This window comes from Lingula anatina, chromosome 4 (genome assembly GCF_051362555.1).
Source record: "Lingula anatina isolate TDL-2025a chromosome 4, LinAna3.0, whole genome shotgun sequence".
Lineage (NCBI taxonomy): Eukaryota > Metazoa > Brachiopoda > Lingulata > Lingulida > Lingulidae > Lingula > Lingula anatina.
In genome coordinates this window covers 3010068-3154246 of record NC_141770.1, presented here as the reverse complement: position 1 = coordinate 3154246, position 144179 = coordinate 3010068, and the positions used below count along the sequence as shown (strand labels likewise).

General features: G+C 37.6%; 5 protein-coding genes across 11 annotated transcripts in view; 2 read left to right on the top strand and 3 right to left on the bottom strand.

The window, feature by feature from the left end:
• Positions 1 to 6103, bottom strand: part of LOC106172734 (allatostatin-A receptor) — a 19353-nt gene extending 13250 nt beyond the window's left edge. The window contains exon 1 of the mRNA XM_013553571.2: positions 5861 to 6103. The gene's annotated coding sequence lies outside the window, so the exon portion shown is untranslated. The remainder of the gene's footprint in view (positions 1 to 5860) is intronic.
• A 27816-nt stretch (positions 6104 to 33919) lies between these two features.
• Positions 33920 to 48912, bottom strand: LOC106172735 (uncharacterized). The gene is made up of 4 exons (XM_013553573.3): positions 48760 to 48912; positions 44700 to 44988; positions 36250 to 36446; positions 33920 to 35918 (listed from the first exon to the last, which is right to left on the bottom strand). The coding sequence occupies exons 2-4, from the start codon at positions 44953 to 44955 to the stop codon at positions 35790 to 35792; spliced, it is 582 nt and encodes a 193-aa protein (XP_013409027.2). The 5' UTR covers positions 44956 to 44988; positions 48760 to 48912; the 3' UTR covers positions 33920 to 35789.
• Positions 48913 to 49071: 159 nt separating this feature from the next.
• Positions 49072 to 99039, top strand: LOC106172745 (uncharacterized). Of its 5 annotated transcripts, none has more exons than XM_087011764.1 (12): positions 49073 to 49289; positions 54344 to 58538; positions 60911 to 61151; positions 65725 to 65915; positions 76661 to 76833; positions 77765 to 77955; positions 83041 to 83164; positions 88603 to 88683; positions 90693 to 90965; positions 92666 to 92914; positions 93605 to 93834; positions 94176 to 99039. In XM_087011764.1, exons 1-12 carry the CDS (start codon positions 49193 to 49195, stop codon positions 94185 to 94187), a joined length of 6057 nt encoding a protein of 2018 aa, XP_086867890.1. In that variant the 5' UTR covers positions 49073 to 49192; the 3' UTR covers positions 94188 to 99039. The 5 variants fall into 5 exon arrangements, 4 of the variants coding, with proteins under 4 accessions (XP_086867893.1, XP_086867890.1, XP_086867891.1 ...); XM_087011765.1 differs by having other exon boundaries at positions 49074 to 49289; positions 54362 to 58538; XM_087011767.1 differs by lacking the exon at positions 90693 to 90965 and having other exon boundaries at positions 49072 to 49289.
• LOC147762064 (uncharacterized) lies at positions 71015 to 72510 on the bottom strand. The gene is made up of 2 exons (XM_087011768.1): positions 72342 to 72510; positions 71015 to 72157 (listed from the first exon to the last, which is right to left on the bottom strand). Exons 1-2 carry the CDS (start codon positions 72402 to 72404, stop codon positions 71015 to 71017), a joined length of 1206 nt encoding a protein of 401 aa, XP_086867894.1. The 5' UTR covers positions 72405 to 72510.
• An 8175-nt stretch (positions 99040 to 107214) lies between the features above and the next one.
• Positions 107215 to 114351, top strand: LOC106172787 (BTB/POZ domain-containing protein kctd15). Of its 3 annotated transcripts, none has more exons than XM_013553688.2 (3): positions 107215 to 107399; positions 109017 to 109352; positions 112398 to 114351. In XM_013553688.2, the coding sequence occupies exons 1-3, from the start codon at positions 107368 to 107370 to the stop codon at positions 112966 to 112968; spliced, it is 939 nt and encodes a 312-aa protein (XP_013409142.1). In that variant the 5' UTR covers positions 107215 to 107367; the 3' UTR covers positions 112969 to 114351. The 3 variants fall into 3 exon arrangements, with proteins under 3 accessions (XP_013409142.1, XP_013409143.1, XP_086867520.1); XM_013553689.2 differs by having other exon boundaries at positions 107227 to 107416; XM_087011394.1 differs by lacking the exon at positions 107215 to 107399 and adding an exon at positions 108244 to 108733.
• Positions 114352 to 144179: the final 29828 nt, after the last annotated feature.

Sequence of the window (144179 nt, the reverse complement as noted above, 5' to 3'; positions counted from 1 at the left end):
TTCACTTGGGTAATATCCGTAATGTGTGTAACGTTCACTAGAATAAACGAACATGCAGTTTTACATTTACGTTATGACACTGAGAGAGTTTTTTTTTTACAAATATTCGCAAATATCTCTTGCCTATTTCTTTTCCCTCAATCACCCAGATTCCCACCGCCCAACCTGTAGATAGTACGTAATGACATGTTTTGCTTTAGTTTTAAATTCTGGTGATCTCTGTTGAGTTACTGTAGCATTGTAAACGTCATGAGATTTCGCAAAATTTCAGGAATTATGAACACCAAATAAGTTACCTCAGTTGAATGCATGTACTGTAAGATATCTATGTATCGTGTTTACTTCACAGGACACAAATTAAAGAAGATGGGAGTGTATCGGTGCATCAAGGTTCGCTTTTGCGGTTTGCCGCACAGATCTCAGAAACCCTAATATGTCCAACCGCAAACCGTAACGAGCTTAAATAAGTCACACTGATGGCTCATTATTTGCTATTATATATTCCTCTTTATTCTAAATGAGGCACTTTAAATGAGCCATTAGAATGACTTTTCTTAGAATTCGTCTATTAACTGGAGACGCAGTCTCTCTTTCAATTAGGTTTTGTCCAAATGCTCGATGCAATAATACGTAATCTCTGTATTTCCATTTCACTTGCCATGTCCATTTGTCAGTGTGGGCTCTTATGGTGGGATTAGTTTTGCATTAAATAATCTATTTTTCATTCTATCAGTCAATTTCAATTAGCCTTGCGTTTGACAAAATGATAGAATCACCCGGGCCAGTAACTTACGTGGTTAGTTTAGGCAGTCTTGACGTAATCCCGGTATTATTATAGCTTATTTCAATGGCATGGACTATAAGATCTCTAATTTGATATAAGCATCAGTTTTCACCACGCAAAACAGAAACTCGTTAATTGCTATTGCGCACTTGTCCTTAATTTTCTCTTAGTTAAGGATCATCAATGCCTGCGAAGCAGATAGAATGTCAGTTAACGCCACTATGCGGGTTGACAAAGTTTTACCTATAAGATAAGATCACATTGGGGATAGAAGTTTTTTTTTTTTTTTTTTTTTTTTTTGAAACAGGCTATAGATACAGTCTTGGGTGTTTTTCATAAGAGCAGACTCCGAATTGGAAGCAATATCTACATTATTGGAATTTTACTAGTCACTTATTCTGATGTGAAAGAAATTCTTTGTTAATTAAACATCTTGTTTAAGCTCCAGCGTATCAGAAAATGCTTTGAACGGATCTACCTAAAACAGAGGGCATAGTTATTGTCTTGTCAACAGAATTAAGAACATGAAACTGTTAACGTGTCTTACTTTGAAATGCTTGTTCAGAAAGTACCTACCAATTCACCTATTTAGTGTACAACCTGATGTTATTATTTTCAAAATCAATCACCCGATATCCATTTCAAATAGCCCATCAGCTACGGTAACTGATCTCCGGTCCGCGACATGGAAGTTAAACCAAGCATAAGCTGCACGTATGTTTTAAGTCATTTGTCTACATTAACTTAACTGCGCTCGCTCAAAAAATTACTGTTTTCGACTAACGTAATGATGGCATGGTTGAACTGAATATTGGCCATTTGAGCCACCAATAATTCCCATTCCCGTTCGCTATACTTTAGGGGATAAGTTCCACTCAGTTGAACACCTGGCGCAGCTTTATGGCTGGGTTTTTGGCCAATCCCCAGTGTTTGCTTAGCGTTCACTATGCTCAGGAGAACAATCTGACCTGCATTTTTAAGTACGTTTACAGAAATTTCAAAACAGGCGTTCCTATAAATTTATGGTTGTATACTATGCACATTACGCTGCAAAGCTACTGCGAATATTTTACCAGAGTACGATTCGCCAATGTTTCTACTATTCCTTGATTATGTTCTTGTTTGTGCCGACCAGTTCCAAACATAGTTACAGTATGGCGGCATTCAAACAGTGGAGTAAATAGTCCGAGGATCAAATATGGCGACCTACTAAAAAGCTTACCGTCTAATCCGCCAATAGATACATACTGAATAGATATCCCATGGGGAAGTATTCAAGTGGGTCGGCCATATTTGATCATCGGACTAGTTAGTCCACTGTTCTGAATGCTGCCTATGAATGCTCGGTTAAAGGACCACTTTCTTCTAACATAAGGGGAGTAAAGTGTTATTGCATTTTCAGTTTTTGTTCATTCAGCATTTTCACTTTTGAACAGAGGTGTCAATTCTATGATGTGATTTGTACAGAAAATGTGAAACCTCAAATATATGTGCCAGTACATATCCAATGAGGCTTAGCGCTTAAGTATTTTATCAATCTCAACACGCTGCCAAATTCCCTTCCAGGCGGATAAAGATTTCATAAAAACATAGTTCTGTAATGAACCGTATTCAGAAAGAGTTTTTTATTTGATTAATAGCAGTAATTTCATCATAGAAAACGCCTACAAATGACAGGAATGCCATCAATTCTGTAAAAGGATGCACGTCAGATAAATGTGCAGGAATCTAGGGTTCTTGAGAAGCGATTTCACTATTCACGAAAAAAGATGTTTTAAGTCCATTTGGGTCCTTTGTGAGCTAGTCTGGTCTGGGCTCTGCCATGTTCAAGAACATATGACCATCAGGAAGGCTGTGCCAGATGATTACACGTTAAAACTTGAATAATTCCTCTCCTGAGCTATTTGTCTTCATTAATTATCTCATTGGTTCATCGATAAGAAAAAAGAAAGAAGGGCTCAAAGAAAGGACACGACCCTTTACAGGGTCCCTTAGTAAGGGTCATTATGCAGGCGCCTTATCAAGCCATTTTAAGTCTAAGCATATTATTGTCAAAAAGTTGTCAAAATGTTTTTTAAAAGAACCGTGTCAGATAAAAGGTGCAAATAATATTAAATATGCGGCCTTGTTAGAAGGTAACATAGCACAATATTAAAAACAAAGGCGTTAAGAAATTCCCCGTGCCATGTTACATAACATGCCCGGTATATGGGTGAAAGACAACACGAAATACACGAGTTTTTAAGTTTTAGTTAGATCCATCGTTGAAGGTTGGTAAGGATTCAACATTAGACAAAATGGCTTCCTCACATGTGTTACTCTTGCTTCACTAAATATGGCGACCTACTAAAAAGCTTGCCGTCTAATCCGCCAATAGATATATACTGAATTGATATCCCTTGGGAAAGTATTCAAGTGGGTCGGCCATATTTGATCATCGGACTAGTTAGTCCACTGTTCTGAATGCTGCCTATGTATGCTCGGTTAAAGGACCACTTTCTTCTAACATAAGGGGAGTAAAGTGTTATTGCATTTTCAGTTTTTGTTCATTCAGCATTTTCACTTTTGAACAGAGGTGTCAATTCTATGATGTGATTTGTACAGAAAATGTGAAACCTCAAATATATGTGCCAGTACATATCCAATGAGGCTTAGCGCTTAAGTATTTTATCAAGCTCAACACGCTGCCAAATTCCCTTCCAGGCGGATAAAGAAAATTCAAGGAAGCCTGTCACCCTTGTGTCTGTCGCCTGTCCGTCTATCTGTCTGTCCGACAGATATCCCCAAATGGTAATTGCAAATGGCTCTTTACGTACTTTTAGCGGAAGGCAAACTGCAGGGTATCATGATCATAAAATTTAGATGAAGAGGAAATTCTATCCTCCTCAACAGAGGAAAAATAAACGAGCCTGAACTGTATGCAACTAGTCTTTAAATCGATAATATGATGACATCCCCGACAGAAAAATAATTTTACACCTTTCTCCATTCCTTGCAATTGACTGTGCTCATACTTACGCTTATATCACCCCAACGGATATAGTCCCTACTTCAGCTCAGTCTTTTTTTTCGGTTTGGGAAGGCCCTGTTCCTTCTGTACCGATATTTCTGACTTTGAGGTCTAGAGACGTACATCAAAATGGCCAAATAGCGCCATCTTTGCTCAGAGTACTCAGATTCCTATACCGACTGTTTTATCAAATGGCCTCGTTCAGCAGGTGGTGCATACAGAGATATCGCCTGCATATATAGATCGTCTGCAAGGTTCGACACAAATGCAGATAAACTTTTTTGGTACAACCCTCCTTACCGTTATACTTGAATAGAACTTGTGAAATGTTTGATGTACAGCAATTTCATCTAGATAAATTCACATTACCTACAGGTACCAGAGCCCCTATAGTTCTTTATGTATTTCCCACGTTATTTGATCTTCTTGATGCGGGTGCGATTTTGCGATATACTGTAAATACATTTAACATAGGCTTGTATCAATATTCAGTTCATATTTTTAACATAGGTCTATTTGATTCCACGGGATCAAGAATTTGTGTTCTCTTTTCAAAGAAGATTATTATCTTACATGGTTTGATACTGTCAGTATATATATATATATATATATATATATATATATATATGCAGAGGCTTATCTTTTTAACGTTTGCAACAGGTAAATCAAATGAAAAATATACCGCTATGAAAATAAATACAGTGGCGTATAACCGTTAATTAGTATAAGGGAAGCTATTTAGTATGACTTACATATATGAGTCTACCTTTGATACATAAGCAATCTTAGCTTATAATGTAAGGTCTAGTATTTTCTATTGGCAAAAAATTCACTGTGAAACATTCAGCACATGAGAGGTTTACCTCTAGGGTATTAGCATACTGTAGGTTTTATCACCATTATTCAATGTGTAAGTTACCAGTTGTTCAGCATATATCGGTGTACATGTGACAGGAATGGTAGTCGGCTAGCGAACCGTAGTCCGTTCCCCATTACTTTGTACAGGAGACATTCGTCCCATATACTAACCCCAATAGTCCGACTAACCCTAACCTGTACTAATCAATGGGAGCCCGGTGTACCACTAAAATGTGACTCCCCAGTCAAATTTTCATAATGAAAATGTGACCCCCCCCCCCAAGTATCCTCCATCATGCATACTACAAGATTAAAAGTTGTATACTCAAATAAAATAAGATTTATAAAGTTTTGTGGGGGAGTAAAAATTTCATGGGGGAAGTCAGATTTTCATTATGAAATTTCGACTGAGGGAGTCAGATTTTCATGTTACACCGGACTTCCATTCCTAGGACTTAAAATCCTGTTACACCGGTATAGTGTAGATTGTGTTGATTAATAAAGGACAATAAGGTATGATAATTCCTTCACTATAGTCCAGTTACAAAATTGTATGAAATAAACCACCATCACAAGCGTTCTACAATTAATGTTAGGCAAGGAAAATCACCAATTATTTAATTTTACAGTAATTGTTTATATATCCTCAATAGTTAGCTACATTTAACTATATAAAGGTATATTTAAGAATCAGATAAAGAGAAAAGAATATTTGTTTCCCTAGTTACAGACACGTCTCCATCTTTAACAAATGTCGCCTCGACTCGACTGAAGAGTTTTGATTCTACTGCCAACGCGATACAAGGCTTTAGTTCTTAATTCTGCTTTTGAAATTAATCGCACCGTTTTACGAGGGTAGTTTATCGATATCATGTTGAGTAACCCTGACGCCTTTCTTTGTTTGATAATGAACCTGTTTACGCAATATTGTTACTGTCAATCTTTATGTGATTGGTTTCTCCGTAGAAACACACACACACACACACACACACACACACACACACACAGAGAGAGAGAGAGAGAGAGAGAGAGAGAGAGAGAGAGAGAGAGCAAGGGTGGGGGAAGAGAGAAATAAGAGAGATAAGATAGGAAAAGAGAGAAGGGGAGAGCGAGAGAGCGACGTGTACTGAATGTGTGTGTGTGTGTGTGTGTGTGTGTGTGTGTGTGTGAGAGAGAGAGAGAGAGTGAGAAAAGTCCTGCCATCTTACCATGCGTTAAACGTGAAATCCTGATTCCTATTGATACCGACCTTGGACGTATATCTTTCGTCGACAGCGTCTTACTTGATTCTGGATAATATGCAGCGCATTATCCATCTCTTGTCTAACATTACGCTACAAGTGCTGCAATGCTTGCGGTTTATAAGGGTTCGGCTGGTAACGCGAACGTGATCGTTCCGTGGTTAAAAGGACCATTCCCACAGACATTTGGATCGATCAATCTCCCTGGGGAGTCTCACTAAATTGCTATCAACTTAACCGGTTTAAATGTCTGTCACGCCTAGTAAAACTGTTAAGGGGTAATTATCTTTACCCCTAGCTGATTCAGTAGGCGTGACAGACATTTAAGCTGGTTCAGTTGAAAGCAATTTAGCGAGAAACCCCGCGGAGATGGACCGATCTTGTAAGGTCGATCTAGGCATGGGAACCCAGTCGAAGCGTTCAGATAAACCCATCCTACATTCTACAGTCATAATCATCAGTCTGTCACGCACTATATCCCAGTGATATCCCAGGGACAACTTACAATATTACTTATCACATGTCTTCAAATAAAAAAAGCGGAGTCACATAGTATTACGCTATGTTTATTTTTTCATTTATTCAATATCATTACCATTATCCTTTATATAATACGTAGTAGATAAAAATCCTTTAAATGTAAAAACATTTCTGTGCTTAATTATTTAAAGTTAAATTATTATTATTTTAGATACATATGCTACTTTCTCTCTTTGATCTAATTCTTTTATCTCCAGTGTCAGCAGTCGTTCTCTTTGATCATGTTGACAATGAAAAACAAGCTTTGTAAGCAGTTAATTAAAAACCGACTGGTTCTGACAACGACCACGGTACTTAACACAAGGTTACGTTAAAAAACATCTCATGCGCCTTCACTCTTTCTCAATTTATAAGTCCATTTAACATTTTTTTAATTTGATTAAAAGTAAGCTAGCAGAAAGATTGTTTGTCCAACTGAAAATTAATTTACATCAGTCAAGCAAATCAAATCACTGAAAAAAAAAACCTCGTTACTGTCGCTCGCAAATCCATCTCACATTCTCCAATTGATTTACTTCTTTTTTACTTAAGTAGAAAATCTACAACTTGTCCGGAAGCGAGCATGGTGTTTAACGACTAATAAAATGTCATGAATGTTTATTTCAAACAATCAATAAATAGCTTGTGGCTTGACATTTAGAGTATAAAACATTGTTTTATGGGCCTTGAGAGCGTGACTCTCAATGTGTCGTGGGAAAATGAAAAACCTTCGTTACGTTTTTTGAATTAAAGTCATTATTTTCAGTTGCTTGTTTTTTTTTTAATAATTCAGCCATTTATTAAATCTTCAATTTTTATTGTATCCATTATTGACAAAAGAAAACGGTGGCAAGTCACACTGAAATGTTTCAGACGAAACACCGCAAATCTGCATTCTCAAAGAAAGTAATTTGTAAAAACCTTTCTTAAGAGGTATTTTGAAAAATATACTTGAGGTCGAGGACAAAATGTGTCAGTAAATTAAATGGACATTTCCTAATATCCCTTTAGTGTAGTCTTATTTTTCTTAGTATTTAAAACTTTCAATTGTTATCGAAAAAGGTTTTTATTTTTAAAACTTTCGTAACCAATAGGCAAACAGAAATAAATAAATAAATAAATAAATAAATAAATAAATAAATAAATAAATAAATAAATAAATAAATAAAGATTGAGAAGCAGTGTCAGTCAGTCCTAAGAATTGTACCACAACAACAGACAGACAGACAAAGACAGGCAGACAGACAGACAGGTAGACAGCAAAAGACAGGCAGACAGACAGACAGACAGACAGACAGGTAGACAGACAAAGACAGGCAGACAGACAGACAGACAGACAGGTTGACAGACAAAGACAGGCAGACAGACAGGTAGACAGACAAAGACAGGCAGACAGACAGACAGACAGGTAGACAGACAAAGGCAGACAGACAGACAGACAGACAGGTATACAGACATACAAAGACACAGACAGACAGAGAGACACACAGACAGGCACACAGACAGACAGACAATGACAGACAGACAAACAGACAAAGACAGGCAGACAGACAAAGACAGACAGACAGACATACAAAGACACAGACAGACAGACAGACAGACAGGTAGACAGACAAACAAACAAACAGACAGACAGAAAAACAGACAGAGAGGTAGCAAATCAAAGATAAAACAACATCTTCCTATTAAGCACGGCTGTGTCTACATCCTTGGATAAAGTAATTCAACTCCCATTGATTTCCCCTCTATGTATCTCGCACTCTCGTGCTATGTAAACATACAGCTTCTAGAGTAAAACACACTCCAGGGAAATCCGGTAAAGCAGAGTAATGGCATCAAAACGTGTCCATTTACCTCTGCTACAACATATTAACGACACGATGTAATGGCGACACTCGGAAGGTGTTTCTTAAGCAATGATCACATTCGCCGCAACTACAGGAAGCATCGGCAACTATTCCCTTCGACAATAAAGAAATACATAACATTAATAAAACTGAGAGGATAAAAAACATATGCCTATGTTTCATTACATTTTGGCAGTGAGGATTGCAGTTACAAACTGGGGCGTCTGATTGCAATTTACTTAAAAACATTTCATCACTGCTCTATCTTTCATCAACTGAAATATATTTTTCCGTTTCAAAAGAAATGTATCTAATGCAATTTGGTTTTTTTGCACTCAGATATGTTCCCTAACCCGTTTATAGAACTCTAACCAGCGATCGCGAAATATACATTTGTGATCAATTTTCACCGCTCCTTTCATCGACAAAATAGGATTACCCGTCTTACGATACTGCTCTAGTTTATGTTACAGATCTAAACACGTACGTCGTATCCAAAACCAATATTTCGATCCTTTTCTTCTTATCTAGTTAATTACCCAATCTCAAAGGATGCCTACTTGTTACCGCAAGAGGTTTCTATTACTAGGACGCGCGTCTTTTCTCTCCTCATTACCGCCATCTTAAGGTACGATGACGTCTCATTATCTGGGTGGTTAGAAGAAAAAATAAACCACAAAGCATTTTCCACCGATGGCATTTCGTTTTCACTCACTGGCTCGTGGTTCTTTTTTTGTCATTCTGTTTCCTTTGCTTCCTTTGTGTTATTCGTTTCTCTGTTTTTTCGTAGAGTTTAATGAGCACCAAAAGGTTAGTCGAGACCTTGTTTCCTCGCGATCGCCAACATTTTATTAAAACAACAAAGATATGGTTCCAACTCTTCATACAAAATGGGGAAACGGGGTAAGTTGGCGAATTAAGACAATTTTGGACTTGTAGAGCCAACTGAGAATAAGTTAGGACAGCAAAACCGTTTTTCCAATGTGAGCCAAGGACTGATCTACAAATGCAATGTCATTCCTTTGGAGGAGTTATGTCACTTGGTTCACGATTTGACATAAAAATTTTGATAAATAAATAAATAAAGCAAGATTTCAGGTGGACTAACTTGCCACGTGACATATATTTTACGCATTTTTATTATATTTAACTAATATTTGTTTAGAATATTGGTATTTCTATACGTTTCCTTTAATTTTAATTTTTGCTGAAGAAACATAACCAGAGCCAAAATATCTATGAACCAAACGAGGTCCAACATGCCATGAGCCATGGGGCCCAACTGACCACTTGAGCAAATTTTAATTATAAAGAATTGTATGCATTTCTGGTAGTAGAATGAACGACCTTTACACAGTTTTGCGAAAAGTTGAACACCAAGCTTCAGTTCGATGCCTAGTACATGTACGCATCCTTTAATATACTCCACGTATTGCAAGGCTATAGAAATAGATTTAAGATCTTATCAACAAAGTTACTTTCAGATGTAAAAAAGGGTCCATTTGGATTCGCCACTCCAAACGATTTAAAGACAGACGCCGACATTTGGGATTCGGTCAGGTCACAAAATCATGGGATTAATTTTTGTACATCTAAGGTATTCTTTCATAAATTGACGAGGGGCCAACTTACCCCGGGGTCCAAATAGCCCAGGTCTCCCCTCACATAATTTGCGCATTGCTTGAGTGACATCGTCAAGGAATGTGGGTTCATATTCTCAAAGTAAGCATATATCTGTGGTATATGACGGCCATTTTGAATTTCTCAAAACATTCAAGAGCACACTGGTTGTATCCATCGTAATGACCAAAGGGTGCAGAATTCAATGTGAGCATATTACACGATTTTTGTGGGAAGATGGGAGGGGGAGAAGGGGGAGGGGAGGGGGGGCTCGAACTAACTGATCTTTCGGTCGGTGAAAGGGCGGCTTTGAATCAAATTTATTTCTATGCCACTATGACAGAAATTGTCCGGTTTTTCACCAAAAGAACCTTTTTATGCCTGGTCGGCAAACTATCAACTATAAATCTCGCTTACATGCTTAAATTAAGATTTAATTCTCGGAAAAAGTGAGAGTAAAAAAGTATTTCCACTACTGCCAGAAAAGACATTCATTTGTTTTCGCATGTCATAAAAAATGTTAATTCTATGACTTGTACGGTTGAATTGATTAGGAGGAAATTGCAGGTAATTTAATTGCCTTTGTAAAAACAAACGAGTCTTGTCCTTTCTATCCATTAACTCTGCGCTGTTTGTTTCTGACAATATCACAGCTGTCTCTACAACTGGGATGCTACTCCGTAAATACCACTGCTTTGCTGCGGAGATTGCTATTTCTCTCAACGGCATTTCAGATTTAATCAAACGAAATCTTATTGATAACCATATACCCATACTAACTTCAGAAGGTAAATCAAAACTGCCAGAAGTATCTTATTATCTATATCTAACCGCCGTCTAGATGAGAACAAAAGGCGGTCCACAGAATCTGCTTGCGTAAATTGAAGCCCCCCTCCCTAAATGTCTCTTAGACCCCATTTCCATAGATTTTAGATCGATCTATCCCTGTGGGGACTCTCACTAGATTACTGTCAGCTTAGAAGGCTTAAGCGTCTGTCCCGCCTACTAAAAGCTGTAAGGGGCTAATTAACTACTGCGCGCTCGGCTGACAGCAATTTAGCGTGAACCCCCAGGGAGTTAGGTCGATCTAGATGGATCGGTCTAAATCTATGGGAACGCAGTCTTAGGCTCTGTGATCACTGTCCTTACTTGTTAACCCGCTCTGGCAGCCTGTAATCGTTGCAAGAGCAATGTTTAACATCTTTAAAAAAACTTTAAAAATAGCTTAATTTCAGAGGTTCGTGGTTACACCATCTTTCTCTATTAATCAACCTAATAGCCTAAAATGAGCCGTTGGGGCTGTGTGACGTCACACGATACCTGAAAGCGTGCGTCAGTCAGTGTTTGGCGGGGTCAATATCAGCGATGAGCTTATTTGGTCTTAGAGAGTAATATAAAAGTGACAAGTAAAACATGATAAATGCGCATGCCGTTGTGTCATAGCCTGTAATTAGACTTATCAAAAAAAAAAAAATCAACCAGAAAATAAATACAGTGGCGTATAACCGTTAATTAGTATAAGGGAAGCTATTTAGTATGACTTACATATATGAGTCTACCTTTGATACATAAGCAATCTTAGCTTATAATGTAAGGTCTAGTATTTTCTATTGGCAAAAAATTCACTGTGAAACATTCAGCACATGAGAGGTTTACCTCTAGGGTATTAGCATACTGTAGGTTTTATCACCATTATTCAATGTGTAAGTTACCAGTTGTTCAGCATATATCGGTGTACATGTGACAGGAATGGTAGTCGGCTAGCGAACCGTAGTCCGTTCCCCATTACTTTGTACAGGAGACATTCGTCCCATATACTAACCCCAATAGTCCGACTAACCCTAACCTGTACTAATCAATGGGAGCCCGGTGTACCACTAAAATGTGACTCCCCAGTCAAATTTTCATAATGAAAATGTGACCCCCCCCCCCAAGTATCCTCCATCATGCATACTACAAGATTAAAAGTTGTATACTCAAATAAAATAAGATTTATAAAGTTTTGTGGGGGAGTAAAAATTTCATGGGGGAAGTCAGATTTTCATTATGAAATTTCGACTGAGGGAGTCAGATTTTCATGTTACACCGGACTTCCATTCCTAGGACTTAAAATCCTGTTACACCGGTATAGTGTATTCACCGATTTTTGTGGGAAGATGGGAGGGGGAGAAGGGGGAGGGGAGGGGGGGCTCGAACTAACTGATCTTTCGGTCGGTGAAAGGGCGGCTTTGAATCAAATTTATTTCTATGCCACTATGACAGAAATTGTCCGGTTTTTCACCAAAAGAACCTTTTTATGCCTGGTCGGCAAACTATCAACTATAAATCTCGCTTACATGCTTAAATTAAGATTTAATTCTCGGAAAAAGTGAGAGTAAAAAAGTATTTCCACTACTGCCAGAAAAGACATTCATTTGTTTTCGCATGTCATAAAAAATGTTAATTCTATGACTTGTACGGTTGAATTGATTAGGAGGAAATTGCAGGTAATTTAATTGCCTTTGTAAAAACAAACGAGTCTTGTCCTTTCTATCCATTAACTCTGCGCTGTTTGTTTCTGACAATATCACAGCTGTCTCTACAACTGGGATGCTACTCCGTAAATACCACTGCTTTGCTGCGGAGATTGCTATTTCTCTCAACGGCATTTCAGATTTAATCAAACGAAATCTTATTGATAACCATATACCCATACTAACTTCAGAAGGTAAATCAAAACTGCCAGAAGTATCTTATTATCTATATCTAACCGCCGTCTAGATGAGAACAAAAGGCGGTCCACAGAATCTGCTTGCGTAAATTGAAGCCCCCCTCCCTAAATGTCTCTTAGACCCCATTTCCATAGATTTTAGATCGATCTATCCCTGTGGGGACTCTCACTAGATTACTGTCAGCTTAGAAGGCTTAAGCGTCTGTCCCGCCTACTAAAAGCTGTAAGGGGCTAATTAACTACTGCGCGCTCGGCTGACAGCAATTTAGCGTGAACCCCCAGGGAGTTAGGTCGATCTAGATGGATCGGTCTAAATCTATGGGAACGCAGTCTTAGGCTCTGTGATCACTGTCCTTACTTGTTAACCCGCTCTGGCAGCCTGTAATCGTTGCAAGAGCAATGTTTAACATCTTTAAAAAAACTTTAAAAATAGCTTAATTTCAGAGGTTCGTGGTTACACCATCTTTCTCTATTAATCAACCTAATAGCCTAAAATGAGCCGTTGGGGCTGTGTGACGTCACACGATACCTGAAAGCGTGCGTCCGTCAGTGTTTGGCGGGGTCAATATCAGCGATGAGCTTATTTGGTCTTAGAGAGTAATATAAAAGTGACAAGTAAAACATGATAAATGCGCATGCCGTTGTGTCATAGCCTGTAATTAGACTTATCAAAAAAAAAAAAATCAACCAGAAAAATTCCCAAAGAAAAATCTTATCAGCTTTCATGCGTTGCCGCACTCCCCTCGCTTGTCTGCCAATATCTCGACCCTACTCTCCCCCAAACCCTTCACAAATCTCACTTAATTTAAAGCTTAATTGGGAGACTTTTGGCTAACCTGGATGATATTCTGTGTTTTGATCATGTTTGCGACTTATTGCTGGCTTTTTTTACCTTTCGGTGATCTGAGAAGATTGCGATATTTTATGTCTGTCGTTACATACGTACATGCTTTTCTTCTTCGAATATGATACTGTTGCCAAACATGTAATTTAAAAGAAAGAAAGAAACCTAATGGCATGAAGATATAATTTGATAAGATTATATTTTCACATTTGTCGGTTGCTAATACAGTTCTGCTTAACTTAGCTCAGAAAGCGGTTACACCAAAAGCAATTTTTTGGGATTCTGAAATAGAATTGGCAGACTGCCCAAAATATAAATATACGTACATGTATGTAAATGCACTAGGACTGGCAAATAGACATTTGTACAACATACAACACATATTCTATGTTCTGAACTTTATTCTCTAGTGATTCGCTGTCTCAAAGAAAGTCCAAAAATACATGATTGACCAGGCACATAATTTATTGTTTCCTCTTTACATGCTACGGAAACTTCCTACAGGGTCTTACAGGACGTCCTATTGGAAATTGACCCAAATCCTATAGGAATCCTACCCTTTACCAGGGCGACTGATAGATTTTTACATCTTGGTTCAAACTTGTCTATTTTAAATGTTCCCGACACCATGTATAGTCTACATAGGAACCATGTAGTATTCTTATAGAGGCTTCCACATGGGTCAACAGAATCTTTTGGGGCTCCTATTTGAAATTTTTTTATGGGAACTGTAATTGACTTCTTACATGTAAATTCAGCTTTTTAAATATAAACTATACTAGGTCAATGAGCCAGCTATGTACCTTCATACTTAACAATTTTTAAGTTCCTAAGCTGAAAACTAATCATTATACGTAGGTTATACATGACTGCGTGGTGGAACTAAAAGTCACTACACATGTCATCATATTACGTAGAATGGAGTACCTTGACGTACTTGAATCACAATTCAAGAAAATACGTAAAATTCCACGTCTCTGACTTTAACCCATACTAAGATCGATTAAGCAGGACCAGATAATTATATAATTCCCTGGCAGGACAGGCCCATCTCCCAGGGGATTCTCGCTAAATTGCTTTAAACTTAAGCGGCTTAGGTGTATGGCACGCCTACTGAAACTGCATAACGAAAGTTACTTACACCGCCTAACAGCTTCAGTAGACGCGCCAGACATCGGAGCCCCTTAAGCTGAATGTAGTTTAGCAAGAAACCCCTCAGAGATGGGTCGATCCTGCTGGAACGATCTAGGTATGGGAATGGGGTCTATGTGTGGTCACCCCTATGGAACCGCAGATACAAACAGAATAGGAGATCATCAGAGAGGAACCGGATAAAAATGGATTGGGTTATCAAGGCGGACATGGCGGGGGAAACCATGTGTAATAGTCGGTATAGTTAAAGAACACTAAAATACCAAAGGAAACAATGACGGTAGAATGATGGCAAATGTGCATAGAATGTGCTGAATACGGCAAGACTTTTATATACTGTATATTTTCAACTGGAAAATCAGTGGACAATATGCAGCCATTATTTCAGTTCATTCAGATTTCATGAGATCAGTACCATCAATCAAAACAGGTCTGGCCATACTTCTCATCGTTTTCCGGTTTTCTAGGAAAATGAATTTTAAAGAACCATTCAATTGACGCGTTGGGACAAAATACACCATTTTCCCACATTTTACTGCTTTACTCTAAAAGTGCCGATAATTTAGAGGGCCTTTCAAGTAACTATTGGTGCTAATGTCCTCTCACTGAAAAGTGCTGATGGTGATTGTAATGAAGTTATCTGTTTCAATCTCTTCAACATGGTTCCTCTTTTGCTTCCACTAATGTACTGGTAATCCAAGAAAGACGATATAATGGACGATTTATATAAAATTCTCCTTACCAGTATACCTTATGTATATCTATGAAATAAAAATATAGTTTTTTTTAATTGATGGAAGAAAGACTTGTTATGGGATTTTTGATTTCAATCCTTTTTTTAAGCCCAGATGTAAATGAAAGGCAAACTACGAATAAATTGTTGATGGATGAATTGATATGTCATCAATTGAGGAAAAAACGGAAAACTAGTTTCTCTTTGTACAAGCTTAGTTTTCTGCAAGGAATTTTTTAATAGAAAATGCCAGGAAAAGAGATCCCAGTTAATTCAGAAAAAATGAAGAATCTAAAACTCAACGCTTTAAATTAAATCATTTCAACAAAATTGCTTTATATTGAAAAGATTTTCGTGTAGGCGCCGTACCATTTTTACCACTTTATAAAGAGCGTTCTCGTTTAGTAAGGCGACTGATTTCCGGTTAAAACGGAGACTTTCAAATAACTGTCTTCTTTAAACAGTCTACACACTATTTTACAATTAATGTCACTTAATGTTGTCTTACCGATACATCGGTTTTTCCCCAGGTCCCTAAAATCACAGATACTGAATTGACAGTTCTTCGGATTGCCACTCCACCGCACATGCTACCTATTACCCACGGGGCATAAATCAAATTGCCCTGTTGCTGAGAAATTGAATCGTCCTGATTATGAAGCGTTGCATCAGACTGCAGCTTTACTGAGGCACAAACGAAGGGAGGGTTCTCATTCCTGGAAGTTTGAGAATAAAAAACTGGGTTTGTCTTTTATTGTGTTCACCATGGCAGCGTACAAAATGTTTTTTTTTGGTCAATTTTGATGCAATATTAGATAATGCCCACCAGCGTAATTACCACTGATGTTCAATTACAGTATATTTATATACTCCACCCCACAGGCGCCCCCTAGTCGTGAACATATACGGAAAATGCAACTAACACAGGGTTTTTGGAACGTGAAAATTCAAAGCCACACCTGGACAATGCCAATTTGTGAAAAATAATTTATTTCACAAACATACATGTATATTTCCTGCCTTCAATTAAAAAATATCCAATCAGGTTGCTTTTTCTAACTCGAGCGCTATTTAAGTCATATAAATAATAGGTGTAAATTTGAGAGTAATAAGCAGCACAGTTTTTTTTTATTTGTTGTACGTGCAGAAATCTAGGAAAATGCGACCAAAACGGTATGGTAGTCCTAGAAATTGAAGTCCGGGGTCCCTTATGATAAGTACAGGTTAGGGTTAGTCGGTTAATTGGGGTTAGTATATGGGACGAATGTCACCTGTACAATGAAATTGGAAGCGGACTACGGTTCCTAGAGGACTACCATTCCTGCCACAATGGCTTTAAATTGCATATAGATCCTCTCTCCAGACGCATAACAGATAATTGTATCCAACCAAGGAAATCTTACACGTAAATGTAACGATCAATCTTTTAACCTTTAATCGACCTCTATGTTAGACCAATACATTTATCCACTGGTTATGCATATGGCCGAAATACCATCGATGCCGATACAATCATCTCAGATCATAAACCCTACATCAAAACCACAAGAAATGAATTTAATAACAGAAAGATGTAACTTGGAGAGCAAGTGTATTGTAATGGGATTCATGGCGGATACACTTTGACGGTATCAGGCTCGCTAACATATCGAATTTCAAAACAAATTAACCGCGCCTAATGAAGTACTAGTCGCTCACCATCTTTAATTCCCCTGTAATTGAAAAAGACGACGTTTATTCGTGCATTAAAATGAAACACTATATCAAAGAACAATTGCCTGGGAAGATTCCAGGATCATGCATTATTTCTTTGATACATGTAATTGCACGACCAACTCTACAATAGAGAGCATTCGTGACGTCGCATTTGATTACTATATTTAGAAAGACAAAGCTTAACCATTAACGATATCATATATGATATGAAAAGTGCTGTTGATAGGGGAATGTCACTGTAAAGCACAACTTATAGCTGTGCGATGAATTGAAATCCATTACTCTCATTGGAGATCATATGTGAAAATTATGTTGCGTTTAATCGAAAGTAACGTCTATATACTTGATTAAGAAGAGAGAAAAAAAGAGAGTTTTGACAGAAAGATGGTGGATGCTAGAGATCGTCAGAGTTATCCCAACGTTTCGTAATTTATGGTAAAATGATGCGAGATATTGGATACATACAGTAAAAATAAAACAAAGCAAATCAGTTGCATCAATAAATGGATGACACAAAATATTCTATATTTCAAAATTAACAGTACGGTTTAACCGTTGTAACAGAAATGGAAGTCCGGACTCCCATATGATAAGTACAATTGGGGTTATAGTACATATAATGTATATGGGATGAATGTCACCTGTACAAAGTAATCGGAAGTAATATATTTTTGAGAAATCTGAAAAATAAGGTAGCAGATAGAAAAGACGATACTAGTAGATGCACGCTTTCTTTCCATTTGTAAAAAAAAAAAAAAAAAAAAAAAAAAAAAAATCCCCGTTTTTTAAGAAAAACGGGAGTATAACGAAGTAGCAACAGCCACAATGGTATTTACGGTGGTCCGCAGCACCGCTACGAGTCACGTAAAGCAAACCACAGCGTATTTAGATAACTCTTAACGTCATTTTATCTCGCTATATGTAGTACTACAGAGAGTAGAAGTCACTGTTAAGGTCAGGTCTCGTCTGGCAATCCTTAATGACACTTCTGAACCTAACCGTGCCAGGCATCTATACGTGCTGTCGGGGTTTCTTTTTCACTAGGGATGTATTTGTTCTACCTCGTTGGCGGAGCGTTGAGAGCAAACTAAAATTCCTACCCGAAGACTGAAAAATCATTGCAGTTTTATCTGGCTTAGTAATTAAATGTCGGAATGCCTGATCTTATTTGTGTACAATTATTGTTTTAATATTTATATTAAAATTTAAATAAGATCAAGATTCAAATTGAAATTGGTATTTATTTTTGTTTTTAAATTCATCAAGAAAAAAGTACCGACTTGTACAACAAAGCTGGCATTTACATGTTTGCTGTTTCAGTAGCTATTGACTTAATCGGTTTCATAGGGAGATACATGTACAAAGGTTTCTGATTAAATTAATTCTGCCATTTGATACTGGATAGGTGGATTAAAAAAGTGAAAATGTCCTATCTTTAGGCATTCCCAAACCTGACATATGAGACCAAAATGAACGAGACAAAATAAAGTTTCTTCGCCGCTTCCCCCCCCCTCCCCATCCCTCAAAATCCTCAATAGTAAAATCCTTAATCTGTCAGAGAAAAATAATTTAACATTTTCAGAATCGATAGAATCTGTGTAACTACATTTGCCCTGCAAACGAAATAAGATTCTGCTGTATGATCACTAATTGATAGAAATAAGCCTCACGCTAGTTATTTCCTTTTTTTACCTTTGTGATAATATCCCACGAGTCAGTCTTCGCATCACGCCAAAGGTCAGCATCTCCGAGGCCTCTCGCTTGATATTGTTTACTTCAATCGGTTCGCCAAAGAGAGAGAGAGAAAAAAAAGACAGAGATCTATCTCTTTGCAAAGAGGAAGTCTGTCATTACGTCTATGTTAAAATCTCTTTGAGGGATAAACATTAAGTCGGCATGAGAGCTATAATGGGACAGCGTTATGCAATTTTCTGTCGGTTTAGAAATGAGTGCACTAGACTAGTCAGCAGGTAACTCGTTTTTATTGCACAGTTATTGCATTGCGTCAAGGCTCGGCTGTGAGTGAAACCAAAACTAGCGTTTTCTCTATTAAATCAACAAAGTTGACTTCGGTCAAACCAAAGACCAAGGGACCATTCCCAGACTCTATCGTAATAACTGTGGATCGATCTATCCCCAAGGGGATTCTCGCTAGATTGCAATCAACTTAAGCGGCTGAGTTACGCCTACTGAATCCAGAACTTAAGCTTAAACTGAAAGCATTTTAGCGAGAAACCCCTTGGAGATGGATAAATCCTGTTAGATCGATCTAGGTATGGGAACCCAGTCCAAGGGTTTTGAAAACAATTAGAGAAGTAATGACAAAACTCTGGTTATTATGGTATTTACCATGCTCTGGTTATTACAGTTCAATGCATTGCTTATCATAAGATGCCCCAACGTTTACTTCGCTTATAACAAATTTGCTTGTATTTCATGATATTGATATCTCTCCTGTTGATGTGCTCTTCCTGATCGTCTCGTTTTGAGAGAGAGAGAGAGAGAGAGAGAGAAGCTACACCTAGTAGGCTACATGCACATGCATGTAATTGTCTATACAAAAAACTATAGTCATTAGAAAATATGGCATACTGCTTTTAAACCCCAACTGACAATTCAGTTACTGTTATCTTAGCTGGAACAGAATTGCGGCTGTCAGCAAATTACGCTGATGTTTGAGGATTATACACTTGCACCCTCTGATATTACGGGCTCCTAAAATAGCATATAAAATTACAGTGTGAGCCTTTTGTGACAGACTACTAGTGCACCCTACTGGCCAGAGAGATGCATTATGCTTACATCTCACGTTAAGGCTATAAAGCCAGTACTTTGGTACTTTGTTTTTCTGATCAGTTTGATCTGCATAATCCTTACATTTTTTTTCAGTGTGAAGGACTTAAAAATGTTTTAACAGAATATGATGTAACTTTGCTCTCCAACTCTCCTTAAACTAAAACATCGTCTTTTGATATTGATTAAGTAATTGCATTGACGTTTATTTGCACCAACCGACAGGCAATGTGTAAAGTTCAATGTCCCGTACAATGACACTGACATCGAGTTTCTGGTGAGGACTTACTTGAACATTCCGTTCTGTGATCAGACTGTCATATTTACATGTATATAATTAGTCTTTCAATTCAAGCATTTCTTTGAAGCAATTAATAAACCCATTAATCTCGATAAGGCTGGGAGACCCCATACTCGACTAAAGTTTCCAACTGGCCCATTAGCATAGTAACACTTGTTGTCGCCAAAGCCAGAACCATCTCTGAAGAAAGACATGAAAACGATATTATATGACAACCATGTATGACAGCAAGAATAGGAAGGACTAAACTGCATTATATATGTATGACAAGTTGAAGTCGCCTTCACTTGAATGTCCGTGTATTAAAGGAATGCTAATTTGTGTTTAAGTAATAATTGATAGTTTTTATTACATTAATTTACCAAATATGTCATTATTGCACACTTTTATGTTGCAAGTACTTGTAAATACATCTGGATCAATTCTCTTCACTTGGCCGTCGCGAAGACAATTTGATTACTAGTGTACATGTATCAGAATTTATGTTCAAGACTTCTCAGAGTTTTTGTACAACAGTGTATCATCAGTATTTTATTTCAGATGTTACTGCTGATAGAATACCTGTAGCTCACAGGGAACATGTAAACAATATATATTCCCATTTACATGCATTATTTATTTATTTATTTATTTATTTATTTATTTATTGTCAATTGCATATGTCTGCAAGTTCTGAATCAAAGCAACTCTTCTCATGTGAAAGTGCACAAAGATTTTTTTTGCTATAACGATACTGAATATGAAAAATCGTATTTCAAAACATTTTTGTCTTCTTACAAATTCTATAATGTCTTTATACTTAAATCCCTACTTCAGTAAAAGAAGTCACACGTGTTCTCTGTGTCGGGTTGTTTATATTTTCTGATAACAGATATATATTAATCTTAACATGTATCTCTTCTAAAACAGCCCTAAAGTGTAAATGTAGATAACAACATTTGCATTTCAGTTGAAATTAGACTAATAAGAAGGTTATAAAAATGGTAAGGAGGTACACGTCACTGTAACTAATTGCTCTCGAATAACCCCGCGTATATTTGCTTAATGAGGACTTAAGTCACGCACATGCTATGGTTTGATACTGCAGAAAAGACATTTCAACAGACTATTTTTTTTGTCTTCTGTTTGTGAGATGGGTAAATTACAGGTAATGATAATGTACAGAGACTGGATAGTCTTTTATTTTATCTATTTGTTTACCTAGAATGTTTTTTATGCCTACCTGCAAGTTGAACCAGAAGGACAGTTTCCTCGTGCAACAAAGCACGGACTTAAGAAGGTTTTTTTTTGCAATTACTGACGTCATTTGCTGAAAAATATGTAATAGTAACCATTTTAATATGATGGTTTATTTGATAAGAAGAAACCTTTCGATGTTATGTTGTACGACCTTATCCCATGTACCGTTACAAAATATATACTTGCCAAAAACAAAAAATAAATAATAATAATAAATCAGAAAATATAAAAATAAAACAAACAAAATATATATACTAGGTTAATTCAAATATATGTATGTAAGTATATGACAGAGGACTTTAATACGTACAATTAAAGCAATAATAACTCTTCGTTTCGGCCAAAAAATGAATTTTCCTGGAGTAAACAACAATTTTCCCATACTTACCAATGGTTAATGAATCCATTTTTACATTCAAAGTTAGTCCCTGGTTTTTTTCTAAAAAGTTTGGTTTTTTGTTAAAATCTCTTAAGAGATTTTAACAACGTATAGACATCAATGGAGGTCGCGTGGTCTAAGGACAAGTTCAAATATCAGAATAAAAGCTATAACTGCTGTTTTTGTGGTAAAACAGAATATATTATATTTCTATTAGTTATTCACAAGGTTTTTATTGTGAAATATAGGTCTCATACAAAGAGTTATTATGCCTTTAAACTACAGTACAATAACTGTATGATTTAGATACGTTTAAAACTTGGATAAAGGATCAAGTACATTTTATTTTAACTTTACACGATTTTCAAAATAGTAATGAGAGAGATAGTACAGTGAATTGGAATTCAATTCCCAATGGTTTTGTATTGGAATTTGCTGAAGAGCCAATGCCAGATTGGATCCATGTATAGCTTCCTTTTTTTAAACACATTTATTGGTTTATTAGAATTATAACAATACACATATGGAGATTGGAGCATTATGTGCTCATCTTAAGATTACTGAAAAATGTAACCAAATAACTAATAAATTTCTATTCATTAAGGAAAAAAAGGAAAGACAAAGCTTTACTGAACACATTCCATATGGCTTCCTGAAGCTTTCTGCTCTTATTTGTACGTATTATGTATACAATTTACAATTTATTTACACTTGGACAATCTTTATCTAAGCAAGCTAGGGGCCGCTTCTTTTGTTAGCAGAAAGTAAGACACGATAATTATCCTACGGGACAGGGGCAGAGTATCTTTGTTCAAAGAAAGCAAACACCGCATGGATGTTATTTCCATGGTTACCGCGACAGGTCGTTAGAACAACCTGCAGAGACCTGCAAGGTAAGTAGGGTTAGTTTCTGGCGACACGTAAATGACATTTGAAGCATTCTCTCAAATCTCTATAAAAAGCAGCAGCTTACAGTTATGTTAGAGGAAAATCTACCCCTCAACGGTAATAGCCATTGTCAGTTTGTGAAGGACTGAAATGACCAAGTTTGGCGTCGGCTGGTGGTTCCATGCGGTTCTGACTGCAATGCTGGTCATTGGTGGCCGGACAGCTACAGGTTGGTCACTGTTAAGAAGTGCATGTGTAAAAACTTGCAAAAAATATTTGCATGTTTTTACATGTTTCATTTTATTGCGCTACAGTCTTCATTATCTTTAGTTAACTTTATATTACCGTCACTGTTTATATAGCCAGGTAAACTGTAAGGTTTTTTTCATTACCTCCTCGAAGGACCTCAAAGTCATGTATTTACCTCCCATTGTCTGTTTGTTTGTTTATTTGTTTATTTATTTGTCTGCTTTTTCTAACTTTTTTAATAGACATTTAAAGGAATCATACAAAATATTGTCAATAATGTCAGTAATATCAATCATCATATAGCATTTCGTAAACATATATTAACATATATACAGTGGGAAATAAACACAATGAGGTCACTGAAACACATTACCTAACAAATTCCATCGTTCAGTATATTCTACATTTTGTCCATTACTTATATACATGTATTTTTCCATTTCGAAATAATTTTTTAGTTTATTTTGTAGACATTGAAAATCTAATTTTTTTCATTCATTCTTTTTCCATATATATATAATGCTTCGTTACCAGTATGACTCTCTATGAGTATATTAATGGCTTCATATTTTGTATCGTTTTTCAAAAACAATATATCTGCTAAAGAAAAATTAATATTCAAGAGTTATTTTTCATTTATCAGATTTTTAAAATCTTCCCATATCGGTTGAACCAAATCACAATAAAAGAACAAATGTTCAGTGCTTTCATTTTCCTTTTCACAGAAAGAACACAATGAGCTATTTTTAACCTTAATTTCTTTTAGAAATTCATTTGTTGCAATAATTCTATGTACTATTCTATATTGAAACCATCTTAAAATCGTATCTATCGTAAAGTAGAAAATATTTTTATTTATCAAGGTCCAGTCTAAATTTTCATCAATATCTATTTTCATCTCCCATTTAGCCTCAGAGGCCGGTTTACAATACGCATTATTAATCAATATATCATATATTGACCGCGATCCCTTAGGTTCTTTACAGATTTTTTTTTTTGTAAATTTAGGTCTGTAGGGTAGCGCCAATTTGACGTTTTCTGCCCTTAGCTGTGGCCACCGTTGTGTAATTACAGTCTTAACTCAGAGAAATAATGTAAACGGACATTTCATGTCATACTGGGAACTAAATGTTTCAAAAGAATGCAGTTTTCCACTATTTTCAAACAGGTCATTTACTATATTTACACCCCTGTCATTCCAAGACTTGAAATAAATATCATTATTATCCACCATCACCTCTGAACTATTCCACCTAACCAAGTATAAGTCTCCCCGATCAATAAGTCCATTTATATTAATATTTTGTGTATCTATCATAAGTCTTACCCATTCTGTTTCATTTCTGGTCATTAGTTTCCAAAAGGAGTTGAATTTCTCCTATTCCAACACGTTATTTCCTTTCAACTTCCAATAGTCTATCCGAATAATTTAAGTCTTCAATATTTTCCAAATTTGCATTAAGTGTTATACCTAAAGTCACAAAATTGCTATTTGTCCACTGCAGATTATATTCGGGGCAAAGAACCTTATCTGAACCACGTTTGGATCCGACCCAAATTGCTTTTGTTTTTTCTATGTTAGGTTTTAAGCCTGAAAATTTGAAATACTGTTCTAATAGATAGGGAGTGCTTTTCAAGCTTTTTTGTGCCATCAAGATATATCACTGTGTCATCTGCATCTTTGATACGAATTCCATTAATGTTAGTACTATTTCTTAACTAAATGGCCATAATTTCTGCACATAGATTGAATAAATATGGTGAGATGGGGTCTCCTTGCCTGCATCCGCGCCCTATCTTAAAGAAGGTAAAAAAATGCCGTTCTGAATAACGCAATTATTTAAAGGTTAACATTTTGGTTCATTGTTTTTACCCATCGTATGAGATCATGGCCAAAATTGAAGTACTTTAGAAATTGATAAATAAACCTCCATGAAATCGAGTCAAATGCCTTTTCAAAATCAATGAGAAGAATCATTCCAGGTACATTATAATTTTTACAGGCCTCAATTATGTCGTACGTTATTCTTGTATTCTCCCCGATAAATCTACCTGACAAAAATCCTTTTTGGTTCTCATGCAATATTTCTGAGAGGATCGTTTTTATTTTATTTGCTATACAACTGGAGATGATCTTATAGGTTACATTTAGTAGCGGGATTGGTCTCCAGTTTTTTACAGGCCTCAATTATGTCGTACGTTATTCTTGTATTCTCCCCGATAAATCTACCTGACAAAAATCCTTTTTGGTTCTCATGCAATATTTCTGAGAGGATCGTTTTTATTTTATTTGCTATACAACTGGAGATGATCTTATAGGTTACATTTAGTAGCGGGATTGGTCTCCAGTTTTTTAGATATTCTCGTGGTTTGTTTGGTTTAGGAAGGAATATTTACAATTCCCTGTCTTTGTGTAATAGAGAATTTGCCTCTGTAAAAGGGGTGGTGATAACGAAGTTAAAATTAATTATATAGTTTCAATTATCCAACCAATTAATTATAAAATTTATCAAATAACTTATAAATAATAATGTGGAGATATGAAGTTAATATGAAAATAATAAATGCTGTGGGTATACGGCTCTTTCCTTTATTTCACAACGAGTTTAACATCACTAGTTGAACATGAATGCCCTGTCGTGGCCTTAACTACCCGAATTACTTTACATACCATATACAGCTTTTTTTATGCAGTTATTTATATTTTACTTGTTGTTTTACATTTTTATAGTGTTTATTATCATGTACGATCCAACAACTTCAAGAATTTCAAGGTATATTAACTGTTTGTAGTATTGTCCGACTCGTACGGACGGCGCTGGAGAGGATCCCAGTAAGACTATGAACCATAGTACAGTGGCGGATTTCGGGGGTTGTCGGGGGGGGGGGGGGGGGGTGACCCCCCCTTTCGATTTCTGGAAAAAAAATCACACCAATGGTCCCCTCTTGAAGTAAGTAGGTGTTTAGACTAGTTGAATCATAGATCTAAATGTACCAAATGGCACCGCTCATCCTCTAAAATACCAAAAGTTTTCAGGGCCTTTCACCCCATGCCAAAGGAGGGGGGAGGATCGGCTTAGCGTCTGCGCACCCCTCTTCAGATAATCTTGGATCCGCCCCTTTAGTCCCCATAGTTGAATGGACCAATTGGATAAAATTGTTGTCTGGCAAAGGCTCACGTTATGTCCACATGCGATTGGTTGTTTACAGTTTTCTCCACGATCTTTGCAGTTTTCGGCATCCCACACACCTCTTATGACATGTACGCTTTCAGCGGTTCTTGTGTCTTTTATTTTGTTTGTTGTTTTGACGATTGCTTCTATGTAAAAATTTGCGTTTTTCCCAATCGATAAGTAAGCATAATTATAATAATAAATAAATAAATCAATCAATTAATCAATATACAAAATGAAGTAACAGACGTTAACTGTACATGTGGTGTACGAGTTGCTGAATGGGCCATATTCTGAAAAGGTGTGTTATACGAACTTGATTTAGTTTAAACAATGTACAATAATAGAAAGAGAAAGGAGATTTGAAAAATAAATTACACCGAGCTATGTTTTTATTGTTTGCTTCTTTCTATAGTTTCAACTGTAATATATAAAAAATCATTCGTACTTTGAACTTGACATGCACAAATGCGGAATAACATGCCAGCGATATTTTTTAATCTCATTCGTGCAAAATCGATGTTAGGTATGAATATAGAAAATATAGAACAGAAAACTTCCATTTACATAAATACATGTCAAAAATGAGATTACCTTTGCATATTGGTCCTCCTTTATTTCTTTGCAAACATTTTGTACACAAACCTTTCATTTTTATAAAGCAAAATGATAAGCTAAATTAGCTCTTAACCTGTAGGTCATACCGAAAGCTAAGACATAATCCAACTTCAATGTACCTAAATTTAAGACTGAACGTTTCCGATGCACTTTTATCTCGTTTTCGTTAATTAACCGTAGAGACCTGTGTTTTATTTCGAACTTAATTTGATCATAATGAAAATCCCTTATTTTATGTAAATATTAAATTTTATAATTTTTATTTTGAACTCATTTATCTGCACATCTTTAACCTTTTGTTTTAAATTTTTTAATAAACTTATTATTGTTATATTTCAAGCTACGTGCAGACGACCTTTTTTAAAAAATGTACAATAAATTGTCATTATAATGGACTTCCAATAAACGTATACGTATTGAATACTGGGACAGGACAAAATAACATATTCAAAGCATTTTTCTTGATCTTTCATATTTCTACTTGAAAATTCATTAGAATGATGTAACATTAGTAAGTTTTTACTTTAAAGACTTCAGATTGCCACCTGTTTCGGTTAATAACTTTTATGAAATTTGTCTTTTATCCTTTAAAACTCAAACTTTCTTCAAAATATCGGTAGCCAAAATAATAATTAAAACATATATCAAGTGCACCTTGAATTATTTTCTGAAACAACATTACTACGATTCAAGAAATGGGATTTAATTTGTTGTTTTTAGGATAATTGCATGTGAAGACCCCTGTACAAAAATGAAATGGCACTCGTTGTCTATCTATATTATATTAGTGCACTCCATTGCAAGTTCATATAATTGCATGTGAAACATGATACACCTGTACCAACAATATAATAAACGCCACGTCTTCTGGGTATCTTATCCAAAGTTTCTTTGAAAAAAAGTAATTTTCTCTCACTCACGAATCATTGGTCGATCTATATGCATTGATCATCTGCACATGCATTTTTTTGCCGTTTTATTTTTTATATAAAATACGTAAGTTCTAAATGCTCCCGGTAACGTTTAAAACTCAGGGAAGTCTCTCGGTCATCACTTAAAGAGCACAGTAATCTAGCAATGGATAACGATCAGCTTTTAACAGGATAAGAGCATGTATCCAGCGTACTTCATCGTACACTGTTTCTGGTATAATCGGGGCGTTGCGCTCAAATTTTACTCATAAATCTGCGCTGTAATTAAAACGGTACACTTCAGTAAAAATTAAGGGTCAGAGTCTCTCAGGTGAGGAGATATGAAAAGAAGGTCGCCAGCCCAAGAAAGTCAATACATTCCTCTTGTGTAGTGAAATTATTGCCAACTAAAGACGTCCTTACAAAGCAAAATCTAATTTAAGTTCAAAGTGATAACTTTTGAGACTATGTGTTGATTTGAGTCAACCCTGAACGACTGTATTTTAACATGTAATATTAATACAGTTCTTGCACTTTTGTTTGTGTGTAAATAGTTATATCGCAAGTTAGAAACTAAATACACTGCCCAATGACAGTCGAAAGTGGAGCAATTAACAAGGTAGCGTTTCGATATTTCAGTCCCAGAATTAACCGCAATGACGCCAACGAACTCTGAAAAATCGGTGGGAGTCGATCGCTTCGACGATACCGCCCATCCGGAGAACGACACCCCAACAGACAAAAATACAGAGATGGCAACCATTCCATATTCCCAGAGCCCGGCAGAGTTTGCTATGGGTGCGCTGGAAGGAAAACCCGCAAATGATTCCAAAGATGACACTCAGGAGGAGAGGTGCTGGAAGGAAAATATCTTGCTTATTTTGTCAGATTTCAAGCAATTTTCAACAATCATGATTCCACCAAATGCTTCTCTTGTTAAATATGACAACCCTGTCTTAGTAAGCAGGAATACAGACAAGAAAACCCCAAGGGTAAGATGCATTTTATACTTTTTTCAAAGACCCTGCGTCGTAATTTTTAGATCGAGCAAGATTCCAGATTTTAATTTAAGGCAAGACATCGTTTTATTCGCAGTACTTTCTACGTTGCAGACTGATGATACTCCCCCTCTCTGCCTCTTTTGATTATATTTAATAATTTGCTCTGTAAATTTGAATAATTCCCTTTTTTTGCAACAGGATATTCATATTGCTGTAAATAATAATAATAAAAATCGCTTGCTAATTTTCCCTGCAGCTTCTCTGCTGAGTAGATAACAGAGAAGAGGACTCAACCAATCCCTACGCTGCTGTTCAACCACATGGTACGATGGATCCGTCGGGATCCGAGAGCCATAACAACACGGTGACCGAGTGGTCTTTGGAGGAGTTGCTCTCACTTGGCACTGATGACGGTCTGGAAATGACACCTCTGCGCTGGCACTGTGCTCTCTCCCTCAGTGGTAATTCGCACGGCTTTCACTTCAAGGTGTACTGTTATTGTGATGCCTTATGCCACGTCTTCAATGATTGCTGTATTGGCGTCTCCAACCGCTGCAACACCTCTACGGATGACAGGTCTACCCCGCTGCAAATGACAACGCAGCTCGGCAATACATCTACCCCTGATGACGCAATTGACATCTCAGCTACCCCTACCGCTGCCATCGCCTTTACAGAAGGTTCCGCCACAGATAACGCCACTTCTATTTTGGAACCAAATTCGGCATCAATCTTCAACGCTGCTCAAGGTGATGCAGAGCAAAATACGTCCAAAAGTAGCAACTTAGATGTGGATAATGGGGGCGACTTCAATGTAAGCAGCAGAAGGAATGACGCCGAAGTTGGAAAGGATGTGAACCAAGTATCCCTTTGCAGTTTAAACGCAAAACCGGCGTCGATCAGCCCTCTTCAGAAGAAACCCCAGTCTCCATCTCTTGCGGACACCGCACATTCAGTTGCGAATAAAGTATCCTGCCTCACACCGAGGTTGATCAATTACAACCACCAGGAAACCGATGGCCCTTCAACGGGCACTAACCGTTACTGGATGGTGGACCAGTGCCCAGATGTGTGGACAGACGATGTGGTTAGGGATCTGTGCTCGGCCGCCTACACAGATATCAATACGCAGAGAGATGTGGCCGTCAACCAGCCTGTGACGGATCAAAGGACTTCAGTTGCCTATAAAAACAAATTCTGCGCAATGTGTCACGGGGTCGAATTTGGTCTGAAGTGGGAACTACTCGTTAGTTGTACGCATGCATTACCTTTAGACCTTTTGGAATGTAGGTCGTTCGAGTGCACTATCGAGAAAATACGCCAAAATACATTTTTCTGTAATGGACATTTTGTGGCCGATCTAAGCAGCAGAGCGCTTTTCTGCTTTCCTGAACTGACGGATGGCGATTACCCGGGATGTAACCATGACATTGTCGAAGGCCGCGTCATATGATCTGGCTCTAAACAAGACACACCTCTACAGAATGCTTGCAAGGCTTACACGAACCCAGTGCTGGTTGCACCAACCAACATCTTGTATAAGAACTACCACTGTATGGTGTGCTACACTGGCTTGAAGCATTTTGGGTGCAGGGGTAAGGCATCAATGGCTATTCAGAATAGGGGTCTAACTAGTCCGAGAGTCAGTGGTCTGGTAATTCTGCAACTGGGTTTAATCGAAGAATATTGAGTTATTTTTAATTAAGCCCACAGGCGCAGAGTTAGGGCTTAAGGCCCCATTCTGGATAAGGGACTTACTAGTCCAAGGGACAAATATGGCTTACCCCTTTGAATACTTCCCCACGGGGAATCTATTCAGTGTCCATTACCGGATAAGACAGCAAACTTTGTAGTGGGTCGCCATACTTGACCCTCAGACTAGTTAGTCCCCTGTTCTGAATAGGGCCAATGTCATCTGCATGTTCCTCTTTTAAAAACATTTTAGTTTAATCATCCTTAAAACTAGATATACTCTGTTTCGACATTCAGAATGCCTGCAGCACTAAAAGCATGACTGGAGATAGTAGAATATACGTTAGCCTTTTATGTGAATTTGTAAGTTGGAATTTGTTCCAAAACTTTTTTCAACTTTTCCTCTAAATTTTTAATCATATTCAACGTGTATTCTCCTGTAAGCAAGTACAAAAGTCGGGTCAGGTTCCTTGTGTGCGATTCCCCATCAGGGATTAAATAAGTGCACCGCCAGGTTTTTTTTCTTCTTATTTTGCACTTAAAACATTTATGGATATTTACAAAACGTTCTAGGTTATAAACCTTCTAGCTCTGCTCAAACGTCAAAGCGACATGGACTAACGCTCTTTCAGTAACCAACATACTGTAATAACAATCAATCTTTCAATAATGTTACATGTATTCAATTCAATATGAAAATATGTGTGAAATGTATTTCATTTGAAAAAGATGATTGTCCACTGTGCTTACTATATATTTCAGAAAACCCGGCAACAGATGAGACTGCAAAGTTTGTACGTGACGCCTTTGCTTTCAGCGCCTTCCTTAATACTGGCAATATCGAGGAGAAACAAGAGGTAGACGGAACCCAGGTAAGCTCAGTGTCTGTATCTAGGCAACAGTTATTTGTATCTAGGCAGCAGGTGCCTGTATCTTGGCAACGGGTACTTGTTTCTCGACAACACGCGCCTGTATACGTTAATTTAAGCACGGCTTATGAATGGCTACATCGCACCGTCTTTGCCTACACTGCAATTTGACGGAATACTAGTGGAACTAAACGTGCAACCTCACACTGTACACGTTAGAATTTTGCCTTGAAACGTGCTTTGAATGATAAAGGTAGCAATTAGGATTATAAATACATGTATGTTCCAACTAAATGGATTTTAATTAATTTTAACACATAGTAACCATCAGGGCCGTAGCCTGAGCAAAATAACAGGGGGGGGGGGGCAGTAAGCGGACAAGAGGGGGCGAAGCTCCCGAGGGGGGAGTGTGTGGGAAGGGGTGTCCTCCTCCCACGGTGTTAAAAATTTTTAAAAACTGAATGTATAATACTGCATTCTGGTGTATTTTAACAGTTATTTAGTGCTCAATCAGAAGTCAGAAATTGTGGGTTCATTTTGCCATAAGTACAGTCATTTTTTCAACACAATACGCCAATTGGACATTTTGGCATGGACTGAGTTGGCTAAAAACAGTACACCTTTGTAAACAGATTGTTGAATGGTTGTCTAGTGGCCATGAGTGCATTTTCTCACAGAATTGATACCAACTTTGCAATTATTTTTTTTTTCACCTTTGCGATTATTTTTTTTTTTTTGCACCTCAAATCCCAGCTGCCCCCCCTTGCCCCCCGGAGGCTACGGCCCTGAACCTCTTGAGTGCCATGACTTGTGAAAATACCCCATTAACAAATAACAGTTTCCATTCCAATGTCTTTGTAATTCAGGACGTAGCAAGTGGTTTGGTGTGTCCACCAGGCTACATGGCGAATGGACAGGCCTGTCTGCCCGTTCTCTACAACCTCACCAAAGAAAAATACCTACTGATACTTGAGTTCGAACCCCTGGGCAGCTCGCCCTTAGATCCCTTCCAATGCCAGATCCTCCGACGTGAAATTAAGCTAAAGCCCATGGGCGCCGTGGCCCACCTCTCGCTGCAGTCGTGCGAAATCATGACCGACCCGGTTAACGGCAACGTCACAGTTACTCTTAAAACACCGGTGACTTTTATCGAAGTTCTGGCAGATTACGGACAGGGTTTGAAGAAATTGGCTTGTATCCGGTCTTACTATGAGAATGAGCTGAAGTCCAAAGAAATTATTTCTGTACCAAAAGGACGACTCCGCGTGCGTCCTTCTTCACAGGACACAGAGCACTGCCCGCGCCGAGTTGATGAGGATGACGGCAAGGCAGTTGATGATCGGAAGCCAGACAAACGACCAGCGTAAAAGAAAAGCCGTGGCTTGGTCATCGCTAGTGAAACCATGTTGATCATGACGACGTTCTTGCTCTGCCGCATGGTTATATGGTAAGGGTACCGCGAAACCAGACCAGCACGTCGTTGTTACCAACTCTGTGCAACCAAGTGCACGTGAAATCAACGCACTTTATTTGGTCATTTATGTAAAATATACATATGGTTATTTTCCCGTGCTATACACACTCACACACGCGCGCGCGCGCGCAGGTAAACAATCTGCTAAGCTACCGATTGCAAAGCAGATTATTTCTGTTCCCCTCCGGGTGGTTTTATAAACATTTTGGGGTTTGTTAGGGTCTGAGGCTTGATTTTATTAATCTAGTGTATTTTGAAATATGCGGGAAACTATTGCTATTTTAGTACCTTGTTGATCAAATTTTGTCTGTCAAATTATGGTCATTGATAAATAGAAAGGGCGGTCATCTAGTTCTTCCTGCCTCCTATCCCGATGGATCATCTGGGACCTATACCAATACCGTAACACCCAACACGGATCAAATATGGCGGACCTACATGAAAGAAGAGCCGACTTATCCGCTGATGGTCTCCCCGTCTCCACACGCGCCATTACACGAATTAAATCACGACTCCGATGTTTAATTGCTAGACTCCTACAAGGACGGCTCTGTCACGTTACACACCGACGGTCGGTGGTCTCAGCCTCCGCGAACGGCGAGGAGAGACCTTAACACCCAGTCCGGCTTCCACGGTGATGGCTTTTTGGATGCAGTAGACAATGATCACCAACTGTCTCTCTGACAGTCCAATCCCCCCCCCCCCCTTCCTCAACCGCCAAAAATGCAACATCGCTAGCTTAGACATCTATCACTAGCTGGCAAAAAAATTCTGCTTTTGTTGAGTTTATCTGAAGTACAACACAAAGTCAATGTACTTTTACTTCCTGTGAGTGTACATTTATTGAATATCCATTGTACATATTGACATGACTTCTAATGGTAAAAAAATTGCAGAATCCTTTTTGATATTATGGGGACGGGAGCGTCATTACTTCATCAAAGGGACAATTATACAATATTGCAATTGTAGCCAGAATCCAAGAGAGATCTCAAATAGGAATTACAGGTGCCAATAAAATATATATTGCCTCAGTCAACACAATGCTAGGAGTACTGTTCTGTGGTAGATTTAAAAAATGCACAGTCAAAGGGTTTTACTGATATGTGGTTTAAGATAAGATTTTAGAATACATGGCCATTTTTCCACTCTTTAACTACATTTTTAATTTGCACATGCTACCGAGGTACTTTCAAATTTCAAATTGTTCAACATTTGGCATAATAAATGGGACTTTCACAAGGCAAATTTTCTCGTTATTATGAGAAATATAAGAAACAAAATATACCATACATGTATACCAGTAAATCTTTTAATAAATTATTTCGGTACCTACTATGCTTCACTGTCTACAGTTATTCAGTCACTAGATATTAAACATATAGAAAACATCTTTCATAACATGATAAAAATTAAACATGCTATAATTTACAATTCAACAAAAGTTTGTTCAATTGGAAAAATCAAAGAGATATCTAACAGTATATCTTGCATAAATTTTACAAAGGAATGTAGTAGAAAAAATTAATATTAGCATCTTAATAAACTATAACATAATTCTAACAAACTGGGAATGTTATAAAGAAGACACTGGACTTGCACCCTACGCTACAAAATATATAACAAATGTACATATCATTATTCTAGAAAAGCAGAAAAATACATTTTAAGTTCTCAGTCTTTCCCTTTTTGTTAAATTACATTACAAAATGGTCCTCTGTCTATCATTTATCTAATCAGCTGTACGAATGCGTATATTTATATATATATATATACAGTTATATGGATAAATAGCATATGAACTTTTAGTTGCATTAAGTAATACAAATAAAGCAGCATCAACATAAAACGACTTTTGAGATTGGCAGGAATACCATGACATAAATATACAACATTTAAAACATTGTTTGAATTTGTATCAATTTAATTGAGGGGACCATGATGACAAAAGATGGTAAAGGGCTTTATTTATGATGAAAGACATAATTAAAAAGGCACATATCACATACTAAATAAATCTCTGGGCTTTTCCTTATTGAAGGGAAAAGAATCAAACCCCCCACCAGAATCCACTTTCCGTCCCTGAAATTTTTTCCTAATCCTTTTAATCATATTGCACTTGAACCTTTTTCTTTCACTTCCAGCTATAAATGCAAAAACTAAAGAAAAAAAACATTAATAGCAAATAGATTAAAAAGAAACACCACTAGATTTTAAAGGGATAACAACTCTTCATATCACTGATAATTTGACCTCCATCTACCGGCCATACCAGTAGATGGCTATACTCTAAAGAGATTATTATTTTTAAAAAATAATAATAATAATAAAATAAATAAATAAATAAACTTTTAAGACAAAAACCTTGGACTAACCTTAAATGTAGAAATGAATAAACAACCATTATCTAGTATGGGATAATTGTTGTTTACCCCTTGAAAATTCATTTTTTGGCCAAAATGAACAGTTGTTATCCCTTTAAACAAAAACCCTTTCGGGTAAAAAAAAATTGTCACCAGACCATGTTGGTGGGTCGGGTGGGGACAACTGGTGACCAGTGACAATGCCACAGTTAAATACTCAATGAATCTGCACAGTTGTTAAATGATGATTGATAGACCCAAGATTGTTTCATCTTAAGATCCATCTAAAAGCTGCTCTTATTGACACTTCATGACATAGCTTTTTGAGTAATTATTGTATAATACTGCTATTGCATACAATGTATGAGAAATTATGAAAAAGACACTACATTTACGACACATTCAAAAAAATATAAATTTGGTTTAAATTTTTTTTATAATTTGACTACTGCTAAAGGCTTCACTTAAATGAAACCATGATCAATATCCACATAAACTTCAGTGACATTACATGGAGGTTACTCTACTTATTTTAACTACTGGTTCTTTCTGTTCTCATCATCTGGTTTAGCAGACATACAAAGGGTTTACAGGACACACAAACACATGCACCAGGGGCAGATCTAGAGATATATTTTCTGACAGTCTTCCAAATTAACTTTGTTGATCCATCATCTATTTTTGACCCATCTTCCGACAGTAAAAGTAAGATACCCATCAAAGTAAACTTGAAAATCTGACAGTCTTCCAGAAGACCCAGAAGATCGTCTGAATCCGCTCCTGCACACACACTGACATTTTCCTCTCAAGACTGCAGAGCATAAGATGTGTAAGACGGAGCTGGGGATGCAGCAGCTGAGCCAATGGGAGAGGACGAGTTGCGGGAAGACTGACTATCGATTCTGGCCAACACTTGCTGGACATCTGCAAAACCCTATAAAGAAAATCAGCAAAAATGTTCATTAGCTTGGTAGTTGGATCATAATGGAAAATAATCAAACACAAGCTAAAAAGCGTTCATACTGTTAGGTAATGGTTTGAAAAATTTTCCTCTTGTCTTTGATAACTTCACCTATAAAAAAGGTGTGCATTTGCTCTAAATAAAAAATGAATATAAGAGTTGGAAAATTGAATAAAGAATTAAAAAAGGATCAAAGGGGGAGACAGTTTTTTGCTTGAGTATATATATGTGTGTGTGTGTGTTTGAGAGAGAGAGAGAGAGAGAGAGAGATAGAGAGATAAAGCCACAAATAACATGATAAAACCTGCTGATCTCCTAGCTGACTGCCACCTTGCTCTGCCCTCATCACTTCGTCATAGCTAGGGGGCTGTGTGGGGGGTTGTGTGGGGGGCTGTGTGGGGGGCAGGGTGGCAGTAGAACAGGTCAACTGGTCTCCACTTAGAGAAGAGGTCAAGGTCTGACGACTTGTGTGGATACCATAGTTTCTGTACACATTCACATCTAGTCATAAAAAAGGCATGAGTTTAACTACTGTTTCATGGTGGCATTTCTTTTTTAATTACTCATTCAGAAAATGACACTAAAATGTTGCATTCTTTGCTTGAAACCACAGTGACATTAAAACTTCTCTCAATCATTCTACATTCAACTGGTTTTAAAAAAGGAAACAAGGCAGCAAAGCTGTCAAATGTACAGACAAAGAACAGAAAATAAAGATGCAAATAAGTGAAAAATTAAATTTTCACAAAAAACTGTTAAATTGCCAGAAAAATTTACCAAACAGACTGCGTTGCCTATTGAAGCTGTATGTTAGACCCATGTTTCTTTCCTGTAAGTTTGAGAACAGTAAGTGACATGATTTCCCTTAAATGGTCATCATAGGAGCAGTGCCCAAAACAGGGGTTTCTTCAAATTTTGATGCAACATTACATAATGTTTAACAGCATAATGACAATCAAATGTTATTAATAAAATATTAGTAACATGGACATTCAGAAAATGTGACAAGCAAAGGTCTTCAGGCCCATGGAACTTCAAAGTCACGCCTTGAAAATGCCAAAATGTAAACAAGACAGCACTGTTCTGAAATGGGTTTATTTCCATTTTTAACACTTTTTTAACATAAAACAAAATAAACATTTTACTGCCATTTTTATATGACCAACTAAGAAAATTGATGAGATGGGAAAAGTATCAATAGAACAGTGTTAAATGTCCAATTTCCTCCATTCTGCGATTCTGAACATAGTGGATGATTGAATCTGACAAACTGCAATGATATGAGTTTATTTCCATTTTTGACACTTTATTACACAATACACGATAACAAGTTTACCATGTTTTTTACATAATCAACAAACAATGTTGTAAAGATGCAGGAAATATCAAACAAACACTTTTAGGCATCTTATTAGTTAAATAATGAGACTGTTAACATGCCTAATAATTGAATCTGAGGAAATGTGAAAAACAGTATAACTTCTAAAATAATGGCCCGATTATGCTGATTTTCGAACTCAACCTGCGTTTTAGTAAGATTGACCACTCCTGTGAGTATAATTACAATTGGCCAAGCCGTTTTTCTTATATTGTGTTATCAGTGTTGTATTTATATTGAAAATAGTGAAAAAACAGCATAAATTCCCTAAAAATGGCCCAATCATGCTGATTTTCGAACTTGACCTGCGTATTATGAATATTCATCAGTTCTGTAAGTTTCAAGTCAAAAGGTAAAATGGTTTTCCACTTATCGTGTTATCGGTGCTGCATATATGCTGAAAAAAGTGAAAAAACAGCATAAATTCCCTAAAAGTGACCCGATCATGCTGATTTTCGAACTTGACCTGCGTATTATGAATATTCATCAGTTCTGCAAGTTTCAAGTCAAAAAGTAAAATGGTTTTCCACTTATCGTGTTATCGGTAAAAGTGCATGGCGACGACGGCGACGACAGCGACGACGGCGACGACAGACGCAGATGATGGCTATATGTACAGACACATCTGTGTCTGTACATAAAAATAGCCATTTACTCAATTATTAAAGGTACTGGCTTCTTAACCTTCTTAACCTACTCTTTAAAACTGATAAGAAATTTTTAACAAGGCAGCAAAGCTGTCAAATGTACAGACAAAAAACAGAAAATAAAGATGCAAAAAAGGTCATTTTGTTAATTTTGATGCAATAATAAATAATGCTTATAATAGCACTATCAGTCAACACTGAATTTTATAATCATGCACAACAGGTAAAATGGTCAATAACATGAGCGGACCCAGAGATATTCTCTGACAGTATTCCAAAGTATCTATTTTGATCCATCCTCCATTTTGATGGTCTTCCAACAGAAGAAAAAATAGATACCAGGCAATATAAACTTAATAACCTGACTGTCTTCCGGAAGTCCCAGAAGATGGTCTCAATCTACCCTTTCAATAAGATTACAGTTTCAGGACCATGAGAGTTCAAATTCACATGATGTAAGTCTCAATATTTGAAAAATGATGACAGTGCATAAAATAATATTACATAAGTAACATAATGTTTAAAGACATAAAAAACAATACAACTGCTTATGTGGAAATACAGAAATGTCAGAGTCTCAGGCGGATGTGAGTTAAAAGTCACAAATGCAAGTGTTTGAGAAAAAATTATAAAGGAAAACATAACAAAACTAGAAAAGCACTCCGAGAGTGCAGACCTCTGCCAAGGTAGCAATTGTTGATTATTATTGATTTTTGTCCTCTTTGGCCCACTTCTGACAGTTCCTGAAAATTTCAGCAAAATCGGTCCATAACTTTTTGAGTTATGTTGATGACAAACAGGGGTGAAAATATAACCTCCTTGGCAGAGGTAAATATAATTCCAATGAAGCTGCTATTCAAACTTTTAATCTTTCAGTTTGATATATATATATATATATATATATATATATATATATATATATATATATATATATATATATATAAAACTTATTTGCAATATTAAACAAAATTTACCTGCATAATTATCACTGCTTCCTTATTATTAATCTAGCAGAGAGCTTAACCTATGGGAGTTTACAGGGAAATATCAACAAGTGTGCTTTATGTAGCCTATCAATTAGGCAAATTACTTTATAACTGAAATTAGCGAAGTGATACCCAAGGGAAATTTATAGACTGACCCTCTCAAAGGTCTTTCAGGCCCATAAGTCACAACTTAAGAAGAGCACAAAACAATAATGCACAAAATAGGAGACTACCACTTCTGATGCAATAATACATTATGTTTAACTGCACAGTCAACATCAAATTTTAATTTTGCACAACAGGTAACACCGACGAAAGTAAAAGCATAAGGCTTCAGGCCCATCAGAGTTCAAATTTATACTTAGAAAGTGCCAGAATGAGAAAAATGAAATTTCACACAAAATTGCATTAAATTCAATAATAAATGATAACCCAATTGACCTGGCTTTCTAATTTGAACTGCATGCCAATCCTAAAAATCATACCCTTAAAGGTATACTGTGATGAAAAAACGGGTTAAAACTATCCGTTAAGTGCCCAAAAGTCATTTTTGAGTAATGAAAAAAAAGTTCTTACGTTTATTTAGTTTTTAAAGCCGATTTTATGCAGGTGTGAATGTAGTTTATGATACTCCCGCGTGGTGGCGCTTTAAGGCGAGTGACGTCACTAGCGTCAAGGCTCAGAAAGCCATATTCGATTCAGCTATCCGCTTGCTAGCAGTGCAAACTAAAAGCGATACACGCAATTGATCACTACATGATCATTTATAAATTCAAACTTTTGAAGATAGATACACAAAAGAAGATGAATTCCCCACGTGGTTATCATTTATTAACCAACAAAATACACCAAAACTATGTTAACAGTAAAGGTTTGGAAGCAGGGCAGCGAACACAGTTTTTCACACATTGCCCATCTGTCGCGTCGGCTGAACGTTCTTATCCCGACTGATAAGAGAAAGTTACCTAATACATGCAGGTGTGACAGCTAACATTATTTTTCACACCCGTGCAGTTTACCAGTGTCATTCCGGGAGAGCCAGGTCAGTGGACAAAAGGCCAAAGATATCGGACTGATAGCATCGGACACTACATTTCACACCTCTGCAACTTACCTCGCTACTTCTGCCTTACACGTGATCAGTGCAGCAGTATGTCGAGTAAAAATTTGATTCCACTATCATGTTAATATTAACGTTTTCACTAACATAACCAAAAAATTCGACAACGTAATTCTGCTACGAACTATTTTTTGGGCTCTAGAAGCTGCTCTCTTCTTCCTTTCGATGGCCGCATCATGCACACATCCTACAGGTAAGACTCTCGTCGGCAGCGCTCTGGCATTTACTGTCGCATTTTGGTACTCCGAAAAATCGAATATACTGGGTACAGCATCATCTTTTAGTTTTCTCCGTGCTTTTCCACCGCACAATTCAGCTCGCAGGTCACGTACGAAGCATTCCGGCTCGAAGTGGTCGCTACAGATCCTCGCGTGTTTTGACACTGTGCTGGGATTTTTTAACTTCAGAGAATTGAGCCAAATTTTACGTTTAGCGGTATCCGCAGGCAGGATATAATAGCAGATGTCTTTCTTATTGTAACCTACATTACGGCACCCGGGAGCAACACAACTTTGCGGCATTTGTTTTTCTGACACCTGGATGTTTAGTCGCCTACTGCATAGTATATACTATTACTAGTACAGCTGTGGGAAGCTACTCCACGGGTTACGTCACTAGAAACTGACCAATCAGAATTTTCTCATCTAAATCTCATCTTTTCTCTCTAAAACTTAAAAAGAACAATTTTTTGACGTGGATTTATAGTTTTTATACTGTAAAAAAAGCAGTGAACGCTATGTGTTCCTAGAGCGCAGTAGGCCTTTAAGTTAAATATAATAATAAATAACACAGTTTTCTTTTCATAATGTTTGCAGTAGCAGTGCAAAAAGATTATTGTCAATTTTGATGTAACATTACATAATAAATTATAGAATAATTATCACCAATTTTTGATTATTGACTATAAATAGCATGAACATGTAGAAAATTTGATTACCATCCGGCTTCATGTCCATGGGAGCTCCGAGTCCCACAATGAATATGCCAAAAAGATAATGAATATTTCACTAAAATGTATAACTTCCAGAAAAAGAAGCCCATTAGACTGCTTTTTCAACTTGGCTGCATTTTAGTCCTGTGTTTCTTTTTTGAAAGTTTGACAATCATAAGTAACACGGTTTTCCCATCATGGTCATCATGGCAGATGTGGATGATTGAATCTGACAAACTGCAATGATATGAGTTTATTTCCGTTTTGGACACTTGATTACACAATACATGATAACAAGTTTACCATCATTTTTACATAATCAACTAACAATGTTGTAAAGATGCAGGAAATATCAAACAAACACTTTTACGTATCTTATTAGTTCAATAATGAGACTGTTAACATGCCTAAGAATTGAATCTGAGGAAATTTGAAAAAAACAGTACAACTTCTAAAATAATGGCCCGATAACGCTGATTTTCGAACTCAACCTGCATTTTTGTAAGATTGACCACTCCTGTGAGTATAATGACAATTGGCTAAGCTGTTTTTCTTATATTGTGTTATTAATGTTGCATATATGTTGAAAAAAGTGAAAAAACAGCATAAAAAAATTAAAAGAAAATGTAAAATAAAACATAACAAAAAATACCAATAAAGCTGCTATTCAAACTTTTAATCTAGCTGTACAATTACTAACATGATATGAATAACCCTATTGAGTTTGAGAATAATAAGGCACTGTTATTCATCTTTAGCATTAATGTAAGCGTTACACAAAATTTTTTTTGTAAACTTATTTTCCACATAACATTTACCTGCATAATAATCATCGATTCCTAATTATGTGACACAGTTAAGAAAGCTAAACCGATGGGACTTTACAATGAAATCTCAATGTGTGTTTATGTAATCTCATTTAATACCCACTTGAAAATTAATTAAGCAAATTATTTTATAACCCTGAAATAACTTGAAAATCAATTAAGCAAATTATTTTATAACCCTGAATTAACTGCCTACTATCCATATACATTTATTGCACCAAATAGCACTGTACTGCATTGCTTTCAAAACAGAAAACAATTACGATGGTTTTCCAACACAAGCTGCACTTCAGTCTTTTCAGTAAGGTTGATTATCATAAGTAACATGGTTTTCCCTTAATCGCTATCCTGGCAGCAGTGTCCAAAATAGGGTTTTCTTTAACTTTCATGCAATATAACATAATACTTAACAGCATAATGACCATCAAATTTTTTATAAAAAAATAAAAGTATCATGGATATTCAGAAAATGTGATATGGAAAGGTCTCCAAGGACATGGAAGTTAGGGTCACACTTTCAAAATGCCAAAATGTTAACAAGAGATAACTGTACTGAAATGATTTTCTTTCCATTTTCAACACCTTTTTTACATAAAACCATCATCAATTAACTGTCATTTTTAAATGATCAACTAGGAAAATTGTTGACATAGGAAAAATATCAATAGAACAATTTAAAATGTCCAATTAGCTCCATTTGGAGATTCTGAACATAGTAAATGATTGAATCTGATGAACTGCAATGATGAGTTCCTTTCCATTTTTGATACTTTATTACACAATGCAGGATAATAGGTTTACCGTCATTTTTATATAATCAACTAACAATATTGTTAAGAAGCAGAAAATGTTAAAACAACACTTTAACATATCCAATTAGTACCGTTATGAGACTGTTAACATGCTTAAGATTTAAATCTGAAGAAAAACCACTTATATACAAAAAGGCTAATAACTTCATCAAAACTTAACTGATCAAGCTTATTTTCAAACTTGATCTGCATACTGGTCAGATTGATCACTCCTGTGAGTTGCAAGACAAAAGGCTGATTGGTTTTCCTTAAAATGCGTTATCAGTGTTGCATGTATGCTGAATAAAGGGAAAAAAACAGCATTACTTTTGTAAAAATAGTCCAATCATGCCAATTTTCAAACTTGACCTGCGTATTATAAATATTCACCAGTTCTGTAAATTTCAATCCAAGGAAAGGAAAAACATTTTTACACTTATCATGTTATCGGTGTTATAAAAGTGCTGAAAAAATTGAAAAAAAAAAAAAAAAAAACAGGATAACTTCCATAAAAATTGCCCGATCTTGCTGATTTTCAAACTTGACCTGCGTATTATGAATATTCATTAGTTCTGTAAGTTTCAAGCCAAATGAAAAAACAGTTTTCCACTTATTGTGTTATCAGTGCTGCATATATGCTGAAAAAAGTGAAAAAACAGCATAAATTCCCTAACAATAATCGAATCATGCTGATTTTCAAACTTGACTTGCGTATTATGAATATTTATCAGTTCTGCAAGTTTCAAGCCAAAAGGTAAATTGGTTTTCCACTTATGGTGTTATCCGTGCTGCATATATGCTGAAAAAAAGTGAAAAAACAGCATAAATTCCCTAAAAATGACCCAATCATGCTGATTTTCGAACTTGACCTGTGTATTATGAATATTCATCAGTTTTGTAAGTTTCAAGTCAAAAGGTAAAATGGTTTTCCACTTATCGTGTTATCGGTGCTGCATATATGCTGAAAAAGTGAAAAAACAGCATAAATTCCCTAAAAATGGCCCAATCATGCCGATTTTCGAACTTGACCTGCATATTATGAATATTCATCAGTTCTGTAAGTTTCAAGTCAAAAGGTACAATGGTTTTCCACTTATCGTGTTATCGGTGCTGCATATATGTTGAAAAAAGTGAAAAAACAGCATAAATTCCCTAAGAGTGACCCGATCATGCTGATTTTCGAACTTGACCTGCGTATTATGAATATTCATCAGTTCTGCAAGTTTCAAATCAAAAGGCAAAATGGTTTTCCACTTATCGTGTTATCGGTAAAAGTGCACGGCGACGGCGACGGCGACGACGGCGACGACGGCGACGGCGACGACAGACGCAGATGATGGCTATATGTACAGACACATCTGTGTCTGTACATAAAAAGGCAGCAAAGGTGTTAAATGTACAGACAATAAGGGGAAAAAAACAATGCAAACAATCAGGTTTGCCAATATGAGCTGTATGTCGGTCATTCTTTTACATTACAAAATAACAAGTAACACAGTTTTCCTTTTGGAGCATTTGTAGTGGCAGTACATTAAATATTTTTATCAATTTTGATGCAATGTTACACAATGCTTCACAGTTTATAACCACCATCAATTTTAAATTATGCACTGTAGGTAACACAGGGAAATTCCTGGAAATCCCATTATGGCTGCTAAAAATACCCTTTCATGATAAACCCCCTACTATATGTATATTTAATGGCTTTAATTTTCATCTTACCATTGCAATATTACACAGTATGAACAAAATTTAAAGAAATGCAAACCAGTATAGAACTACCCCAATATAATATGACAACAATGGGGAAAGACACAGGGGACTGCTATATGTACAGAAACATCTGTGTCTGTACATAAAAAGGCATCAATCACCAGTCTGAAAGACTGAAAAATTACAAACATTGAATTAAGTTGACAAGACCAATTTTTTTTATTTGTGGCACACTGAGCACAATTCCACACTGTTACAGCTACCACAATCAACTTACCAGATCACAGCTACCACAATCAACTTACTAGATCACAACTACCACAATTAACTTACTAGATCATAACCACCACAATCAACTTACTAGATCCCATGGTTCCACTGACACTAGTAATATGTGGCTCAGCATTCTGGCTGGCTTGCATGGCAGCAGCTCTCTTCTTGGTCTTGGCAAGGACGACCATGACGATAATGATCAGTACCACAGCAAAGGTCAGCCCTAGTGGTAACCAGACGGACTGGCCAGAAGAACCGACAGATGAGCGGTCATTTGGGCTGATCGTGGTAGAGAGAGGGAGGGTGGGGGCAAGGGTGTTGTTGACCAGTCCATCCTTAGCCATTCAAACCACAGGCATTATAATCTTGCTAAAGCCCTGGAACGATCAATGATATAAATATATATTTCAAATCTCTTTTCCTTTTTTTTTGCATTATATTCAAAACTGTAATGATATCAATGTTTTCAGTTCAAAAACGTGTTGGTAATTTTTTTGGCAAATCAACTGTTCTGAACTGGTAATAAAAAGAAACGCTTCTCAAAGGCACCAGTCCATCAAGTCTAACACATTGGAGCTTTCCTGCTGGCAGTTTACTTTGAAGTAAGTGCTGTGCGGATACAGCTGCAGCGGCACATCACAAGGCAAGCCACCTCTGTCACTTCAATCCTGGCTGCTCTCAACATGTCTGACATCCAGGCTACTGTATTCTTCCTTCACAGATTAAAAGGATAACGATTGTTCATTTTGTCCAAAACATGAATTTTCCTGGGGTAAAACACAACTTTCTCATACTTACCAATGGTTTATTTCATGAATCAATTTCAACATTCAAAGTTAGCCCTGTTTTTTTTTTTTTTTTTTAAAGTTTGTTTTTTCGTACTAACGTGGTCTGATGGCAAGCACAGATTTCACAGCTGAAACAGTCGTTTTTGTGGTAAAATAGAATACATTTCAACAAATTGTTTCCAATGTATTTATTGTGAAATATAGATCTCATACAAAGAGTTGTTATCATTTTAATTTTTTTCCTCCCAAAGAGAATAAATGGAAAATTGCTAAAACTACCTTTTTATGAAAAATTCTAACTGCTACTTCCCTAATGTCACCTTAAAAAATATCCACTGAGCTCAGCCTGTCTCGGTCAAACATGGACAAAAGGAAGACTTCGGAAAAGTTTTTGCATATTTGTAATTTTGTTCTCTCTGCTATATCTATTGAATGGTACAATGGACCTTTAATGTAAAAATATTATGTAATACATCCCTCTTTAAATAAGTTCAAACTTATTTTCTAATAAAATAGACTTCTAATAATGCACTGGGTTAGATTTGCAAAGAGAATATTTTACTTCTGGTGGACAACCAATCTATGCTTGAATAAAGGAAAATTCCACTCTTTGGCTACAAATTATGCAATGACTATTTAAAAAAAAAACATTGATGTTTAATTTTTGGTGTAACTTATACCGTACTGTAACTTTCCATCCAAAGCAATATGACCCACGAAAACTTCTTTGCATTATATCTTTATTGTTGTGGTTTCCAAAACAAACCACATATTTTAGTCCTGCCTCCATGTGCTTACTAGTAGTTCAAGTGGAATTTTCTGTTCATGACATTAAACAACTCGAAGTTATAGGGTTTGTTTCAGCAACAATTTCCCCGAGATCATCTATTGCTTCACATTGTAAAACAGTGCTTTTGATGTCTAATTGTATCATGAACAATGTTATCAAAACAATATTCTGCCATAAAGTCGTATGATTTATCAGCTAATGCCCTTTGTACATGAATTCAGGAAGAAGTATTCCTGGTTTTGTGCTGTATTCTGTGCAGATAATGTTTCGTCATCCTATTTTCTATTCTCAGACTGGCTGAGGTCTTTGAGCGGTAGAGCCAACATCATCATTTAGACTAGTCTAAACACAGATTAATTTTAAAAAAATTATTTATGTGAAATATGCATAGTGTTATCTTGTTAATATCACTATACAGAGATTGCTGTAGTTGAGACAACAATACTGATAGAGCATTGTGTTTGAATCATCACTTCTGGCAGAGACATCAGCACTACCCTTGCGAAAATTTCTCATTCAATGTTCACTTACAGTTCTCATATTCTAGAACATTTGGAATATTTTTATTTTACAGTTCTAATGCTGTTCTGTAATGAATGTAACAGTTCAAGAACTGTTTTTGGGAAGTCCTTCAGAATCCTAGAACAGATTAAGAACATTTTTCATAAAAGAGAAAAACATTATGTTTTAGGCCAGATTGAGAACAGTAAGTGAGCATTAAATGAGAGAAATTTTTGCAGGGGCAAGTAGTATATGCAGGGATGAGACCAGTCCTCACTGAAAAAATAGGAAAATTGGCCAGAAGTCCAGGGTACACTATTCACAAGAATGACCCAAATGAGCCTGAAAAAGTCGGAAAAGTCTCATCAATGTATACGTATACAGAAGAGAATGACAGTAATTTTTCTCTGGCCTCAGTCCTAAAATCTGCCTTTGCCTGTTTATGTTTTAAATGATATTAGAAACATATAAGCTGATGTTTACAAAACAGGTTTTATTTTGACAAAACGCCCATGAATATTTTCCTTCAAACCTCCTCGCTGGATACAATAATTTGACATTTTGATTAAGCCACAGCCACGATTGTTATATTGACAAAAAAAAACAAAAAAACTATGAATGATGATGCTGTGAACACTGCCCATGCTTAGAGCTTTACTGTCAGTGGTGGCATTAATGTAATATATATCTATCATTCTGGTATCTCCCCTTACCCTGTTACCTTCTATCAGGGTCAATATGGAACAAATTTTGAGATGAGATGCACTGTATACTTTTCAACCTGCTCAGAATCATCGCTATCACATCGCGTACTAGGCAAGAGCGGTGTTTCGTCTGATACTTCAAAGTGCGTACTGATGCACACCTTGAAAACAGGTAGTGTGATCCGATCTAACGGTGAATTCAGGATCATTCGGTGCCGAGACTGGTAGCTGGGTAGGCCTGAGATTGATTTTTCACAAGATAATCACAGATATACCTTTAGATAAATTGACAGTAATTTGGTTCTATGAGACCCTGTGATGGAATCTCAAGGATGATTACATGGCTGCATGGTAATTGTTTGCATAACTACTGAGGCCCTGCCACTTAACAGACCCAAGCCAAGCAATCAAGACAGTTAATTGCTCTGATTTTAATCACTTGCTCTTTTGTGACAGATATAAATAGCCCCTTCTGAATAGATTGTTACGAATATCAGATTAAAGTTAACTGAGGAACCTCCTGAAATCGCTCCCTACATAGCAACAAAATGGGACGGATAAAGGCTGATTAAATTGTTGTACTGGCCATACATATTGAGAGGTGTGACAAGAATGGTCGTCCTAAAAATAAAGTCTTGGGGTCCCATATACACCTGTATGATTAATAATAATCGTTAGTTTCTTGAGCACTAAATGATATGAATACATTTGCAGGCTCTCTAGACTACATTATTTACACAATATATATGGATATACAATTATATATGTTTACATATGTAGTATGTTAAATTACACATGATTAGTACATGTCGGAGTATTGGGGTAAGATATATATCCAATATCACCTGTACAAAGTAATGGGGAACGGACTACGGTTCCTAGCTACCATTCCTGTCACACCAGCAGAAAAGAGAGAGCCGGGGTTGGTGGGTGGGGGTGGGGGTGGGGGTGGGGGTGGGGGCTAGGGGGGATACGTGTTGTGCGTGGAAAAACACTGTGACGTATGGATATATACTGTTTTTCTCTTGAAGATTTTCTAATGTTATTATGTAACATGTAAGCAAAATACTCGATCTCTCTGGCGATCAGGACGAGTCTCCATAAAACAAGGTCATACACAGCCCTATGTCCTGAAATGACGGTCAAGCTGTTGACCAGGAATGCACAGTTCTAGAGCGACTGTCGGGGCCAGGTCAAACCACTGAACTTAGCCAAGGCGAAACTTTCTCCGTTTGCCTAATGCCAAAGAAGGCCATTTCACTTACAACATTTCAATTTTTCGTCATAATTTTGCTCTTTTGGATAATAAACAGCAACAAAAACAAAATATTTTTAGAGTTGTACAAATCAGTTTCTCGAGCTCACCTGCCTCACCCCTTCACACTCCACTAACCGGATGTAAACAGTGGGGATTCCCCGGCTGTGTAGCAAAAAAGGAATGCGAAACTGGTTATAGATAGATTTATATAATATGTAGAACTCTGTGTCAGTTTATGAAAGAATTAGAAGTGTATTACACTTATCGTCTGATTAATACAAGTGAAACATAATGTTGCGTTCCGCCTTCACTCGAGACCTTTTGCTCTTTGTCGGCAAACACGTCAATGTTCCACAATTTTTGATTGGTTACTTTTCTGAATATATTATGCAAATAGAATTGTAACCAATCAGAAGGACAGAGGCATTACGCGAAAAGAAAAGCAGCAAATCGCCTCGGCGAGGCTGTAAATCTCGGATTACATCCAAGCAAGATGGTCGCAGTGGAATCTAGCATTGTAAATATAACAAACGATCCTTAATGAAAGAAACAAAAACTGTAACTCCGTTGGAGGATACTCAAGACGATATCCAGGGGAGCATGTCAGCGGGAAAATCGTGTCTTGAAGACGATGAATGTAAGTGTTTTATCTCTGTTTACTTGAAGTTTGTGGTATTTGTGGCATTTGTGAATCCGTAGGGTCGTTGACCGATTTTGAGAATGTTATATTTAATAAGGTTAACATGAGATCTGCTGAGGATACCGTCATCCCTGTAATCAGATATGCCCCCCCCTCCTACCTGCGTCACTGCAGTACACCATTACTGTGCATCCTTTAGTCAATTTAGGAAAAGGACATACTTTCTTTTTATTTTCATCCTCATAGAATTTTGTATGACGTTGTGATGCTATTGATGTTGTCTTCTAAAAATCAATCAAGCAGTTATCTGGTACACAGTAGCATAATGGACACACTTTACTCACATGACCTATGTATGATCATGATTCGTATACTTGTGTGATGTTTAAATAGAATATATTGACCTGGTTCATGGTGCAGAATGGATATTTACGACTTGCTAAATCATTATAAGTGGGTCAAGAGAGATTGGCCTTTTTAACGAGCAGTAAACATTTTACTGGACCGATCCACTGTGAGAGAGTGACAACTAAATAGCCTAACTGTTATGTAAGAGACTTGTCCAGTTAGGTGTACTGTACAATGTGGAAAGGGCAATTGAGTATGTAATTAATACTATCTTTGTTTTGAAAATGCTCTAAAGTCAAATTTTCGGTGCCTTCATTCCTTTCAAATTGAGGTACTTGTAATTTCAAGTTCAGAGCTTAAAAATGATAAAAGGTTAAAAACCCTAAAATAAAAATACTTGATGTTGATATTTCCTAGTCCAATGTACAGGAAGATATGTCCATAGGCCTGTCATTTAGAATTAAATTTATTTGATTATAATCGTATTAAAACTCATCAAATTTGTGCACAATGGTTTGTGAATAGGAAAATTTAGATTTGGCTGGAAAATACTGGAAAGCAAATCGTTTTTATGAAAGACGGTATGCTTAGTGAAAGTGCCTGCAAATGCATGTGCAAGAATACTCTTATAATTTGGTAATAGGAAGATATTCTATATATAAACTCTCAGAATTAAATGATGAATTAGGACCACTGATTAAAAAGTTCACATGCTGTGAAGCAGAAACTACGGATATCACTGTTCATCTGTGCTGTATTCCAGAATGTATAGAAAATTTATACCTGGAAGTGTTTTGGATAGCAGTAATTATGGTTGTAGACATATCATTTCATAGTGACCTGGTGTGGACATCCAGATGACCCAACCACTGACCCACACCATCATCATAGGCCATAACTTAGTGAACTTCCGACCTCGCAGTGGCTAGTCAGCGAAATAAATATGCTCTAGTGTGTACCCTGTCATTGTTAACATCTTGCATGCTCTAGTTGTTTTTTTTTCTGCCAAGTCTGAAGTTGTAATATAGCTATATGTACAGTATCCAGGGCTTGTTGTGAGCCTGAAATATGTATTTTCTAACATTTTGTGGCCCAGGAGAGCAGATGCCAGGGAGTTTTGTAATGTCAGGAGAAGAACATGCAGGGAAATATTTGTAATTATTACATATGAAAGTAAGTATATATGGGAGGAATAGGAACTGTATTGATGAAGTTATCTGGCATAATTGGGATTGTTAAGGAAGGAGACGAGGCAGTCTTATATGGCACCTATTAAAAGGAGTTATTGGCTGATTTTTTTTATTGAATTTATAATTTACAAGATGTTAGGTCCTGGAATTAGATGGATAATGAGAAGTATGTCGTAATATACTCAGGAAGAAGCAGAATAGCTGCCAAGTTTTTTTTATCGCTAGGCCCCGAGGATGTATAGGCAATAGGGTGTTCTTGGTCGGCCATCTTTTCGTTCGCTTCAACTGGCAAAAGCAAGAATTCACGAAAGTCGCATAGTACGGAAGAGTAGTTATTATGGTACTTACAAGTAAGCATGAAATATTTTGTGTTGACTTTGTTGATTAGAGCATTAAATTCGCCATTTAATGTGATAAAGTCTACCTTTTCCGAGGTTTTGCTGGGACTTGAAATTAAAATGAAAAAGAGAAAAAACTTGCAATAAGGAATGACATTAGTGTCATTGAAAAAAATACTAGTAAGGGTCAGTGAAAATTCGCCATTTAATGTGATTAAGTCTACCTTCTGAGGTTTTGCCCAGACTTGAAATTAAAATGAAAAAGAGAAAAAACTTGCAATAAGGAATGACATTAGTGTCATTGAAAAAAATACTAGTAAGGGTCAGTGAAAATTCGCCATTTAATGTGATTAAGTCTACCTTCTGAGGTTTTGCCCAGACTTGAAATTAAAATGAAAAAGAGAAAAAACTTGCAATAAGGAATGACATTAGTGTCATTGAAAAAAATACTAGTAAGGGTCAGTGAAAATTCGCCATTTAATGTGATTAAGTCTACCTTCTGAGGTTTTGCCCAGACTTGAAATTAAAATGAAAAAGAGAAAAAACTTGCAATAAGGAATGACATTAGTGTCATTGAAAAAAATACTAGTAAGGGTCAGTGAAAATTCGCCATTTAATGTGATTAAGTCTACCTTCTGAGGTTTTGCCCAGACTTGAAATTAAAATGAAAAAGAGAAAAAACTTGCAATAAGGAATGACATTAGTGTCATTGAAAAAAATACTAGTAAGGGTCAGTGAAAATGTGTACTGCACAAAGCAATGAAAATGGGTAGCCCTCACTCACTGGTCCGACTGGCCATGTGTATACAGTCTCAGAAAAGTAAATGTGGATTCATAATTTCAGTTCGATGTTTTTTTTTTTACTAGCAAAAAGTCATCACCTTCCTCCTTCATTGCCCTTATCGCCATCGATGTTTTCTCTTGCATCGATAAATTGAATTAAAAATTGGCATCATCTGACCCTTTTGCCAAACGCTTTACTATTTTCCCATCTTTTCCCAGCATATTTAGAAAGTGATATGCTAAATATCCCCCAAATTGAAATGATTATAGGAAAAGTTACTATAGAATACTGACTGAAAGTGATATGTGAAGATAGAATTGTTTTAAAAATGAAAACAGAAATTTAAAACTGACTACACTGAGTAGACTTTGATGTAGTCAGCTATTCTGTTTTAGCAGTCTGTGCAGAGCCCCAAAGCTCCCCGCTTGTTTGTTAATAAAATATAAGCAGGTTCAATCCTCCATCTCACTGCAGTTTTCAAAGGTTACATGATGGTTGACTGGCTGACACAGAGTCTGTTGGTCATTTCAGTTGTTATGTCTGGTTGTCTGTAGTCTACATTAAGTATCAATAGTGAATGAACAATGACCATATAAATGCTGTGTTATTCACACAGAGCAACTGCAGTGCAACAGATAGGGGTCAGTTTTCAAAAACACTTAGACCCCATTCCCAGAGGTTAGATCGATCCAAACTAGATCGACCTAACTCCCTGGGAGTTCACGCTAAATAGCTGTCAGCCGAGCGGGCACGAAAGTTAATTACCCCCTTACAGCTTGTAGTAGGCGGGACGGACATTTAAGCCGGATTATCTGACAGTAATCTAGTGAGACTCCCCACGGGGATAGATCGATCTAAAATCTATGGGAATACTCCCTTAAAGATACATAAAATAAAGAAAAAAGAGTAGAAGTGGATCCTTGATTATAACAGCAAGTGGTCTTAGCTTGTGACTGGATGTGCGTTTTTATGCGTCTTTTGACTTTTCTTATTTGTGTGAGTCAGTGTCAAATTTTAGAATAAAACGATTCACAAAAAGATGCAGGAAGAAGAGACGTGAATATCAATTTTTGAGGTACAAAGCATGACTTTGTAGAATGATTACGCAATCCATAGTCAACTGTAGAACCAGATGCTAGGACACAGAAACTTCATTGCGGACACTCCTTTTGAATTGTATGATGCCACTTAGATCAGGTTTCTTTGGCTTTTATTTAAAAAAAAAATGCCTATTCTGCACAGTTTGACTCCTTTTATGATAATGTTGAACTTGCCCATATTATCTGCTGATGCATTGGTGGCTTTGTAAGAGAGAGAGAGAGAGAGAGAGAGAATGTTTTTGAAAGGCTCACTTAAGTCAGTTGTAATGTCAAACAGTCACAAGTCACAGTATCTTTTTCTTTTAGTACTTTCCTGCAAGCTTTTAAGTGTTTTTTCTTTAAACAAAATAAAATATAGCTCTGTTTACTTTGGAGTATTAAATCTTTTTCATCCCAAGTGTTTGTTTTCTTTTCCACCAAATGGAATTGAAAAAATTGTATGGAGGTAATTTGACACATTTAGTGCACATGGTAAGTTTTTTTTTTACTTTTTTATTCGTCCACCACCATAGACGTGGAGATACTAATGTAACTCTGGACTCTGGAGCTGGAGACACTGTGATTTGAACCCCCTTTGCATCTGATTGCCCTTCCTTGTTCTTTTATGTGACAGTTTTTTTTCCTACAGTGGCATTAAACAATGGAATCTTTGATGTACACCAATGTTTGTTAGCAAAACATTGGGTTTAAGGTTAGACCATTTCCAAAGCTCATGAACTATAAACCTTTATTATCATTTAGTAACTTGTATTGTGTACACAGTTTTTTGTATTGAAAAATTATAATATAATTACAAAGAGTAGGAATTTTGTGTCTAGAAAAAAGGGGGATTGGGCTTTGATGCTGTTAAAATTTTTGTGCATTTCTCTTCGTGATTTCCGTTTGAGATGAATATATACAGATGCATTGTATCACCTGTTTTTGTCACTTTGATAACATTAATGACCCTTTTCTTGTAGTTGACTTGATCTTTTCAATAGGCAAAAATTATCAAATTACAACTTCCTTGTATAGAATTGTCACAAACAAAATTATATGCATGATAAAACTTTCAGATATACATAATTTTAAAACCATAAAGTCATATTTTTGTATAGCATTTGTGGTGCATTTATTGCATAGAATAGAACTGTAAGTAGTCTGCTTTTCAATTTTGTTGCCGCCACTCAATAGGTTTTCTCTTGATTTAAGAAATTAAGACTTAAAAAATACAGTATCTGTAAAATTCACAATTACCCCCATTGAAAAGATTAAGTCATTACTGTACTAGTATGTCATTTATTTAATTCAGGTGTTGTTTCCATTGCAGGTCAGTTCAGTTCTGACCAGGACCCTGACGTCACCAACTCCCAGCAGCAGTCAGCAGCATCATGTAACCTGACACCGGGACAGAAGCTTGTTCAATACTTCACAAGTCAGACCACCAATATGAACAGTTCCCAATATGCAAATATTGGATCGTCTGGGAGTAATATAACTAGGCAGGATTCTTCTGGGCACAATAGTGGATCTTCCGGGACCAACATTGGTAGCATGTTGACAGATGAGCAACATCAGCAGCAGCAACATCATGGTAGTTATGCCACACAGAATCAGTCAAATCTTCAACAACAGTCACAGCCATCTCAACCCTTGTATGGGGAAACAGCAAACAGTTCTTTTTCTCCACAGGAGACCATCACACAGCATCATGACCATTTTGACAGCAGTAAACTGGACGGGCTCTCAGAACATTTGGAGGAAAGTGCTTTTGCGGATCATTTCAGTGTTGTTGTAGGGAGTTCTGAGCACGTTGATCAGGCCATTTTTGTACAGACAGGTGCCTCAAAGGCACAGCAGCATTGTGGTGGTACTGAACAGCAACAGAATCAACAATCTAGTACTTACCAACAGTCTCAACAGAGCTCTTTCAATGTATCCACACAGCAAGTACAGTTCCAACAACAGGAGAATTTCCAGACGCCACAAGAACAGCAACAGCATCAGTCGCTTCAATATCAGCAGTTTCTTGGGCATTTTCAACAACCACAAGCTGCAAATAAGCAGCAAGACTCGTTTCAAAGAGAAAACAGTACTCCCCTTATACAGCAGCATGACTCAGCAATGAATAGCCATTTTCATCAACAACAAGGAACGTTCCAGAGACAAAACAGTTCTTTTGTGCAGCAGGCACAGCCATCGAGTCCTGCAGTATCTGAAGCAAACCCTTTGTCACAACAGTCCATGCCTGTTTTACAACATGGGATGATGGACCAGTCAGCGTTACAACACCAGCGGTTACAGCAAGGGCAACCACAGCAGCAGTCTTTGAACCAACAGCCAATGCAGCATGGACAATCCCAACAACAGCTGCTCCAGCAACAGTTACAACACAACCAACAGGCCCAGCTACAACAAACAGGAATGATTCCTCAATCCTTGATTCATCAGATCCCACTGGATAATCAGTCACAGCAACAGCAAAAACCGGTGATGCATCAGCAGCAGTTGCAGGTGAATATGGCCCCACAAGAACCAGCAAATTTACAAATTGCTGCTCTTCAACAGCAGATTTCGGCTTTGCAGCAGCAAATCCAACAGAATCCAGTGCAGCAGAATATCCAAGCCCAACTAGATCAGATGCGACAGCAGATACAAGCATTACAGAATCCAATACAACGTCATATTCAGGGTCAACCAGGCGTTATTCCACAGCAGGTCCAGGTTACCCCTAGTCCGATTCAACATCAGCAGCAAATGCAGATTCAACAACAAGGTGCATTGTCTCAGCACATGCAGAGTCAAATGACAGATCCACAGAGTCCAATGACACATCAAATACAAAGTCAGACAACCCCATTACAGCAAATGACAGATCCACAGAGTCCAATGACACATCAAATACAAAGTCAAACAACCCCATTACAGCAAAGGGCAGATCCACAGAGTCCAATGACACATCAGATGCAAAGTCAAACAACCCCATTACAGCACCAGGTACAGACACAACCAAGTCCAGTGCCTCAACACGTACAGAGTCCAATGTCCGTGAAAACCCAAGACCCAAAGAGCCCATTGCAAATTCAAATGCAAGCTCAGCAAAGTCCAATGTCACAACACACATCTGTACCATCAAGCCCTATCCAGAATCCAGTGCAAATGCAGAATCCTTCAATTCACCAGATACAGACACAACAAAATCCAGTGGGTCAGCAAAGTCCAGTGCCGATGCAGACATCCATCAACAGTCCTATACAACAGCAGATTCATGCACAGCCAAGTCCAATGTCACAGCAGGTACAGTCCCCTCCAAACCTAATGTCACAACAAATGCAGTCACCCCTGCCACAGAGTCCAAGACAACAACAAATGCCAGTTGAAACATCTTTTGCCCAGCCCCAGATACAAGGCTGCACTACTTCGGTGAGTCTGCCAATACAGAGTCAACCAAATCAGCTGCAACATCCAGGACCAATCCAACAGAGTCCCTTGCTTCAGAGCCATGAATCACCAAGCCCAATGCAGAGGATGCAGAACCAGCAGAATCCAACACAGCATTTTCCATCAGACCAGCAACTACCACAAAGCCAAATTTTTGGGCAACCGTCTAATTCTAATTTGCAACAGGAATTGAAACCGAAACAGAGCATTTTACAGGCATATTTGGAACAGCAACAGGTTAAGGATGAAAAGTTACTGCCACAACTTCAGCAGCAAAGCAACATTCAACAAGAGCTGCCACAAACAGGAATACAGCAACAGTTGCAGCAAGAACAAAGTCTGTTGCAGCAGTTGCAGCAACAGCAGCAGAAGCCACAGGCAGCTGCACCCCAAGGCTTGGACATGAATCAGTTTCCTGCTGGGCAGAGCAGTTTGCCCCAGCAACAACAACAACTCTCCCAGCTTCAGCCACCACATCAGAATCTGCTACAGCAACAGCAGCAACAGGAACAGCCAATGCAGGTGGGCACGGAAGACCAGAATCAAAACTTTTTGGTCGCTTCTTCTGTGGTGCCTTCGTCTTTTCAGATTCAGCAAACACCGCCATTGGTAGTTCACAACAGTTTTGCTTCACTTCCCATGGTTGCACAGCCACAGCACACCCAGAGTTCCCTGTCAAATACACTTCCCGCCCAAACAGGTGCTGCCATGTCTGTAACTTCTACTCAGCAGCATACAACATTGTTACAAGGCCACCAAGAAGTTGAACAGAGTTGGGCTTCTCAACAACAAGACATTTCTCTGCCACTGGCAAACCAGCAGAACAATAATGTCTTTGATTCTGTCATGGCATCCCAGATACTACAACAGCAACAGCTGCAGAAGCAGACATCGCATGGCCACGAGGAAGACGATGGTCATGGGTTTGTGACTTTAGCTACGAAGGAGCTTGTTCAACTTCTAGCGGAAACTTCAACTCATTCTCAGCAGCATTTTCAGTTTGATCAACAGCAGCACGTATCATCTCTGGCGCAGATGATATCACAGCCCTTGTCAACGGCCACTGTAGGGGTGATGTCACAGCGAGGGGCCGCAGCCACTGGAGTGGCCTTCCTCCAGCAAGTATTGAGAGACAACACAGATTTGCCTTCAGGAAAATCAGAAAGTGGTAGTCACATGAATACTTTCAATGTGAACAGTGTAGTGACAGGTACCAGTAGTTCGGCTGCGTCAGTGGGTAGCACGTATTCAAGCCAAGCTTCTGTGTCTCAGACAAGTAATGCTGTCTTTGGTTGCCAACAGTCTGCTGTAGTCCAAGGCAATAGAAGCGTGGAAGCTGTTAGTATTCTGCAGGGCCATTGCGTTGATAGTTTACCAACATTTTCTGTGGCAGCTAATAACGTATTTGAGACCAGCGCTCCAGCAAGCACTCCCGTTGAGACCAGTACGTATCTCACTTCAGGAGTGGCTCTGGAGGCTAGGACCATCACCACTGTGGCAGCCATCACGCCTGACACCACCGCTGTCACGCCAGTGATGGCCAGCTCCGCTCCCAAAGAACTGCTCAAGTTTTTGATCACTGAAACACATCCAATATCCAGCACGGTGGAGAGCTTCTCTAAGCCGCAGACTGAGCTGGCAAGGCACTTAGACGATGAAATGTTTCTGTCTCCCACACACTCCGACTCAGACCAGGAGCCTGACAGCACCGATGTTTCGACTCCAATTGCCAGCATGTCCGAAGATACCCAAATGGCATTGGTTCAGCGATCAAATGACCTGGTTTTAGATGATGAGACCATATTCAGTACTCTAGATGAAGGAGAATATTTTGGGGGCATGTTTGATAACAATTACAATAAGCCGAGAAAGGTTGCCAAGGCCCACAGGCATGATACACCCTCTAGCCGACCAAGTGATTGCACTACACAGAAACCTCCTGGCCAGGAGAAAGGATTTGACGTGAATGGGGCGTCTGTGATTTTCAGTAAATTTGGAAAAGATGTGCCGGGAGTGTTTACTTTCACAGGCAATTCGACAAGCACGTCTGCAGTGCTAAAAACAAGGTGAGATTTCTCATTAGATCTTATTTCAGTTTCTGCGTTGTAATCTCTGGCATCCGGCACAAGGCTATTTTGCTTGCTCAGTCTCCATTTTGGAGTTATTGATTTTTGTTAGCTTTTCAACTGACACACACAAAAAAAAGTCTAAATGAAAGTTTTCCTCTTTGTTTTGGAAATACTCAGTAGATACCAAATTTTTTTTTGAAATTCTAGTAGAATAGACCACTTCAGTTTAATGGGTGCAATGCTAATATCCCTCCAATATTTTGCTTGGTGTTTAATTTTCAGTGCATTGAGTTTATATGGGAAAAAGAGACTTAGTAGTACTGCTCTACATCAATATTGGCAAGTCTCAATTGCAAATTGATTATGAAATGCAGACTGTGATTCTCAGTGCAGTAGATCTATATGAATTATTTGTTGCTATGTTGGCTTAGGTGTTAAAATGTCAATTGATACTGCTGTATGTATTTGTCTACCAATATAAGAGGCTTTCATTTTTACTAATGGATTGTAAAATTAAGTTACTGTTACTGGGGAAACCACCAGGCTTGCTAGTATTTACATGCATACCTGACTCTGCAACAGCTTCTTGTCAAGTATATAAGCTTTTTAGCATTTAATTGTAAAGATTTAAAATGTGTTTGATGGCAAAATTGGATGTTTGCACCTTAAAAGAGAGACCTTGAAAAAGGTTATGTAAAGCTGGGATCGGAGGAGGGGTTTTTAAAGTCCAAAGTATTGACTGAATGATATGACTGCCCCTCCCCCCCCCCCCCCCCCCACACACACACATGCACACTGTATGTAGGAAAATAAGGAATGTGGGAAGAATGCTCCTGTCTCTGAATTTAGAAGAAAGCCATTCAAAAGAAAAATACCCATGCACTAGATGTATATATTTACTCTTATATGCTGAAATAGCATTCATTTCAAGGCACCAAGTAACTTTCAGAGTAAATTGCTGAGTAAATTAATCATGATGTTGTTTACTGACTGTCTGGGTATGAAGAAGACCTTTTGCACTGAGAACTTTAATCTGCATGAAAACTGGGTGACCTGGATATAAATGTTTGTTGAACCAAGGACAGCTATAAATAGAACAGAAATAATATGAAGCAGAAGGGTCTTTGTGCTCAAGACAGTGCTCTGTAGGTAGAGTTACTACCTGTGCTAAAAAGTCTAAAACCTGAAGTAACTCAGAAAATTGGGGAAGGGGTATCAAGGGGAGAGGGAACCAAGGGCATAGTTTTCTTCATGATATTATTGCTCCTAGCTAGTAGTTTCCCTAGTTTTCAAGTAATACAAGTTTTTCTTAAAGACTTTGAGTTTCTTACTTGAAGGAATGACCATTAATTCAAAATAGGTTTTCGAAAACCCAATAGAAATCTGCTAGAAGTAGTACTTCATCATAGGCTTCTTCTGGGTACATAACTTAGTCCTCTGTATAAAGTAACCAGGTGAGTTGGGATCTCTTGACATGAACTCTGTGGGTGGTAATTGTACCTGTCAGGTAAATCTGTTTGTGATAACTCTAATGCCACTTATGAAATAGCATTGGTCATTTCTGATAGAGCACTGGCCACACGTGCTTAAGTTCTGACCACAAAACTGACCAGCTCTTGGCATTAATGCCAAAGATGTTCTAAAGTATTTATCAAAAGAAGTTACTTGGTATTTAGAATTTACTTCTAATTATAGGAAGCTAAGCAGCCAAGGCATGCTGAAGAGTCTGTTAATGTTAGGAAGATGTTGCTGATATTCAGCAGTGGCATAGCAAAAGCTATGGTGTAAGAGAAAGTTAGCAAAGGACAATATGCTAAGAATATGTAGGCTTTATTTAATCCTATATAAAAGGCACCTTTTTAAAGAGAATGTATCATGAATTAAATGCTACAAATGTTTGTATTCGGCTTTCAGTATGTGTCAAGCTAATTTGTGCCATTGTTTCAAATACTGGAAGGGTTTTTTAGATAGTTTATGTGTCTGTGTTGAATATCCTGCTTGGCTTGCTGGCTTCAGTAGTTTGTTTAACCTTGGCCTGTTCTGTGTGAATCCCATTTCACCTGGCTAATTATCCAAAATTGCTGTCAGGTAAATCAAATAGAATTTAGATTTTGGCAAAAAGAAATCATTGGATTGCCAAAGAACATTATTGTTGGAAGTTTTTCTCAGTAACATTTTTGTCCCTAGACTGATTTTAGATTGAGGGTGATGATGATTATTAAGAAAATTCCAACATCATCTTCATCATCATCGTCTTTTCAATTCATGTCCAGGATGGTCTAACACTAAATATTTAATTGATTTTATTCTGTATTTTTGTTCTACATTAAGTTAATCCATTTAATATTATTATTTATTATTTTTTATAGGCCATCAACAAAGCCAGTAGTAATTTCAAAGGGACTGAAACGGGAGGCGAGCGGTTCGTGTCTGGGCAAGTCCCGGGGGTGGAAAGAGCCGTCCCTGGTTCAGGCATTTGTGTCTAAGGTGGGAGAGTATGAGCTGAAAGTGGTGACCCAGCCTGAGAAGCAGCACAGGGCCAGGTACATGACGGAAGGCAGCCGAGGCGCTATCAAGGATGAGTCTCAGCAGGGGAACCCCGTGGTGCAGGTGAGGCAGCCTGGGGGGGGTCTGGGAGATGGGGTTTAGACTGGGTTCCCATACCGAGATCAGTCCATTTGGATCGATCCATCTCTGAGGGGATTCTTGCAAAATTGCCTTCAGGTTAAGTGGCTAAGACCCCATTCCCAGAGATTAGTTCGATCCAACTGGATTGACCTAACTCCCTGGAGGTTCACGCTTAATAGCTGTCAGCTGAGTGGGCACAAAAGTTAATTACCCCCTGACAGCATGTAGTAGGAGGGACGGACATTTAAGCAGGATTATCTGACATTAATCTAGTGAGACTCCCCACGGGGATAGATCGATCTAAAATCTATGGGAATGTGCCCTTAGATGTCTGGCACGCGTACTGGTGCTGCTAAACAATAGTTAATTACCCCCCTGACAGCTAGGCGTGCCAGACATTAGAGCCACTTACGCAGAATGTTACTTAGCGAGAAACCCTTCAAAGATAGGTCGATCCTGCCCGTTTGATCTAGGTATGGGAATGGGGTCTTACAATATCATAACTTTTGACCTTAACTTGGTTTAAAGTAAAGGTCTAAAATGTACTGTACTTCAATAAGGCATAAATGTGCAGATTCCACTGTTTAAAAAAAAATGCTGGTATTTTTACTGATAAAGCAGGCACAGCACTAAAGCTTTGATATATCTAGTTACAGGTCCTAGTAAATATGAATGACTTTCTTTCATAACTAATATTGATCGAGTGTTAGTGTTAGCTTACGTACAAGGTAGTTATATAAAATTCTCAAAATGGTTATATGATGCTATTGGTGTAAAGCTGCTTTGAAAGCTTGACCTTGGGTTTTTTTTTATGTCATTTGAGAAGGCAGTGTAAATAGATGCCTTACCTGGTGTGCAATAGGTTGGAAAATCTTGGATTTCACATTAAGAATTCTGCTTCTCTTCAGGATATAAGTTAACAATCATTATAATTCACCTCTCCCATATTATAAACTATATAACTTTTTTCTAAAATGTATACAGAATGTATCTATCATTAGTACCACCAGCGTGTACGCTGGCGGTACTCATGGTTTTAGTCCCGACCCGTCTCGTCCGGCTCCGTAAGCTCCGCTGGCTCCGCGTACTGGCGCCGGATACAAGTTACCGTTACCGCTTCTCCTCCTAGACCGCAAGGACCCCTGTCCCCATCTCTTGGATTTAGGTCACATATAACCTCAACTTGAACCCCCAGATTTTTTTGTCTCAGTCGGTGCATTAACCTGGGCGTGACGCTTGTTGAAATGCACCCTTGTCAAAATTTTTGAAAATTCAATGCCAATTATCTACCCTATGGAAGGAATTATGGGAAAAATTTCTACGGACGGCTTTCCAAAAGTCATATGTGTAGATTTCAAATATGCCCTTGGATTTGACCTTTGACCTTTATTTCAAGGTCAAACAGGCCAAAATTTTCAAAAAAATGAAATTTTTTACAAAAAATTATTCAGACACTACACAGACTTAACCAATAATATTATTGGAAAGTGTTACCCTTTGGGTCATCTTTCATCTCCGTGAATTTGGGGTCAATCGGTGCATTTTCATGGGAGAAGCGGCCATAAGATACCGAAACTGAAAACTGTCTCTAATTCGGGAACCGTTAATGCTAGCGACCCGTTCTTTTTTGCTTTTTGTAGAGCATGTAAAGCCCAACATTGCATATGGTCTCCGTTTTTTTGTATTTCATACGGTTTTCGTGTTATGCTGTATTAAAAAGTACATTGTGGTGGCACATTATTGTAACTCAGAATTGTAACATTATATCTCCAAAACTGGCAGAGATAGGTCAATAGTTACTATTAAGGTAGATCGGTCGTTACATGTTCCAACGTTCGAATTTTTTTAAAAATTTTTTTGTTTGAAGAGACACCCAAGTACATTAAAAATTTGCAAAAAAAATTGGGGGTCACCGACCAAATAAGAGAACTACGCCCAGATATGTTACACCCTGCATATCGCACTAGTCCCCATTCAAATCAATGGGAAAATGGGTATTTTTTCACTAAAGCATTATTTTTTATGACTTTCTGACGTTTGAATTTTTTTAAAAAACTTTTTGTGTAAAGAGGCTTCCAAGTACATTTAAATTTTGCAAAAAAAATTGGGGGTCACCGACCAAATAAGAGAACTACGCCAAGTTGAAGCGCATTACACCCTGCGTGACGCACTAATCCCCATTCAAATCAATGGGAAAATGGGTGTTTTTTCACTAAAGCATTATTTTTTATGACTTTCTGACGTTTGAATTTTTTTAAAAAACTTTTTGTGTAAAGAGGCATCCAAGTAGATTTTAATTTTGCCAAAAAAGTTGGGGGTCACCGACCAAATAAGAGAACTACGCCAAGTTGAAGCGCATTACACCCTGCGTGACGCACTAATCCCCATTCAAATCAATGGGAAAATGGGTGTTTTTTCACTAAAGCATTATTTTTTATGACTTTCTGACGTTTGAATTTTTTTAAAAAACTTTTTGTGTAAAGAGGCATCCAAGTAGATTTTAATTTTGCCAAAAAAGTTGGGGGTCACCGACCAAATAAGAGAACTACGCCAAGTTGAAGTGCGTTACACCCTGCGTGACGCAACAGTCGGAAGTCCCCATTCAAATCAATGGGAAAATGGGTGTTTTTACTAAATCGTTATTTTTTATGATTTCTTGTTTTGTGTGTGTGTGGAGAGACATCTAAGTACATTTAAAAATTTCATTATGTTTAACAGTTAAAGTGAGTATACTCAGCTATTTTCAGATTTGTCATACTGATGAGGTGTAAGCCATTAACTTTACAACAAAATTATTGAAGAGAGTAATAAGGGAAATACTCATGCATATGAAAATAGTTTATTGTTGTCGCTGTTGTTAATTAATGAATATAACATGAACGTGACATCGTAAACACTGTGTTGTCAAGTAAAATGAAGCGTCTGATACAAAGTATCAAATGCGGCATTCACGTGCTTGCTTTCGATGCGTTCAGTACACTTTGTTTACACTGACAAGTCAAGGTCAGAAGTGCACAATTTTTCTGTATAATATAACGCAGTTTCAATTTTGATTAGTGAATTTTCTTCAAGCTGTATGGCCATTTTCTGAACATTTGTATAAGCTACGAAATATTCCTCAGCCCAAATTTCTCTAAGTCTAAATGAGTGGCGTTACGACGCACTTCCGGTTTTCGTCGAAATCTAAGCTACGGTATGCAGCACATTCAGGGCGTTCTACCTCAAAATGTACGCAGCCGCTTTGATTGGAATTTACAACACTTATTCTTTACATGATATAGCACCTACTGCATAATTTGTGAGCTTTAGCTGTCATACATTTTCTAGTGCCAAATCAAATTGGAGAAGGAGCTATTCCGACGATTTCTTGAAGGGCAAGTCTATGAACGTGCTACAGTTGTCGTATGGAATCATAGTCGACAAACGTTGTTGAAAATCTGTATCGATCATACAGAGTTACATACAAGTTGATAATGTGTGTTTATCTTATAGATAACTGTTTTATTCCCTCAAATTGATAAAACAGACCGAAGTGTCGTTAGAGACGATTGACGATGCGCTGAAATTGCGCAAATCGTCAAATTACGTAACGACCGATCTACCTTAAAGTTGAATAGGAAGTCACTTACTGGCAATTTAACAGTGACCATAAAATTGACCTTTGACCTACTTTTCACCATGAACTGAACTTTGCAAATTTTCATTCCCTTTTATCTCCAAAACTGGCAGAGATAGGTCCATAGTTACTATTGAACTTAAGTAGTAAGTCATATACTGGCAATTTACTGTGACCTTAAAATTTACCTTTGACCATCTTTTTACTATGAACTGAACTTTGCAAATGTTCTTTCTCCTTTATCTCTAAAACTGACAGAGATAGGTCCATAGTTACTATTGAACTTGAATAGGAAGTAATACACTAGCAATCTGTGACCTTGAAATTGACCTTTGACCTACTTTGTATGATGAAATGCTTTTTGCATGTTTTCAGGCCTTTAAATCTGCAAAATTGGCAAAGAAATGCCCATGGTTGCTATTGAACTTGAATAAAAATTCATAAACTATGATATTGAAATTGACCTTTGACCTACTTTTTCACCATGAACTGAACTTTGCAGATTTTCTTGCCTCTCATATCTTTAAAACTAGCAGAGATGTGCCCCTTGTTGCCCCTAGGTTTTCTCTTTTGTCAGCATATATGCACCATTAACAACACTTTTCAAGGAAAACCAATAGGCCTTTTGTCTAGAGAATACAGGAGTGATCAAGGGTAGGAAAATGCAAGTCAATTCGAAAATCTGCTTGATTGTACCATTTTTAGTTATATTTTTTTGCATATTTTGAGAACTCTTATTGATTGCATCTTATAGAGCTTGTCAAGCACAAGACTGGTGATGGTGTCCCTTTTTGGAAGGGGGGGTCCATACGAATGCTCTTACTCCAGCTGGTGGTACAATATCCGGAGGTGGTATCGCCTCTCTGATCCTCTAGTTTAGAAATAGTGTGATGACTTACAAGTACACTTTGTATCTTTTTGTATCTTTTTTCTTGTCAGTTACTGGGTTATCACCAGCCCTGTACCCTGCAGATCTTCATCGGCACAGACACGGGGAAGGTCCGCCCTCACGGCTTCTACCAGGTGTGTAAGGTCAGTGGGAAGAGCTCCACCCCCTGCAGGGAGCGCGACATTGACGGGACCACGGTGATAGAAATAGATATGAACCCAGAGTCGGATATGACAGTGAAGTAAGTTGATTTATTACTGTTTTTGTTTATATTTTCTGACTGCTTTAGGCAGAGAATTGAAAATAATGAACATACGTGTAGTTGAAGCTCATATCTTCTAATAGAATATACAATAGTGAAACTGAGATTAGGACCTTTTCATGAAAACTGACTCTGCACATCCTGACATTGTGAGATGTTTCTGACCCATTGACAAAAGCAGCTGTGAAGTGCAGAACGTAGCTTCCGTGTTTTTTTGATTGGTCCTATTCTGTGTTCACAAGCACACTCGTCTGTGATTGGAAGCATGCCAACACCACCTAAAGAGCTGACTCCTACTGACCCCGTTGCCCTTCAAATACGCTCAGTCTAGTGATATTTAGCAATCACGCAGAATTGGCACCTTTTGCCATTTTTCGTGACTCCTTTTTTTACACCTCATGTTTTTAGCCTACTACTGTGTCAATTTTAAATCTGGGTTACAAACATGTGCGCACACACACACACACATACGTACACACACACACACACACACACACACACACACACACACACACGATATCCTTCCTGAAGCCCAGGAGTCCAAAAGAAATTCAATCTGAATAAATCTACATGTAAGTATCAAATAGCCAAGAGGAAATTCACTGGACCATTCCCCGTGACCCAACTCAAACAAGATTATGCTTTCAGGTATGTCCAAGCCAAAGTCAAAGTACTGGGCATGCTCTTATATAAACATAGAAGTAAGTTATCTACACATGATGATATAATCAATGAAGCATTGCCAAATCTGGGTGCTTCCACCTATATACCGGACATGGTTATTTTTATCATGGTCATTTACACAATATGGTTGACTTGTATATCTTACAGTGATGATTACGTGGAGAATTTTGTCCATCTTAGGTAATAAGGAGAGCTGCAGGAAAGTGCCAAGTTCATTATTTATTTAAGTAATAGGGAGGTGTTAAATGATTTAAATTGTTACGGTATAGTGGTAATGAGATTGAACCAAGTGCAACTATTCCTGATTGTCAGTAATAATTATAATCAGTCAGTGTATAGTCATTTCTCATCTATTTATACCAACAGGGTAAGAATTTAGAAAATGGATATTGTTGCTTGTAAACTTGCCAAGACTTCTCATCTAGGGAATTGGTCAGTGAGTTCAGAATTCTTACCACATAGCAGTCCACATTTAGAAACATGAAGTTACCCTTGGTGAGCTAGAACTGTTTGCACTCTCACACAGCTTTCTGTACTAGTATCAGATTGCAGCAGCAGTAGGGCTACGTTTCTGTAATGAAAAAAAAAGCAGGACTATTATAAAGTTATATCTTTATTGCTGCTGTGCAGGTCGTCCAGTAGTTACTCAATCTTTTCACATGTTATTAATCTCTCAGATATGTAATTTTTGTACCATTAAGATTTAGTTTTATATGGCAGTTGTGGTGCTTTTATGTATAGAAGAGAACTATGAGGTTTTGTTGTTATCATTCAATAGAAATGTTCTTATTCAAAGAAATAATGCAAAAAAAAAAAAAAAAAAATCAGTGTGACAGCCTTCAAATGTCACAATTTCCCTGTAAGAAAGATTGAGGTGTTACTGCACCTTGTTGATGAGGGGAGGTTGATATGACTGCAGTTTTAGTTATACCATTAACTGAGAACAGTAGACTGCTCAATTGTCTAATATAAGGTATGGTTAACATTCCATTTTTTTTTCAATAGGGGAAATTGTGAAATTTACAGGTACTGGATTTTTAGGTCGTAATTTCTAAAAATGAGAAGATTCCTGTTGACTGGTGGCAACAAAATTTGAAAGCAGGTTACTTTATAGTGCTGTTAATGCAGCATGCAGATATGGAAACAGGTTTGCTGTCTATTTGTGCAATATACAAATGTGGAGTATGTTCCTCATGACAATCAATTTTTCATGTCTCAAAAGCAGTCCAAAATGCTCCTTAGTTAGTAATAAGATTAGAATTAAAGAGTATAGTTAATGTTTTTTTTCTGGTATCATTCATGTTTATATGTTGGAACCATGGTGACATATCTTTGAGTCTTGATTTGTATTTTACTGATTGCCATTAACGGCAGCTTGTTAAGAGCTGTAAGTGTTGCAAGCAGTGGAGAAGGCTTCTTTGATTATTTATAAATTCAATATATTTGAAAAGTAAAATTATTTGCTATGTTTAATAATTATGTATTTATGTTGGGCGTTAACGGGAGTCACCCTAACAATTTTATGAAAAGAAGTAAAAGAGCGGAGCGTAACGGATTGTGAAATGCGTACCGACATACCATGGGCCCAGGGGCCCAACTGCTCCATGATAAGTTCTGAAAGAGAAATCTGTACACAGCGAGATGCACGGTGTGGATAATCACTGCAATCGAATGTAAGAGAGAAATGCATCCGTTTTGCTGCTAATTTAATGATAATACATGCGCATCCTAATGAAAAATCTACTTAACGTGACTACTTGAGAGAGAATAGTCAGTGTCACTATGTTGGCTTGGCATGAACATATATAGTGTAGTGCACGTTCCATGAATAAACCTTTCGTGCATCGAGTTCATCTAAGTCCTTATTGTCAAAGTGCGGGTAATCACTGCAAACGAATGTAAGAGAGAAATGCATCCGATTTCCAACGTCCTAACAGGCGTATTTGTTGTGATGATAAGCCCTGTTGGGCAGCGTAGGTGGCACCCCCAATCCGAAAGCTGTGGGATTTGATGTTGGTGTTTGATATTCCAGAAGCAGCTAGGCATTTATTGAGGATGGCTATGAACTGGCAACGAGAAACCGATGAGTCATTTTCGTTGACAAAAAGGTGCTGGTTTGTGCCTGGTTTCCTAACTCGCATATAGTGTTTGAGATGTGTGACTGGGCAGATGTCCATTGGCTGTTTGTTTAAGGCCACAGAGTGGTTAGAGGAAGGTGATGAATGTTTGAAAGTCCTGAGCTTAAGGATGATTTGGTCCTTGGATGGTATTGGTGTAACATCCGTAAGGCAAAGAGCGTGATTAGGCGCCCCTGGGCCTGAAGTGAATTCACTTATCCTGAGAAGACCAAAAAATGCTGTGGTGAACATTGCTTTGAATAATAATATTTGGTACGGGGTGAGTGGGTGAGTGAGAGATCGTAGCAGCATTTCCAACAGTGGTAAGGTGATTGGACGTCTAGTGTCGACTGTTGGTTGTAAGCGGGAGATACCTTTCATCACCTGGCGTACCAAAAATGAGTGTGTGGGGTCCATATACCCCATCAATTTGTACCTATAACTAAGAGCGGAGAGGAAAGTTTTTACAGAAGATGGTTTGTAGCGTCGAGATAGATGTTGTACAAACAAGGCCGTAGTTTTGTTGTCGGCCGGGTATGCTGTAAGTCCAGTTTCCAGAGTGAATTGTTGAAGCAAACTGTCCACCCTGTCATAGGTACGTCTTGTACTCGGTGCCAGGGCCGCTTGTAACGATCTCGTCATGTCATGATCAAGGCCTCTGGTAGCCATTGGGTTGGTATTTTTTCCGGATGTGGCAGTACACTGGGGTTGATTGAGTGGAATTTCTGCAAGTTTAAACGAGACAATGCATCAGCAGATTCATTTTCTTGACCAGCTATGTGAATAGCCCTGAAGATAATATTGTTTTTAAGACATGTTAGGACTAAGCGACGTAAAAGGTGAAGGATTTGGGGGTCCTTAGATGTGCATTTGTTGATAACGTGTACTAGAGCCTCGTTGTCTGAGAAGATGGTCACTTTTCTGTTTGCTAGTGAATTGCACCATATGAGGACAGAAGCTACAATGGGGTACATCTCAAGCACCGCTATATTTATATGGTTAATAGATGGGGGCCAAGTGCCGTAGAACCAGCGTCGTTCGCTTATAGAGCCAAAACCTATGGAAGTGGAGGCATCTGTGTAAATAGTTGTGGCATGGAGTCCATTCCAACCCTCATCATGGAAGAAAGCTTTACAATTGAAGGTGGTTAAAAAGTCCTGCCACATGACCAGGTCTTGGCGGACTTGATTGTTAAGCCTAATGCGGAAATGAGCTTGTGAAATTCCTCGTGTTAAGTCAATGAGCCTACGTAGAAAAGCCCTTCCTCCAGGGATAATTAAACAGCAAAAATTAAGTGTGCCGATGATGGACTGTAGCTCCTTGAGGGTCGTTTTCTTTTTGCTACAGTGAGCTGTAATGAGGGATAGGCAATTGTCAATTTTGTCTTGCGGTAGTCGGGCTTCCTGCCGTAATGAGTCCAGTTCAATGCCTGCAAAAGACATTGTAGTCGCTGGTTGTGTTGTTTTTTCTTTGGACATAGGAATACCAATGCTTTTGCACATAGCCAAGAATTTGGTTAAGTCGTTGGCACAATCAGTGTAAGAAGGAGCTGCAATAAAGAAGTCATCCAGTAAGTGTAACATGTGCTGTATCTTGCAGTTTTTATGAGCTGCCCATTGAATTGCAGTGCTAAATGTTTCAAAGATTTGGCAAGAACAGGATAAACCCATGGGAAGAGTTTTATCGAAGTAAAGCTGCGATTCAAATGAGAAGCCCAATAAGAAGCGAAAGTCTGGATGAATTGGGACCAGTCTGAAAGCATTCTCAATGTCCGTTTTGGCCATATGGGCTCCCGGGCCTAAAGTCTTAAGAATTGATATGGCATGAGTAACAGTGCTGTATTGCACTGAGGAATACTTGTCACCGATACCATCGTTGACTGAGGCCCTGACCGGGTGTGACAAGTGATGTATGAATCTGAATTTTCCAGGTGTCTTTTTAGGCACAACTCCCACCGGTGATAGTATAAAGATTGGATATGGTGAGATTTCAAATGGCCCCTCTATTCGTCCGTTTTGTAGTTCCCCTGCGATTTTTGTTCGTACTGCTTCGGGCCACTCAGCTGCTGATTTCAGGTTGGTTTTTGATGATTGAGGTAGGGGACCTTCAAAGGGAATTTGGAAGCCGTGGGTAAATCCATTGACTAAATATAGTTTAATACGTGGTGTATAGTGTTGTAGAATTTGGGCTAAAGCCAGGGGGCTGATGGGTGATACAATGTCTCGGTACCTTGACGATGCTGACTTATTTAATGCGATTGCTGATAGGATGGGGGCCTTAGCGGCGTCTGTTGAAGGCACCTCTTCTGTTGAAAGGTTGTGGGCGTTGTTGTCTAACTCTTTGCTGTTGTGGCTGGTAATAAGTGTGGGAAGCTTGTGAGCACACTGATGATGGGTGTTGGCCCCGACATAGGGAACATCTGTGGGAGTACTGGCAGGATTTGTTGTCGCAATAGATCCCCCTGTTCCAACGAAAACAAGAGGCTGTGCGTTGGGGTTGTATCTGGGGTCGTTGTACAAAGCTTAGGTCTGCCAGTAGAATGGCATCAGGTGCTTGCCACTTGTAATTCATGGCCTTAAAGTTGGCCCTAAAGCGCTCATCGTATGTCCGCCAGTAACCAAATTTTCCGAGGTACATTTCCAGTATTCTGTTTCCATATTGGAGGAGGTTGCCAGCCTCTTCTGGGTGCTTTTGAAGGTATATAATACAGAATGTATTGTAGGCCGACTGCCATTGGGCAAAAGATAATTGTGTACTTTTCTTAGAAACTGGTGAGTAGATAATAGCCATGTTTCCCTCTGCGTCCGTTTTTCTTTTTTGAATAAACTGCTCCTCCTCTGTTTGATCACATGAAGAAAAGGCATTTGAATGTGGCGATAGTAAGTCACGAAAAGATACGTATTCATCATTCCAAATTTTTGCGCGTAGGGAGGCAGAAACATGGCTGTCCAGAGGGGTTTGAGGGGATATCGGTAATCTGTCCTGTGCGTGAATTTGACCCGGCTGTGATGCCTGCTGACTGTGGAAGAGGATGGGTTGGCTGTTAGAGGTTGTGTTCAAGAGTTGGGATGAAAGTGAAGCTGCATGAGCGTTGGGAGCCTGGTGGCCAGATGTCAAGTTACCAGCGGTAATGGCTGTGGGATCTGGGCCGGCGGTGGCAGGGGCGGTGGAAGGAACCTGGGGAGATGGGAGGCTGTCTTGTGATGGCTGCATTGTCGTTACCCTGGGAATGTTTGTGTCTAGGTCCAGCAGTTGAAGATGTGCAGACGGCCCGTGTACCGTCTGCAATGGTGTCAGAACGGGTCCTGATCTGTGAAGAGGGGGAGGAGGCACGAGAATGTCCTGCTGGCCTGGTTGCTGAGTGTGTTGTTGCTCTCTCGGGACAGAGCTTGGAATACCTGGAGGTTGGAAGTCCATAACCTAAAAGAAAAGAAAGGAGGTGACTCCCTGAGCAGAGATTAAAGCCCTGCCAGCTTTTTTTTTTTTTTTTTTTTTTTTTTTTTTTTTTTTTTTTTTTTTTTTTTTTTATAAATATATATATATATATATAGAAGAGAGAGATAGGCATCACTGGGATTGAGATCTGGTGGGTACGCGTACTTACTGTTTGTAGCAAATAAAATAGCTCCCCTAATGGAACGGTGGAATTTTCTTTGACCCCATGCATTCAGATGCGTGCCATCGATATCGTCCAGCATGTTTAATCCATTTGTTGCTATTCCTGTATGTTTCCAATAGCGGGCTTGTGGTATGTTCTGTAAGCTTTCTTTGAGTAGCGTGTTGATATCAGCAATTTTTTGGTTGAAGGCATCCTGTTGTACAGTGGATCGAAGTCTACTCTTGGGGGCTACAGACCGTGGGAATAATTGGCACCAGATGACGCGCAAATCGGGGTTGAGATGAACACAACGGCGTATGAAGTCAACCACTTGGGTGATTAAATGTTTTGGCTCAGTGTGCTGATTGACGTCGTTTTCTCCCAGTTGGCATATTAGTATATGGGTATTCTGAATAAAGTGAGTGAGGCGGGAAGTGTGGTTGCTTATTTCTCTGCGATACTGTGGGATGGTAGCTCCTCCTCTGGACCAAAAGTGTGTATTAACATGTAAATTGAGGGGACGTTGCTCACTGACATATGACTTTAGACGAGATATGAAACTGTGACCAAGAAGGAGCACCCGCCATTCGCTGTTGCTCATACTGAAATAAGGTGGTAAGAATTGTTGTGAATGGCCAAGTGTTGGACTTATTGTATAAAATATATAACGATATATCCCTACATCCAATTTTGACAGTAGGACCTATGACTGATACTTGGATTTTTTTTTTTTTTTTTTTTTTTTTTTTAAATTGAGAGTAGACAATAAATTGTATGCTCTCCTACCTGTTGTGTGATTTGTGACTTGGGTTGGAATTTTTTTTTTTTTTTTTTTTTTTTTTTTTTTTTTTTTTAATAAAGGCTCTCAATCCTGTGTTTTGGTTTGGTTAACTTGGCTTGGAATATTTGCCTGATCCGATAGGTAAGATTTAGAATTAAATTGTAGGCTCTACTACCCATTTTGATGTGGTAAACTTGGCTTGGAATATTGGGCTGATACGAATAGTAAGACTTGGAAATTAAATTGTAGGCTCTACTACCTGTTTTGATTTGGTAAACTTGGCTTGGAATATAGGGCTGATCCAAATATTACGACTTGAAATTAAATTGTAGGCTCTACTACCTGTTTTGATTTGGTAAACTTGGCTTGAATTTTTTTTTTTTTTTTTTTTAATATGTGTGTTGATTTGGTTAACTTGGCTTGGCTTGGAATATTCGCGGGATCTGATATATGAGACTGGAAATTAAAGTGTAGGCTCTCCCACCTGTTGCTTGATTTGGTAAACTTGACTTGGATGTTTTTTTTTTTTTTTTTTTTTTTTTTTTTTTAATAACTCACTTGGTCTTTAAGTCTCGGGTCCCAGTACACACGTTAGAATTAACTTGGCTTTGTTTTGAATTAAAAGTAATGCATGTAAATGGTAGCAATTTAGCTTGGAGGGAGGGTTGTTTAGTTTTATGGTCATGCCAGAAGCCACTGCAAGGGGTAGGGGGAAGTATTATGTAACAATAAACGGATCCCAGATGTGTCTCCGCAGCAACAGCTTATGCGATCGGGTCTCCAGATGCTGTGTAGACTCATCGTCGCCAGTTGATGAGGCTTGTTTACTAGGGTCAATACGTTAAGTGTTATGTACGAAGTAAGGGAAAGTGAGAAGAAAAAGTCGTTGGTGGCAATAATGACATAAAATAAAGGGAATAAGAAACCGGAAGCCCTTTTGTGCAATATTTAAGGACCGCAAATGCACCGGAGCGCTAGTAGTTGTTTGTTGTTGCCGAGCCCGGTAGAAATTTGTTGAAAATTGGGGGTGGGGGGGGGTGGGGGGCAACTAACTGTTGATGAATGTGCGTCCTTATAATGAAAATGAATTTTGATTTTTTATCAGGAGTACGTGAAGGATTTGACATTAAGTTGCATCCCGTTGTGTGAAAATCTTTTTGCGCCATCTTGAAAGAGTGTGTCCTGCGGAACGGAGTGACTAAGTGAGAAATACTGAGACGAATAGGAGAATAGATGATGCACATAAACTTGCTGTAATGCTTGGTAAAGATAAAAAACATATTTAGAATACAGCCGTATTCCTTGGCTTACCTTTCTTGTGACTCGCTGTGTAAAATTCTTTTCCGACTTTCTTCTTTCGCGGTAGCTGTATATCTGCACCTTTGTTGGAATGTTGTGCCCACGTGATTGGGTTCGGGTTACTGATTGGTCCAATGCCTAGTGGTCTGGGTCATGACCCGGAGATAGTTAACGCATGCGCTGGGGCACGTAAGAAATTGATAGGAATGACTCCCGTATAACAATATATTGCTTTATAAAGGAAATTATAGTTTTACAATAATTTCTGTATTTGGCAAGTCTCATATCCGTCTCATTATGGCTAGGCTGGCAGCTTGCCAGGTGGATGTAGAGGTGTTTATAAATATGCTAGGTAAAGTATTGATCCTGGTATTGCACGGCAATCACTTCATTTTCGTTAAAGGTAGACTGCGCATGTTTAAACCTGTCTCAATGTCATGTCTTTGTGCTGATATCATGAAAAGCTACCCAGTAATTCAAATAACTTTGAAATAAAATTAAAAAAAGAAAACTCTTCATAGAAGAGTAACATATGTTTTTGTTTTTTTTTCAAAATATCAGGGAGACTGTTGTGGTTTACATATTTGGCCAGACATTTAGGAAGTATCTATTATTATTATTATTATAAGAAGTATTATTAGAAGTATTATAAACCAAGGAATCTAACTGCGAAGGCAGCTTAGGTAATAATCTGTGTGTCGGGCTTTTTTATTGAGGAAAATTAGATTTGACATGAAAATCCTAGATAGGATGATACTTTCAAACAAGTGAAGTCATGCACAGCAAACAAGTATGTAGAAAAATATAAATAACATGTAAATTAGATAGTCACTTTAATTCTAGATAGTCACAAAATAGAATAAGCACGGTGATGCACATAATATTGGAAAGAAATGATTAAAGCAAGTTCTATATGTAAAAATTTCTGACTGTAACAATTACACATTCTGCTTCCTCCATCCACTGTAATCCTTGTGTATATAGACATATATAGACTTATGTAATTGGACTGGGTTAAGTATAAAGGATATTCCAACACTGAGGGCGTATTCCCAGAGCTTTTAGATCGATCTAGATTACTGTCAGATAATCCGGCTTAAATGTCTGTCCTGCCTACTACAAGCTGTAAGGGGGTAATTAACTTTAGTGCCCGCTCGGCTGACAGCTATTTAGCGTGAACCCCCAGGGAGTTGGGTCGATCTAAAGTAGATCGATCTAATCTCTGGGAATGGGGTCTGAGTGTCTTAAGAGGTTGGTCTATTTATTGACTTAGTTGTCTGAAGTTCTTGACATTATTTACAGACAGGATCATTTTTACCTGGATCTCTGACCATTCATACTGCAGAAATTATCCCAAAAATCAGGATGTGGTGATATGTCTCCACCACCAGGCTGTTTTATTAGAAAGTAATCAGTGTCAGATAAGAAATAAGGAAAAATACTCTGCTCTATTGCTTTACCAGAACTGATTCCTCTTGGATTAACGATCTCTAATTGATCATTAGTTCTTTGTTACTAGGACAATGTTTCAACCTTCAAGAAACCTTGCATTCATTGCCTGGGGAGTTATATTTGAGCTTTCTTCTCTTCAAATCCCCATTTCAAATGCAAAGGTAAATGGCTAGTATATGAATGGTAAGAGCATATATGCCACCATTAGCTGACTACTGCTTCGTGAAAAATGATTTCAGAATTCTTCCTCGGATGCAAAGGCATGTCACTTCTTTTTTTTTTTTCAGTCATATTCATTATAGATAGGCCAACAAAGTACTCAAAAATAAAGATTATAGACAAAAAAATGCATTCAAACATCGTGGTAGATAAGAGCATCATTAGTCCTACATATCCTTTCTTTGACATGAGATTCATCAGTTTCACATTAGTGCTGCATTAGATAATGGATGTTGGCATATGGACAGTAGAAATAAATATTTGAAATCAAATGGTGGATTTTACATTCAGTGCTTGGTTATAAAAGTGCCTTCATTCATTCATTCATTTATTCATTCAATCATGCAGTATGTAGTCTGAAGGAAAATGTTCTTCTGAAAAATAAGGGTGGATTTGAAAAAAAACGAAGAACGTTCACAATTTATTTAATATTTAATTTCAGTACACATGCACTGTGTGAATATTGATTTGTAGAAAAACTAAAATCCATGAAAAATCACATAAATTTTGTGAATTTTTGAAGATTTGATTTGTAAGAAACTTAATCCATCTCAATTTTTTTATCTAATTTCAGCATAGACTGCGTGGGAATATTAAAACTGAGGAACGCAGATGTGGAGCAGCGTATTGGCATCGCAAGGTCTAAAAAGAAGAGCACCAAGACGCGGATGGTTTTTCGGGTGAACATCAGCAAGCCAGATGGTACACCGTGTACCCTGCAAACAACGTCAACGCCAATCTTGTGCAGTAAGTGATCCCCAGGATGCCTTACACTCAGATTTTAAGATGGTTTTTCCTCTCACTTAGTACAAAGTGTTTGTCAAGTCAAATTAGATTATATGTTTCAACCTCTAGGCTTGTGTTGTAATTATTGGGTAAAAAGGAAATGAAGAGGGAAATGGGTTTAGTAGAATGACGCACATTTTCCTGCTATGTATTAATAATGTAACAGTCTAAGTGTCAAAGAAAAAAATCTAGTTCACCAGGTTAATTACCAAACAACAGCCAAAAAAAGACTTTCCTGCAAAGCCCTACTGCCTAATTTAGTGAATAAGTTGAAGTCTGAATTTCTGACCAACTCAGCATGGGAAATGTTTGATCAATGCAGACATGAGCTTTTCCCCTGGAATCATGGAATTCCACTTTTTTTACATAACCCCAGAGCAATTAAACCCCAAAAACTTACGCGAGGTGTTTGGTTCCACAATAAATAAATGTTCAGAGTTTTTTTCTAAAACTTGGGCTCATGTCTGTTAATGGTAATATCATACTAATTATAAATTGTGCATCTCTCAGTGTTTTAAGAAGCAGAGAGGTTCATGTTGGTAGACATGCAGATCTCACGTGCAGCACTCTTGGCTGCTGGAAGCTATAAATGCTGTATACTGGCAGTCTGCACTGCAGACAAAGGCATCTGTGTCAAGGTTGGTCAGAAATATCAACGAAACAAGCCTGTAGCCAGTAATTTCAAAAGGGGGGAGGTTTTTTTTTTTTTTTTTTTTTTTAAGTGGACCTTTCACCATTAAACTTTCATGTAACTAGATGAAAATTTACTCAGAGGGGACATTTTCCCAGCAAGAAGGGTGTTTTTTTTTTCACACCCCCCCCTCCAATACCCCCTGGCTACAGGCTTATGTGGCAAACATCCTTACATTGGTTATCTTGTTATTTCACATAGCCCAGCCAGCGGGTCAGCCTGAGATCTGCAAGAGGTCATTCATGGAGTGCCTACCAGAAGGCGAGGTTGAGATGATCATTATTGGGAAGAATTTCACGCGGAATGTCAAGGCCATATTCCGGGAACTAAATGAGGAAGGGGAGGTTGTCTGGGAACAACAAGGCACCGTCGACCCTGAGTTTTTTCAACCGGTAAATATTTATCTTTCTAGTTGTATTTTCTTCTACAGTGTTGTTTTATCTTTTCTGATATTATTTTATTTGTTTTTATTTTTATTTATTTATTCCATTTTATTTATTTATATGTTATTATCATTATTTTTTTATTTATTTATTTATTTATTTATTTATTTTTGGTTCCTGGGAAAAGTAAAAAAATGTTGATTTTTTGTTAATCTTATTATTTTTTTAAACATAACATGGCAAGGTCAATTACCTGGTATGAAATATAGCTGGAGGTAGACGCCACAAAATGCATCACAAAAACAACAAATAGCATGATCATAAATCAGTAGATAAGATAACTGTGTCTATTTGTGAGCACATGCTACGTATCACCTACAAATTGGCATCATAGGCCGCATTCAGAACAGTGGATTAACTAGTCCGAGGGTCAAATATGGCCGACCCACTTGAATACTTCCCCACAGAGAATCTATTCCGAGTTTATTAGCGGATTAGATGGTAAGCTTTGTAGTGGGTTGTCATATTTGACCTGCGGACTAGTTAGTCCACTGTTCTGAATGGGACTGTAATCTCCTGCCCAGACATCTGCTTGCTTGCTTACTTACCAAGCACTAGACCCATTCCATAAATCAGGGCATCTGTTGATGCCTACCTCAATTACCAAAAGTTTACATACAGTAGAGGCCGGGAATGTGGGGGTCATTAGGGTCACATGAAGGGGTCAGTTGAGGTCACTATCACTGTGTTTGTCATTCTTAGCAGAGTCAGTAATTAGTCATCAAAGCTGTGTTTAATTGGTGAAATGATGAGCAAAAATTTTTGAGTTGTTTTTAAAACCATTGCCAGTTATTTTGAAGTGTTAGGGTAAAGCTAAGATATGCTTGCTTGAGCTGCTAAAAGTGTAGGGCGAGAATAGTATATAGTCTTAATGCCAACTGTTTATAAATGAAGCCAAAATTTTTCTACAACATTGAGATGAAGTTATTGGCCATGTTCCAGAGGTAATTTGCAGGTATTTATTGTATCAGGGTGTGCAGTAAAGTTTGATACAATAGCACTGGCTGGTTGTATTAATCACAATGTCTAGACTACGTGCCTGGTGTCAAGGAAAACATCTGAAGGTATTTCAAGAAGGAAATAAACAGCGTTAGGATGCTGTGTTTGTATTTATGGCAGTAACCTTGAATCAAGGCTAATTTTATTGGCACAAGTGATAGCTAGAATCCATAACCAGGAATGAATCACTTTAATACCCCAAACCAGCTGGAAAAATCCTTTGAGCTCATTCATCATCTCAGCCAAGAGGATTTTTAATACCTTTGCGCTTCCGTTTTTCCATAATACAATTTATATGTTATAGATGCGTCTCGAATCACATAGTGATAATTAGTGGGACCTTACATTTATAAGAGGGTCCTGCATGGCAACTATACCACCTAGCGGTCAGTGAGTGTCATAATCTGCTCACATCAGGTCTGATGAAGGCCTAAGTCCAAGTTAATAATAATAATAATAATAATAATAATAATAATAATTTATTAAGCCAATAAAATACAAATGTATAAAATCGGGAATCTTTTGCCCTGTAGTAGCGCCATTGAAATATAAAAAATGAAAATTAAAATTACATGTTAGAGTTAAAAATAGTTACTGCCGAAGGATAAAAGCTATTTAAAAATCGCTTACTACCCTTAAAAGCTAAGAGTCTCGAATTGCTAGGTAAAAATTTAAAAAGGGTATGGGCTGGATGGGAACTGTCTGTCATTATTGATAATGTTTTCTTTTTAGTCCTGTCTAGATATATAGTATGGACGGGAGTTAGATCTGTTCCAATTACAATCCCTGCAGTTTCGACGATCTTTTCCAACTTGTTCCTCTCCTCCACAGTTGCACGTCCATACCAAACAGTTACTGAATAAGTTAAAATACTCTCTAAAACACACCTGTAAAAGTTCGTTAAAATAAACACATTTCTGGTAAAAGCTTTCAATTTCCTTAAGAAATACATTCGTTGACGTGCCTTTTTCAATAGCTTCGTGATGTTATCGCCCCAGGTTAACCTATTATTCAGCTGAACCCCTAGTAATTTATAATTAGAAACCTGTTCGACCGCTTTACCGTTAACTTCCAAGGGATTTTTACTTATTTGATTTCTTCTGAAGTCTATGATCATTTCTTTTGTTTTGCTCACATTTAATATCAAGTCATTGTCTGTGCACCAATTTACTAAACTTGTAACCGACTGCCTGTATGACATCTCATCATTATGGTGTATCAAGCCGACTAAAGTTGTGTCATCGGCAAACTTCATTAAAAATCTATTTTCCTCCCTCGCCACACAGTCGTGGGTGAATAACGTATATAAACAAGGTGATAAGACGCAGCCCTGGGGTGTGCCAGTGTTTAAAACTATAGTGTCCGAGAAGTTAAAACCGACTTTTACTGACTGTTTTCTGTTTAAAAGAAAATCTAAAATCCAATCGCAGAGTGCTGGTGGAAAATTAAGATCATCCAAAAGTTGGCCGTAAGCTAACGGTATGAAGGTTTTTTTCAGCTTGTGTTTGAGAATTTTCATATTCTGTATGCTCTTATATTGGTAAGGAGGTGTCCCACACTTCAACTAGGGTAATTTATTATTTCAGAATACAGACATGACAGTGTGTAGAGGGGAAAAGTGTTTCCAGCATAGTAGCATCTTAAAACTTTGTGAAATTTGAGTTGATTAGAATAATTACTGAATAATGCTTTGATATTGCTTCACCCAAGACAGAAAATTTTTTATTAGCCGAGGGGGGGATTTAGCAATATCATATGGAATCTATTTTAGATACAGTCAATTTTTATTTATTATTGCATTTGCAGTCCAGGAGCAGAGTAACTTATCATTTACTCATAATACTAATATTAGTAATTGTAGAAATTTTTAATTATGGTAACGACATATGTTAATTGATAATGAAGAGCTTTACATATATCATACAGCTAGCACTACACTTTGAACACTGAAGACTGGTAGATATATAGAATATGGAAGTTGTTATCATTGCTTATCCAACATCAGGTTAATGAGTCACCAATCCGTGTCCCCTGCTTAGGTAAATTGTTAATAAATCTCCAATTCATGTACTCCATTTAGGTTACCTCAATGTCCTTCTAGAGAAACATGCACCAAGACTTGTGAGGAATACGTAATGTACCATGCTAAGATACATGAACAGCTGCTTGTCTTATTTCAGAAAGTTTTTTTTTAATTTTATTTTTTATTAATTTTTTTTTATTTCAGAAAGTTGATAAGCAGTTTCTAGCATTTGTATCAAAATTTTGAAAACTAAATGAAAATGAAAATTGTTTCATTATTTGAAATTGTGCAATTTTAGGAAATTGTGCAATTTTGGAAAGAGAAAACAAGTCAGTTTATTTGTTCAGTGGAGGCAGGAGTAAAATTAATATGTAATTTCACGCTCTAGAATTTAGCCAGTGACCCCGCAATAGGGACAAGCATTAACAGCTTGATTAGACTGTCTTGTTACTCTTGAGGCAGCAGGATGGCCTGGATTGGATGGGATGAGGAGGGGGTGAGGAGGAGGATAGGACGGGGTGGGGAGGGGGTGAGGAGGAGGATAGGACGGGGTGGGGAGGGGGTGAGGAGGAGGAGGATAGGATGGGGTGGGGAGGGGGTGAGGAGGAGGATAGGACGGGGTGGGGTGGGGGTGGTTTCTAGTAGTTTTATGCTTCAGATGCACCCAGTTGAACTAAAATTTGGGGTTGAATTGGTGCATCAGGCAGCCATTCACACTGTCCTGATTGTAGTGGAATTCTGTATCTCTAGGTATTTAAGTGTGTGTCAATATTTAATATGGTCCAGATTATACAAGAAGTACCAGTCTTGACTCCATTTGTTATCCATGTTTTAACAGAGAAGAACCTAGGTGTATATATAAGGCTACTCATTAGAATTACAAATTGTAGCAAATCTTGGATAATGTAATTATTATTTGTTTTTAATCTGTTGATTTAAGCCTATTTTAACAATTACGCATGTCACTACATGTTTCTCTCCATGGTATGAACTGAGACATTTTGGAGTTGGTCCAGAAAGGTCACTTTAACTGGAAAGTGGGTAAACAATATTGAGTGATAACATGTCAGACATTGGCCACCTAGAGTCAGAGAAGTTCACGTTGGCATTCTCGTTTTGGTTCACAAAGTATAGCTTTTCTTATTGTTTTGACTAAAGACATTATTTCAGTGAACTTAAATACTCATTGACACTTACAGATGTACTAAGTTGCCAATAGTGGGATACTGTTTACATTTTTCCCAAAAATTATTGCATTGCACTTCCCTTGAACTCAAATTGTTTCATAAATCAAATGTAAGAGTAATATATTACTTAACTAGCACATAAAAAAGTTTTGCCATTTTTATGTATATAGCCATTAGCCATCACCTGTGTCTGTCGTTGATGTCACCTTTGTTGCTGTGCACTTTCAGTGGAAAACCGTTTTACATTTTGTCTGCATTTATGTGTGTCTTTTAACAGACTGGCCTGAGTTTGATAGGTGTTCCTTTCTCTGCAGAACAGCGCTAGCTCAAGAAAATGAGCTGTTGCACAGTTTCATATAACATCAACAGTCACATACTAGGAATCCTTCAAATCTCAAACAGTGTACCACTTCATATTGTTTCAGACCCATCTGATAATCACTGAACCACTTCATATTGTTTCAGAATCATCTGGTAATCACTGTACCACTACATATTGTTTCAGATCCATCTGGTAATCACTGTACCACTACATATTGTTTTAGATCCATCTGGTAATCACTGTACCACTACATATTGTTTCAGAATCGTCTGGTAATCACTGTACCACTTCATATTGTTTCAGAATCGTCTGGTAATCACTGTACCACTACATATTGTTTCAGAATCATCTGGTAATCACTGTACCACTACATGTTGTTTCAGAATCATCTGGTAATCACTGTACCACTACATGTTGTTTCAGAATCATCTGGTAATCACTGTACCACTACATATTGTTTCAGAATCGTCTGGTAATCACTGTACCACTCCATATTGTTTCAGACCCATTTAGTGATCACTGTCCCGCCATATAGAGATCCAGAAATCAAAGAACCCGTCACCGTCCAGTTCCACATCCAAAGTTCTGGTAAGACCAGCGACCCGCAGCCGCTGACTTACAGACCAGGTATGGTACTTGTTCTGAGAAACATGTTCATAGACAGTGGACAGTAATGATGACACCAGCCATTGCAGATCTTTTTCTCTTCATTTCATACTCGTATTTGGTCTCACTGGAGCCTTTTCTGCCCTAGCTTTCAGACAAAAGAAGGGGAGAAATCTTTCTGGAGAAAATTGGTTTTGATTTTCTGGAGAAAAGTGGTTTGGGGAGATTGATAAAAACATGGGAAATATTTTCAACCTGGTCACCATCAACTAGTTGTCGTTGCCTTTTAATTTATTACCTTTGCTTTTTGCGTCCTACGTAGTGTTACGGTGCATCAATAATTCATCAGAAAACATTTTATAAATGATATGCAAAAAGTTTTTAGAACCAGGACTGAAATTTCTGTGCCCTTCCATTATTTTTGTTGATGAGTTTTGAAAGGTTTGTTTGAAAAAAACTAATTTTGACATTTGTTGAGGATACTGAAAAAAAATTTGTTGATGAACATGAACCGTTTCTCCTAAATTTTTGTTTGTTAGTCAGTGTAAAAAGTAAAAAAAAAAAAAAAAAAAATGAGACGGGGTAAAATGAATTGAGATATCCTGTCATGGCTGGTGCATTTAATGATATTGGACGTCTCCAGTTTTTGTTTCTTTATTTTTATTTTATTTGTTTATTTATTCATTTAGTTTTATTTTTGAATGAGTGGCGATTCCCTGTAAATTTTGACTATTTTGATCATTAAAAAATATTAACATTGAAAGGTCTGGAAACCAGTTCTTTTGCCATCACTGTTTATTTTTATTTAATTATTGCAGATTGATCTTTTGATCTTTTTAAGCTTGCCACTTTTTCAATTTGAAAAGAAATGTAAAAAAAAATGTCATAAATGTGTTCAACAACAGGGATGGAATCACTTTTATTTGTATGTACAGAGAAACTGAGAAAGTTGAAGTGGGAAAGCAAGCCTTGTGTATGTGAGGAGCTGAGAACCCTGTTTTATAAAGTACCTGATATGTGCATGGACTTTGTGTAAAGTGTAGTTTTGATTGTAGTATGTTTTGAAGCAGACTGTGAGTAGAGGTGATTTGGATGGTTTCCTTTACAAGAAAACATGGCTTAATCAGTACTAGAAAACATGGCTTAATCAGTACTAGAAAACATGGCTTAATCAGTACTAGAAAACATGGCTTAATCAGTACAAACTGTTTGTGTTGTCATGAAAAAATGAAGTGACAGCTGCAGTTTGTTTTGTCACATAGAGGCCATTGTCACAGAATGACATACCTTTCTATTTGGGGACCTCCATTTATCAAATGTAGGAAGGTGCAGTGAATTGTGTCTTTGTAATCACGCTACAAATGGTCTCACTAATGGGTTACAGAGGATTTTGCTCCCAAATTCTGATTTTAAGATTCATGCTTGCTTCAGTTTGATAGGTTTGATACTGAATCAAGGAAAGAAACGATGTTGCGTTTTTCTGTCAATAAATTTGGCAAGCATTACGTCTCCCTTGGCCAGTGCATGACTAGAGCTAAATGGAGCTATCTTGTGCATATCAAAAGGCCATCTTTGATGATTTGTATGATACAAAAATTTGCCAAGGACAATAAACAAAGGATTAAAAAAAAAAAAAGGGGGTCCAAAGTGCGGAAGACAAGTGTGATATTAGGGACTGGTTATACCTCCACGATGTTTAAGTAAACATGTGAGGGTTCAGAGGATGTTTTTTGGAAACTTGGAGCTTGCACTGCGTGGTTGGGCTGTGTGTGAACTTGACGTGGGTTTTGAGTGGGTTAGAACAGGCTGTAATGTTGGTTATAACTGGGTATTACATGGGCAATATGCGAGCGTCCTTGAGATTTGTGTTTGCCATGGAGTGCATTTTAATCAACTCTTACCTTTCAGTTCCTAAGAATTTTACGACAGGATTTACTCTTCAATTGCTTTGAATTAGCTGAGAGGGATGATTCAAAGTAATGGAAAAGTAAAACTGTTATTACAAATGTTAAGGATCTAACTTAGTTTGTTCCTTATACAAGTCACTGCTTCCTTAGTACATATCAGATGTTTTCATAATCGCATTTTGGGGATGGTTGTCTTACGATGGAAAGCTTTCCCGATACTTTCAGCTGGAGAACTTAAAAAGAACTTTTGTAACGATTCTTGTAGAAGTTTGAACAATGTGTTGCTAATCTATTATAAGACGGTCTTTTTTCAGCACAAATTACAGAAAGTTTTAGTTTCTGACTGCTCTTCTCATGGGCTACAATCAAAAGAGAAGTGTTAAATGTTAAAGGGGAAGACTGCATAGGGGGTAAAAATTGTAAAGAAAATTGTTGTTTCTAGAATGTTTATCTATGGTAAGTTTTTACTAAAGAAGATTGAAATGCTGTCTGAAATAGACTTATTTTCTATTTTTATTAATAAGTTACCGATAAAAGTTAATTTTGATACAATAAATTGTCTGAACTAATACTGTATGATGATGAAGATAGGAATAAGTTAAATTAGTTACCATTTTTTGTTGGGGGGGGGGGGACTTCAACAAATTTGCAGTATTTATTCACCATCCATTCACCTGAATTTTTTTTCTGAAATGTTTTAAACCAAGTTTTAGGACATTTGAAATCATTTTATGTTAGTTCATGTACAAGGACATCATCAAAACCAGATGTTTATACCAGAGCTGACCTGCTGCATCAAGTCATTTAGATTATAACTCCCATCTTTTACATAGTAGAACTGTTCATTTTTTCTCCCATGACTTCAAATTTTACCTGTGTCTATGTGTGAGATAGAAGAGCAGTCAGAGACGTAAAAAAACATCATATTTTGGCCAAAGAGTACTTGCTCCCTTGTCTAATTCGCACCTCCATGGTCTGATCCATCTGAATGGGAGGGACTCCGTCATCTTTTCAGACGTACCACGCTAGACCAGCATGTGGCCGGAAGGAGTACAAGGAAGATTTCACTTAGCTCCGTGACATTCCTACAGTTAATCACTGTTAGTTTTGTCACATCCCTCAAGGGTTCCGTGCCCCCGCTATGAATGTAAATAGCATTCATGTTTTATTTCTTATTCGTTATTTTTTCTACCCAACTTGCATATTTTTTTTTATTCATTTAATGTCTTGCCCAACTGTTGAAGCTCTGAATGGTCTTCCCTTTTTCATTGAACCAGCAAATTTAAAGATTTTCATGATTATAGAACTATTGCCTCAAAAATTGATGAATAAAATTAGGAAAAAAGAAAGAAAATCATTTAAACAAAAACAAAATTGCAGCCATAAAGCTGGTTCTGTCAATGACAGTATGAAAGATTTATGTCTATGGTTTATTTTGGATGCTGTCTTGAACCGTAATGGCTTTATCTTGTACACAATGACCCCGGGGTTGGGAGGGAGCTTTGGCAGTTTGGCCATAGACATCATTTGGTTACTTATTATCATGGACTTTTGAAGAATCAATCTTGTCAAACGTGTGGGGAACTACATCTTAAATAATGCACAGTCAGTAAGTAGAAAATTAGACAATAGTATATGTGGATAGATTGCACATGAAGAGGAATTTGTATGTGTACTTATATGTGTGCTTATTGGTGGTCAAGACATGTATAAGTACACATGAGCAGATAAATGTTTTCTGTGCAATCTATCTCTGTCATATGCTACTCAATACTTAAAAATTGAATCATTAACATTGTCACAACATCATCAACATCATTATTGTCATTTTTTATCAATTTTTTATTATTTCAGCAGCACCAGAAGACTTAATTCATGTTTTATTTTCTCAGTCACACACACACACTCAGTTTCTTGCCCACCTGAGAGCAAAGTATCTAAGACCACAACCATATTTCAGTTTTGTATCATGAAACAAGCAATGCTGTGGTTGAAGGTGAAATCAGATATAGTCTTTGCCTAAAAATAATCAGGTTGAAAATGTTTCAGTATGGATTATTGTTATTGGTGGTCTTACAACTAATGTTTATACCATTTACTATGTCACATTATTCCAGCAATATTTTGTTTCAGAAGTATGTATCAAGAATGATTTTGAGATGATTTAATTTTTTTAAAAAGTGTGTCCAAAGTGAATGAAAAATAGACCTCTGATTTGGTCAATTGACAACATGAGATTGAGCAAATGAACCAAAAGCATTGCTTGTTGATTTATATGAAAGAGAAGCATCAAACAACTTCAATTGTAGCCAATCCTGCTTTTCAAATGTTTTTGATTTCATGTTTTATTCAAAATGACAGGAAAAATATGACATACGAGTACCTTCGAAATCTAATTTGATCATTAATTTATAAATCATGTTAATACAGATACAAGAATGTCATTTTTTTATTCAACCCTCACTGCTGAAACAAAAAAAAATTCTTAGGAAAATCTGTAATTTCTCTTGACATTGTGATCGATACTGAATTTTCAAAGCACTATTGTAGCGTCTTGATTAAAGCTCTTTTACAACGCAAAATTATATCAATTTTATTCTCCTTTGTAATTCTAAGAGAATTTTTTCATGCTTGTGGAAGTTTTGGCTTTGTTTGGGTTTATTTCTTTCATCAAAAAAAAAAAAAAAAAAAAAGTAACTTTTTCAAGAATAAGTTCTTCATGCAATATAATAAGAGTGACGATATTGGTGTTGGTATGAAAAGTGACATTCTACCAGGTGAAATTCAAGCAAAAGCCTGACTGTTGTATCAAGGTTTTATACTGCATGGTTGCTTTGCTTCTAGATACCGTCATTCCATTTAAGATTTAGTCACAATTACAAACCCCCTGAGCCTTGCAGAATTGGTCAGCTGCGTTTTAGGCAAAGTAAGATGTGTGGGTGCCTTGGTATGGAATGGCCAGAAAGTTTGTGTGATAATTGACTCGAAAGAAAGAGTAAATCTTAATTTTGATACCAGAGTGATGTGAAATATTGGCCTCAGGAAACTGTACTCTGAGTGTGCATTTGTTTGTGTGTGTGTATGTACGTGTACATGTCGCTGTCAAAAAGTTGTTTATTTTTCTATTACATATTTAACCATATCTTTATATATATATATATATATGTGTGTAAATGTACTTAGGTATGAACACAACAGAAGGGTTTCTGTTTTCTGTGTACATAGATGTTGCTGTATTATACAACCTGGAATAAACTTTCATTAATATCAAAGCCTCAAGGGTTTTCCATAGTTTGGACAACACAGATTTAGGCAACAACCAAGGTTCTTCAGGTTAAAACAAAAGTTTAGCCTTGAAGAAAAGAGGATTTTTTAGACAAAGACAATTCTCCTGGCTAGCTCGTTTGATGCTTCTTTATCATTTCATTTCAAGCCACTTACAAACAAAATATACAACTATGCTATCATTGTTTTGAAAAAAAAAAAAAAAAAGCCACACAAGTTGGTTTTGTTTGTATTTTAGGGTTTTAATCTTTGTTTTCCTGGTTTTAGCGACCAAAGATTCAAGAAAAACAGAAAAAATGGACACAGAGACTACAGTGCCATCTTCACATTTGAACTGTGTAGCACCTGGTAAGTCACATACCAATTAAGAATATATGATATGCCAAGGCTAAGAGAAATCTTTGTCCTTATTTGGTATTTTTTATCATCTCTGCTTGCTCCAACTGAATACAATCTGTTTTGTTGCACTTTATAAAGTTGTATAATGGATACTTATTCAAACAAAAACAAAATGGAAAATAATTTGAAGTTTCTAATTCAACAAAAATGGAGAACTTTAATAGATAATTATTTGAAGTTTCTAGTTGTCTAAGGTTTTTAAATGTAAATGTCTGAAGGACAAGAAGTTTGCTTTGCTTATTTTTTTGGCTTGCAAATTAGGATGTTTCAGCTTTGGCAGTGTCTGTTGGTGAACATTTTAGGAATTGCATTCATTTTAAAGTTCACATGGGTTTGTTTTTCTGTATTATGGCATCATTTCCTCTAATATAAGTTGAATATTAATCCAGGTATCTAAGACAAATAAATAGAGGGGAAAAACATTGTATTCAAGAAAAACAAGGCCATGATACTTTTTGTGTTTTTCAACAAAGTTCACAGAACCTGAATTGTTAAAAGGGCATAATAATAAAAGTTGGCATCAGTAATATCCATCATAACTATTGACTATATCATTATCACAAGTTTCAAGTATTTGTTGTTAGTCATCCTCAGTGAACTCTGTTTTCAGTGTTTGTCCATAAACAGGGCTGGGACCGTCCCTTTGGGGGCCAGAGGGCTCTGTTTAGAGCAAACATTGCCCTGATGTCCTGTACTCAACATCGTCACTCAAATATCATTCTCTGAGCAGGAACTGAAACTTTGAAATTTGCCATTTCACTGTTCAATTTAGATTCATCCTGTTGGTTTTCAAATGCAGTTTTAATCAAGAAGTTATAACTGAGATGATGAAAATGTCCAACATGAACGCCATCATTGTTGGTGCGCAGTAGAATACCATCATGTAGGGCTCTCCGCCCCAACTTGTGTGCACTGTATGCAAGCTTGGACCCAGGTAGAAATATATAAAATTAAAACCTTTTGCCTTTTAAGTTACGAAAATCTGCCAAAATTCTTTATTCGTGGCATAGGCTACAGGACTAATTGTCTTCATTTTAAAATGTATTTATTGGATTGATCGATAGCTGAGGAGGTAAAAGGATAGGTAATAAAAAAGCTAAGAACACATCCATTGCACAAGGTCATTGGCCCAATCATGCAATGTTGAGGAATCCTGTTCAAAAATGTGTGATTCGGATCACTGATCCCACCAAAGCCTGATCACTTTTTAGTTAGCCCATATCTGATCTTGCCTGAAATTTTCATCAAAATTTATCTATAACTTTTTAGTTACATTGGTGACGAACAGTGAGAAAAACCAGGATAAAAACATGACCTTCTTAGTGGAAGTAAAAAACAGAAAATAGCGTGCGGAAGGTCACCAAATTAAGCTTGGAATATAAAAAAAAAAAAAAATGCAAATAGTGTGGCAATGCACAGATGATAATTATAGCTTAATGGCTTTTAGCTTTAATTGGCAATCTGACTGGCAAACCACAAGAATCTGATCTTTTCCTTAAATCTCAATTATTTTAATTGAGCATACTAGACCAAATATTGAACTGGTAATTATGTAGTGATTCTTTTGTGTTGATGTTTTCATTCTGCCTCAGCTTATGTAAGGTTTTCAGGTTTAAAGATTCAGCAGTGTTCTCCACTGCGGCACCAACAGTGAACTTAGGACTTCTCAGTAGCGTCACACAGATCTGCAGATTTGCCAAACAATGATAACAAAAATATGAAAAAGAAATGTGAATTTGAGTTATTTGAGTTATTTGAATTTTTTCATTTCAAGTGGAAAGGAATTTTTTATCAATAACATAAAAAAATATTTGAGTTTCTACACCATGAATGGAAAACATATAAGAGTTGCAGAGCATATTCAGCCAGTGTTTGTCACTAAGCAGAGTCCAGACAGTCCCTCGCACCTGTGTCTAAATCTCATCATTACAGTTTTGTCCTTTTTTTCTTTGCTGCAGAAGCCATCTGGCTCAACCAGCAATTTCAGTACCAGCTTCAGCAGCAGGAACAGGGAAAAGAGAGATCACAAGAACGGGACATGTTTGATTTGCAAAATAATGTGTTCCCCAAAGGCCAACTCGGACCAACACACGCGGCCGCTGACCAGGTGAAAGGGGTCGGCCCCCCTGGACACCAAGTGTGTGTCGCCCCTTCTTATAATAATGCCACCTGTACAAGCCACATGAGCCAGTGCGCGCAGAGCCCAACTGAACGGCCCGGCGGAACCTGTGGTATGCTTTTGTTGTGCCCTTCTTTATCCATTGACTATTAATCTTCTTTTCTAACATCTTTTATTTGGATTTTGTTTCAGGGAGGATACTTTTATAATACTTAGAATTTCATATACTAAAAAAAGCTTGTTTGCCATCTAGTTCCTCTTAGTTAGCTCTCATATACTTTGTTTCTATACTATTAATATAGATTTCCAATCATGGGGCAGATTCCAGATTTGGCAAGGAGGATGCAGCAACTTTGACACTAGAATGTAGAGTATTACTCTGACTATGCATTACTACATTATCTGAGTGCTGAAAATAATACTGGAAGTCCCTCATTATTGAATCCGATATTTATGCAAATAAATTCAATGCAACATCACCGAAGCAATTTAATAAATGGTGAATGAAAAATAAGGGGATTTAGGCTTCGTTCACATGCAATGTCTATTTTCTAATTTCTATTTTCTATTTGCGCTATCTTATGATCACGGTCTGTGCCCTAAATACTGGCAGCGCGAGCCAGTTACTTATAGTAACTTATAGTAACTGGCTCGCGCTGCCAGTAATTACGCCGCGGGATATTCAGGCCACAGACCGTGATCATAAGACATACCGCGAATAGAAAATAGAATTTAGAAAATAGACATTGCATGTGAACGAAGCCTTAGTGTTACATAATTGGAAGAAGGGAGCTATTTATCCATTGTAAAGAAGAATAACAATATTATCATTCAGTCAAACCTCCCTTTCCGAATCTGCCCCCTGAAATGGAAGCTGCTGACAGAGATGAACTAGATTGCGTATTTAAAAAGTATTTGGCATCATTGTCTAGCAGGGAAATTGAAATTCACTAATTGGATCTTTAGAAGTGAAAAAAAAAAAAAAAAAAAACATTTGCAGCTTATTCATAGAAATTTTTTAAAGTGATTTACTCCTGATTTGGTTTCTAAATGGTTTCTTGGCTCTGGTACAAGGGCAGGTTTTCTGAGATTAAGGTTTTGGTTATCAATTAAGTGGCTTAATGATGGTGCCGTGCTTGTTATTATTATTACACTTACTGCTATATTTTTCATCACTGAGCAGCAAATGATAATGTCTAGTTATTAAAATAAAAAGGTGGTTACATTTGGCTGCCAATGTTGAGGAAGATGCTCCGCTGCAACATGGGGCTTGTGTCTGGCGATAAAAGCCACTTCCATCCTTTTGATGAGTGACAACAGATGATATTATGTGTTTCCATCACTGAGTAGCATATAATGATGTGATGTTTAATTTTGAAAATAAAAAAAGATGGTTACATTTTTTACAGACTCTCAAATTGGTCAAAAGTTTTGCATTTACAAAAGAAAGATACGGTTGTTAACAGCTCACCAATTCCTGCAATGTCAGTTTTATAGTCTTATGTATGCATGGTAGTACAAGTGTTCTCTGTTTTGTCAGTTGGCCTTAAAGCTTGTGTGTAAACTCCAGCCCATAAAGAGCTAATTTGAATCTTTCTTCAAACTTCTAGGATTGGCTTTAAGTTCATTAATTAATTTTTTTTTTCAAAATTTAATTTTTTTTCCCAAATATTTCAGTTTGTCAACTATCATCAGAAGACTTATCTGAATGAAAGACTTTCCGGCTGGAAAACCGCATTCAGACACGTCGGGTCTAAGACGGCCTAGTACTCTGTTTTTTTTTTCTTCTCTTTTTATTACACACACACTCAGGAGGCACAAGCCAGTCTATGTCCATGACACCGTCCAGCCTTCCCAGTGTGGTCATTGGGTCCCCGGACTACCAGGAACTGGTCAGGCGGTTGGCAGCGTCAGGCAATGCCAAGGTGGGGCCCTCTAATGGGAAAACCAATGATTCCACAGTGCTGGTGGACTCTGGCACTGCCCTCAAGTCACTGATGATGACCAGTGTATCGGGACCCTCGCTGCTGACGCTGAATGCCAAGAATGAGCTCAGTAAAGGTAAGAGGCTCTCGGGTGAGAGATGCCTCCTTTTGGGGAAAACGGTTCCTTTTCAATTTCAAATGAAAATGTGTAGAAAGTTAAGTTGCTGTACTCTAATTTATTCTTGAGTTGCTGCACTCTAATTTATTCTTGAGTTTTGTGAGTGTTTTGTGTGTGTGTTCCAATCCTGTTTTATTAGAATGATGGTAATAAAGGCACTCAGTTGTATACAGAGAACTTAGGAAGGGTGGGGGGGGGGGGGGGGGGGGGGGGTAATAAGGTAAGTTTAAAACTTAGGAATTGGCAACATTCAGATTCTCCCAACTTTTTATCTCTTTAACTCAAAAAGAGACCATTTCGTTAACTTTAATGAACAGCCTGACAAATCGGAATCTGATAAGAAAAAAAAAAAAAAAAAAAAAAAAAAAACAAAGCAGCTGCTCTGCCAAACAATGCCCCCATTATACAGTCATGGTGAAAACTCGGGTATTGCTGGTCCTGCCAAAGTATTACCCTGTCAGGCTGTCAGGTTTTTTTATTATATTATTTTTTTATTTTATGCATTACTTGAAGAAAAAATGCATAAATTTCATCTAGCTCAAATGTGGAATGATAGGCGTTTGCCAGTGAGCATCAAGTTTTACCATGACTGCATTCTATAGAGAAAATACTGTCTTGTTCTTCACTGTGATTTGTTGTTTCTGGTAGTCCCTGACAACAACCAGCCGCCATGTCGGAGTCCGCTCCAGACCTGGTTGTCGGGCTTTGGTATCGGCAACAACGTCCCCAGTAACAGTAACTCTGCTGACAGTGCTTTCAATATGGTCTGTCTCCTTCTGCAGCAGCAGCAACAACAACTTCAGCAACAGCAACAACATCAGCACAGTTCTGACATTGATGATATCATTATGCAGAACATCAGTGCCAAAGGAGATGTGGTATTAACACTACCTTAACACTAACACTACTATATACAGGAATTCTACTGTGGCTTCCTAAAGTGCTTTTTGGAAGGGCACATGTAATATGGGTTTGTTTGGGTGCTTAAAAACTAAAAAGGCATCCAAATTTAAGGAGACTTATCTGAAACTTTTGTCTCCACATTTCAAACTGATTTACCACCTTAAATCCTGTTGTTTTCTGCCCAAGTGTACTTCTCTTTGATATTGATGCTAAGAAAATAGTTTCAGTTTTGATCCACCTGTAATGTGAAATGATACTTTTTGCTGCTAAAGTCGGTTATTATTTATTTATTTTGGTTTTTGTGCATTAATTTCAGATTGAGCATTGACCATTTGGGACCTTGGAAAAAGAAAGTAGATGAGTGAAATAGCAGGCGAGACAGTTCCAGTTTGTTCTAGCCAAGTGTACAGCAGGAATATCATTTCAGAAAATAGGGAAAATGCTTAGACCACAGAATACTGGCTGCCGCAAAGAACTGCAAAAGCTGTCATATACCTGTTGTGGTTTGTATTGCAAACAAGCAAAATCTGATATATATAAGGGATATTTCTAAGCTAAGATGGCCGCCAAAATCAAGATGGTGGATTGACTGCAAGTGACCCTGGAAAGTGAAAGTACTTTGAACTGCCAGTCCTCAGTGAACTGACTATGGGCAAGATTCTATAACATTTGATAGAGAACATTTGTACATATAATAATTGTTTCTGTAGTTATATGTTGTCAAGTGTTATAAAGTAGTTATTTATATTTTTTGTGCTTTAAACTTTGTCTTGAAATGGGTCCCAAGATTTTATCTTAAAATGTGGTATTACAGCTTAAAAACCCAGGTGGTAGATTTTCCGACACTTTGCCTCTCAAAACTCCACTGTTTATTTGTTACATAAAAAATTTCATTTGCACAAGGCCAACATTCATAATTATGCTTGTCTCCACAAAATCAAATAAGAGTATCCCTAAGAGGAAGCTGTGCTGAGATGGATTGCTTCTTGCATTGGTTTGATGCTGCACAAAGCAAGCAGTTTTCTGTCAGGTCCCATCCAACTTTGGGGCTGAGACAGTTGAGCTGTGTGTTAATGTGTCAGATTGAGAAGTCTTGATTGCTTTGCTGAGTTGACAATCATTGTATATTTGTTGTAACGTGTTTGATATGAGGAACATATTCAGTATTGATTTAATTAACTTTCACTTTGTGTAACTTGATTTTGAACTTATGGCATGGGGTTTCAGAAAAAGGAAAGAGAGAGAGATCAAACAGTAGTATAAATGGAAAAAAGGACTGATTGCATTTTTTTTTTTATTGAAGTATGATATGCCATGGAGATGTTTGTGTTTTGTTGTCTTCATGACATATCCCTTCTGACTAGCAATATCTACATCATGATATGCCCCTACGGTAATAGTGATATACATATATGATATCTGATGACAGAAATGTGAAGGTTGGAGATTTACTTTGGGGCAAAAATGCAGATTGATTTCTTGAGTCATTAATTTAGCATTAAAAAATGAAATTTGTGGTAGGTAAAAAATGATGTTGTGGTTGAAAGCTGTGTTGGTAATAATTGTGAATGAAAGTTTGGTGTAGCGCCATTTTTTTTTTTCGCTGAAGCTTTGTCCTGGAGACAGAAAACCGGTGCACATTGGTATTGATAGGGACATTTTCTTAGAGAAAAGAACTTAGAATGTTTCTTATAGCTTGCTTGATGCAAGATGAGGTGAATCCCTTAAAATGTTTGTAAAAAGATTGTACATATTCTATATTATTTTATGCCTTGTAACATAAATTATGTACAAATTATGAACAGTATTTTTGAAAGCAAGCAATGTTAGGGCCTAGGTGAATATTATGACCCTGTTTTTCAATGTGTTCAAAGATGAAGAAGAAGATAAATCCTAGGACCTCTAGACCACAGATAAAAATGCCAGGTGGGAAGTGCTTGTAAAATGTTAGTTAGTAAGAGTTTCATTACGTGTATGGTAGTGACTCGCTCCTGGATGCTCAATTTGCTACAAGGACATTTGAAAGAAGTAAATGTGCCTACTTAGTGAGCTATATATATGTGGTATTGTTTGTAGATTTAGTCTTTTGTCTTGTCTGTATGTCACCTACTTCAATTTGCTGGCCCAATGTGCAAAAACCTTTGACACCTTTGAACATGAGGTGTTCTGCCCTAGAGATGCACCTGTATTGATATGTTTTGAGAGGTTCTACCTGTAACTTTGCTACCATGGACTTCGCTTCCTTTTACAACCACTCCACAATTTCGGAAAAAGGGCCCAGTTTCATCAACACTGGTGGATATGTCCTATGGATAACACTTATCCATGTGATAAAATGGTTATCTTCTGAACAACAACCCTGAGGACAGCAGCCATTTTGGCAACTGAATAGCAATTTCAGATACAAAAATAGATATCTAGTGCTTAGAAAACTTTACTTTACCCACATGATAATTGCCCAGAGGATAACAATTTTATCTAATGGCTATAGTGTTATCCAGAGGATAGTGCTATCCAGTGTTGACGAAACTGAGCCTTGGTGTAAAAGCAGAAGATAGTGCACTGATTTTGTCAAGGACACGGGCTCCCTGTAGGTACGTTATAACTGACATTAAGGCTATTATAGTAACCAATATCTGTCTCTCAAACCATGTTGATACGGCTGTTTCTCTAAGATTTTGCACACTATGAGAAATGGGCCTTTAGAGTACAATTTCTAAGCTGGTGTCCATATTTTCTAGCTTGTTTGGTAGGTCAGATCTGAAATCTTCTGGCACAATGTATAATTTTTGGTACTTTAGTATGGTTGCTTATATTGGTTATTGTTGCTGATTTCAGTAATATAATGTGTAATAATGTAAGCTTCACGTAATAGTTGTGTACATATATATTAGTTGACCGGTTGAGCCACATTGCAGTTTTGATATTGCTTTACCTAAAGCTAGCATAAATAAGATCTTGAAGAACATGCATTACATTTCATATTTGAATAGATGATTTTGACTATTTTTTATATTATTTCAGTTTTAAAATGGGGACTTGCTATTGACTCGAGTATCATAACATAAATCCATGTTAGAAATCGCTACCATAATTTCCATTATAGCATCACAACATAGAAATCATTGAAATCGTGTCAGAAACATTTATCAGTTACTTGCTTCATATTCAGATTTCATATTCATGTTCAGAGTAGATTCGAAGCTGAATTTTAAAACACATTGCTCATCCCAGATTATATAGCAAAGTGCTAGGTGCTTGTTTGTGTAGTTACTGCTGATTAGGTTGTTTCTTTGGTCATGTCATATGATATTTATATATAAAATGTGTATAACATTGTGAATCACCTACCATATGAAATGAATTGTAGACACTGTTTATGTTGACTGCACTATAGGTATCAGCTTAATCGGAATCAGTCATGCCTACCCCAATAAATCTGACCATGATAACTTCTTATTCGAGAATTTAAAGGTATTCTGTTTACTTGAAAGTTGATTTTTTTTTTTTTTTTTTTTTGCACTAGCCATTTAGGGGTAACGCAGTCAATCTACAGGAAAGCATTTGCACAATGCTAAAATTTTGTAAGAGCAGAGTAGTATTTTGATTGAATTATATTAATAGTGAAAATAAAAAATACACTGTAAGTAATGTGCATTTGCTCCTAGCTTGTTTACTTAATCATGTGTACAAGATCTTCATATTCTGTATAAACAATGTTTGATTTTTCTTTCAAATTTTTTATATACTTAGCTATGATTTCATTCTGATTATCTAGGTATTTGTTTTTTTATTTTGGGGACGGAAAGAGTTAATCAGTAAGACAACAAGCTTCTATGAAATGAACCCGACACTGATGTCAGGGGCATTAATGTCAGCTTGATATTTTGTCCTAATTTGTATCTTATTTCATTTATTTTTTATAAGTTGAGTTGTCCTTAAATATTTTGTGGACTAGAATTATACCCTTTTCTGAGATGCATTCATTCTAGATATTTGAGCTTGGCTATTTCGATCATGGTTCACCTTGTGTAGACCTGATATTAGCATTCTGGGCCTAAAATGCCGTTTATACACATTTAGGTCACCATTTAAGACCTGGCGTCTGTTTGTATTTGTGACTATATGACATTAGTTTAGGACTGAGGTCTCCATTACTATAACATTATAAATTACATATTCATGGCTTTTGGCCTTAGGCCACTTAGATCACTTATTTTAATATTTCAGATCATTTTTGCATATTTTTAGTTCACCATTACAGTCATTTGGTCATCCTGACACCCATGTTGACACTGTCATGATCAGTTCAACAATCACATTCGGATCCTTTCGCAAGCTTTGTGTCACCAAAAACATACACATTATAGGCATCATTACAAACTATTTTGTCTTAGGACGTTCATTTTAGGTCCCAATTTGGGGACTTTATATTTCAATAATAAAATAAGGCTGTAAGCTTACTGTATCACAGACCACTTGCTTTGTGTGCGCTAGGATGATCAACTGTGACACACGAAATTTGTATACTTTGCTACAGTACAGCGTTTTTTTTTTTTTTTTTTCTGCATTAGCATTTATAAGATGCCTGGTATGTCTGGCAAATGTGTTCTTTTAAAAATTTAATATGTGATTGATGTGGGTAAAAAAACAGTATTTTGTCTCGTTTTTTGGACACTTATACCCAGTACATTAAGTGTAAACATGTGCCATCTGTGTAAACTTTGGTTAATCTTACTTTTCAAACAAAATTTAAAAAAGGGGTCTTATTTATTTATGAAACAGAATCAACATTGAAGCAAATGTTTAACATTTTTTCTGTATTTTTTCATAATGGAACTGATATTATTACAAGAAAAAATTATAAAAAAAACTTGTACTATATAAGAGCTGGCAAGGCAATAATAAGATCAAACTTTTGCCCAGCTTCTTGAACTATAAGAAGAATTGTTGAAGTTGATATAATTTGAGCTACAAACTATATTCACAGTGTCAAAAATTATACTTTTAGAGAGGTTTACAATTTAAACAAAATCTTACATATCCCTCCATAAAGCCACTGTGTGACTATGTGAACTGACCACGGTATGTTTTCGACTATGGTTACAGTTTTAAGATCATAAAAGGGTACAAAATTTTGCATTTATTTCAGAATAAAATTACCATTGTTTGAGTCTAAACTTGTGTTTGTGATTCTTTTAAGAAACCATAACATTCATTCTGCACGCTTTGTCAATTCTTATCTTCAAAAAGAGTCCCTGGATTAAACTGAAGGTAATATCAAAGTGAATATTTTGATTTATCCATTTATAGTTTCAATACTGAAATAAGGAAAAATTTAAATCTTATGGTGGCTCTAACGTTGAAATGGAGATTTTATTTAGATTTCATTATCTCACCACGTTCAAATAACGTTGTTTGGGTTTGATTGTACATCTTAATTTTTGATGACAGGAAAGATGAATCCCCCGTATCTTTGGGTGCATTTTAAAATAAGATGTGGGAGTTTTGAAAAAGCAACAACATGCAATGTTTCAACAAAAACGAGCAAAATGATTATTTGTGAGCTTGCTTCAAAACATTCCGTCGCCCATGAAACAGTGACGTACTTCTGTGAAGGAGGCCTAATTGTGAATTAATTAGATATCATTATTGTTTTTGTTGATGTTATTGGGTGGAAGAAATATTATGAAAGCAAACGCGTTCATTATAAAGGTTACCAATAGTCTTGGCGAGGCGATTTTGCAACGGAAGACCAAGTGCTGTGGTTGCGATTCTAAATGCGGCGTGGGTATAGCTTCTCTAGCGCAATCAACCCAATTGAGGAAAAAAAGGACCTCGTGAATTATTCAAACAACTCACTTACAAACATATCGATTACCTTTGATTGATTGAATAAGTTCTCAATCTTTCTCCCTCTGGGCAAGGACGTGGCTGATGTATAGAATGAGTCACAAATTATAACTAATTTTCCACTTCTTTTGTTTCTTCTGCGAAGTGCATGGGGTATTTTACCACGCATAGTATAAATTGTAAACTTTTACAATCCAACGATATTTTAAAATCTTGATTCATTAAGTGGCTTTTATGAAAATGAATCCATTTTCATTTCTACCTATTTGTACATTTCCCAGGGCAAAATAGTATATGATGTTCTCCATTATATAGGCAATGCTGGTTTTAAAATGAAATAAATACAATTTACGTATTTTCCTGGCGTATTCATCAATTTACTAAACTTATCGATTACTGTTTTATTGAATTTTGCACTCAAAACGCCTTACACACTTTTAACAACTATTTCCTCAGTAGTTTTCAGTTGAACTCGTGTGTGGTTACATGCAACTACTGTGCTTTCACTTTTTCATTGCTTAAAAAAGCAAGTTTTGGGCAGAGGTATTTAAAATTTCCTTGAGGTGTAATACAGCTCATCTCACATGTCCCTCGCTTCCCTAATAATAGGTTGAAAATAAATTACGCGGAATTTAGACATTGTGAGTGAAAAATAAATCATGTCATGGACTATCGCAATTGTCCGTGCTCAAGTATTACCGTGAAATACATTACGGTGAACCGACCTCTCTGAACACTGAGTCAGGACTATAGATGCGTGCAGTTTAAATCCCTGTTTGCATTCTCAGTGGCGGATTTAGGGGGGGGGGGAGAAGTGTCAAGGGGGTCCTGACCCCCTGACCCCCTGACCCCCCCCCCCCCCCCCACCTTCGATTTCTGAAAAAAACAACACCAAGTGATCCCCTCGTGGAAATAGAATTTTGGCTAGCTGATTCATAGTCGTTAACCGTACCAAATGACACCATTCGCCCTCTAAAATACCAATATCCTTCAGAGGGCCCCGGACCCTACACTTAGGGGGGGGGGGGTTGACTTCGCATCCGCGGACCCCCCCCCCCCCCCCCCCTCAAATAATCTTGGATCCGCCCCTGATTCTGCATGTCAATTAATTTTCGACCTCACAGGAACTTTGGTTTTATACTTTGGAATAGAAATACTATTGATTCATTTCCAAAATATTGTTGATTTTTTTCCCAATACCTACCAAAGTTCAGATTGTTCAGCAACAATCAGGATTCAATACACGAACATAAACATATTATCAAATGCAAAAATGCTTAACTTCAGATGGTCTAAAAGTGTATCCCAATCTTCAGGCAAAAAGATCGACTACAACGCACTGGTCCCAGATTTTGTATTTATTAGTACGTTTATTGGATCTGGACAACAACATAATATTTCCAAACGCTGATGACGCTTTTGTCTCCTAAAATCTTTATATGATACAATGAGGGTGACAGGTATGTCTTATGTACACCCAAAGACGTGTCAACGTGGCAGGTGACGCAGAGGACTCTTTATGAACGCTACTTGGCTCCAGGCAAGGCTTAAGGCGCAAGCAATTTCTTCTTTCAGGAACGAAACTAATAATGGTGACTGTATGTTTACACTGGGATTTTTCCGCCGAGCAATATAAGAGGTTTTGCGTTCGTACCTAGAGGCGATCGAAGTCCAGCTCTCCTTTACAATGGGCTCTCCGTGAAATTAGCGATAATTTCTCTACTCAAGAAGAAAAGGAAATTCGCCAAAATTCATAAAGACTTTAAAAGCACATTGAGGCAAATAATGGTGATTTGGGTGACTGGGTCCCTATTTGTTACTCGAGTAGGGCACCCCGCCCCAGGCACACTCACTGGTCGCGTTCACACTGCGTCTTGATAATATAAATCTTAACAGATCGATCTTAAGGCGTAAATCGCGTTCATTAAATTCAAGTCCATTATTATGTCCTCTGAGGGACCATTCCCAGGCCCTATCGAACTCACTGTGGATCGATCTATCTCCAAGGGTATTGTCGCTTAATTGCAATCAACTTAAGGGGCTTAGATGTCTGACACACCTACGGAAGCCGCTGGGAGGAAATTAATTATCATTTAGCAGCTTCAGTAGGTGTGCCAGACCTAAGCCGGTTAAGCTGAAAGAAATGAAAGCGAGAAACCCCTCTGAGATAGATCGATCCTGTCAAATCGGTCTAGGTATGGGAATTCAGTCAAATTGTGATCTTCGAAATTGACTCTCGCACTTGGTAATTTTGGCGAAGGGCAGCATCACATGTACATAAGCGTCTACTAAGGCAGCCTCTACGTCATCTAGGACCGATTTGGATTCGATCTATCTTAAGGCTGGTGTGAACGCGGACCATTGAGCCCCAAGGCGCACCTGCACCGTCATGTAGTAGAGCGATAAATGTCCTAATATATGCTGTAGTCAAGAATTACACGTGCACATCGTCAACATTTTCATTACCCATTACGTAAACTTACATTGTACATTGTTCAACATGGAATAAAGGGATCAGGGTCTTCTGTTGTTGAGACCGGGGTGCGGGTCTGTCTTGGGACCATTATACAGGGTCCACATTCTGCAAATTCAAAGGGGTTCTGTATCTGAAAAAGTGGATCATTCCATCCTCTTTCTTGAGAAATGGCAAAGAAGGATTTTTCTTTAGGTTTTTTCTTTAGGTTGGTTCTCTCGCCCCCCCCCCCTCGACCCCCCTCCCCTGCCTACGGACTTGGGATTTGAAGTACAATGTGGGTTTATTTGCAATATTCTGTATAGAGTGTGTCTAAATCTTTAGAAATAAAATTGTCATTGAGTCTAAAAGGTTTTTCATTTTATTTTTCTTTATTTCACTTTATGCCAAGTAAATGTATACTATAGCAAAGAAATACATGTAAATAAAAAAATAAATAATTCGCAATTCTACACATAGACAGCATATGATACAGTTGTTTTCATTTTTGAACGTTTTTCACAACCGTGCATGAGATCATCAGTCTGGGAGACGCCGCGGGCAAAGTAAAAAAAAGACAAATGTGGGGAAGTCCTTTAAGCTTTTTTATGGATTGCTGTGCCTGAGTAAAATGGTTTACTTTCCTCTAAATCCACATGTCCCTTTGTTAAAAACCGCTTACATAACGCACGGGTTGTCACATTTTTCATTCAAATTGAAATAGCTGATTTTGAAGAAAATTCCCGTCCAGTTGGATAGTCTTAAGATCGAACTGAACCTAAATATAGCTATACGCTTGAGGCGGTGGTCTACCACTGGTAAATTTCCAGACCAATTTTTTCTCTGAAAAAAGACATTTCTATGCAAGCGCCGCTAGAAAGCAGTTAAGCGCCGCGGGCTCAGCAGAGCCTCGAGCGCTCCGCAGCTGCGTAGGCCAAAGAAATCGGAGTATTTAAGCCTCTGGCGCCGATTTGGTTCCTTGGCTGCCAACATCAGCTGGTCTGTTGGAAGTTTGCGCTGGGGGCGGTAGAGATATTACTTTGCCGTTGGCTAAATTGTTGGCACTTTGAAGGGTGAGCATTTGGGTACATATTTCATATGGGATAAATTACATCTAAGCACATATGTACCCGTGCACACTTGCGCGATAGAAACGAGCACATTAGTTGAAAGCTCATACGTACAGGACTTTAAAGCAAACAATAGGTAAACTCACGTGGCTTCGTAACGACCAGATGTCTCAACGACATTATTTCCGACAATGTTTCATCTTCATTAATCACATATTTATCTATTACCTAGCTATTAGTCTAATGGGGAGTTTTCTCAAAGCGTGGAGTTCATATAACAGTATATCGCTGATATATTACAAAGGAGGAAACCAGTTTGGAGATTAATCACCCCCGGGCTTATAAAGCTATTGGAACCTTTATTATTATTATTATTATTATTATTATTATTATTATTATTATTATTATTATTATTTCGCTACATTTGATCTGAGAGTAAAAGTCATGATTTGTGGGCCTAACATCGGGGAGGGTCTAAACGTCTTCAGAAAATCGCTAGGCCATGAAACTTTGATGATCCAGCTTTTTTCCGAATATCCAGTTAATTGACAAATATTATAAAATTGGGTTATGTAGTTAATATGAGTGTTAGTGCTAAAAGATCTGCGGGTAGTGTTAGTAAACGCCTAATCTGCTTATAAAGCCTGGACGGCGCTTCACTCCAGGGACTGCCCGTCCAACACTGGGTCCAGTTTTAGGGTGAATGACTGTCCTCGGATTCCGAGTGTTGATGTACCCTCTACCAGGGCCATAGATTGATGTTTCACTGGATATTCACAGGTATGTCTTTGGTTAAATAGATGGCTGATCTCTGCCTCAGCAAAAATGTCCAAAGAATAATAGCTGCAGCCCTGGAAGAGGGTGATAGTGCCTGGGCCTCAGAAAATCCCCTGCGAAAATTTTGTCTCATTTAACGTTCACTTACGGTTCTCAAGCTATTCTAGAATATTTGGTGTATTTTTTTTCTTTTTTTTTTGACAGTTCTAATGTTGTTCTGTAATGAATATAACAGTTCGAGAACTGTTTTGGGGAAGTCCTTTAGAATGTTCTAGAACAGATTAAGTATATTTTTCATAAAAAGGGAAAAACATTATGTTCTAGGTCAGAGTGAGAACCGTAAGTGACCTTTAAATGACACACAATTTCGCAGGGGAGCTCTTGATAGTCACCAGGTCGGCCATTTGTCCTTCATCTTCTACTTACAAAGAAATGATGATTTATAAATGACAAAGAAACACTGATCACGATATACATATTTTTTATACCGTGTTGGCATTTACGTTTTTTCTGCAGTATGACCATTTTCACACTAGGCTTTTCAGGGTAATCTTGTTCTAGCTACAAACTCATAAAAACTATATAAAATGAGACCGAGTGATTTGTACGTATACTTACTTCACATGTCAGGTTAATAAATTCTACTACAATAAAGAAGCTAAAAATCTTCTACCTATACCACCGCTGCTGTTACTACTATTCTACGCACGTGTACAAACATATTTGAAACATGTTTGTTTCCATATATAAGAAGTACAAAATATGAAAAAAAAATGCTACATACAATAATTTGTTTAAAGTTTATAACCAACATATGAAAGACCCCGTAATATAGTACCCGATACTGATTGATTTGTACAGGTAGGCCACGTCCTACATTTTGGCCCACTGACGTCACACTAACCCTGTCCTGTATGACTGTAATAGAAGAGGAGCGCTGTCCAGATCTGTAACATGAGTTTGAGTTACCCGTTATCTCTCATAGGGTTAGTAAATGTTAGAGTTAGATGAAGTTTCGGGGACGTTTAATATCACTTGTGCAAAGTACTGGGAAGCGGACTACTGTTTTGGGGGGACTCCATTCCAGTGGCGGATTTAGGGGGGGGGTGTTAGGGGGGTCCTGACCCCCCTTCAATTTCTGAAAAAATTCATATCAATGGACCCCTCTTGAAATTAGAATTTTGACTGGCTGAATCATAGTTCTAAGCGGTACCAAAAGGCAACGTTTGCCCACTAAAATACCATATTTTTTCTAGGCCCTTAAGGCCCTGAACCCCACCCAAGGGGGGGGGGGTGCGTCCGCGGACCCCCTTCAAATAATCCTGGATGCGCCCCTCCATTTCTGACACAGGGGGCGTCAAAACTAGGTCTCTTCCTGGGAGGGAAGGTGGCGCCACGAACGGCCCCCAAAGGAGTGTTTCAGAGCACCAGACGACTCCAAGGACTCGCCCCAGATCCCACATGGATGATAACCCCATCGATTGCGTTCGTCCTTGTGTTTAATGACGCCCTAGTGAACGCCTGAAGATCTCTAAGTTCACGTAACATGACGATGAATGAAAAAATCGCCGCAAAAGTCATTAAAGTTTTAGAAGAACAAATGTTGGGATGGGTCCACGGTATCAGGGCCAGCGGCATATTTCAATACTACCGCTCCCCCTTCCCTGTTGGTTTCCCAGAAAATAATAATGCCAATGTGGGGATCGATATCAAAAGGGGATGTAAAATCCGAAATCCAATAAACCACCTCAAGTGAAATAGGTATCAAAAGTTTCTTTTTTTCTTCTCATTTGCTTTCTTTGTTTTCCTTGTTTCCGCAAAAGGGTGCCACAAATCCATCCTTTCTGTTACTTGAGTTGGAAAACGGCAAAATAGTGAAAAATAAAAAGGGTGTATTTCCTTCTTCGCACCAAACTGTAGGAGCATAAAAAAGATTAAGGAAGGTGATACAATTGACGTATATTGTTTTTTTAAAGTTTCTGTTCAACTCGCCACACCCCAACCACGAATGACGGAATTATACATGCAAAAAGGCGTGGAGCTAAACCTGGACGGGTGAACTAGGTGAATAACAAATGGGGTAGTTTTTAAAACTATTTGTACCAAAGATTGTCTTTTTATGATTGATTAACGATACCTGACTTAAGCTCACCGGGTTTACATCATTTACATGAATTCGTTGAAAAAATAATACCGGAATTTTAAGATCAGGTTTGTTGAACCACATGGCAAAAAATATGGGCGTGACCAAACGAAATCGAAAGAAAGACTGACCTCAAAAGTGCGTTTGATTTTAGTACTTTTAATGAATTGGAAAACTGAAACTGACTTTGGGACTTTGGATATTAAACTTCAAAGTGCCAAAAAAGCAATCAATATCTTTATTTATCAAGTATTTTCCTCAATTAAAACCTCCCACGCATTCGAGGTCTATTGCAACCTCAAAAGGGTTGACTTAAGACTTTTCCTTAGCGAATGAATTTTCCATTCAAAAGTTTGTTCGTTAAATCTGCATTTAGTTTGAAGAGGCTAATTAAAATAATGATTCTGAATCTACAAAGTAAGTTAAAGGGCACAGAATAACCGTTATACCTTTATATAGCATAATATTAATTTTCTGGGAAATGCCAATACTTCTCTCTCTTAATCACAAAAAAATTCCAACTATTGCTTGTAGTATGCTATAGCTTGGTCATACGGGGAAATTTGCTGAAGTTTCCGGGATGATTCATAATTTCTTTTTAGCTATATTTACGATGGCTTCTCAAAACCCAGGTCTTCTTCTGTTAGCCCAGTTTCCGTTCTAAAATATTCCCTGTCTGAACACACCTGTTGCGCATGCGTGGCGCTCAAATCGACATCTATTATAATAATACAACCTTGAAGCGCAACTGACGATCAGTGACATCTAATCACTGATCGAACACAACTTCAATTTGATAACATGAAATTATGATTAAATTCATAATGCATAAATAGCTACTTAGCACCTTTTAGTCTTTATCTATTTTCACGTGTGAGAGTCAAAAGTGACGATAAAACATTCAGAAATTTACATAATTATTTCGAAATTTGTATTAGGCCGCCCCTCCCCAAGAAAACTCACCCATTTACATCCCAAGAGTATACCGTCGTTTGCCTGTCTCCCGCTAGACGTCGCCAGGTGACGTTAATCGATCCTCTGGTCCGCGCCAAATACAAATATTAATTTGCCCTGAGGCGTGAGCCGGAAGTCAAAGCCCTTGCCGCGCCATTATGATTGCGTTCAGTAAGTTACAGGCAGCAGAGCGAATAAGAAGGACTACGAGCTTGCGGAGCTAGTGGGAGAAACCAGGGAAATTCTTGCCCGAGCCGAGATGAGTTTAGGCGTCTGTGATTCACCTAAATTGTGAGTAACGTACGAAGGTGAGTTGTTGTGGTAGACGCTGAGAACCACGTTAACGTGGCCGTCAGAAAAGACGAGGAGACGTAGTAAGACTCATCTGCGTAAATCTGTTAGTTCTGACCCCGTGTTATCAGATTATTGAAAGAATGACACTTGAGTTTCACGGAATAAACAGCATGTGTGGTGGTTTACTGAGGTTGTTTTTCTTGAGAATATGGTAAAGCACAAAACAAACTGTTGCATGGAACGCGGACGGTCGAAAATGGGAACAACGACACGGCGTTACCATGCGCGTGCTGCCCATATGACGTTAATCGCTGTGAAACCACGGCGACATGAAGCACGCGTAGTACGTGCCGAAGACAGTGACGAAATTGTAAATCAGTGATTGGACCAAAAGCTCGCCGAGGCTGACTTAAGCAGCCTTTGTCTTAGTAAATTGACCATAGAAGTAGATTTATCATAGTGAAAGGTCATATAGCGGTGAGGCATTTCTCCTAACACTGGGATCGATACGGAGTGGTTGGGGGCAACATGTATGCTATTACAGCCGGTATTTTATGTTTTCTTCTCGATAATGAGCGTATTATGATCCACAGGCTACTCAGACCCAGCGAGTGCCACGGTGGAAAGGCTGGGAGATTAGGTTGATTCAGTCGCCCGATTCCCCTGGGGCAGGGATAACATTGTATTGTTTATCGAATGATTGGCCACGAGCTTTTGTAAAAACTGTCTCAATTAAATTGGTGGAATATATGGAAATTGTATTGTTTATCCGGCATTGTTTTATTGAGAGAGAGAGAGAGAGAGAGAGAGAGAGAGAGAGAGAGAGAAACTGATGAATCAAATGGAAGACAAGGGGAAAGCAAAGAAGTAAATAACTGTTTGCCCTCCTTGCTGTCAGTGTTTCTTCTACTTAGGCCGCCATTTCTTCTCATCTCGGGGAACTTGTCCCCCAAGCGGCACGTGGAAATTATAGGTTGCAAACAGCACGTCCCCCGGGGGCGTGTAACAAGACCTGAGCTCAGCGCTGATGCATACTGCGCCATTGTAATGCACCTGCCATGTGGGCTGATTTGCATACCCTATCAACAGCCATGAGATAATATCACTCGTTAATTCAGACAGTTGTTAACGGTTGGAGGACTGACTACAGAGAGACTGTTGTTAAAACAACCGGCAGGGCTACGCCCATCCCCTAAGGAAGAACGTACCGCCAGAGCCAAGTGGCCCTATGTTCCTAGTATCCACTTTGTATATATACTACGCGCGTGGTACTGTGAAATGTTGCTGAAAGTCAACGTGGGGGCTGCGGCAGTATCGGATATTTTCCCCAAGTAAATATTCCCCCGTTTTTTGTGTCTGTTTTCCCCCCGAGTGGTTTGAAGCGATGGTATTTTCCTTGTCAATGTCTTTATGTAAGTGCTTTAAAACTTCTTATGTGAGGTTGAAGCAGGTACGGCTAACGACTTACAGGTTAAGGTGAAATTACGCAATTTTTGTTGCATCCCGCGCTCTCTTTCGAGTCTGCCTGTTAGGTTTATAAAAACAGACCTGAGGGAAAACTTCTAGCCGACTTAATCATTAATTGCCCTCTCTGCTTGTTATTTTTTCACACAGGCCTGCCGCCAAACTGAAGGTCCCCACTCCATTTCACCATCCAGCCATGTCCTCCTCTCCGACGGCAAGCGCCCCAGTTGACAGCGGCGGAGAGAAGAAAGTTACGGGGGGTTACCAGATTATAGCCACCAACGTCACGGCTTTTAAGACGTCCCCGTCGCCGGCTTTATCCGGAGGGAGTCCCTCGCCCGTGTCCAACCACAGCGCTGGGTTTTACTCCCCACATATGAAGATCTCTGGCGTCCCCTGCCCCGCGACCCCGACGCGTTACACGGCCCCGGTCCACATCGACGTTGGGGGTTCGATCTACACGTCATCGCTGGAAACGCTGACAAAGTAAGTTAAAGGTCAATTTTACAATTTTTTTAAAGATGCTCTTTTATCGAATTACAAAACCGATGTCGTCTACAGCAATGCTGAAAAATAAACCAAGGGATCGGTGTGTAAATGATTGGTATATTAAAAAAAAATAATGCCTTCTTTTTTATTTAATTTCTGGTTACTGACAAAAGTTAGACTGAGGTTATTTTTGTAAAAATACAGTGAGCGTATAAGATGTGATTTTAAGGATTATTTTAAGGGTTTATTTCGTTTTGGCTAATTTTAATGCCTTTGGTAAGAGTGTGTGTGTGTGTGCGTGTGTATGTATGTGTGTGTACGTGTACGTGTGTATGTATGTGTGTGTATGTATGTGTGTGAGTGTTTATGTATGTGTGTGTGTACGTGTGTATGTATGTGTGTGTATGTGTGTGTGTCAGTACGTATATGTGTGTGTGTGTTTGGAGGGGGTGACTCAACCACTTTCTGAAAGAGGAAAATTAATTAAAATATTTTGTTGGGTTAATTTTTTTTGAATGAATTTTTGATTGTATTTGAAACTGATCCAATACCAATGTAGCTTTTGAGTATTTTATGTTATTTTTTGGGAATGTACTCTCTCTTAAAGAAAAAAAAAACTCCAAGCACGTCTCCTATTTTCAAAAATTTCAGATGTTTGTCCGGGTTCCATTCCATTTCAATTCAAATTAATTTTGTTTTCTGAATCGTTTATATTGCCTAAAGCGGTGAAACCACATCCGCGCCGTTATTTGATAGATTGCCGTAGTTTTTGTTGCCTTTTTTTCCCTCAAGTCCAAATAATATCATTGAAACGTACACGTTCTTCTTAGAGATGAATTGAATGGTAATAAAACGAGAGGCGCCGATGGCAGATCAACTTCTAAGATTGTGAAACTTTGCTGGAAAAAATTTAATCTTAATGTTTGGATTGTAGTTAGTGCCGATGATTTCTAAATTGCAACAATGAATCTACTTAATGTAAGAAAGTCCAGAATAGCTCAACCAATTCTACAATGTGGTGAAATACTAATTATTCTAATGAAATAAAAATATTTAAAAAAAACTATGTGAACGAAGACGCCAGGATAACAATCGGTCACCTATCGGGATATTTCCTTTCCGATTCCAACTTTCCCCGTGGGGTTGAGTCATCTATGGCCCCCAGGCTAGTGAACACTGACAGATGCATCACAATGCAGTGCCATGCCAAACCGTTAATTTACCCAGAAGAAACGTAGTCTGGCTCAAATTTCGCGACCTTTCGATAAAACACTGATAAAAAACCAACGCGTTACTCCCGAGCCCTTCCTTGAAGTTTCTCTCTCTCTTGCTTTCTCTCTCCTTTTTTCTCTCTCTCTTTCCTTCCCCCCCCTCTCTCTCTCTCTCTCTCTCTCTCTCTCTCTCTCTTTTTCACTGTTTATCTATTTCTCTTCCATTGGCAGTATCACATTCCATCGCGTCCCCCCCTTTCTCCGCACACTTTATTAAGGAGTTAACTATTCCGATTCGATGGTGAGGCATAAGAAAACCTTACAAGGGGCGTAGTTTATTTTACGTATTTGCCTTATATTAAAAGTGTTGCATTCTCCCACGTAATGCAAACAAGGGGTTCCTTCGCCCAGTGGGCAAAACGCGGCATTTGGTTGTGTTGGCCTTGCTTTTCAGTTTCTCCCCTCTCTTCGAATCGCATTTAAATGTTTCTATTCCACTTGAACTCATCAATAGATGACGCAAAATTAACCGTAAGAGCGAACGTAATATGATCAACTCACAGGTAATGTTTGTTTGACAAAAGCTCCGGGATTGTTTAAATGAAGCAACCGCGCGCAGTTTTAGCAACAACTTTATTTAACAAGCAGACGCGATGAGAAAAAATAGTTCCAATTATTTTATCGGGTTGTTGAAGGGGGAAAAGGTAGAGAGTATCTCAGTTAGTCGATTTCAACAATTCCTGGCGTGTCCCGAGGCGCTTCATTCGCTGCACGGAGCACGTAATAATAACAAAGAAGTCAATAGAAACCGATATAGCCGTGGCTGGATCTTATTGAAAACTGAGGGAGGAGATTGTATTGTAAAGCAGAAAGCTTTTTGAAAAGCTTGTCTACTCGTTCGTTCAGCTCAACACCGAAAGGCAGCCGGGCCAGCCAAATGGGATGAATATTAGAAAAGCCTCGGGCTGGCTAGATGGCAGATTCGCAATTACTTCAGTTTGCACAGTAATCCTGTTCTTGCGGCTATTTATTCAGCTTTGGAAAAGACGCGGATACTGGAGCTTGCGCCCCCTAGCCATGACCCGAGCTTTTCATAGGCTTTCTCACGTTTCTTGCGCTGCGTTGTTTACGCCCCCTCTGCAACCCATGCCACCGAGGTTTAAGCGCCCTCGGCCCTGTCCCTTCGTGCCCAATACCGCCGCTTGACTGGAGTCCCTCTTTAAATCCGATGGACCTATTGGTTCTATTATACCTTCATTGCGTCTTTTATTAAATTGAACCGAAGCAAAGAAGATGCTTAGTCGCCGACTTAGCCCACACGTAAAATTTAAACGAATCGATTTCAGTTTAAAAATGAAACACAATAACAAGTATTTTTCGCCTAGCGGGGATAGGAAAATTGATTGTTATTTCGCCAAGTATCAAAGCGCCTCCACATTTTCCTTCGTCCGAAGATCAATTTCTTTTATAACGTTACATCGCTGTAGGCTGAAAACGAAGAATTATCATAATTAAATAATGTAAAAGTGCAGACCATATTTCAGAGAAAAACACCTTGCCTAATTCGAATGAGCTTCGCGGTTCCCTAAGGTGAAATTGGCTTAGAACCAAGTCACCCAACATAATACACATAATGCCACCGCTGGAACATCTAATATAGGAAAATGAGCCTGAAAAACCTAACGCACAAAGCCCGGTGGAAAACGCACACAGGGCTATTCTTAAGAAATCGTTTCCTCGGGCTTTAATTGCAAATGGAAAAACGTATCGTCTGTTGAGAAAGGCTCGGGGGTAATGTCACTTCATCAGAATACACCTTCTTCTATTTCAGATACCCTGACTCCCGACTTGGAAGAATGTTTAATGGCAGTATTCCCATCATCCTGGATAGCCTGAAACAGCACTATTTCATTGATCGGGATGGGAAAATTTTCAGACACGTTCTGAACTTTCTCCGCACGTCTCAGCTCGTGCTGCCGGATGATTTCACGGAGTGGGAACTGCTTCACGAGGAGGTGCGCTACTACGACATCGCCCCCCTCACCAAGGCCGTGGAGACGCACCGCAAAGAGAGGCAGAAGCGGAAAGAGAAATGCGACTGCGTTGCCGTGCACATCAGCCCCGAGTTGGGCGAGCGCGTGTGTCTGAGCGCCGAGCGCGCGCTGCTGGATGAGATTTTCCCCGAGTTGAATTCGGCCCTGGAAGACGGAAGGAACTCGGGCTGGAATTTGGACAATAGATTTGTGATTCGTTTCCCCGTGAACGGGTTCTGCAAGCTAAATTCACTACAAGTTTTACAGAGACTCATCCATTACGGGTTTAACATCACGGCGTCCACCGGAGGTGGAGTTGAAGGACAACAATTCAGCGAATATCTACTTCTTCGACAGTCGAAATCTTGACAGTGAAATCTACCCCGAAAGAAAAATGAAAAAAAAAAGACCCATGCTTATTTTAAACCTACATTTATTCACACACTGTATAATTAGTATGACAAGTGAGGTTTTTTTCACTCTTTTTCCCTTTCCCGCTGCCTAGGGCAGTTGTACATAGAACCATATTTTATATGAAGACAGTAGAAAGGCCAGCATCATATAAACCTCAAGTCTTGCTACTTTGCCCAAGGCGGAGCCGTTCCAAAAATATGTGTTCTTTTCTATTTAGCCTGTAGATGTTTTATGTCGTTTTTCTTTATTAATCCCGAGCGATAACTTACACGAACGGTCTCTGGTGCAAAGCCGGCCAGGCACTCGACAGCGAGCGTGCTCTAAGGGCTAAGAAAGAATATCCTTAAGGCCGTAAGAGGAGTCGTAAAAAGTGACGGCGTACGCGATATAAAATCTTATGTTATAGTCCTCATACATATATATATTGCCATTGCCTGAGTTATTTTGCCCGAAGATGGGACGACGGATAGAGACTGCTTAGGTACCGTCTCCTTCTGTGCAGCCTGCCTTGAAGGCATCATGTGGAAAAAATATGCCCTCGGAGAAAGACATCAATAACAACCGCCCGCAACCGGCATTTTTTCCCCCCATTCTCCTAAATTATTTCTCTTTTAGTTTACCCTATGAGTAATGTTTAGATTTGTTACGTATTGTTGATTTTGTGAAACATATGCTTTCTCCTTGCTTTATGCTTTATGGGCTTGAGTTACACAAGAGTAACGTAATGCGCTGCGTTCTTTTAGTTTCAGCCCCGTTGCGTCCTCCTGATTGCTCTCTCTAATGAAAAAGTTCAAGTTGGTGCCTTCCCCGCAGGCGCTACTAACATTACGGCCATGGACGCATTAATTTAATCCACAGCTCGTTGGAAATGTAAGGGAGGTAATGACGCCGGCCTCAGGGAGAGGAAGGATGCTAGGGCTTAAACTGAAGAACGCAGGCGTCTGTTCAGTGAACTTTGTTGTTAAACACCATAGGTTTTGTTAAGAATGCTATTGTTATGATGTATGTAATACTCCGGAGTGATGACGTCATGACTTGTCTTTCTCGGTTCGAACTGGATTATTTCATAATCGAAGGTCGAAGTAAAACCCTGTTAATCCTCTGAAGGCGTATTATGAAGCGTGTATAAAAAGAACACAGTCTGGGAAAGAAGTGTTATTCCCGAAGTTTTTTTAAAATTCTTGTGGAAAGTGCAAACTTATTTTGTATTTGTTTGGTTTCATTAAAAATCCAATCGTGTTGTAACTGTTTCTCCAAAATAATATTTTTTATCACATGCTATGTACTTTTTGATAAAAGGGAAGACAAAAGTGAGTGACAAAAAGGAACAAAAAATGATGATTGCCTTTACCGTTGTAATTGTAAAGAAACCTTCCTGTAGAAAAGTGGGCCCTGCCAATCCCACCCTAAATAAAAGCAATGAAGTGACTGGTTAAAGGTACAAAGTCATTTTTTATTCTTTAAAATATAGTTGAAAAAAAAAAGATCAATATTATTTCCATAACCCCCGGGCTAAATCTATAGATTATAATGGGACTCGCCGACCAATCTGCCGTAAGCTCACTAGGACACAGATAAAAGGGCAAGCCTTTCACGAAAGTTTACACTTGGCTAAGATTTGCGTTTTGCCGCCGGCTTGTCTACGGGATATGATCAGGGTTAAATGAATCAAGAACGCGGTCTTCCTCTCAAATGATAACCGGCGTATAAATCGCATATTATCTGCAGAGGTCTTTGGTCGCGTTTCTTTACTCTGAGCGCCCCGCTTTTGATTCTATATAGAATCTCGCGGAGCGTGCAGACGATCGATGTCCCAATGACTGAGACTGCTGCCGTTCACTTTAAATTCAACAGACCGAGTTATGGCGTCACTTGACAGAATCGCTATCGATTTATTGGTCCTGTATGCGAACACACCAGATATATTTTTTTTTTTTTTGAAATAAAAAATATATCCGAGTTCGGAAGACAAAAGGTGTATATTTGCTTGAAATTTTTATTTTGTAATGAAATGTGAAGCTAGTGAATCCGTCTAAAATATGTTCTTGCTGGAATTAATTTTTGTCTGAAATTGCCATGTGTCTTGGAAGACATTCAAATATATTGTATTGTTCTAGATTTTATTTGCCATGTTGAATTTAAGCTTTGCTAATTTATAATAAGAACCGCAGTGCATTGCTTGGGAATATTACAATATTAATTGAAAATAGCTGAGACAAAAATCTATATATTTGCTCCTATTGATTCACCATTGTATCGCCTTCATATTTTTTCAAAATATTAAATTTTAATGTACAATTTTTGTCGTTATAATCTTTATCTCCAAGAGAGATACGTGAATGCATTATTTTAGATCTTAAATTGAAAGAAAAAAATTAAAAAGAACGATGAAACACAAATAGCAATAGATATTGATTCTGACTGATCAACTAAATATTTTTATAAGGAAATAAGAATTCTCGTTCCATCCGTTTGTCACTAACTGATGTCAGTTCCAACTGCACTTTCCCCGGGTTTAAGTCACAACTGATTTGTCTGTTCGTAATGACTAACTTCCATATATTTTTTCAAAATCCATAAAAATTATTAACCTCGATTTTTTCTTTCTGCAACAAAATGGATTTTTAAAATATTTTTTATTAACATTATGATTAACAGTTTGATATTTTTTGTATATAAAAATATTTTTGTTTAAAAAAAAATAATGAATTTTTCTCTTAATTTCCCTTAAAAATTGGTAATTAAATAAGGACTGAAAAAAGACATTTTACGCTAGTCGTCAAATAATTGCTTACAAGTATACGTATCTTGTGATACGATTCTAAAACTGTATTTGTGACTCAATAGAGCTTTGTCAATAGAGGTATGGTCAACTATGTCGGAGTAACGTACCCAGAACTGAGCATATTTTCGCTGTCCTCGGATGCAGTGCGGACTACTGTTTATCATAAAGCAAGAGGGAGTGTCGATGCTCAACTCTACTCGTAATCGTATTTAGAAAAATACCGTAAATCTTTTTCTTTAGCGTGTCTGCCTTCATTTACTTTCTAGTCCACCGGCTTCCTGTTATCAACTGTGATTATGAATATAGCCATGAATCATAGTTTTTCTGATTTAAGGGTGCCCCCTTCTTCAAAATTCTAGTTCACTGGTTTTCGTGTTTTGCTGCCCTCTGAAGCATAGACGGCACCGACCACATACGTTTACTTTCACAGCTTTGCCAAACCCAACCCCACAGATGTTTTTTCATCAATATTCTATGAATGGAGTCAGATTAATATAAGTTAAATGTTTGCAGGTGTGCAGCTGAGTAAGAAAAGCAAAATTTCCGCCTGTACTGTTTTAGGTGTGAAGTTAAAAAATACTCTTCATTTCATACTGGTAAATCAAGCGTGTGCCAGCTTACGCCGTCTTGCCGGCTAATAAGATTCGTGAACTGAAGCAGTTGGTAATGTATATTAACGCCGCAGAAAGATATTGTAAGCGCTTTGTTACGACACGTATTTTGTTGTTTTCACTGTTCAATAAAGCATTCAATTGTAACAGATTCGGAGTTTATTTGTAATCTATCCGCCTAGACGGGGGTTGCACGGGAACCCGACCGAACTCCCATTGTCTGCGATCAAAGGGGTCACGACGACGGCTCCGACTCCTGACCCAGCAAGGCGATGTTCCCTTGCCTCCCTTCTGCTTGCTCCCTACCACGGCGCGCATTCCCTGGGGTAATGCAGTCAGAGAGAGGGAGAGAAAGAGGGAGAGAGAGAAAGGCGGAGGAGAGGGGATAGACAGCGTAGAAGACATATTAGCTTCTAACGAAATACTTAAGGACATTTTTGAAAAAGTGAAAAAGAAAATGGTGTTGAAAACTTCAACATGATTGGACGCTAATTGGAGAATTTTTTTATGTCAGACATTGGGGAGCGTGTTTCATTTGTTTTGCCTTCGTTTGAGAACTAAAACGTGATGTCGTGCCATATATTTATATATAGGAAAAGTTCTCTTTCAATCTACCCGAAAGTAGTTTGGTATTTTTCTGTCAGCCCTTGCATCTGTTTGAGTAAGTTAATAAATAAACAAAATATCAGTATAATGAAATAAAAAAGATAATCGATGTTTTCGTCGTTGTAGTAGAAAGACTAAAGTGCCAGCATTGCGCTTGTTGAGAGCACAGCAAAAGCAATTACGTTCTATGAAATAAAAGTCGCCAGCAATTATCTGCCCTTTGCTGATATATATTTGAATCTGCAATGGATTATTAATGAAAACACACACACACACACACACACACACGGAGAGAGAGAGAGAGAGAGAGAGAGAGAGAGAGAGAGAGAAATAAATGTTTTCTGTTTCAATCCTAAAAACAAGGCAATGCACTTTTATCAAACGCCAGTGACATGGTCATCTCTTATCCGTCTTCACCTCCATATAAAAGTACCTTGAAAATGACATGATATGCAAATCTTAGAAGACATTATCAGTCTTTTATGTCATAGTCTCTCTGCATTACACAAAAGGACTTCAATGTAAATGTTTATCGACCGATGCCTGTAACATGAATAGCGTCAACTAACCACCGACTAAACTGTTTTTTCCTTTAACCCTTGCTGTGTATGTGTGTGTGTGTGTGTGTGTGTATGTGTGTGTGTATGTGTGTGTATGTGTGTGTATGTGTGTGTGTGTGTGTGTGTGTATGTGTGTGTATGTGTATGTGTATGTGTGTGTATGTATATGTATGTATGTGTGTATGTATATGTGTGTGTATGTGTGTGTATGTGTATGTATATGTGTGTATGTGTATGTATATGTGTGTATGTGTGTGTGTGTGTGTGTGTGTGTGTGAACATTCAAATAAACTCGAGGTTGCAGTATCTTAAGAAAGGATATTTTACATAGACAAATGTGCGACACTGTCAAGGTTTTCTGTCAGCTTGCATAATCTGCTCACTGACTGCAGAAGACGTACAATACACAAATCAACCACAGATGCGAAAATGTCACAATGACTGTAGGAAATTGAGGACAAAATCGATTCAAAATCTTGCTCACTGGCGGATCTCGGTACAGGGTGAATATTCAACTTCATCGGGACTGAAAATTTGTTTGGTTTTGGCCTAGGTGGTAGACTCCCCCCTCCAACCCCCCCCCCCCCCAATTTACCGGTTATTGGTGTCCTAGCTACATGTATGTCACCGGAAAAATTAGTGCCTGAAAATACAAAAATCAGAGCATATGCACTGGGAAATCAACACAATCACCATTGCAAAAATTTAATACTCGCAACTGCTTTTTTGTTTTTATTATATATTTTCCTTTCAAGATAACAACAAAATTTGTGATTGAAAGCCATTCTCAGCGTTCAGCATACATGTTAAAAGCATTACACCGTCATTAATTGAAATAATGCGTCATTTGAGGTCATGCAGGTGCACTCAAGATGGCGATAAGAGACGGGGTTAATTGCTACTTCAATGTGCCACGCTTGAACATTTAATTGTCGTTAATTAAATAATTTGTCGTCATTCGAGACCACGTGTTGTTTTGGGGAAGAGGGAGGGTGAGTGGGACACAAAATGGCGCCAAAGGTGACACAGAGCAGTGTGTGGAACGACAAAAAACATCCAGAAAGACCTGTTTTTCAAGTTGAATTAATGTTACAATTAATGACACTGGGCCTTAACCTCAAGCGCGCCATCAAAATCCGCAAGAAAAGAATATCGCCACCCCACGTCTTATACCGCTCTCTCTACATGCCCACCATGTGGAGTTGACATCAAGATTTGCTTCGTTTTAAAACATTTACTTTGTACTTGTCGTGTATTACATACGATCTACATAAACACTGACGCATCTTGTCGTGTATGACATATTATAAACATAAACACTGAATAACACGAAGAAAAGTGACCTTAGAAATTGACCTGTCTGAAAAATTGACCCCAAATTAGTGGGAATTAAGGTGTGAACCATCCTACTGTCTAGATTATTTTATATAATAACAAAGCCAGGTGTAATGGCACCTAATGAGATCAGGATTTCCTCACAACTGACAACAATATTATGATCGATTGATGCGCTCCGTTTGAAATGATCAAACCACAATTTATATATTCTATCATAGAACGATTGTTTTTTGTGTTTAGTGCATGCAAGTCAAGGAAGATAGATGACATATGCAAAACCAACGCGTTGCTTCTCATCAAAAAGACAATCGTATTGCTTTTTATCTTATAAGAAATTTTAAATCTGATACGGCAACTATACAGTGCAGTAAATGCCAATCATCCAGGATGAAAGCTCTCAGATTGAAAATGATACTGCGATAGGGTATTGCACTTGATATTACTCGGGGTTGTCACTCAATATTAGTTTATATTGAAAACAGGTCAGAACAGATTGTTGGCCAAGGATATCGATTAAGTTTGGAATGTGAGAAAGGTAATAAATGGTCGTTCATTTGATCATCAATCGCAGAGAAAGTGGAAATACGCCAATATTTGATTTTGATTGGAGTTCTTTTTGCGAGCATCCGTTTTGTTATTGTTCAATGACGGAGAAATTGACAATTGGTTTCGATTAAAGGATCATTGTTCTTGTTAGGTAGTTCAATTCAAGTCCTGATAAATGAAGGCAATTTATAAAGGCCGTGCATGGTTTTCGGTGAAAAACAAAACAACAAAGAAATAACACTACCTGTTATATCTCGGTCCACAAGGCATTTCAATCGAAGGGACTTTGAATTATGTATTTTATTTACCAAATATAATTACTTATAAAGATTTCCAACATACCGTATACAATGTAGCAGGGGTTTTTGCTACCTTCTATCTGCAGCAAGGGCTGCTGTCAAAAGACACGTGCCCACCCGGGGGGGGGGGGGGGGGGGGGGGGGGGGGAGGGGAGGGGGGGGGCATGAATCGTCTATGTGTATGTGCGTGTGTGCTTTGAAATATAAGTTATAATCGAGTTGCCCGAACATCGGCAAAGTTCTTTCCTGTAAACTTTTCTTACAAAAATGCATTCTTTGTGACTAGAGAGGTATAATAAGCTTGACTACTACTTCCCCGACATTGGGCATTTTTCATTATGGCATTTTCATTCATTATGGTATATTCCAACAGAACATTGCATATGTGATTTTAATAAGGCCTTAAAAGACAAATATAATTTTCATATTCAACCAGACAATTAGTGTATTTTTTATAATCATTATGTTTCCATGTTCTAACTTCGAGTAACAGTGTTTTCTTCTTTTTTTAGTACCTTTTCCATTTGAGTTCCTTTTGGTGATCATCTGTACATTTATCACAAAAAGCAATTGTGCAATTGCACATTTATAACAAAAAGCAATTGTGCTGAATGGCAGCGTTAACCTGTTATTCAACAGAGAATTCCAATACAGAGTACGGATGTCATTTGGGCCCTATTCGTGTTCTTGAAGCGCTGACTTAACCTGTTTGTTGATATGCATCTCTGGTTACGATCAACCCGTACAAGATAAGAGCCTGTCTCAGGTTGTACAACGGTTTCCTGGACCTCTCTCTTTCATACTGCTCAGTATAGAGTGTCTTTACTTTGCCCTTTGGAATACAAATCAGGAGACAACACAGGCCATGAAGCCCAGTTTCTCAACTTCCTACTCAATAAAAAAAATGGTTGTGTTGGCCTGGCACGATAAGGTAGGGCGTGCCTAAATTGACTTTTCTGGTCCAAAGCACTGTAATTCTTTTATATTGTTTTTGGGAAATAACACAGCAGGCTTCGACGATGGAGCATACGAAAGTGGCAACTCGACTACTTGGGAATGGCACCCTCAACCAACAATAGTTAAATGTCAAATAAGATGATTCACATAGCACCGGATCATGACTGAGGACACATCACAACGAACAGAAATATGACAGAAAGCAATTGTGCAATTGTCTGGCAATGCCGCTCTGTTTGGAGCCATGCTGGCGCAGAACAACAATGCTGTGACACGTACACTGCTTCACTCAATTGACGCCCCATTATAAACTCTCTACTAGTATGCGAAATTTCAAAATCTTCTGTATAGGAATTACCGACATATGGAGACTTTTTAACAAAATCTTGCTGTCTTAATAATGACCCTATTTCACACAGACCAAGAGTCCCACGAATCGCCAGGAATTGACAAATTTCAGGATTCTTGGTTGAATCGTAACCAGTTCGTGAAGTTCTTAACAGATTCGTATATAATCGTAGTCAGTTCTTGCAATTCTTGATCAATCGGGAATTCGTGGCAAAAATTTTGAGCTGTTCAAAATTTTGGCCACGAACGCCCGATTCCAAAAAATCGTAGTGAATTTTTGACAGTATTCGTGCAATTCCAGCCGAATCCCACGAATATTCGTAACACTATCGCACCTGTATCGTAAGTGAACCGTAGAGCGTGTCGAATTAGGCCATAAAATTGGCAAAATCTCACGAATCCTCACGAATCCTGAAATTTGTCAATTCCTGGCGATTCGTGGGATTCGTGGTCTGTGTAAAATAGGGGCATTAGGCATACTAGGGGACCTGCCCAAGGCTATTACCCAATGGTATTACTTCATAATAAGCAGTGCAGAAGTGCCACAGACCAGGAAATCAAATTGGTACTGACACATCTTACTACATATTTATTTATCATAGTTTTCATACCTAGATATACATTTAAAACTGATATATTCCAAGTAAAAAATCAAGACTGTATACCGGGGATTCTTAGAAGCATAATAACCACCAACGTTTAATTTTGTGTCAAGGAACATGTGCAGTCAGAAAATGTTACTAGCATAGGGTTACAGGCCCATGGGAATTTCAAATTCACACACTGAAAATGCCAATGTGTGAAAAATAAACATTCACAAAAGAAAAAAAGAGCTGCAAGCAAAAGAATTCAATCAGTCTGGTTTTCCAATTCAAGTTGCATTTTAGTCCTAGAATTTTAGTTCCCCAATAGTTTGACATAACTGCATAACAGGAAAAAATTCCAATAAGGCTGTTTTTCGAATGTGAACTGTATTAAGTCTTGCAAGACACGCCAGCAAGATAGAGAATAATAGATAAACGCGGTGTTTTCGGCGGCAGTGTCGATTTTAATGCAATATCACAAGGCAAATAATCACTCCGAATATTAATGTTGCACATAAACATTAAAAAATGTGAAACACTAAAATATGAAACACTAAAAGAGTTCAGAGTTTGACCATTTAAAAAGGATATATCAGAATTAATGACAAAAATATCAAATCAACGAGCCCTTATAACAATGGAAATCTGAAAAAAAAAAAAAAACCCTTTTATGCACCTCTTCGTCTAGCAGTTATAAATGAATTTGATACCGTAGCTTTGACGATTTGGAATGTGCAACTTTACTAAATGAAGCAAACAAGCATAAAATCGTTTATAGAAGCCCAAGCAGAAAATTCATCTATCAAAAATTCAATAATCCTTCGTGCCAAAGTTTCATGGTTCCAGGAGTGCATATATACAAAGGGGTTCTTACACACGCGCACGCACGTCCGCGTGCATGCACACTCACAGACAATAATAATAATAATAATAATAACAATAATAATAATAATAATAATAACAATAATAATAATAATAATAATAATAATAATGATGATGATGATTAAATGTCTCTAAATCATCTTGTATGTGAAAACTTGAAACGACATCAGACACAGAAGAGCCATTGTCATTTCAAAATGGTTCTTCGAGAAGGATGGTTGCAAAACAAGTCATGATTGCTCTTACAAAACCCTTTGCGTGACACCACAAATGGTCTTATATTTCTTAAAGACGCGGAGTTTTGGTTAGAAATGTCGAGTGTCATAGCTAATAAGTCAGACAGTAGCTTACAATTATTTTTTATGCATTTTAAAACATAAATCTCGAACATCCTTTATTTAATATCGACGAAAGAAGCTCAGAACTATAAACAACATATACAGTAGTATGCAATTATGGTAGGATAAAGAATTTCTAACAGTCTCTAAAAGAACCGGCCTGGGGGGGGGGGGGGGGGGGGAGAGATCGGCTTCGCATCCGCCCCCCTGCAAATAATCCTATATTCTCCCCTGATGTTACTTATGTGTATTGATTAGGTCGGTAAATCCATCATTTTTGATATGTACATGTAATTATGAATAGGGCAGGGTAAATCTCGACTGTTTTAAATAATAGGAGGTTTCTGAGACTGAATTCGATACTAAATACGAATCCGTCGATTATTTTCCACAGTTACTCAGTCTGTAGGTGGGCATGATTTAAAAATTAACTGAGAATACGGTCAAACAAAATTCTCATCTTCAACAATTATAGAGAGTGAGGTATGTTTTTTTCCCTTTTAGTAATTTTTTTGGTGTGGGGGGATGTTGAATCCATACATATGTAACATGTCGAAAAATTGATCTGCGTAAGAAGCAATATTTTGCCTGAGAAAACATCTGTTTAATTCAATATACTTTATAAACGCCTAAAATACATAGGGGAATTAAGCAGTTTGTTTTTTTGTTTTTTTTTTGTCCATCCTGAACTTACATCAAAATTAATGGATTTGTGATCATGATGAGCAAATACAGTAGTTATCGCATGCAACAGAAAATATGAAACGTCGCAAGGGATTTCTTTCCACTACATGCTCCTTCTAACCAGTAACATAGTACCAAACAGTGAAAACAACAAAAAGAAAAATTGCCACGTACAGAAATGACGGGTTTCAGTTTACGGCAGCAGATGTTGTCAGCTCGTTCTGTAGGTTTACGGATGCTATAGCAAAATCTAATTTATCCATCGTGAACTGTTGTCTTTTAACGGAGAACAGTATAATGGTATTGCTCGGGCAGCGTTCCTACAGTGTTTAGAGTCACACAGAATGACACAAAATTGCATTTATTTTACGTTTTAAAATATGGCTTTATTTCAAGGTATTCAATACGTGTTAGAAAGGGTTTTGAGTTCGTTTCTATCTTAAATGATTGAGCAAAGCTACCCTCTTTTCCCAATTCAGTAATTAAAAACGACTAAGGTTGAAACCCTCGATAAAAGTGCCTGACGTCGATGTTTCCTTCTGTAATGACAAGATCATGACGTGTATAGAACTTAGTAATATCAACTAAAACGGTACCAAACAGCGATTCTAAGCGAAGGGACTAGTCGAGTAAAAGCACATTACACACAAATACATATTAATACATACACATTCTGTAAGCGGTGAATGAAGAAATCACACTCATTCGCTCGCGCACTCGAAAAGTCACGCACTCACGCACACACACTCACTGAGGGTAAAAGAGAGACAGAAGGAGGGAGACAGTTACAAGCGCAAGCACACATGAAAGATATACAAGAGTGACAGATTGAAGCAGACAGACATTTTAATGTTAAAACAGCAGATATTAAACCGAGAAGAGGTACATGTTCATTATTAGCTTTTGGTTTTTTTGTTGTTGTTCCCTCTTATAAAAGGATAAGGCGTTTACTAACACTACCCGGAGATCTTCTAGCACTAACGCCGAGATTAACTACAAAATCCACGAATTATCCAGCACACCGTACAATTATTTAGCTCCAACAAAGCGATACCTAGCACTAACATTCAACCGCTCTGGTAGTGCTGGTTAATTCGTGGGTTTTGTGGCTTATAATATGGATGTTAGTGCTAAAAGATCTGCGGGTAGTGTTGGTAAACGCCTAATCCATTTATAAGGCCTCTCCAATCTTTCAGTAAAAAGCTGTATTTGGAAATCTCACGTCTGATATTGGGTTTATTTGTAATTTGAATGCATAGAGTGCAGTCTTCAATAAAAAACACAGCATTATCATATTACTAAATAATTACTAATAATTCTTTCTCCGTTTATCATTGTGCGTGTTTGCTATATATTTGAAGAGTTTGTTTTCCCAAGTGTAAAAAGGGCGAATTTTCTAATTAACCACCGATCCCGACTGTAGCATTCAGAAACTTCATGACAAACGTTCACCGCAAAAGTAACCAAGACATGCATTTGGCTTCTTTTTTTTTAGGATTTTGTCCCATTAGAGGAAGAAAAAGAGCATTCAAATCCTAACCTATTAGAACCTCCGACGGAACGGACTTTTGCCTGCATATTGCTTGAAGCACAACCCCCCCCCTCCCCCGCCTAGAGAATCGCCACTACATTCATGTTATTGTTTATAGGCAAATCCAAGCTAAAATCTCATTGTCCATAAAGTTTGGCCGGAAATACACCTAGAAATAAGCGAGCTATTCCATTTTATTTAATTGTTAGTGGTCTTCAATATTCATTATTTCAGACTTACTTAGACAAAATCTATAAACATAAATTGCACTCGCAATTATGAGAATTGTTTGAAACGAGGAACACTTTAAAGACTATTATCCAGCCCCAACCTTTCATAAAAGAATAAAGAACGATGATCTATGCACTGTGTGTGTGTGTGTGTGTGTGTGTTGGGGGGGGGGGGGGAGGAGGGGGCGATCATCCTTTTCTTCTTTATATCCATTACCAGTACAAGTGCTCTTGCAGACAATTATGTTAGGATTTTAATACCAAGCTCGCTCACGTCGTGTTGGACTGAAACGTGAAGATCTGCACACGCGATTCAACATGAGAGCAAAAGCTTCGAACGTGCACGGATATAATTACTGTCTATCAGAAGCCAGCGAAGTGATGATGGCAATTTTCGCTGGACAGTACAATACAGATGAAAAGTGCAAAGAATTAGCTAGAGAAATATCTGTTAATATCTAATAGGAAATCAACTCGTGGCTTCAGAATTGTAAGCCTTTCAAGAAAATTGCCTGACGGTAGATTGCTGTGCTTATTGTTATGATTGACTAGACATTCAGACAGCGTTGATAACTGTTCAGAGGAGAGAGATCTGTTTGAAATCGAAAATATAATTTTCACCACATTAACGTTGCTGTAAAAGTCATCATCTCGAAACAGCAAATTCACCCCGATATATATATATATATATATATATATATATATATATATATATATATATATATATATATATATATTTTTTTTTTTTTAAAGAATTTTATCCTTTCATATCGACACACCTTCACTTGGCTTTAAGAATCTGCTTTTGAAAACCGGCCTCTTGGTTTTCAGTGCATTGTCTTCTTCATCGTGCATTTTGTGTTCTTAATGCTCTCATTTCCCTGACTGTTTAATAGTGTAAATATTTTTTGCTTGTTATTAGCATATAAAATAACTTTTTCAATTAACATCATGATTTTCTTTTTGCATAACATACGGATGCATCTGTGGAGAAATGCATTATATCACTGATCTGCAAATGTAAAAGCGCCATGTATTATTTATCATCGAGACAAATTTTATCGAAATGTCAGCGGAATACGAGATCTTGTGCGTGACTCGTTGAGATGGAATTCTTTCATTAGCAGGTGCAACACGTTTTTCAGAGTTTTTGTTCGCAAGATGTGTGATTTGTTTAGAATAACACTAGTTTCATCTGATGTCAGAGAGAAAAAAAACAGATCCATACCAAAGAGTTATTTATACTTGGATGGTGTCAAACATAAACATGTTTTAATAAATGGACCCATTTAAAGTTATTGTGGAATGTTCTTGGCAACAGAAATAGAAATTGAAAAGCAAATAATGTTTCAACAACTTTCCCGGTTTATGGAAAACTAATATATGGAAACCCAAATTTCATGTCCAATAGAAAATTCAGACCACAATGTTGTTCTATGCAAACCATCCATTTTGTGCAACCAAAAACGATACAAATGACAAAGAAAATATCAAGTACCAATTTAAAAACGCTGCTTACTGCAGTATTAGCAAACGTTGACTGGAGACCCCTATTTATGCTGGAAACATGCGAATCTTAGTTTGCCTTTTATGAAAACTGCTAAACAACCACTTATCAATAAAAGCAATAAAAATAATGAAAAAAAAACATGGGTGAACGAACAATTCCGCAGTTTTATAAAAAATGGAACAATATCCTGAAAACTCATAACAAGAAGCACTTCAAGCTACCAATACCGAATCACTGAACTTTCTGCACAAGGAATGTGTAAAGGAATGCTGCAAAAAAAAAAAAAAAAAAAAAAAAAAAAAACTGTGGATTAATGACCACACAATCCACCACCTTTTACCATCACGGAGGGAACAGTTTTATAAGTTTTGAAGTGCCAAAGCTGAGAAAAGTCAGAGCCTTTAGGACTTTTATACCCTAGGCACTGTCAACTCTTCAGTGATTTTTTGATTTTACCAAGTGCATCCAAAGATTCATTTATAATCCTAATGTTTTTGAAAATGCATTTTAAAATGTTTTTAGGAAATATTTTAATGTCTGGCATGTTTTCTCTTAAAATTAAAACTTTAGTGTAATTATTTATGTACCATCCAACTTTTTAATCAATTTTCAAAAAACTATTATTATTATTATTATTATTATTATATCAAAAAAGAGGAATGCTATCTTGTATTTACTATTTTAATAGCATTAAAATATTTTTATTGTTATCATTGTAGTATTTAACAAAATAAAGAAAAAATAAGTTATGGTTCGGACATACCATTCTTTACCCTTATGAAATGAAGTTTAATAAATGAAAATAAATAGAGATTTTTTATGTTTCTAGTGGCACACTTTTTGAGTGTACGAATTTTTCTTAAAGAAAACAACCCTTTTATGAGTTCAATGAATCAGATTTTTCCCAAAACAATTATTTCTGTGCAGTTTTCTCTTTACTTTAGATTTAAAAATACGTGTGGAGAATGTGGACTTGAAACTGGATACGTACAACAAGACTAGGACTTAAAAGCATAAGTGAAAATATCAGATTAAAATAAAAATAATATCAAGTTTTAAATTTTTGGTAATTTTTGTGCATCTTTGGTCTGGGACAGTGCGGACAAAAGTCAAAGGTCTTCGCGTGCCTCTGCTTATTAATTAATTAATTAATAAAGTCATTAATCTATTTATTTATTTATTTACGGTACTAGCACGTGGTACACATGTACATGACAATGATCAAACCAGAATTCTATGTGATACGTACATCAAATAACATTTTTTTTACATACTAGTGTTATATTGCATTGAATATTGCAATTAGCTAATTCATGTAGTATCATAATAAACATAAACAATCAGGTTTAGTTATATTGTGATTTCTATTGATGTTGCAACTGTACATCCCCCCTCCGATCTTTCAGCTGATGAAAATAACAGCTGTTAATCCAGGCTTTAAGAAAGCGTAGTGATTTCTCTCGTACATACATTTTACATTTATTTACAAACTGCAAAAAATTGTTCATGAGTAGTTTGTGAGTAGTTGCCTCTTTGTTTCTCAATTCTAAGGCCATATCCAGCTTCATGGTGTGAGCCTTAGGTAGCGGCGTCATGTAGAATTCTCTTTCATTACAATTCATTATCAACTTTTCATCGAGTAGTCTATATTGAATGAATATCAGAGCAAACAACGTTACCCAGTGATCTGACGCTAGTTGTGATATTTACAAGAGATGCGTATTTTTACTTTAAAAATCCACACAATACACGTACTCCACTAAAAAAATTAAAGAACAATATAATGATACGGAACAATACCCACGTGTCATGAAACAGGAACATGAAATGTGTCCAACTTTGAAGTGCTGATGGTGATATCCTCTAACATTTTAACATTTTGAAAAAGGCACGCCTAAATTCAGAATTCATCAAACCGTATATGAACGGATTAATTGTTGAACTTAACGATAAAAATTCAACGGCAATGTTTCGAAGTACAGCATAGGTCAAACTGCCCTTCTCAAAGTATTTCTCGCTCCAAAATATTATTGGATATGGACAATAAAAAGCAAAGAAGCAACCGAGAATAACTGCAGTCATTTTTGCAAGCTTGGCATCGGTATTGCTGGTCGGTAATTTGATTGTCACCTTTTTAGACTTGTCAGAGCGGATATGAGACGCAGAAGGGTCGCCAGTAGACGTTGTTGCTGCCATTGGCGCCATACCAGAGGGACCAGAAATCCCGCATTCGTCTCCCATACTTGGTCCGGGGACGACGCTTGAAACCGTATTAACACTTTCAAGGCGAAAATTCTCGTTGGGCGATCCTGACGGGCCAGCAGCGGATGAAAATTTCGGGGACATGCTCTGACTAGCTGGTGGGTTTTTCGGTGTAACAGTTCGCAACCCTTGCGATAGTGTGTCCTCAGATGCGTTGCCATATTGCCCAACTTGTTGTTTTTGCTTCTTGACTTTTCTAAATATCGCGATGTAGAAACCTAAAGCAACCAACAGACAAATTGGGACGTGTGGTGTTGCAATGTAGCGCATAAAACCTGCCATTGTCGTCTCCGCCCTGCATTCCACGCCTGGAGTCCAGTTATTCCATCCCATAAAAGGTAAAGAATTCAAAGAGACCATATACAGGCAGCACATTCCAGTGATGAAATAAAATCTCTTTTTCGGCAAAACTCTGGGATAGTGAATATGCCAGCATATCTTGACATATCTTTCAAAAGAAATCAGAGTCTGTAGGAGCATTGAAAGTGAAAGGAATGTACTTAGTGACGCTATTTTTCCAATGCAGAAGTACTTGTTGAAAGCCAAATGATGCAATGCTGGAAAGATGTCGACGAGATACCCTAGGACTATATTGTAAGGCATGCTGATTAGACCGGTCAAAACGTCAACCAGTGCTAAGCTCACAATGGCTATGTTAGTGTTCGACCGAAGCCACTTGAACTTCCAAAACGCAAAAATGACAAAACAATTAGACGTTACCGATACCAGCGATATCAAGGCTTCCACTGTGATAAAGACGATGCAGCTCATACGTTGACAGGAGGGAGTAGTCTCATTTGATCCGTTCAGTGGAATGACATCGGCCTCCAAAGTTTCATTCAACATCACGGTAGTGTTGGACATATTCCTGTCTTCAAATCTACAAGCGCTCTGTGTGCGTTCAGCGATTCGTCTTGATTTCACCAAATTCAGAGAGCGGAAGCAATTCTGAATGTTCAATTGGCAACGTCTTTGTTATCCATGCATATATACCTGAATTTGTCCTTGACTTCAAAACCACCCACGGTCTCTGATGCTCGAGTGCTTCGATTCCCCGTGGTTTCTGCCCCTACTGGATTTTTCATTTGCTTATCAGATAACCCAAAGATGATTGACAAGTGGTGGCTTCAATATAAAACACTGATACATGTATTTCGTTTGACAGAATGAAAGGAAAGTAGGTCCACTATCGCATGTAGTATTATTGTATTTGCTAATTTTTTCTTTTTTCTTTTAGCTTTTAACAAAACCTAAAATTCGAGGTTGCGTGTATTATTGAGGTTTATTTTATACGTTATTAAGCCTAGTGTTTTCTTTCAAGGAATGAAGCACGGATACCAATTCTTTGAGATGTTGATTTGAGAACGCGACTGTAAGTGTAAGATCATATGCTTGAGGACTTCTTTTCTGTATCATATGGCTTGAGATTTAAAAATGAAGACGCTGGCACGCATGGCATCTGACATCGCATATCGTCAGAGATAATCACATATCGGCTAGCAGTACAATTGCCCTTTGTCACATTGCACACATATGGCGATTTCATTTAATTGATAAAAAGCTAATAAAATGACTTTAATTAAGGTTAACTAGGTTTACAATATAAGTCATTCTGACCAGTTTGTCAGAAGCATTAACGGGTAAAAGCGACACCCGAGCGGGCTCTCCATCAAGTAAACCACACAAAAGTGGCGGCGAAGATTCTGAAATGCGTTAGTTGAGAAAATTCAAGAGGATAACCGCGCTCTTCACAACTATGACAAGGGAGTTGATTGGCCAACACACTGATCGCTTTAAATACATAATTTATAATAAAGACGCAAGTTATTGGATTTAAAAACGCATTCAGAGTGCATGGATCGCTTCTTGTTGGACTTATCTGGAACAGTGTAAAATTTTAAAACATAATATGACACTTAAATGGCCCAAATCAAAATAGCAAAAATTGGGGGGGGACGCGTTTACCCCGTGAAAAATTTATAAACGGTACCTACTTTCTCCACGATTGGCACTCTGCACTAAGGGGTTGAAGGAGGGATCCTGGTTAAGGCTTCGTTCACATGCAATGTCTATTTTCTAAATTCTATTTTCTATTCGCGGTATGTCTTATGATCACGGTCTGTGCCCTGAATATTCCGCGGCGTAATTACTGGCAGCGCGAGCACAGCCGAGAATTAATTACAGCTTCGTATAAGTAACTGGCTCGCGCTGCCAGTAATTACGCCGCGGGATATTCAGGGCACAGACCGTGATCATAAGACATACCGCGAATAGAAAATAGAATTTAGAAAATAGACATTGCATGTGAATGAAGCCAAAGAGATTGTAAGCATGCTGACTTTCAGCGCTTCCTACGGCAGCTGGGCTGTATCCTCCCCAGGGAGTCGAGATATCCCCTTTGGAATGACCAGGCGTCTACCTTTTCTTACATGCAGCACTGTACCGCATTGTGTAATTATATACACTGTACTGCGTATTACTGTACTTTCGTTGCAAATTAACGTTATGATGAACGATTATTATTTTATATCGATTTTGTTAGGAAGATAATTTTACTTTACCAGCTGACTGCTGTTATTTGGTTGTTTTACATGGATCTCAGGAAGACAATGAGCTGCTTGCACTGAAATTTAAGACCAAGTTGACAAAATTACTTTTAAAATAATCACCTATGAATAACAGTAATTGTACGTACTTTGAATTAAGGATATTAATTTTTGTATCCTCAAGGCATTATGCAACCAGTATGGAATATATAGAATACGATTTTAATTAAATTTGTAAAACCAAATAACCTATGGTAACCGTGAGCGCCGGAGCATATTATATAATAAATTATACTTTTACCCATATCCACACCACAAAACAAAAATATTTCCGCTGCTTTTTTTTTAGAGAAACAACCCGGGTGACGTCAGTGTTTATTGGCAGGTAAGTGCGCCTGTGGTGATCCGCTATAATTCAGTAGCAATTATGCCGCGATGCACCTAGAGGTAGTAATAGCCACTATCTGAATATCGACCTACTTAATGACTTTTATAGAAACAACATCATGTTTCATTTAGAATATTGCAAACCATCATATTAGTGCGAACGAATTTTAAATCACCTGCTGATAGGCAAAATTTACAGCGAAATGCCGTGTTACAGCTTTTAAAAATTTTAACTTAACTATCCCTTCATGATCAGCCCTTGTTTAAACCATTTCTATAAATCCATTTCTTCGCTCAATGTGAAGACCAATCTGTCGTGCAGAAAACAGGTGGTAAAATTACGCCTCTGAGAGCACAGCTTCTTCTTGCATGTAAACGGCAAATTATTCAGTTAATTATCTTCTAAGAGTTAATATAACAGCACTTGAAAAGCCTCTTTTAGTAGATCATGGAGCAAAAGCTGAGTCTAGAGATGAGCTAAGCCCTTCGATTACATCTATGACGTGTTGACAATAGCGTCACAACGGTAGACAACTTAAAGCATCTGAACAGGGTTTGGCAATGAAAATGAAATGAAAAGTATCTAGTTAAAGCTACTTCAAATATTTTGATGTTTTCATCAAAATTGCAGGGATATGTGACTTGTCCCAATGGTAATAAAACTATAAACATGAAATAGAAATATTGGGTAAATGGAGAAAATTTGTCATAAAATAATAAAGAACATAAATAACATAACAATTAGTTATACAACAACATCAGTATATTACAGATCATACTTATACATGTAGATTGTAAATGAATTACATGATATTGAATACCCTTCCTCTCACATATTTCATATAAAGAAAATACAAATACATAATTAAACCATTTTTGATTTTTTCTTTTGCTAAAGCAATTCTGATTCTTTATATTTTTTAAAATGATCACTCTTCCTTTGGCCCTGTGCTATTATTATATTGTCAGATTTGACATTGAAATTTTCAATATTGAAAAGGCACTGAGACAAATGATAGCTGATTTTAAATACAGACGAAAAAGGCAAATCTCTTTGAGCTGAAAAAGTTTTTAAAAAATTGAAGCCTTTATATAATCCCGTGGGGTATATTGACCTCTTTAGGGTGTAGAAATGTTAAAGGAAAAAGTGAGTTGGTCTGCTTTGCCAACCGACTGCTGTTCTTTGGCTGTTTTGGTTATATCTCAGAAAGACTACGAGCTGTGATTGTAATTGAAAACTAAGTTAATAAAATGACTTTAAAAACATTCGCCCATGGATAACAGTAAGCGTAGGTACTTGAATTTAGGATATTGATTTTTTTGTATCCTCAAAACATATTGTAACCTGTGTGGAATATATAGCATATGCTTTTGATTAAGTTGTAAATAAATATACCACTGTCACTATGGCCACAAAAGAATTATAACTTATACGCATATTAAATAACAATGGTTATATATATACTGGTGTTATAGGCGCCCAATATATAACATGTGCACTTATACCGAAGTAAGTGTATAGCTTATAATAAAAATAAATGCTCACATTAAGTGACATTGTTATCTCTATAATTGTTATAACTGACAACAAATCTTCCTGGTCTTTTAGCTAATGGAAATAATGCATGTTTATCTTGGCTTGATTCGACTGGGATCTCCGTAGCACATGCATTTTACATTTTACATTGGTCTACATACGGCATTCTGTCATATCACAAAAGAACAGAGATGTTTTAACTGTGGTATTTATGACCTTGAACCATATCCAACTCCTTGGATTGAACCTGATAGTGGCGCCAAGTAGTATTTTTCAATGAAAATTATCATTATTTTTTTCATTGAAAATATCAATATCAAACTCATTTTCCAGACCTCTAATTCTATTTGTGATATCATATAGGGATGCCATCATATAATAATATGTATTCCATTGAATTTTTTCACGGTATATCTCTCCAGAATACCTCACGCTTATTAAAGATTACATAGCGATTAGTAACGTAAGATACCAGGTTGGTTAAAAAAGGGACATGAAATGTGTTGTACTTTTGAGTGATGGTGATCTAATCCCCTAGCATTTTAACATTTTGAAAAATGCTTGCCTAAATTTGGAATCCATCAAACCGTATATGAATGGATTAATTGTTGAACTTAACGATAATAATTCAACGGCAATGTTTCGAAGAACAACATAGGTCAAACTACCCTTCTCAAAGTATTTCTCGCTCCAGAATATTATTGGATATGGACAATACAGAGCAAAGAAGCTACACAAAATAACTGCAGTCATTTTTGCAAGCTTTGCCTCTGTGTCGCTGGTCGGTAATTTGATTGTTACCTTTTTAGACTTGTCGGGGCGGATATGTGACGTAGCAGGCTCGCCAGTAGACGTTGTTGCTGTCATTGGCTCTATACCAGAGGGACCAGAAATCCCGCTTTCGCCTTCCACACTTGGTCCCAGAACCACATTTGAAACAGTATTTATGCATTCGAGACTTGTAGTGGCGTTGGGCGCTGTGACGCTGGTCGGTAATTTGATTGTTACCTTTTTAGACTTGTCAGGGCGGATATGAGACATAGAAGGATCGCCAGTAGACGTTGTTGCTGCCATTGGCTCTATACCAGAGGGACCAGAAATCCCGCTTTTGCCTTCCACACTTGGTCCCGGAACCACACTTGAGACTGTATTTATACATTCGAGGCTAGTAGTCGCGTTGGGCGCTGCTGATGGGCCAGCAGCTGATGGAAATTTCGGCGCCATGCCGTGACTAGCTGGTTGGTTTTTCTGTGTTACATTTCGCAACCCTTGCGATAGTGTGTCCTCAGACGCGTTGCCATATTGCCCAACTTGTTGTTTTTGCTTCTTGACTTTTCTAAATATTGCAATGTAGAAAACTAAAGCAACCAACAGACAAACTGGGATATGCGGTGTTGCAACGTAGCGCACGAAACCTGCCATTGCCGTCTCCGCCCTGCATTCCACGCCTGGAGTCCAGTTATTCCAGCCCATGAAGGGTATAGAATTCAAAGAGACCATATACAGGCAGCACATTCCAGTGATGAAATAAAATCTCTTTTTTGGTAAAATTTTCGGATAGTTAATATGCCAGCATATCTTCACGTATCTTTCAAAAGAAATCAGAGTCTGTAGGAGCATTGAAAGGGAAAGAAATGTACAAAGTGTCGCTATTTTTCCAATGCAGAAGTACTTGTTGAGGGCCAAATGATGCAATGCTGGAAAGATGTCGACGAGATACCCTAGGACTATATTGTAAGGCATGCTGATCAGACCGGTCAAAACGTCAACCAGTGCTAAGCTCACAATGGCTATGTTAGTGTTCGACCTAAGCCACTTGAACTTCCAAAACGCAAAAATGACAAAACAATTAGACGTTACCGATACCAGCGATATCAAGGCTTCCACTGTGATAAAGACGATGCAGCTCATGCGTTGACAGGGGGGAATAGTCTCGTTTGATCCGTTCAGTGGAAAGGCGTCAGCCACCAAAGTATCATTTAACATTAGGGTGGTATTCTTCATTTTCTGGTTTTCAAACCTGCTCTCTTGGTGTGCTCAACGCTTCTTCCTAAGTTCTCCTCACTCTATGTGCGAAAGCAATGATGAATATTACATTTGCACTTCTATGTAATTTTCCTGTAGTAATTACGTTTGCTGGAATTTTCATTCGTGACAAAGATAACCACAAGATTATTAAGACGTGACTTCGTAAATACAAAGACCGTTAATTATATTTCGTTTGACAAATAATAAGAAAATATTTATACCACATGAAGAAACATACAGCATGTGTCTACGTCTTTCTTTTTTAATCTTAGCTTTTTGTGAAACTTTAAATTCGTGATAACATGTACTGTTGTGTTGTTACACTGTAAAAACAGTGTTTAGCTATTAAACACATATAACACACGTTTAGTACCTGAACGCGTTTAGAAATATGTGTAAAAACTAAACACGTATATCTTCTCAAGCTTCTCACATAAGAAAATGCTATACATGTTTGGCAGTGTTACACGTTTAGCTATGCGTTTAGCTTCACCGGTATATACATGTATCATTCTGTAATAAGTTTATCGCAAGGCTAAACACATTGGCTAAACATACGATGTTGTTAAACGTGTGGAACTACTAAACGCCGGGAGCTGCTAAATGCGTGAAACAGCCTGCTCTATACTTAGTGGACTTCTTTGCAATAACTTGATACAATTCTAAACATGTCTATTAAGTACCAAGTGGTTTCTGCCAAAATCCTGTAATTAAGGGAAGCAATGGCTAAAACCTCCCTACAAGTCTAGGCCTAGGCCATGTTTTCGGTCTATCATGGTATTAAAGTGCATTTTTATTCTGATTCCTTATTAATGTATCCAACTATATTTTTACTTTAGACCTGAAAGATAACTGGTGCGTAGAAAGCATTATATTCATAGAGGGTGTAGGATTTTGGAAAGGGAGGGGTCCATCATCCAAGAAGTAGAATAACAACCTGAAAGAAGTGCCCACTTCCAAAATTTTGATAAACTCGAGAAGTCATTCGTTTTGGACGATGTGATCGTCAGCATCCGCCTGTATCGGATGGCATAGTGGTTGGTGTGCCCGCCTACGAAGCTGGAAAACGTGGTCTCAACTTCGTCTGAGGATCGGATATAACAGCCTTTCCAGGCAAAACGAAATAACACAATATGACACAATGATACAACAAAACATATAGCGAGACTACCCAATAATAACAATATATACCTTCTTAATGACAGGATATTTTCGTTTGCAAGCTTTCACCGCTTCATGTGGCATGCTGGGCTATAACCTCCCCGGGGAGGGGTGGGGGGGCAGGGGGGCAGTAGCGTCAACACCCAGAGCCAGTCAGACCAAAAATGACCAGGCGTCTGTAAACTGCACCGAGACGTATCAGTAGTGCGGTATATAAGAGTTGAATTCTCCCTTTTTTTATTTATTATATTGTATTAATGACATGTAATGATGATATGTATTGTTTGCGCCGTGATTTGACATCCTGATCTTAAGATCATATACTTAATGACTTCTTCTTCGTATTAGATATTTTGAAATTTAAAAAGTGAAGACGTTGGCATGCATGGCATCTGAATCTCGTATTACACATCACATATCATCAAATTTAATCACAAATAGGCAAGACATTTACATTGTCCTCTGTTACACAGTGGGCATAAAGCGATTTGATACAATTCCTTAAAAGATAATAAATAACATTTTTACTGTGTCTCACTTTGTATACATTAAAAAGACATTGCACTTGCACTTTTTTAAATTTATTTATTTATTTTTATATACATTCATTCCTGATCACGAAGACAGTCGAGCGTGCCATGCGCCAGGTAAATCATGTCAGACAGATGTAATGGTGAAGATTCTATACTGTGTTAGCTGAGAAAATGCAACGAAGGCAATCACATTGATGGTTTTGAATACATGCATGACACTTAAAACTATATATTGTAAGCAATCAATGGCATGTATACTTTAGACTTAGTAAAAATGTCACTGCCTTGTTTTGGATTTGCACTTACAACCCTTGAAAACTTGGCCAGATTTTTTTTAAACTTAAACATTCGACATTTTTGTCATTTTTTTTGTAATTTACACCATCTCCATAGATGTTTAGCACTCGGTGTTGCCAAGACTTACATGACTTACATGTGCTCAATAATATAACGCTTTCTATAAGGAAACAGATCACTCATTTATCTGTAAAAATAAACTTATGACAATTGCAGTTTAACTTGAATGGAGATGTTTTATTTATTTATTTATTTATTATTATTATTATTTTTTTTTGCAAATGCCCTCTTTATAAAGGGAATTGTGAAAATCATTTCTCATATACATGTAGTCCAATATTAAAAAAAAAAACAGTTAGAGGCAACTGGCAATTTATCAGATTTTTGAACACATCAAACAAGCAAAAGATAAATGAAATGAATAGATATGATGTGATATGATCAATCAAAATGAGGAATTTCCCAACATCTGTTGGATGGGAATTGTAATGAAGAATCAATTATCCATAACAAAAAGTGAATATTTTAAAATTACTGCAACAGCATGGATGAAACAATTTTGTTTCACATATATGAAGCCGGAAGAAATCTCTGAAACTGTTTCTGATTGTGGGATAAAAGTAGTCAAATCTTGGAGTAATTTTGACTACTATACCGTTGTGAAAGCTGTGCTCTGCAGGCACAGTGTGGGAACTTAAGGATTGCTGGTATTTTCTCCGCTACCTGATCCTCCCCCAAGAACCCCTCCTCGTCTCCCCCCCTCGATATTCTTCAACCCCACAAGACACCCGACTCACCAGGAACGAACATAGACCTGTGTGGCAGGAGTGCACGTCCTAGTTAAGCAAGTCCGCCCGGACACTAAGTCCTGGGAATGCAAGTCCTAAGGCATGCGTTGCTAGGAATGGAAGTCCTAGGACATACGTTACTAGGATTCAATGTCCGTAGGACAAAGGCTACCAAGTAATGCAAGTCCTACGTGTAGTAATGCACGTCCTAATTGGACGTGCTAATTGGACCTCGGTTCCTGGGGGACTTGGATTACTGTTACACCGGTTTTGAATTATCTATTTGGGGCATTTATACATTATGTAAGTGAATTGAAAAACAAAATAGTAAATGAAAAAAAGTATTGGTTATTAATTACAAGATTCAGGAAGCTCACTTAAGTGCTTAAACAGACCGGAGACATAACTTTAAATCATTAGATGCTAAGATATTAATATTGCTGATTTGCCATTTTATTAATTTCATAAAAGAAAGAAGAGTGACATGTTATATTAATTGTATTTTTTGCTAGCGAGTTTTCTGAATAACAGTATAGAAAGGAAAAGAAGTTTCGAAAGTTGTTGTTTATTTATGTTGGCAGTTACTTCATCAACTTTATTACCTGGATTAATGAGATAAATGTTTACTCCACCTTAACCTGGACATACAGTTTGTTTAAAGGCACGCATTAATAATTACATTTTTCTCAATATCAAAGTGTTATTTCTCATTATGATTGGAGGATTGACCAGGGCGGGGGGAATTATCCGAGGGGGTGGGGATGGGGGTGACCTGATACCGAATCTAAGAAACTAAGAAAGTTAATTTGGGTATTACTGTTTATGTCTGAAGACGTAAACAAAGCAATGCTATTAGCTTATATGCTGTTTGCTAAAATTATGGTTCCATCATCATGCCAACTGGAACAAATTTAACGAATTTATCATCTGCTGATGAGCAAAATTTACAACGAAATGCCTGCTGCATTTTTACTTAACTACCTCTCAACTGCTAAGCCACTGATTATACCAATTATATGAAACCATTTTTTTCGATCAATATGAAGACACCTGTTTATCATCCTTCAGGATGAAATAAATTATCCGAAAAAAATCCTACAAGCACATTCTTGTACTTCCCATGTGATCTATGACAACCAATCTACAGTGCAGAAAACAACAGACAAAACTACAGGCTTTTTTATGGCAAAATATTCAATTATCTTCTTAAAGGTGATATAACCGCACTTGTGGAACCTGTTTTTGTAGATCGTCGAGAAAGAGCTGAGTCGAGCGATGGACTAAGCCCTTTGACACTGACGCATGCAAATTGACAATATGGATAATCAATTTGAGAATTAGAACAAGGCATGGCATTGAAAAAGGAATGGTGTCCAGCAAAAGTTTCTTCAAAATATTTTAAAGTATTCATCAAAATTGAATAAAAGTATAGATATAAAATACATATATTGGGAAAATTTTACCAAGTTTGTCATAAAAATAATAGCTAAAAACAATAATTAAGTCACCCATTAACATCAATATAGTATAGAACGTAATCGTTTTAACTGCTGAATTAATGAGCATGGAAATTTAATCAGATCCAATGAGCTTCATAGGGCGAAACTGAAAGTGACGCCAAGTAGTCATTTTTATAAGAAGCCACTATCACTTTTTCATTGATAATATCAATATCGAACTCATTGTGCAGTCCTCTGATATAAGGAACAGTTCTCATAATATTGAACTTAGTATACCATTGTGCATTTTAACTGACAGATGTACACAATACCTTGGGCCAGAAAATTAATATACACGTTTGGTGAAAAAGGGAAATTAGATGCTTTCTGTTTTCAAGTTTAACATTTTGAAAAATGCTCGCCTAAAATTGGAATTCATCAAACCATATATGAACGGATTAATTGCTGAACTTAAGGATGCTAATTCAACGGCAATGTTTCGAAGAACAGCAAATGTCAAACTGCCCTTCTCAAAGTATTTTTCGCTCCACAATATTATCGGGTATGGACAATACAGAGCAAAGAAGCTACCGAGGGTAACTGCAGTCATTTTTGCAAGCTTTGCCTCTGTGTCGCTTGTCGGTAATTTGATTTTCATCCTTTTTGACTTGTTAGAGCGGATATGAGACGTGGAAGGATCACCCTCAGACGCAGCTGCTGCCAATGACCCCAAACCACTGGGACCAGGCACCCCGCTTTCGCCTCCCACACTGGGTCCCTGGACGACACTTGAAACTGTATTTATTCCTCCGGGACGGCTAGTCGCGTTCGGAGAAGCTGGTGGGTCGGAAACTGATGGAAACATCGGCATCACGCTACCACTGGCTGTTTGGTTTGTCAGTGTAACAGTTTGCCGCCTTTGCGATAAAGAATTGCCATACTGCCCCACTTGTTGCTTTTGCTTCTTGACTTTCGCGATGTAGAAACCTAAAGCAACCATTAGCGAAACAGGGACATGTGGTGTTAAAATGAAGCGTAGAAATCCTGAAACAGAGGTCTCCGCCCTGCATTCCACGCCTGGAGTCCAGTTATTCCAGCCCATGAAGGGTATAGAATTCAAAGAGACCATATACAAGCAGCACATGCCAGTGATGAAATAAAATCTCTTATTTGGTAAAACTCTGGGATAGTGAATATGCCAGCATATCTTCATGTATCTTTCAAAAGAAATCAGAGTCTGTAGGAGCATTGAAAGGGAAAGAAATGTACAAAGTGTCGCTATTTTTCCAAGGCAGAAGTACTTGTTGAGGGCCAAATGATGCAATGCTGGAAAGATGTCGACGAGATACCCTAGGACTATATTGTAAGGCATGCTGATTAGACCGGTCAAAACGTCAACCAGTGCCAAGCTCACAATGGCTATGTTAGTGTTCGACCGAAGCCACTTGAACTTCCAAAACGCAAAAATGACAAAACAATTAGACGTTACCGATACCAGCGATATCAAGGCTTCCACTGTGATAAAGACGATGCAGCTCATGCGTTGACAGGGGGGAATAGTCTCGTTTGATCCGTTCAGTGGAAAGGCGTCAGCCACCAAAGTATCATTTAACATTAGGGTGGTATTCTTCATTTTCTGGTTTTCAAACCTGCTCTCTTGGTGTGCTCAACGCTTCTTCCTAAGTTTTCCTCACTCTATGTGAGAAAGCAATGATGAATATTACATTTGCACTTCTATGTAATTTTCCTGTAGTAATTACGTTTGCTGGAATTTTCATTCGTGACAAAGATAACCACAAGATTATTAAGACGTGACTTCGTAAATACAAAAGCCGTTAATTATATTTCTTTTGACAAATAATAAGAAAATATTTATACCACATGTAGAAACATACAGCATGTGTCTACGTCTTTCTTTTTTAATCTTAGCTTTTTGTGAAACTTTAAATTCGTGATAACATGTACTGTTGTGTTGTTACACTATAAAAACAGTGTTTAGCTATTAAACACATATAACACACGTTTAGTACCTGAACGCGTTTAGAAATATGTGTAAAAACTAAACACGTATATCTTCTCAAGCTTCTCACATAAGAAAATGCTATACATGTTTGGCAGTGTTACACGTTTAGCTATGCGTTTAGCTTCACCGGTATATACATAATTCTGTAATAAGTTTATCGCAAGGCTAAACACATTGGCTAAACATACAATGCTGTTAAACGTGTGGAACTACTAAACGCCGGGAGCTGCTAAACGCGTGAAACAGCCTGCTCTATACTTAGTGGATTTCCTTGCAATAACTTGATACAATTCTAAACATGTCTATTAAGTACCAAGTGGTTTTTGCCAAAATCCTGTAATTAAGGGAAGCAATGGCTAAAACCTCCCTACAAGTATAGGCCTAGGCCATGTTTTCTGTCTATCATGGTATTAAAGTGCATTTTTATTATGATTCCTTATTAATGTATCCAACTATATTTTTACTTTAGACCTGAAAGATAACTGGTGCGTAAAAAGCATTATATTCATAGAGGGTGTAGGATTTTGGAAAGGGAGGGGTCCATCATCCAAGAAGTAGAATAACAACCTGAAAGAAGTGCCCACTTCCAAAATTTTGATAAACTCGAGAATTCATTCGTTTTGGACGATGTGATCGTCAGCATCCGACTGTATCGGATGGCCTAGTGGTTGGTGTGCCCACCTACGAAGCTGGAAAACGTGGTCTCAACTTCGTCTGAGGATCGGATATAACAGCCTTTCAAGGCAAAACGAAATAACACAATATGACACAATGATACAGCAAAACATATAGCGAGACTACCAAATAATAACAATATATACCTTCTTAATGACAGGATATTTTCGTTTGCTAGCTTTCACCGCTTCATGCGGCATGCTGGGCTATAACCTCCCCGGGGAGGGGGCAGGGGGGCAGTAGCGTCAACACCCAGAGCCAGTCAGACCAAAAATGACCAGGCGTCTGTAAACTGCACCGAGACGTATCAGTAGTGCGGTATATAAGAATTGAACTCTCCCTTTTTTATTTATTATATTGTATTAATGACATGTAATGATGATATGTATTGTTTGCGCCGTGATTTGACATCCTGATCTTAAGATCATATACTTAATGACTTCTTCTTCGTATTAGATATTTTGAAATTTAAAAAGTGAAGACGTTGGCATGCATGGCATCTGAATCTCGTATTACACATCACATATCATCAAATTTAATCACAAATAGGCAAGAAATTGACATTGTCCTCTGTTACACAGCGGGCATAAAGCGATTTGATACAATTCCTTAAAAGATAATAAATAACATTTTTACTGTGTCACACTTTGAATACATTAAAAAGACATTGCACTTGCACTTTTTTAAAATCTATTTATTTATTTTTGTATACATTCATTCCTGATCACGAAGACAGTCGAGCGTGCTCTGCTCCAGGTAAATCATGTCAGACAGATGGTGAAGGTTCTAAACTGTGTTAGCTGAGAAAATGCAACGAAGGCAATCACATTGATGGTTTAGAATACATGCTTTACACTTAAAACTATATATTTTGAGCGATCAATGGCAGATATACTTTTCACTTAATAAAAATGTCATTGGCTTTTTTTTTGATTTGCATTTACAACCCTTGAAAACTTGGCCAGATTTTTTTTAAACTTTAACATTCGGTTGGGTCCGAAGAGAATTGGCTTTTTTTGTCATTTTTTTTTTTTTTTTTTGTCATTTACACCATCTCCATAGATGTTTAGCACTCGGTGTTGCCAAGACTTACATGACTTACAGGTGCTCAATAATATAACGCTTTCTATAAGGAAACAGATCACTCATTTATCTGTAAAAATAAACTTATGACAATTGCAGTTTAACTTGAATGGAGATGTTTTATTTATTTATTTATTTATCTATTTATTTATTTATTCATTTATTTATTTATTATTATTATTATTATTATTATTTTTGCAAATGCCCTCTTTATAAAGGGAATTGTGAAAATCATTTCTCATATACATGTAGTCCAATATTAAAAAAAAACAGTTAGAGGCAACTGGCAATTTATCAGATTTTTGAACACATCAAACAAGCAAAAGATAAATGAAATGAATAGATATGATGTGATATGATCAATCAAAATGAGGAATTTCCCAACATCTGTTGGATGGGAATTGTAATGAAGAATCAATTATCCATAACAAAAAGTGAATATTTTAAAATTACTGCAACAACATGGATGAAACAATTTTGTTTCACATATATGAAGCCGGAAGAAATCTCTGAAACTGTTTCTGATTGTAGGATAAAAGTAGTCAAATCTTGGAGTAATTTTGACTACTATACCGTTGTGAAAGTTGTGCTCTGCAGG

What these genes read in the sequence shown, in the direction of transcription:
- LOC106172735 (XM_013553573.3), bottom strand. Translation starts at nt 44,955, where the DNA reads ATGGCTAAGGATGGACTGGTCAACAACACCCTTGCCCCCACCCTCCCT. An exon ending in CAGTGGAACCATGGGATCTA is followed by an intron (nt 36,447 to 44,699) that starts GTAAGTTGATTG and finishes TTTTATGACTAG; the next exon opens with ATGTGAATGTGTACAGAAAC. An exon ending in GTCAGCTAGGAGATCAGCAG is followed by an intron (nt 35,919 to 36,249) that starts GTTTTATCATGT and finishes TTTTCTTTATAG; the next exon opens with GGTTTTGCAGATGTCCAGCA.
- LOC147762064 (XM_087011768.1), bottom strand. Translation starts at nt 72,404, where the DNA reads ATGCATGGGGTCAAAGAAAATTCCACCGTTCCATTAGGGGAGCTATTT. An exon ending in TATTTTATTTGCTACAAACA is followed by an intron (nt 72,158 to 72,341) that starts GTAAGTACGCGT and finishes CTTTTCTTTTAG; the next exon opens with GTTATGGACTTCCAACCTCC.
- LOC106172787 (XM_087011394.1), top strand. Translation starts at nt 108,681, where the DNA reads ATGTTGCTGAAAGTCAACGTGGGGGCTGCGGCAGTATCGGATATTTTC. An exon ending in GTATCGGATATTTTCCCCAA is followed by an intron (nt 108,734 to 109,016) that starts GTAAATATTCCC and finishes TTTTTCACACAG; the next exon opens with GCCTGCCGCCAAACTGAAGG. An exon ending in TCGCTGGAAACGCTGACAAA is followed by an intron (nt 109,353 to 112,397) that starts GTAAGTTAAAGG and finishes CTTCTATTTCAG; the next exon opens with ATACCCTGACTCCCGACTTG.
- LOC106172745 (XM_087011764.1), top strand. Translation starts at nt 49,193, where the DNA reads ATGAAAGAAACAAAAACTGTAACTCCGTTGGAGGATACTCAAGACGAT. An exon ending in GTCAACGCCAATCTTGTGCA is followed by an intron (nt 76,834 to 77,764) that starts GTAAGTGATCCC and finishes TATTTCACATAG; the next exon opens with CCCAGCCAGCGGGTCAGCCT. An exon ending in ACCCTGAGTTTTTTCAACCG is followed by an intron (nt 77,956 to 83,040) that starts GTAAATATTTAT and finishes ATATTGTTTCAG; the next exon opens with ACCCATTTAGTGATCACTGT.